Below are 144,179 nucleotides of genomic sequence, written 5' to 3'. Positions count from 1 at the left end.
CAGTGAAAATATTCATTATTAAGACAGGGTAGAATCTTTACTGATGCACCCTATTCTGATATTAGAACAGGGACAATGGTTGTAGATTTATGCTTCAAAACGTAGAAATTTCTTGTACATAGGATCTTACCTTTAATGGAAAACTAATCCATGTTTGAAGGGCTTTTCTTTTTTTTTCTAGGTAAAATTGCACATTTGAGGGATAAAGGATCCCAGTTTATAGGAAAATTCTTTTTGCTACTTTTTTAATCTTCTGATACTGTATTTTTCACTCTGAACATATATCTACAGGTTATGCTGTTAAAACAACCCATTTGTCTATAGCTAAGTGGGTTTTTGTTTTCCTTTGCTCTTAAAAAAATGAGTTTAGATTTGAAACAATCTGAATTTTGATGCTTTCTTTTTACCTAGAGATTGCTTCAAAGTTTAGCTGTCAGTGGAAAAGCTTTCTCTAATTTTTCTCTCTTCATTTTGACTCTCATGAAAGATAATTTTTTGAAATTGTTTTCTTCTTTTCTGCTTTGAACACTAATTAGGCACAAAGGACAACTGAATTATTCCCTCAAATATTAACCTTTATACTTGTAATTTATTATGAAAAAAATGAGCTTCCCTGTCTGGAAAACAAAGTGGGATCTCAGGTTTGTCCCATAAAGCTTTATGGGATAAAAAAAAAAGCGAGAGCAAACAAAACTTGAGATTTTAAAATTTCTTTATATTTGCTATTTTCCCAAAGGCTTGTATAATGTAGAACTCTCGTATATAGTTGATAGAACAATATAAAACTACTGATTATTTACTATTTTTGACTTATAAAAATGGTAATTTCATATTGTTCAATCTAAAAGTTTCCTCATTTAATCACATATAATTTTGGTCTGTTTGAGAAATACTTTCCATTGTTTTGTTTGTTTTATCTATCTGTTCTTGGACATTTTCTATTTGGCGAAATGTTCATGGCTATCAAATGTAGTTTTTGTTTTTAGTGGTAAAATGAACAAGTTATTTCTGTTTCTCTTTTATATTATAAAATAATTTTTTTTTAATGTGGACCATATGTGCTTGTGTAGATTAAATTCTAAGAGATTACTTTTGTTTTAAAACCTTTCTTCTTAAACAGTCCTCCTATTTTTGCTTCCTTCTCTATGCTTGAATGAGGGACATCTGTTTCTGTTTTCAGTGTTCTTTTGTTACAAGATGAAGTGGAATATCAAAGCTCTCCTCCTTCAACAAGGAAAGAATGCTTTTGTTTTGTTTTTTATTTCCTTTTATTTATTTTCATTGGTTTAAGAATTACAAATATTGGACAAAAAGGATGAACTGCTCCCTGAAAATATTCAAACAATAGGAAGCACAAAGTGAAAGCCCCTCTTCCATCTGCTTTGTTTCTACTCCCTAAGGGGTAACCACTGGTAATAGTTGGTGTGAATCCTTCCAAACTTTTTCCTATGCATATACATATGTGTGCACATATGAAAGTATGTATGTGTATATCTGTATCATTAGAAATGAGATCAAACTAAAAAGATCATTATCAACCTGTTTTTTAACCCATTAATAAATAGTGAAAACACTTCCAGGTTAGTACACACAGATCTACATTTATCGACTACGATTGTATGAATGTGGCGTAATTTATTCAACCACTCCCCACTGATGGAGATTTAGATAATTTCCAATATTTTGCTACAACAGCAAATGCTGCAATGAACATTGAGATACGTCTCTTTTCTTTCTGTAGCATAGATTCCAAGAGATGGATTTAACTGAGTTAACAGTCTATATACTTAAACTTTTCAAAGGTGCTGCAAAATTGCTCTCCAAGGAGGAAATTGTACCAGTTTAAACTGCTCTCAACACTGTATGAAAGTACTCTTTTCCTTCTACTGTTGCTTTTATTGGAAATTAGCAATCTTCAACATTTTTACTAGCCTGATAGGTACAAATTTATATCTCACAGTAATTTTTCTATATTATTTTCCTAATCACTAGTGAGATTAAGCATTTTGACAGTATATTTGTTGATCATTTGTATTTTTTCCTCTATAAATTGCTTGTTCATAACCTGTCTTAGTTATCTATTGCTGCATAACAAATTACCGCAAATTTAATGGCTTAAACAACACACACTTATCATCTCACAGTTTCTGTGGGTCAGGGTCTGGCACAGCTTAGCTGAGTCCTTTGCTTTAGGTTTCTCACAAGACTATGGTTTCATTTGAAAGTTTAACTAAGGAAGGATCCACTTCCAAGCTCCTGTGGTTGTTGGCAGAATTCAGTTCCTCAGGGGCTGTTGGACTGAGGGTCTCAGTTCCTTGCCTACTGTTGGCCAGGAGCCACTCTCAGTTCCTTACCATGTGGGCCTCTCCAACATGGCAGCTCAATTCATCAAAGTGTGCAAGTTGAGAGGAAATAGACAGCTAGCAAGACAGAGGTCACAATCTTATGTAACCTAATCACAGAAGTGACCTCCCATTGTCATTGCTGAATTTACTGGATCCTGGCTACATGTAAGAGATTACACAAGAGGTGTGAAAATCAGGAGACAGGGATCACTGGAGACCATTTTAGAGTCTTCCCACCACATATCTTTTGCCCATTTTTCAGTAGGACTGTTTGTCTTTTATTTATTGATTTGCCAGAGCTCTTTATATACTATAGATATAATTGTGTGGCGGTGGTGGTAGTGATAGTGGTGTGTGTGTGTATGTGTGTGTAGAGAGAGAGAGAGAGTATTTTCTCCCTTGCTTGGCGATTTAACTTTTATTTAGTTACTCTTGTCAATCTTTTCCTTTATAGCTTCTGAATTTTGTTTCTTCTTTAAGAAGTTCATACTGTCCCCATACTTTTTTAAAATTATATTTTCTTATAATACTTCTTAGTTTTGTTAAAAGTGTATTTAGATCCTTAAGTCAAAAGGAATTTATTTTTGTTTGATATGTAAGTGAAAAATCTACTTTGCCAAAAGAATGATCAATTTACCTAGCACCATTTACCAAACAGTTCATTTATTTGATTTTTAAGAATTAAATGCTTTTTAAAGGTTTGTATATGTATGCCTAATTTATTCATATAATGGGATGATATACTAGCAGCTTCTGATTTTTTTTTTCAGTGATGTCCTCTACTCTTAACACTAAGTACTTTCAACCATTTAACTAAAGATATTTTGGAAAGATAATGGATCTGGGTTATTCTGCCTCTGATAGTTACATCTATGAACCTGGGGTAAGTTACTTCCCCTTTTCTTCCACCTCTGCATAGTTCCACATGTACCTCTTTTGGGCACTTATTTGCAGTTGTTAGTTATTTGTGTAATTAATGTCCGTCTCCTCCCACTGAACAATAAGTTCCAGACTAGGTACCTCTTGGATTTTGGTTTATCCTTGAATTCCCAGTTCTTAGCTCAGGGCTCAGCACATAGTAGGTGCTCAAAAATGATTTGTTTGGTAAATGTATGCATGCATACATTAATGAATGAGTGAATGTCATTTAACTTCTTTGGACCACCAATCTGTCATCTATAAAATGAAGAAATCAGGGCAGATTAATTCATTCATCCATTCAAAAACTTTTTATGTGCCCACTAAATGATCTGTAGTTCCCTTCAGAGAGACAAAATACAGTGGGAAAAAAATGCCTAGTACAAGTGTTATATTTGTTTATATCTATCTATCTGTCCATTTATCTCTCTCCTTTCTATGTATAAAATTTCTTTTTTCCTATAAATGTTAGTTACCATTGGGCTATTAGTAAATCCCCTATAATGTTGAGTAAATTATTAAATATGCAGAAATATTTTAATCTTAATAAGTTCTACTATGAGTAGTATTATAATTGTTGATTTTTTTTGAAATGTGTCCATTTATATTTGAGGAAGTTTTATTTTATTTTATTTTATTTTAATTTATTTATTATTTATCTATTATTTATTTTTGGCTGTGTTAGGTCTTCGTTTCTGTGCAAGGGCTTTCTCTAGTTGTGGCAAGTGGGGGCCACTCTTCATCACGGTGCGCGGGCCTCTCACTATCGCGGCCTCTCTTGTTGCGGAGCCCAGGCTCCAGACACGCAGGCCCAGTAGTTGTGGCTCACGGGCCTAGTTGCTCCGCGGCATGTGGGATCTTCCCAGACCAGGGCTCGAACCCGTGTCCCCTGCATTAGCAGGCAGATTCTCAACCACTGCGCCACCAGGGAAGCCCAGTGAGGAAGTTTTATTGATTTATGAATGTAGTTGGGTTAGCTTTATATCTTTTTCTTTTTTTACTGCAAACTCTTTTCATGTTTTCTTTGTAAATAAAGCTGATAACATGAATATAAGAGATATAAAGTGTTTATATTTGTTGTGTCTCATTTATTTCTTTTTCATTCTGCAGTTCTGTAATTGGAGCTACAGAGTGTTACATTTTAGTTTCTGCAGGCTACTGCTTGCTCTTTTTCTTTAGTTTACTATACCTTAGTGCAAATGTATTTTGCTTCCTCAAATAGAAAAATTTTAAAGAAAAAATGTTTTTCACTCCATATAAGGAAGGTTTGCTGTTGTTGCTGTTTCATTTATTAAAGCTACTTTATTCATCCAGTATTTTTCAATTTTTCAATATTAACAGACAACAGTCTTTCTTAAAGTCTTCCAGTAGGTTTACGGTATTTATTATTTACTTATTTTGGAATTGATATTTGAGTGACATTTTTAAATTTATGTAAACTATCTGGTTTGGATAAGTACATTCATTTCAAGATAATTTACTTTATCAATAAAATTCAGCAAGAAAAGTCTTAAACAATGATCTATAAAAAACAGCAATATTTTCACCTGTTATTCTTCATGTATTAAAAATGCTGTCATAAACAATTTTTCCAGAATTTTCTAATGATCTTTCAATAACTGAAAACTATTCAGTACTTGAGCACTTATATTCTATAAGATTATATATTTAGTATTGATGATGAAGGACAAATTAAATGACCCTTTCTTATAAGTATCTTAAACAAGTGGAAAAGAACAGTTGAGAATGATTTTGACCCATTGACCTCTGCAGCCCACACACCACACTCTCACTGCATCTCTTTCTTCCATGATAAACTACAGGTGTCAGCAATATTCTGAAGAGCTCAGAGCACTTCTTTGAGAGCAGCCCCCGACATGCCTATGACACATTTACCTATAACTAGTAGCTATAGGAGAAATCCATTCTCCTTTAAGATTATATGGTACTGATAAAAAATAAACTATTTTCAAAAGTGTTGTTGAGTTTTTCTGATAATAAAAATAATGCCCACAGATACCTAAACAAATGGAGAGCTATATGATGTTCAAGAATTGGAAGACTAAATATTGTTGAGATGGCAGTTCTTTCCAAACTGATCTATAGATTCCATGCAATACTTAACAAAATCTCAGGAGGCTCTTTTTTTCAGTAGAAATTGAAGCTGATCCTAAAATGTATGTGAAATTGCAAAGAAACTAGAATAGCCAAAACAATTTTGAAAAAGAAAAAACATGCTGGAGGACTTTCACACCTTATTTCAGGTGATATTATAAAGCTATAGTAATCAAAACAATCAGGTTTTGGCAGAAGGATAGACATACAGATCAATGAAACAAAATAGAAAGTCCAGAATTAGACCTAAGATTAACTGATTTTTTTACAAAGGTGCTGAGCTAAATCAGCAGGAAAGAATTTTTTTTTCAAATAATGGTACTAGTATAATTGGACATCTTTATGCAAACAAAACAAAACTTGGTCCTTACCTCACTCATACACAAAAAATTAGCTCAAAATATATCAGTCTATAATATATAATAGACCTAAATGTAAGAGCTAAAGCTATGAACTTTTAGAAGAAAACATGGGAAAAAAATTTGTAACCTTGGGTAAGCGATAATTTCTTAAGTGTGACACAAAAAGCACAAATAATAAAATTTTTAAATTGATAAATTTCACTTTATCAAAATTTTAAAATTTTGCTCTTCTCAGGACACTATTTAAAAAATAAAAAGACAAGCCATAGACTGAGAGAAATTATTTGCAAGACATATATTTCATAAAGGAGTTGTATCCAGAATACATAAAGAATTCTAACAACTCAACAACTAAGACAACTCAACACAATACATTGGCAAAACATTTGAATAGTCACTTCACTCAAGAAGATGTACAGATTAAATAAGCACATGAAAAGATGCCCAGCACCATCAGTCATTAGATAAGTGCAAATTAATATCACAATGAGGTACTGCTACACACTCATTAGAATGGCTGAAATAGAAGACTGACAATACAAAGTGTTGTATTGGATTTGAAAAAACTGGAACCCTCACACATTGTTACAGCCACTTTGAAACAATTCAGCAGTTTATATAAAGTTACCATATAAACCAGAAAATCAACTCCTTGTATCTACCCCCCAAAAATGAATATATATGCCCTCACAAAATTCTTTTTATAATAGCCCAAAACTGAGAATAATTGTCCATCAACTTGTAATGTAATATATACATTACAACATCAAATGTAATATATAAACAAACTATGGTATATCCATACAGTAGATAAATTAAAAAACTCAGCAATAAAAAGGAACAAACTATATATTTAACAACATAGATGAATCTCACAAATATCAAACTAATTGAAATAAGCCATAGACAAAAGATTATTTATTGTAAGATGCCATTTATATGAAAATTTAGAGAGGGCAAAACTGTAGAAAGTAGATTTGCAATTTTCTGAGGCTGAGAGTGGGAGAGGAAGTTGATACAAATGGGCACAATGGAACTTTTTCTAGTGAGAAAAGTGTTCTAAAACTTGGTTGTAATGATGTTTGTGAAACTATATAAATTTTTAAAAACCCATTCAATTGTATATTTAGCATAGGTAAATGTTGTGGTATGCAAATTATACCTCCACAAAGTGGTTAAAAATAAAGCACAAACAGTTAGAAGAAGTAACAAATTGTGAGAAAATATTTACAATATACAATCAACAGAAGATTAATATCCACAAAATATAAAAACTCCTTTAAAATAATAACAAATAAAATATCTAGAATATTTAGAAATTAGATCTAAAGGGTAAAAGTCCCTCTCATACTACTATGAACATGTTATCACATTTCCTTCCAGACTTCTTAAATGCAAATTTTAACATAGTCAAAATTATAATTTTGTAAGCCAGATATATTTTGGGAAGTCTGAACATTTTTTTAAATTATTTGTTGAGGAGTTCCATGCAATCAACTAATTATAACACTAAAAGAGAGGAGCTCTGCCTAATAATAATGGGTAAGAAAACACATTTTGTTAGTATGGAATGAAGTGAGTAACAAATATATATTTCTTCTCACTACCACTCCTCTTTCTTTGTGACAGTAGTTAGAGCTTAACCTAAGAAATGCTATTAGGCTTCTCTTTCTCTGGTCCATTTAACCGTTAATATAGAAGTAGGAAGTCAAAGGATCTTGAGTCCCTATTTTGTTTCAGGAATTGTGCTGATGTATTTGGCTGAGGATTCAGCAGTGACCAAGAAGTGACAGACTTTCAAAGTCTCTCTATCTGGATGGAAGCAACCTACGTGTCCATCAAAAGATGAATGGATAAAGACGATGCGTTATATATATAATGGAATACTACTCAGCCATTAAAAAAATGAAATTTTGCCATTTGCAATAACATGGAAGGACTTGGAGAGTATTAAGCTAAGTGAAATAAGTCAGACAGAGAAAAGACAAACACTGTATGACACTGCACTTACATGTGGAATCTAAAAAATACAACAAACTAGTGAATATAACAGAAAAGAAACAGATTCATAGACATGGAGAACAAACTAGTGGTTACTAGAGAGAGAAGGGGGGAGGGGCAATATAGGGGTAGGGGATTAAGACGTACAAACTATCATGTATAAGATAAGATATAAGGATATATTGTACAACATAGGAAATATAGCCAATATTTTATAATAAACTAAGTGGAATATAACCTTGAAAAATTATGAATCACTATACTGTACACCTGTAACTTATATAATATTGCACATCAACTATACTTCAGTTAAAAAAAATAATGTCTCTATCTGGAGGCAAAACCAGCATTATACAAATAATTATAAATAATTAAATTATTACAAGATGTGAGATTAAATCAGAATCCTGTGTTCATTTGTCAATGCCCAAAGTATAAGCCCACCCTTGGCCTTGTATCTTTTTTTTTTTTTTTAATTAATTTGGTTGTATTTCTTTTTTTTTTTTTAATTTATTTATTTATGGCTGTGTTGGGTCTTCGTTTCTGTGTGAGGGCTTTCTCTAGTTGCGGCAAGTGGGGGCCACTCTTCATCGCGGTGCGCGGGCCTCTCATTATCGCGGCCTCTCTTGTTTCGAGGCACAGGCTCCAGACGCGCAGGCTCAGTAATTGTGGCTCATGGGCCTAGTTGCTCCGCGGCATGTGGGATCTTCCCAGACCAGGGCTCGAACCCGTGTCCCCTGCATTGGCAGGCAGATTCTCAACCATTGCACCACCAGGGAAGCCCGGCCTTGTATCTTTTATGTACCATTTTCCTCATAATGTTATGTATTTTCTTGCCCCTCATTCAGCCCCTTCCTCATTGCTCATCTTCTAAACCCTTCCTCTCTGACCTCTGGATCTGTTCTAGTATCAGCAAACTGGCCTACATTCTCAGACTCATCCTCCTTAAACTGGCTATTTAACATTGTAGTTCATTGAAGCTCAGGTCTAACCTCCTTCCCTTCTCTATAATACCCCCCCAGTTGAGTTCATCCCAACCCATGATGGTGATCTACTTGCTGATAGCTCCCAAATTTCTATCTCCAGCCCAGGCTGCATCCTTGAGCCCCAGATCTGTATATACAATTGCCAACTTGACATTGCCATATCACATCTTAAAGTTATCTCAAACTCAACATGTCCCAAATTCTGAATTTGTGAGTTCTGACTGCCCCATTTGAAAAAAAGAAAAAGGAAGGAGGGAAGAGAATGACACCATAATCCATGCAGTTGTATAAGCTGGAAATCTAGAAGTCATCACTGTTCATTGTCTCCTCCCTCCTCCAACTCCTATCTGAGCTCTGAATAAATTAGCAGGTAAATTAAGAGTGAGGAAAATACAGATCAATGTGTCAGCTTTCCTACCGATGAAGGCCAGGTTGAATAATGTGATGTAGGTGTGTGGCAAGAATGAGCTTCCTAACTCCGAACCCCAGCTTTAGGAGGACTTACCTACGCTGTCCCTGATAGCACCAGACCACCAGAGCCCTCTCCTTACAAGGACAGGCTCTTTATCAAAAAACTTGACCCCTCTGCAGACCCCAGAGCACATGCTCCCTGTAGGCAGGCCAGTCTTAAAGAGAAGAGAGGAAGGGCTGAATCTTGTAAGCCCAGTTACTCTCCCAAACTCATCCATCACGCGAAAGGAGTATGAGATGAGGCAAGAAGCCAGGAAATTTTAAGGAAAATGCCTCTTCATGAAAACCATAGGAGTAGGGAGGCATCACTCTCCTAATACAATGCAATATCAAAGCCTATTGATTTCATGTCCAAAATATCTCTGACAACATTACCTTCTCTCCATTTCTATTACCACCTCCCTGATCCAAGCTAACATCATCTCTCAACAAGACCTCTGCAATAGCCTTCTTACCATTTCAACTACTGGAAACAACCATTGTCTCCTATTTCCTATCTGTTTTCCACACATCATCCACAGTGATTTTCACAATGCAAATTTGGTCATATTTTTTTCTTCCCATCCCTTCTTCTTTCCCCCTTATCCATGGCTTTTGGGCCCACAGTGAGGGGTTGTGAAGGTTTCAATGAGGAAGTGACTTCTAAGTGAGACCTTAAGAATGACTAATTATAGTTAGGTGAAAAGAAGGAGAGCAAAGCATTCCAGGCACAGGGAACAAGTGGGAAAACGTATGAGGTAAGCAATAGCCTGGATAGAGTTGTCCTGGGAAAAGAAAGTTTTAGAATGATTGGAAATAGGAGAGTGATAAGCAGACAGCTTGGTAAAGAGTTTGGAATTTTTCCTAAGGGCAGTGCGAAGGCTTTGAAGGTTTTAAATAAGGTAGTGACCTGGATGGATTTGCATTTTCTGGCTGCTATGTGGAGACTGCATTAGATGGGAAAGCAGTAGACTAAATGTGAGGAGACAATATGAAAGTCAAGGTGGACTATGGTGGTGGCAATGAAGACCGTGAAACAAACAGACGTGAGACACCCATATCTAAGAGGTAGAAGGAAGAGATTTGATGACGTGATGATTGAGGTGGAGTCAGGAAAGACTGCCAGGTTTTTAACTTGGACGGCACATGAGAGGATGATGGTACACTTACTGGGAGAGGGAGCACTGGAAGGGACTTTGGAAAGGAGACAAGCTAGTTTGGGACACTCTAATTTTGAGGTGTTCTTAAGACAACCAAGTGAAGACATTCACTAAATAACTGGAAATATGAGTCAGCTGGAAATAGGAGGAGTTTGTAAGAGAGATCTGATGGATATAAAAATTTGGGAGTTATCATTTAGATAGTAACTTAAACCCCCCTAAAATTATTGATAATGAATGAGATGCTTAAGGAGAGCATATGGAGTAAGAAAAGCATCTCAGACAATCTTGAGGAACTCCAACATATAATGGTAAAGGAGAAAGACCCCACAAAGGAGACTGAGATGGACCTACCAGAGACAATGCGGAAAAACCAGGAGAGTGCAGTGTCACAGAAGTCAAAGGAACACAGTGTTTTTAGGATGAAGTAACCTCTTATATCAATGGTCCAATTTCTACCATCTACATCTCAGTTTCTAGGAAGAAATGGATCTAAAACATTTTCACACACTGAGTCTTTTTTTGTTTTATCTTCCAGGAATGTTCTCCTTCCTTTTTCTGCTTTTGGAAAAAGAAAAAAAATGGAGTTTTTTTCTTTTACTTTTTTTTTTTCTATTGCTGTCTCTTAGGGCACCTTTCACAATTTACTAGTCAGTTGCTTCGATGATTATCTTCCCTGTTTCATCATGACCAGCACAATACCTGACACACAGTGCGAGTTCAATGAATGTTAGTTGAATGAATGAATGAGTGAATCGATAGGTATAAATAATATTAAGAATATCTATCACTTATTGAATATTTACTATTTCTGGGCACCTGTGCTAGTGCTTGATTTATAATAACTCTTTTAAGCCTTATAAAAACCCTATGAGGGTGCATAATTATCCCCATTTCGTAGATGAGGAAACTGAGGCTAAGAGAGAAAAGTAACTTCTCCAAAGTCACATAGTTATTAAGTTGCAGAGCTGCAATTCACAAACAAGTCTGCCTGATTCCAAAGTCCATTCTTTTAACTGCCATCTCTCCCAAGAGAAGTAAACATTCACATTTTACAGACATCTGTGGAAGAGACATTTTTAAACTGGCAGCTTTCCCAATTCATCTCAAATCATAGCACATAAGCAATAGCCTGCTCTTGCTCCAAGAATGCTTTACTCTGAGTCCCCAGTGAGTTGCCCTCCCTACCTTCAAAACAATCAGTTTTTCCTTCATTCCCTCACCTAAGGCTGCCTGCTTGATTAAACTCTGGCTTCCTAAGCAGGAGGTCTCTCTTGGGATCAGTACCCTAATTCTATTTTTCCCTTCCTTACAGTTCTTATCCCACTGGATTCATGGGAATACCTAAGACTCCTTGGCTTGAAGTGCCCAGAGTGGTTTCCTAGTTTTGGACTGTAGTCAGCATTCTGGTATGTGAGCTTTATGAGGACAGGGACCTTGTCAATCTTGTTCATAGAATCATGCCCAGTGTCATGAACAAGTGTGATTCCCAGCATCCAGTAGGAACATGATAGATAAAAGTTGATTGAATCAGTCTGATGGTGGTGCAGCCCCAAAACTGGCTGACTATCACAGCAAGATAGACATGCTGTGCTCAGGTGCTTTACAGAGAGTAAAATCATATACTCATGGATGCCAAGTACCTATCAAAAGCTCAACTGAGAAAAACCGTTTTCATGAAGGTTTGCATGAATGCTCTGTTGGTCAATCTTTCTAGACACAAAAGGAATGAGTGAGGTGAGAAGAGTAAGTTGTCTTTGGGAGGAGGGGAAATTCTTCACAAGTCACTATAGATAATTCACAAAAGTAATCTGTCTTAAGAATGACAAAGTTATTTATATAAGTATTCTCTGATTATCTAAATAAAAATACACACAGAGTAATAAGCTCTAAGAATTTCCTATCTCAACAGTTAAGGCTCCAAAAAGCTGGGGGAAATTATGAATTCCAAAACAAATCTTTTTCATTGGTGGGTGGGGGCTTGATCAAATTACAGTAAATTCATGGATCTTCTCTTATTTTTGGTACTCATTTCAGCAATTTCTTCTGGCAACATGCTTGCAGGCAAAATATTAATAGTTGGCTAGATGTAACCTTTATACTCGATTATGAATAGTGATCATCCTGGAATCTCCAGCCAGATTTCTTATCGTGGATGGCTACATGGAGAATAAAATGCATTGACCTGTGATTTAGGGAAATATCTTGCACATGATCACTTTTCCTGTAAAAAAATCCATTATTACCCATAGGGATAGAGAGATTAATACTTTATCTCTTAAGGGACCTTGCAGGCAGAGTCCCCTTTTTCCATTTTGTTACTTAGGAAAATTTCTTTGTCACAGAAAGCTTCCCTCGGGGGCTATTACAAGACCATTTTGTTTTTCTGCACAATTCAAAAATTGTTGCTTTTTTGGTACTAGTGCTTCTTTGCAACATTTTTTTCTTATTAGTCAGGCTGGCTATCACCACTCTTTTCCAAAGCCCACTGCCAAACTCATCAATTTCTATTCCCAACCCTCAGGGATCCGTTTTTCCCCTTTTCACTAAAAGAAACATCCCTTATGCATTCGTGCATATTTTTATTTTAAATTTTTGGATCACAACCACAGTAGAGGAAAGAACATGCATATATCTTTTTTATACCCCATCTCCCCCCTCTTATTACTGTTTAGCTGTCTCTTCTGGTGGTGTCCTCACAGACTGAATATTGACAGTCAGCTAGATGACACTGTACACTGGCTTCTGGCCCAAAATTGTAATCTCATATGGAATTTCTTACACTATTCAAAACAGACTTAGAAAGGTAGAAAAAAAACTCGTACTTTTCTATCTTCCCTTAAAGCAAAAATAATGTGATTCCTAACTCAACATTCCATATATATAAATACACACTTGTGTGTATTTAACTTTTTGCATCTGGTAGCTCTCTTTTAAAAGGATAAAGAAATAATTTTACTTCCATTTGATGTAGTAGTGCCACGTTATTTAATATGTAAATATTTCTTAATAATCTGTTATCCAAACTGAGTGAGACAAGCAGTTTAGCCTTCATCTTTTATGGAAGGTCATTGTGAAGGTTTATTGAATTTTAAGGGAAAAAATTACCTAAAGCTCTCACTGACGGCTGTGCACATTTCCTTTTGCCCTTGGGTCCCTAGTTACAGATCTTAGGAATTCAATGTTGGCCACGTACTTTTCCCAGCTCACAATACACTCTCGAAAGGAGGAATATAACATGGGTCCAGCATGAAAACAGAACATGAAATGGAGCCACCTTGATGATGGGTGGCTAAGTGACCTGTATGAGCCCCAGGGGTGACCTATGCTTGGGAAGTGTCTGGTGCCCTGATGTCTGCAATGGATCAGGGTGGAGCCTGGAAGAGCAAGTTGCTTATTTAGGCATGGAAGCCTGAAAGCAGGGACAATATATATTTAGACTACTGTGTATTCAGTGCCATTAGCACCTGACACCTGAGTCAAAGGGGCTCAATAGATATTTATTGGATGAATGAATGAATAAATGAAAAAAAGTCTCGACATGTCTGGCAAAATGGTGAAGCAGATGCCATAGAAATCTGAGCGCTCAAAAGATTAAAGAAGCTTCTCGAAGAGAAGACATGTTCAAAGAAGTGAGAGGACTGACCCTCCATTTGTACTGCTGATTTGTGCTAGAGAAAATTACATAATGATACGGAAGTGGTGTCACTATAGATTCTTGGTTTCCAATATCAAGAGAAACCCCAATGCTGCCCAAATGCAAAGGGTCGGGGCTGACCCACTCTCTGCAGCAGCTGTTTCAAAGTTGCTCCACTATCCACAAGCCTTCTGCCTACCTCCTTCAGATCACTTTGTGCAGAAAGAAAGACTGCTGCCAATTTTATGGAGAAAACAGACAGCACCTAAGCAAAAGAAATAATCTCATCTGCCTGACACCCGTGTAGAAACATGTCAAATAGAAGTGTTACCTCTCCTTGTCCAAGTCTAATCTTAGTACCCTACTATTCTACCCCTTCAAGGAGCTCACTCTTTCCATTATCGCTCTCTTTTAAAAAATTTTAAAAGTTTTATTGAAGCTTTTTATTGAAACTCTTTCATTGAAACAAACAGTGTATATTTAAAGTGTACAGTTTGATGAATTTTTACATATAGCTATACCTCAGAAGATACCATTACAATCAAGATAATGAACATATCTTCACCCCCAAACATATCTTTGTGCCCCTCTGTAATCCCTTACCCCCACTCCTGTCTCTTCTTCCTACTCCACAATAGGCAACCACTGATCTGTTTTTTTTTGGGGGGGGGCCACTGTAGGTTAATTTGCATTTTCTAGAGTTTCATATAAAGAGAATCATATAGTAAGTATTCCTTTTGTGGGCTGGCCTTATATATTCATCTACTGATGGGCATTTGGATTGTTTCCAGTTTTAGGCTGTTATAAATAAAGCTGCTATGAACATTCTTGTACAAGTTTTTGTGTGGATGTGTATTTCTTTTATCTTGGGTAAATACCCAGAAGCGAAAGGGATAAATCATATTTTTTAACATTTTAAATAAACCACCAAGTTTTTTTCCAAGGTTGTTGTACCATTTTACATTTCCACAAACAGTGTAGTAGAGTTCAGTTGCTATACAACCTGCCGAATACTTGGCGTGGTCAGTCTTGCTAATTTTAGCCACTCTCACAGGTGTGCAGTGATAGCTCACTGTGGTTTTAATTTGCATTTCCCTGATGGTTAATGAGCATTTTTCTGTGCTTATTTGACATCAGTATATCTTCTTTGGTGAGGTACTTGTTAACTATTTTGCCCAGTTTTCACCAGGTTATTTGTTTAATTATTGAGTTTTGAGAATTCTTTATATGGATATAAGTTCTTTATCAATTACATGATTTTCAGGTAATTTCTCCCATCTGTGGGTTGTCTTTTCATTCTCTTAACAGAGCCTTTTGAAGAGTGAAAAAATTTTTAACTTTGATGAAGTCCATTTTATCAAATTTTTCTTTCATGGGTCATGATTTTGGTGTCATATTCCAGAAAACTTTGCCCAACACTAGCTCACAAAGTTCTTCTCCTAAAAGTTTTTCAGATTATATCTTATATTATTTCTATGATTCATCTTGAGTTAATTTTTATATATGGATCAAAGTTTGATTTTTTGCGTATGGATAATCAATTTTTCCAGTATCATTTGTTGAAAAGACTACTCTTTCTCCACTGAATTACCTTTTCAGCTTGGCCAAAAATTAATTGACCATGCATTTGTGGGTCTATACCTTGGACCCTCTATTCTCTTCCATTGATCTATTTGTCTATTATAATGCCACAGTGTCTTGAGTACTATTTTCCATGACAGTTATGTCATAGACCACTTGCCAGCCTACGAATTGGTTTTCTTTGGATCAGGTTCCCATCCATGATCCAGTCAGCTGCAGCTGAGTGTTAGTGGGAGGAGGCTTGCAAAGTACAAAGCAGGGCTGCTAAGGACCACCTCTTCATGTGGGCTGAGAGCAGGGCAGTTTTCTTTAACATATGCCGTGCTTATGCAGGCATCAGGGTCTATCCTCAAAACATTCCAGTCTCTCTCTGCATCCAGTTTTACTCCCTTCAGTAAATTTCTCACACTGTAGATCTTTCTAAAATGCAAATCTGATCATATAATTTCTTTCGAAAAAATCCATCAATCGTTTCCCATTGTCTTTAGGATAAAGTCCAAGTTCTTGTCCTTTGAGATCCAACTACTGCTTCCCCTTCCATTTTCAATACATACTACTCTCCACTCTCCACTCGTGTGCTATATGCTTGCCATATGAATTACTTACAATTCTCCAAACATGCCACACACTCTTGCTCTTCTTAGGCTTTTTTCATGTTGCTCCCTCTGCATAGGATACTTTCCCTCAGTTCCTTCTCCCCAGCTAGCTTTTATAAGTTTTTAGATCCCAGTTTAGATATAACATCAATTCAGTTCAATAAATATTTATTAAGCAACTAATATGACTTAAGAACTGTATTATGAGTAAGGAATATAATATGAACATCTAATACACCCTCATGTTCTATATAGTCTAGAAGAGGAGGTGGACATTAAGCAAGTAATTATAGTTAAATCCAAATCTACAATGATGTAGAAAATAACATATAGGAAAATCATATTCCTGATAATGCAAAACCAACTATAATGATTCCAGCCATTAATCCTGTCCTCTGCCCAGTTCCCATTTTCCAATGCAGTGGGCTAAAGTTCTTGACTTGGGATGGAGAGAGGCAAGGTGAAATGGAAGAAGTGGGATTCTGCATTCCCAGAATAATTCTGCATTATTCTCCCAACCCAATCTTCTTGGATTAGGCAGATGAAATGGATACCAAGTAACTGGAATTTGTGATATGATCCTGGAATTCCCAGCTAGTCATAGGACCTAGAATCATTCCCAGCATGTTTAAGCTGGAACAGTCAAGTACTAGCAGATTGCTCCAAACTTTAACCAGGAGACCAGGATAGATTCTGATTACACAGCCAGACCCCTGGAACTCTAGCAAGCAAACTATGTAGGCTTACTCCAGTCATTTCGTAAACCTCATAATATGACCTTGTAATTTATGAAACTGAATTTTTGGGCCCGATTTGTTCAGTCGTAGTGGGTTTTACTATACACATAAGACCAGTATAACAAAGGGAAAACATGTGTACTAGATGTGAGTGTGAGGTAAGGGGGCAGGGGAAAGCCTGTCTGAGGGATACTTCACTGAAACTTGAAGAATGTAGCCCAGATGGAGTAGGAAGATGGCCCTAGGCAGAGAAAGCCTTCTCCAGGAAGCCTTCCTTGGTCCCCCAGACTAACTCAGGTCCTCCTCCTCCGTGTTTCCAAGGCCCTCCTCGTACTTACTCCTATCGAACGCTTATCACACATATAACAATGGTCTTTTTCTTTCTTTATCTCCCTCCATTAGACTGTAAGCTCCTTGAGGGCAGGGACTTAATGTTTAGGACCCAGTAGCCTATAAATGCCCTTTGTGTGAAGTAGGAAGGAGGAATCCCAGAAAGACCCTCTCTGGGCAGAGAGATTGAAAAAGGTGATACTCTGTGCAGAAGAATTAGACATAGGCTGATGCAGGCCCAAAAATACAAGAACTGCTTCACAAGAAAAGGCATTTTGTGGGAAGAAAATGGCGTCCTTTCCTGAAGAAAAATCTAGCCCTGCACTAAGGGGCATGATTTGGTGAGTAGAGAACAGTCTGGATTTTAGCCTCTACGTACCTGCTTGGCTGAGAGTCTTTGTGCAGAGCACAAACTCCACAAGTGTACATAGTGACCATGGATTTTTCACTACAGTCTCTGCAGTGACTAGTAAAGGGCCTGACATACAACAGGGAAATATTTTAAAAGTAGTCCATAAAAATAAAAGCTTAGACTAGGGCCCTCAGTACTGCCTTAGTACCAACCAATGTGTATTCCAGATGCGCATTATCAGCTATGACTATGGAGGTGCCTGGCAAAAAATGGTGGTGCCATATGGAAGGCAGTCATTTCCAGCAGAAGGCTCACCAGTAGCTGCTGAAGATACTTTGCCATATCAGAGGAGTAATGAGGTAGCTGGTAGGACCTGTTTCTGAGTATACATGAGACTCTTTCAAGGAACTTTGCAGGGGTCTTAAGGGTCCTGCAGTAAAAAGTGGTGGCAAGCCCAGTGAAGGTTACTTCCAGGTTACTTTAGGAGGAAAGAATGCACTTGTGTATGAACTATCCTCCAATGTTCTGTATCCCTTGGGAACTTCAGCCTGATCAGAGTATGAACTGAGGAGACTAAACTTTGACATAGTTTTTGAACTTGGACTGTGAGCTATGATATACTGGGGCAACAACTAAGTTTGTGAAAGTCGATTTACCAAAACAGAGTTAGGGGAATTTCTAAAAAGTGTCAGGCAGTTATTCTAAGATATCACTCATTGAAAGGTATGCCATTATTACATGTACCCCTAAGCAAGAAAAAAATGCCAGTTACAAACTATAATTTTTAAAACACACCTTGATTTCAGAGATGTTACAATAATTTTTAAAAAAGTGTTACAGGGGCTTCCCTGGTGGCGCGGTGGTTAAGAATCCGCCTGCCAATGCAGGCGACACGGGTTCAAGCCCTGGTCTGGGAAGATCCCACATGCCGCGGAGCAACTAAGCCCGTGTGCCACAACTACTGAGCCTGCGCTCTAGAGCCCGTGAGCCACAACTACTGAGCCCGTGTGCCGCAACTACTGAGCCCGTGTGCCGCAACTACTGAAGCCCTCGCGCCTAGAGCCCGTGCTCCACAACAAGAGAAGCCACCGCAATGAGAAGCCTGCGCACCACAACAAAGAGTAGCCCCCGCTCACCACAACTAGAGAAAAGCCCGCATACAGCAACGAAGACCCAACACAGCCAAAAATAAAATAAATAAATTTTAAAAAAAAAGTGTTACAGAATTGATGAAATATAGATTATAAAATGCTTCATATTTTTATGCTTCTAACATATTGCTATATATCTTTAAGGAAAATACCAGTTATTTCCCTGTGAGAGCAAACTAATGGTCCAAGTTCCCTTGACAGGTACATCTTCATGGCAGAGTACAGTTTGCTATCAAAGTTTCATAACACCATCTGTTAAGATCATTTTCATATAATTCCATGCTCATTGAACAAGTAATTTGGTGTTCCTGGAACCCTTCTCTACAGGGGAAAGAATATGTTGACCAATCTGCCTGAGTATTCCATTATGCTTGGCAGTCACAACTTTTACTGTAAATTAATATATCACCATGTGATTTATACATTAGTCTTTTATGTGTTTCATGCATCTGAGCCTGATCAATTCTAGTCTGATTCTCAACCTGCAAAGCTAAGTGCTAAACTCTAGAGGAAATGACTCCACAGTGTTATCCCCGCGTGAGGCACTAGTTGAACAATAAACCAACCTCTTTCTTTGTCAACTTTAAAATACAAATAGCACTTTGAGCATGTGACTTTTGATCTATTCGACCATAAAATATTTGAGAGCTGAGTGTGTTCTATTTATATTCACATCTTCCACAGGGCCCAGTATAATGCTTGGAATATTGTAGGTACCACATGAATATTCGAAGAGAGGATGGCTCTACATTTCAGGGCATCTTTCAGGTATGCCTGGAGACCACAGCCATTCTATGTTGAGGGTGAAGTATGGCACTCAGGAACGAATCTGAATGAGAATTTGTAAGAGAGATTTTAATACCTTGCAATAAAAAGAGAAATGGATAAGAAAAATAAAGATGATACTATCATGTTATATTTTTAGACCTGTATTTCTATTTTGAACTAAATGTTTCCTAAATCTATTTTTTACAGGTTGCAACCACCATTCTTTCCCTTCTTACAACATATTTAGAAAATTTAAGTAAATGATACATGATAGAGATTTTAGTGTTCATTTTGAAGACATTTAATTTCATTTACAATTAAACTAGAAATATCAAAGTTCAATTTCTAATCACTGCCATGTGGCTAAAGGAACACATTTGTACAATTACATCTCCCAGTTATTGATTACAAAGGAAATCAATACATATAATGCAATATTTTGGCTTACTATTTTATGTTCATTTTCTTTAGTAAAACACATGGGATGGCTGAAATTACAGATGCCTTTTTTCCTTGGATGGATCTCAAGCAAATATTCTGGAACATCTGGAATCTTTCACTCTAGAAAAAATAAACAATAAAGACATTTCTCAAGTTTAATGTGGGTGAAAGTTTGATGAAGGCCTAGAGAGGGCTTTCTTCTAACCAGGAGAAGGCTGGCTAGTTAGTTGCCAAGAATCCCTAAGCAGTGGCATCTACCTATAGTGGGAGATTAGTCTCTCAGCCTTATAAGTCTAGTCAATTGATCTTGTCAGGTTTCCACAGTTGCTCAGACTGTTTTTATTTCCCCTTCTTTTCTTTTCATTTTTTCCTGAACTCACTGCAGTGGGCTGAGCCACTCCTCTGACCTTGCTCTTACCAAGGTCACCAATGATCTTGCACACCCAGTGCACTCCACTTACTTATATAACCTCTCTGCTGCATTAACTCGGGATGTGCAGAGATCCTGCTTTGTGCTCACCAGTCCCATTTCCTTTTCCTCCAGGGCCTACAGCCCAACTACATTTCCCAGCCTTTGCCTGCAGTTAAGTGGAGCCACGTGACTAGATGCTGACTAATAGAAAGTGAGAAGTGATGTGTGCCACTTCTGGGCTTGGCCACTTCAACTTACTGCACTCACGATTCTCCATGTGTGCTGTCTCTCTTTCCAGGGGATCCAGTAGAAGACACTAAGACCTTAGGGGATGGCAAAGCCAGGTGACAGAAGGACCCTAGGTACTTGAGTAACTGCTTTGAGGCTTCCCCTCCCCTTCCCACTAACTTCAGTGGAGTGTGATGTGAATAAGAAGTGAAATTTTACTGTGTTAAGCCATTGATATTTGAAGTTATTTGTCATAGTAGTTAAGCTGTTCCCAATACTTCTTTGGCTTCTGTGAGGCTGCACTCTTGCCTATATCTCCTCATATCCCTCTGTCCCTCCATTTTTTTATTTTCTTGGCTTGCTCTACTCATTCCTTAAATATTTCTTTTTTTTTATCTGTTTCCCTAGCTCACCGTTTTCTTTCTTTACATATGTTCTGTGAACAAGTCCACACTCATGGTCTACTTCGGACATGCTGATGAGTTAGAGTAGTAAATGTGTTCCTAAATATTAGATATAATTTTTACTAAATATGTGTATATGAAACTTATTTTGTGTCATGTTTTATGAAATTTTGTTTCAATGATTTTGAAATCTTTATTATTTCCTCATCTCCTCCATTCCCTGGTAAATTGAGAGTTGATTATATGCTTTTGTCTAGTTCTTTTATTGGACTATAAAAGCTCCTCATCTACTCAACTAATATTTATTGAATATGTGCAAGGAACTGTCTTATTCTTTTTTCTTTTTTCACTGACAGTGCCTAGTACAGTGCCTTGCATGGTATAGGCAATTGGTGAATGTTGGTTGAATTGAACAAAATTACTTATTGCATACTTTCCATGTAAAAGTCTCTGTGCTGGTGTTACTGTGAGACAAAAATAAATATAAGGCTTGATCTCTGTTTACTCTCTTCACCTCTCTCTATGCCAAACATCCTCTGACCTCCACCCCAATTAACACACGTCATAATATTTGAAATTCCACAAATGAGACTGTCTTACAATTTTGCTACTCAGAGGTGGGTCCTCTTCGAGTGAGGCCCTAAGATAAATCCAAACTTGGACTTGACTTTATTACTAGGATAGTAGATTTTTATCTTAATTGAAGTATAGTTGATTTATAATGCTGTGTTAATTTCTGCTGTAACTAGGATAGTAGATTAATCAATGTTTCTTTTTCTTCTTTTTGCCTGCAATTCAGGAGTATTGGAATGTGGAGAATTAACCATTTTTATCCAACACGATTTTGCATTTTCTTTTTGATTAGGTCATTTGAGACCACAGCTTACTTTGTATCTTTTATTGGGTAATCCCATTCACTGGAATAACTAATAGATTCATATATTGTGCTAATAATGTCAAGTTTTAACACTTTAACAATAGCCAGTCGGGCTTTTCCTTTCTTTCCTTTTTGTTTTCAAAGATTCTTCCCCAGGTCAGAGCATTCTTTTATTACAGTGAGTAGATGTGCTTTGTGAATTTTCTCCAGAGGTCAAACTGTTTTCCAGATCTTGATTTTCATTCTCAACTGCATTTTCCTTTTAATGTCTTAAATATTTTGGCTTTGAGCCACATAATTTGTCTTTAGATTTTTCTAGTTGCCTGCATTTTTTTTTGCATTAACTTATTCAAGATTTCTGCCCTTTTCAAGGTTTCTCCCACTCATAGAAGGTTTTTTGACATCTATTTTGTTTATAAAGAATTTCATCAACCATTACTACTTTTACTATTACAATTATTACCATTACTTATACTACTATTTCTATAGTATTACAGTTTAGTTGCTTAATTCTTGTATAAACAAACAGTTTCATTAGTGAGACAAGTTCCTGATCATGGCTGAGTTCTATTTGCTGGTGGTGTGATCTGATGCACATCAGTCAGTCAGTGGTGTACATTCACAACAGAGTTTTTGTTTTTGTTGGTAACTGCTTTTGTAGTGATGTTATAAGAATTTACATAGTACATTATAATTTTATTTATTGTAAGTCCAATAGTAAACTGAGAATGTCCAATTTTAATGGATTCTACAGATGGAATAACCCAAAAGACAACTCCCCAAAATTGGCTGAAAATTTATATACATTTGATTGTTTACCCATTTGTGTAAATGAAGAAGAAAATTTTGTATTTTGAAAGAGTCCAAAAAGCTGTGTGACGTTGAGAAAATTACCTAACCTCTCTTTGCCTCATTAGGTTTTAGGTTTTAATGAAATTGAATGAGTTAGAACAATGCTTGGTAAATAGTAAGCACTCAAAAGTGTTAGCTATTATTATTAATTCAGCAAGTATAAATACCTGTCGTTTGGAATCTATGTTTGCTGATAATGATGATGAAGTCACCATCCTATAGTAAAGGGAATGTTTCTCATTCTTGTCAAATACGTGCAATTACAGTGTATTCCTCTGAATGCCAATGACATCTTGAGGGTTTGGAAAAGCAGAGTTTTACGATAGCTGCTAAACTAACAAATGAAATTTTTTTTTCTTTTTTAAATGAGAACCCAGAGATTCAGAACAGCCAAAGAACTTATTAAGGCAGGACTAGTAGATTCCTCAGGAAATTTTGATTCATGTCAAACATGTTAGCAACTTCTATGTTTGCTCAGTTCAAAAGCAACGAGAATAGCTCCTAATCAATGTTTCTCAAAGTGTGGTCTGTGAAACTCTGTCCTCAGACTCTGAGGTGGATACTTGTTTAAAAAGTTTTCTAGAACTCTCTCGGGACCTACTAATTCTTTGAAGGATAACCAGCATATAGGGTGCTTCTTATATAACTTTAATTCGGAGACCCACAACACATTCAGTAATGCAGGGAGAAAGTATGTTCACAGAATCAAATTGGATCAAACTCAGGGCCCCTTTTAGAGTAGGCTTTTCCGTTAACTGAGATGCTACACTTGATGCTCTGCTTGTCCATCAAGCATCTCCCAACAATTGGTCCCCTTAAGATCCAGAAACCTTCTTCTGCCATTACTCTACAGTTGTGACCGGCAATCTCGAGTCCTTTAGCTGTTTTCCTCAACAGTAGAAAGAAAAGGAACTGTGGCCCTCTCGTGATTGTGGAAATCAAATATGGGTCTGTTCCACCTTAAAGGGCCTAGGCTTGCCTAAGTGTTTGGGTCTTGCAGAGTTTGGGCACCACCATATTTGGAGCGTGCCTACTTTGGGGCGGGAACCTCCTTGAGAGTGATTAGGTCAGCGCTGGGGGAGGTGACCTTGTTGGGTTTCTGGCACCCGAGAACAGTGGTGCACTGTTTCTGCTGCACCCGTTGGTGTAATTGGCCCAGGCGCTCCACCAGCGCGAAGCCGCCGGAGAGCTCCTCGCTGGCCGCCCCCGCGGCCCGCAGCTCGGTAAGAGGCGGGAAAGCAGCGCGCCTGCGCCGTGGGAACCGGGGCCGAAGGCGAAAAGCGGGGAGCGGAGGGGGGCCGTTGGAGCCGAGTAGCGTACAGAGCGGCGTGTGACGCGGGGACGCCGCGCGCTCCCAACGTCGCCCCGGTTTGACGCACACGGCACCAAACTGTGAGTTTCAGTGGTTATTTGGTCGGATTCGCCGGGACCCGTGTGGGTTTCGGGCCTCTGGGTTGTGGCGGCGGCGGGACTGAGGGTGGCGGAGGAACTTGGGGGACCCGGCCTTCGGCGCTCGGGCCCGGGGAGCTACGCCCTAGGCTGGGTCCCAACCATCCAAAAGGACGCATTTTGCCGCACAGGCTAAGATGGCGGCGGCGGCCGAGGAGGCGGAGTTGGTGCTACACAAGGAGCCCGGGATCCGGGTTCGGGGAGGCGGCGGCCGCGGCGGCCGCGGGGGGCGGCGGTGCCTGAGGTGAGCGGCGGCCGCCGCCGCGGGGCGGGACTCGGCGGAGGTGGGGAGTGGGGGGGGGGACTTTTCCACGGCGGCGTCGGAGGATCCGGTAGCGGACACAAAGGGGCTGAGCTGGGCACTAGACTTGGGGGTTTTGTTTAGTCACATGAAGCTGAGCAGCCAGTGAGCAGTAGGGGGAAGGGGCCGAGATCAGGCGGCTTGGGGAGCCTTGCGGTCGCCATTGCAATGCACTGAGTAACGGGGCGGTCCGAGAGCAGTCACCAACCCCTCTCTTTGGGGCTGCTCTGCCTCGGCCAGAAGCGTAGGCTCTGGCGTTAACTGTACACACCCCTCCCCTAACGTGGGACCAGGACCGCAGAGCCCTCCCCTCCCCCTGTTTTGCAAGATCTTATGCCGATAGGTGCCTGGGAAGTAACAGCAAGAGGTAAATCGCTCAAAGTGTTTGGGTTGCCAGGGGCTTGGTGGGTGTCCAGCTAAAGCTTTTTGCTTCTCCAGGTCTGATTCCCTGGCCTTTGTGTCCCTGGGAGCTTAATCTCTGCCAGAGGAAAGCAGGTGTGCTCCACTCCTCCCGTGAACCTGAAGATGAGTTGTCCCAGACCCTTCTCAGTGATTGGAAACTTAGGTGGTGGAACTAACGGTTTCTTGTTACGAGACTTCCACAGACGACTCTCGTGTTGGGATCCATCCATGGTTTAGCAACATTAGTGGAACACTTTTTTGAACTGTTTTAAGTAATATTGACATAAATTTAGTTGTTATAAAACTTTTATGTTTAGACTTCGTATTTTGTGTGGTCATTAAGAAGTACTCAACGAGGAGAGAAACACAATTGAGAGCCTGAATGATGGTCCTGTTTTGTATACAAGTTAATAACTTCAGCAGAAATAACCAAAACACCATCATCTATTCTGGCCGGTCCTAACTAATGCCAGGCTTGTTGCATCTGGATGATAGATTAGATTTCCCTTAATAATATGTTGCCTCTCTGCAGTAGTTTAGTTACATAGTTTTGGTCCCACAAGAAAAAGAGCATTTCAAAAAATAGACAACTCAAATTGCTCAAAGAAAGGAAACCTGCTGTTTGCCTTCAGTCATATGTGTAAGTATCCAGGGAACTAGATGGCAGCAATATTACATCGATAGGTTTTTGTAAGAAAAAATTAGAAAGAAGTTACAGTTTAGTTTAGACATTTTAATAGGTGAAACATGAAGGCTTGACTAGTATGAATGCAGTGATATGTATATTGCTGTTAAAATCATGGTGGTGTAAGTTTTAGAATTTCTAACAATTTAAACTTATACTGCACTTACGTCTACATCATACTTGGTATATTTGTAACATTTGAAGTACAAAATTGGGAAACAACTAATGTTTTGGCCAGGTCACGTTAACAAATTAAATTACTTGATTGAAGGGATATTTAAGCACATTTATATAACTAGCTTTAGATCTCTGTTCACATCGAATTTGAACTTTTCAACATTACTTAAAACTTTGATTTTCCTTGTTTTTTTTTTTTTTAACCCAGATTTATGTTTCCCCCCTTTTAGGTTTTCTCCTTCTAATAGAGAACACTCTTGTATTAACAAATAGGAGATATATTAATATCAGCAAAATTATTATTGAATCATATAGTTTTAGTGTAGAAGGAATCTTAGAGAACAACTAGTATTACTCTCTCTTTTTCAGTATATTGAGGGCCAGAGATGATTAAGTTAATGGCATGATGGAAAATTGTCTCTCAACTTATACCCCATTAGTCTTTTCATTGGTCACATTGCTGGGATAAGGAGGTGACCATCTGCAACTAATAATGGTTATAAAACAAAACAAAGGAGTATGCTTGAGAGTACTTGTTATTCAGATACTATTATATTAATGAGAAATTCTGTGACAATAATTTAAAACTTTTATTTAACTTGATATGGTAACTTAGTTTTTAAAGTGACTTCCAAAGTGAAACAAAATCAGTTACAAAATACAGACATTTCAGATCATTTCAAAGCAATGTTGCTTTTGAATTCTGAGGTTTTCAAATCAATCGACTCAGAAATTTGAAAAACCAAAACAGGTAGCTTGATAAACTTCTTGGAAAGTTTGAAGTAATTGCCATTACTAGTAGTTATTAGATAAGAAATGAGGTAGAGGCTTGAAACAGTGATGATGCTAGTGCATTTCATTTTGTAATAGTGTTTTAGTTGGAAAAATGGACATACCACTTTGCCTCCTGTTAAAAACAACTTGTTAAGACTAACTAGTACTACTGCTGAGTAGTAAATCTGTAACATCTGTTAGGAAATTCAACAAGTAGTAAAATCACTTATGATGGGATCCCACAGTTATCTTTAACTTCTTTAGATATCACGTTTAAAAAAAACAGGTAAATTGTCTTTAGGTTTTAAAGTTTTTATGGGTCTTTTAAGGTGCACTTAAATTATTGATTTTTCTAGGAAAGTTGATATATTTCTTAATTTTCAACACTATGTGAGTGGATTTAATTATACTTTGGTTTTGTGATAATTAGGATTACTCCCGGATTCTCTGTATCAGTAATTATGAAGTGAGTCTGTCACCTGCAGACCTTAAACTTTTTGCAGGTTTAATTTGTCATTCAAGTTATAAAAGAGGGAGAAGTTTGTTGTGGTTGAATTGAGACTAACAGGTAACAGGAGGAGAAAAGAAAGACTCCAGGACAGTTACTTGAAGTGGTGGGGTTACTTGCAATTTAAAAAATTTAAAGAAATTGGTTGCTAGAAAAGATCAGGTTCATCTTTCTGTCACCCCAAATATATTACTAGTGTTTAGGGTTACTTATTTAGACTCTTCTCAGAATGTGATTCTAAAGGAAAGCAGGGGATCTTACTCTTGTGGGAATGCTTTTCTCATGACTGCTTTTTCAGACATATATTGAGGCAACTATAGCTTGCACCGAATGCAGAAATTGGAATGTTGAATTATCCAGCCCTAATTTTTAAAGAACGCTAGTTTTAGCAGTTCTTTTTTAATGTTTAAAAAATTTTTAAATTGATAGTCTGTAAAATAAAACATGAGAATAAAGGACGGATACTATAATATTTTGGATAGATATTCAAATAAGCTCTAATTTTTTTACATTTATTTGTTATTAATCCATCTGGTATAGAGAATGTCTGCTTTGTAGATGGAGAATCTGTAAATATTGAACAGAATTGTGTAGCACTGACTGAAGCAGTTCTAGAAGTGGTGTCTTTTAATTCAGGTTTATTAGGAGGGAATAGCTGCTTTTAATAGTGCAACCCATTTATGTCATTGAATTTTGAGAAAACTGAGAATAATCAAACTGATTCTAGCACTAGCTCACCCTGCTGGTTGGCTAAAGTATTTCTCTTCTTTCCCCTCTTAAAACCAAACCAAACCAAACAAAACACCAAACATAAAGATCACTTGAGACCTAGAAGGTAGAACACCAAGTTCAATTCGTGGTCTTTCTTCAGATAGCTGGAGTCTCCATGAAAAAGGTGTATTCTCCTCTCTAGGGCCTCAGTTGCTGTACTGTTTAATTTTTTCTTAGATCTGCTGAAGCTGAACTGTGAAGTTACTATCCTCTCTGAATTTACTGGGAACTCTTATGTGATTAGGAGGAGTTAGTATGTTTTTGTTCCTTTAAATTCAAGATAAAAGATCCTTTGACTGCTGAGAGATGTTAGCAGTCCTGTGAGATAAACTTTCCAGGAGGAGAAAAGTCGAGGATTTCAAGAGGAGGAAGAGGAGAAAAATGCTAGGGTAGCACCAACAGCAGTGCATACTTCTCTTGGCTGAGGGAAAGCGAGACTGTATTACGATTAGCGTTTCTAAGAGATTTCCCTTGCACTCTCCCTCTACTAACGTTTGCCCTTCTCCTCTTCTGTCTGTAAGCTGTAGCCTTCCCATTTCATTTGGGATTCTTGGAACTGTGATTTTGTAGGTAACTTTGTGTAAAGTATGGATGAGTGATTTGTTCCTTGAAATATGATTCTATTAGTCTAAACTGTGATAGAAGTGAAGTTGGTTAGAGTGATAAACACAATGTTTTAGGTATTAAGCTTTTTAGTATGTATATCATTCATTGAAATTGAAAATACAGCTTTATTTATTTTGTTTAATTGAAATATAGTTGATGTACAATATTATTTTAGTTTCAGGTGTACAACTTAGTGATCAACATTTAAATACATATGGAATGATCACCAGGATAAGTCTAGTAACCATCAGACCCCATACAAAGTTATTATAATACTATTGACCATATTTCTTATGCTGTATATTATATTACCTCCCCATGACTTACTTATTTTAAAATTGGAAGTCTGTACCTCTTAATTCCCTTCACCTATTTTGCCCGTGCCCCTCCCCATTCTGGCAACCACCCCGTTTGTTCTCTGTATCTATGGGAAAATACAGCTTTTAAAAGACTTTGTACAAAGTCAGGAAACTAAATATGTTGTGAGTCAAAAGTATAATTTCAAATTAAAAAGCACCTAATAAAGTGTTGGGATTAAAGTACAGTTTACAAACCATATTTACCTGTGTTATATCAGTTATTTATCTAATATTTATAAAAGATGAACATTTTTATCCTTTCTTCCAGAGTATTTATCCTTTTACTTGAAAGCATAATATCTTTTCATCAGTTTCTTGAGGAAGATGTCAAACATAACTGGTATTTTCAAAACACCAATTACTGGGGGGGGGATGGTTCCTAATTATTGTTGAATAGTTTGTGCAGGATGGGAGGATAAGGTTTAAAAAGTGTAAGCCTTGAAGTAAAACCGGTGGGGTTAAGATCTAGCTGTGTGAGCACTAGGCAAGTAGATTTAGCGATAAGAAATCTTCACAGAGGTGTAGGTGTAGGTTTATATTACATAGTTCATGTAGTAAAGTCCTTAGCTTTCTGATATGTAATGAATGCTGAGTAAATGTTAGCTGTTAGAATAATAGTTATTATTATTATCATCATTGTTTAATTGTGTTTCCTACAGTAACGTGAAATTTTCACCTGTGAGTGATCTGAAGTTGTATACTTTTTCTAACATTCCATTTTGAGGCCCATATCTACAAAGGAAGTAAGAGACAGTCATCAAAGTGTGGCATCTCCAGTACTAGCAGCTAAAGCTATAACCAGGGTCAATATTTCAGGAACACATTCTCTTTTATGGCTGTCAGCTAATGATGATGATGATAATAATGCATTTGGGAGTGAGTGCATTTGAGTGAAGGGCTTTCCCAACCAGTGGGTTGGTTTGCTTTGTTACAACATCCTCAATTTCTTCACTCCCCTTTAAATTTTTGACCATGAGGATGGTGGTGATCATTAGTAGAGAGAAGAAGGTGAGTGGCAATGTGTATTTGTATATAAAGTACACAGAAACCCCAGATGAGAGTGAGGAATGGCTTCAGCAAAAGCTAGATTGAGGAGAAGAATGTTACCTTTTCATTGCTTAGTCTGAGTCAGGGGAATTTCCTCAAACAGCATTTCCTTTTGCTGTTTTCCTCTCTACACTTGTCTTTGTTTTGTATATATCTGTGCTGGTATAGTCTTAAACTTATTTCCCACTTTAAGTTTTTCTTGTACCACCTACCTTCCCCACCACAAACACAAATTTTAAACTTTAAAAGAAACTGTAAAAGGCAGTTAGTAAAAGTACTTTTAAGTTCACATGAGGAGGGGGTGTGAGTATGAAATATTAGAAGTTTAATATTTGTTGAAAAAATATTTTCAATGGTTTGGAAAAGGAAGTGGGGGGAAGTCACCGATAATCTTGTCACCATTATATAATCATTAGTATTAAAGGAAAGGGAGATGAGGCTGACATTAATTAAGCATCTACTATGTATTCCTTATAATTATGCTGCGATATGTATATATTCCCATTTCATATGCAGGAAAACAAACTCAGACTTGGGTCACGTAGATAGTAAATAGTAGAGCAGCCAAGTTTCAACCTAAGCATACCTTGATTCTACAGATGAGACCTTTTCTATTCTGCCTTCCTAGCCTTTCTTTCTGTATATCTACGTTTTTACCTTATACAGTTGTAAGTTTTGTCTCCTCCTTATGAAACGTAACATTATAGAAGCGTTTTTCTGCATACCCTTATTTCAAGTGGTGTCTTATTGCCCACATTGTTTATTCATACCACCATATAAAGGTTCTTTGTCTTGGCTGCTGGACATTGATACAGTGGTATTGGTCAAAATAGAAGCTGCTTATTTCTTTACTCAGTGACTAAGATGAAAAATAATTAATTAGAAAAAATACTCTTATATTTTAGAGTATTAAAATACTCCTATTTTAATAATAAAAGTATTAATTAGAACTAACACTCTGGGATTAGAAATTCTACGAGTTTAATACTACTATCTATCCTTTCTGGTGAGACATTTAACTCAAAATGGATATATGTAAAATGTAGGTGACATTTTCAGTTTATAGCCATATGAAAACAGAACTTTTAAAATATTTTTACGCTTTGAAATGTCTTAAGCTTCCTTGTTAAAAATCTTTAAAGTTGATATTAAAATTAAATAGGTACTTAAATCAACTGTTTAGTTATTATTAATAGTTCTTAATGTAATAATCTTTAATATATAAAAAGAGAAAAGCTTAATATTGAATTTCTTACACTGGTATTGGGTGGAGGCCATATATTAAAACATAATTTGTGGGACATTTATAAATCGATTGTATAGGTCAGCACTGCCGAGTAGAAATATGTTGAGCCACAATGTGATTTAAATATTTTCATAGCCACATTAAGAAATAAAAAGAAATAAGTAAAATTAATATTAAATTCATTTTATTTAACCTGGTATATCCAAAATATTATCATTTCAACATGTACACATTGAGATACTTGCCATTCTTTTTTTTCACACCAAGTCTTCAAAATCCAGTGTGTGTTACATACTTAAAGCATATCTCAATTCAGACTAGCCAGACTTCAAGTGCTCATTAAACACGGATTGGACAGTGCAGATATAGACAGTAAGTTCTATACAAGTATGGGGAAAGGATAAAGTAGAAATTGAACTGAGTCTTAAAGGATAGTTGAGAAAAGACTATGCTGGGGAAGAACATTCCCATAAAGAAGTGATGGGAATTAAAATAGGAGACACTATTAGAAACCAGATAATAGAGTGGCTTGAATCCAGCTTAGGGAATTTGGTTTCTACGTGTGTGTGTGTGTGTATGTGTGTGTGTGTGTTGGATAGATGCTGGAGGGTGCCTAATCCATGTCTTGCACATGAGCACTTGATGAATGTTGAATTAACATTTAAGTGAATTAATACGAGGCAGAATAAGAAAAATGCTGGCAGAATACTAACAAAGCCTTGTGGGTCTTATAAGGGAGAAGAGTTGCGTTTAGGGAATATTGGTGTTCTGTGATTAGAAATATGATGGAGAATGATGAAAAAGGATGAGAATTGAGAAGAGCTTTTTAGATTTTACCATTATTGGTGACTTGTTTTTAAATGTTTTATTTATATATAATTTACATATATTGAAGTGCACAACGTTTATGAGTACAACTCAGTGAAATGCCACAAATATATATACCCAGGTAACTTCAACCCAGATCAAGATACATAACATTTTCTTCACTGAAAAAGGTGCCTTGTGCCCCTTCTTATTAATTCTTTCTCAAAGAAGTAAGCATATTCTGATCTCCATCATCTTAAATAGGTTTGGCTTATTTTTGAACTTGCTTATGGCATATTTGCCCTTTCCAAGGGTAGTGAGAGATGACGCCTGAATCTGTCTCTTGTTTTTCTATCATTGGCATTGTTGGATGAATTTGGAGGTAAATCAGATGATAGGTAGTTGGTACTGTGACCCTGCTGTTTTTTTCCAGTGTGATATATACCAACATCAGAGAGATATTTCTTAGTTTTCATTAATAGTAACTTTTTAGAGGTTAGTTTTAATGACCAGAAAATTTGTTTAGAGTGCAGGGGTTTGAATTGCTTCTGTAGATAACATAGTTGTCTGGCTTGCTTTCATTACAGTATTCTCTAGGCATATAGCCAAGAAGTAGGTAGAAGAGATCTTGGATTGCCTCCTTATATAGCTGCTTTTTGGAACCTCTTTATTAGTAGCTTCTAGGCATTATGTAAGTTAGCTTTCAGGCATTTCAGATTACTTAATAAGGTATTTGAGTATTTCTGATTGAGATTGTAGGGGGAGGAATAAATTGGTGCACTTTTGTTTACAGGTAAGTATCCACTCTCAACCAGAAAGATTTTGCCATTTACGTGTAAAGAATGAGAATGCTACCTTAAGGACAGTTGCACAAAAGTTTGAATGGTTAAAATCCATGAAGGACGCTTTGTAAATGGATCTGCAATGGAATTATTGCTCATGATTTTTTTCCTGTAGTGCTTGAGTCATTTTTTTCCAAATGGGATTAATGGTTACAGCATTGTTTTTCATAAATATTGAGCACTGGAAGCCTTATTGTAGTGTAACAATCTTTCTCTTTTGGGAGAAAGATTTTTTTCTGAAATATGTATCACTTATAATAAAGTTGTTAAAAGTACATAACAATGAAAATATGTATCATCACATTCTAGTATGCCAAGTTTTGAGGAATATGTTTTGTAAATTGTGCAGAAGTGGACATGAAAATACTTTCTAATTAATGTTTGAATTGTGAATGTTTTTGAGCTTATGAATGAAAGTATTTATATGAAGTTTTGTTTTTTGGAATTTGTACCAAGTTTGCTTAATATACTCTTGCTCCACGAATTTTAATTGTTGTCTTGAAGAAATAAAACCTCATCTGTGAACTTTTATTATGTAGGTTTTGTATTTGTGAAGTATAGAAGGCCAGAGTAAAATTGATTAGACATTGAAAAAGTTTGTATATTATCTATAAAATATTAAGACTTTATATAATAGCTTTTTTGGGCTAGAGTTAGAACATTACAAACAAAACAATTAGCATGTTATTATAGCTTTAAGACCTGACTTCTGTGTGTAGAAAAAAAAATATTTAAGGGTATGTTCTATGTTTTTGTGTTGTTTTGAAAAAATGAATGTTATATTTGAATTTGGTTTTGGGAGATTTAATTTTTTTGTATTCAGAAAAACCTTGTTTCCGTGGTTGTATTTCTCCCAACCTTCACTTGTTTTAACTGGCTTAATTATTATACACAATTCATTTAGTACCACACCAGGGTAAGACTGCAGATACATAGAGCAAATGATGTGGTTCCTGCTCCAAAGAGGTCATTATCTAAGATACAACTTAAAGAGTGCTTCATAATGAAATATTTGAATTACTGGACTGAGACAAAATCATATGAACAGTATACAGTAAGACTGGAAAAGATTCTTGGGAAAAATACTTTTTAATCTAGATTTTGAAGAAGTGTTATGTAAAGATTGGTGGAGAGGGTAGGGAGTATCAGCTAGGGGGAGGGTATGTTAAAAAGCACAGAGATGGATCTTGTGGAATGCAAGCATTTTCCTTGTTTGAAGTAGCATCTATTTTAAATGAATGTAATGAAAAATAAAGCTTATAAGGTTGTGACCTGAGCTGGAGGAATCTAAAAAAGTTTGGATTAGAAATAAGGAATTCTGCTAAAGGCCATTGAACAGAAATACATGAAGGAAAATGAGAAAGATCAGCAGCCAGATATAACATGGTTAGAGAAGCGATTGAAGTGAGTAAGGTCAGTTAGAGGTTATCATCTTGGTGAATGGCGGGGAGGGTATATTAGGAATAAGAACGGGTAGTTTTAAAATAAAACAGGTGAAAAATGTGGCTCCTAAGTTTGTAGTGCAAAGTTAAAATAAGAATGGAACCATTTCATTATCTTCTGGTATTGAAAATAAACTTACTTGGAGACACAGTTTGCAAGTAAGTTATTAATACCGATTGAGGTATTATTGTACATTTGCCTTATCCTATAAAAAAAAACTTACAAGCTTTTTAAAAAACCTTTGATTTGAAAACTAAGTAAAACCCAAGAAAGTTATGCTATAGTGGTATTTTCTGAATTCCTAGTACTTTCAACTAAAAAACTATTTGAGATGAATAGTAAGAAGAGCTTGTAATTGTATTGCTGTGTTTGGAGTTATAAGAGTACATTTAAGCCATGGTTTAAGAGACATTCTAATTGGTATGGGAGTTGGTATGAAAACAAAAGATAACAAAAATTAATACCTGGACTACCAGTGTTTAAATTTTTAAAAAATAGATATTGTTTTAAAAATTGGGGACAGTTGAGAGCACACTGCTTTTATGAGGGAGATCCCTAAAATGTAGTTCCCTCTGGGATATTTAAGATGTAATATGTTTGTCTTTACTGGAGTTCTTAAGAGTTCTTAAATTGAATGTATACTATTGTCTTACAATGAATACCATTATTCTTAAAATGGAATTAAAAAATATGAAAAAATTATAAAAGTAATATAATTTAAAAAGTATTTTTCTGCCTTTTTAGAGTTAGTAAATAGAACAGAGTTTAGGAGTTAATAGAGTCTTGGAGTTTTAAGATAGTATGTTAGTCTTACAACAAGTTTATATTTTAACCACTCTCACAGTTAGTATAGACTTAACTTTGGTTAGTAAAGAAGTTAGTGCGGTTTCTGGCACCATGGTAAAATAGGGAGGTACATTTGACTCCATCCAAGTTACCTGTGGAGGCAAATCAGCTAAAGCAAAAGAGAATAGGTTGTCCCCTACTATCGGTGGGAAAAAGAGATTTCATCCACATCTCTGAAATTTGGGGTTTCTATGTGGATAGAGTGGGTGAGAATAGATGACAGCAGAACAATCTACTGTTCCTTGATTATTGGATGAACTGGTGGTTTGGGAGTAGGAAGCTTGCCTGAAAGCCCTGCCCTAACCTCTTTCTTAAATAGTTCCCTATTTATACTTTTTTGTGGCTGCAAACTTACCGGAAATAGACCTATCCTCACCTGTGTTCGCTGCCATGGGTCTCTGCACACTGAAAAGCCATGAAAAATCACTACATAAATAAGGAGAGGCAGCAGTTTAAACGGGTTGAAAACTAGGAAACCAAATTGACTATTCCATGTATATTGATCCAACTGAAACAGCTCATACAGTAAAGGAGGAGATAGAGGTAACCGTCAGCGGCTGTGGTGGAAACAAAAGTCTTATGCAGTGAAACTGAATGTCTTAATGGTGGCAGTGCCATTAACAGTGATACAAATGGCTTCCTAAGTAGGTGTCCTTTGGTGTGACGTTGCTCGCCTAATCATATCCTGGTTTATCTCGTTTTCCAAGCCTTATTCACCAACTTTCCTGTCAAATTTGATTACCCAGTACCCTTCTAACAGCTTTTTCTTAAATTAATTGGAATTGATTTCTTTCCCACTCTCCTCCCCTTTACAAATTGAATTAAAAATTCTTGATATGTGGTTTTTAAGAGTTTTATCTAAGTAAAAATAACAAATGTTTGAAATAAAGGAATGGCAAAAATGATCCTAAAACTTGCAAGTTTCATTCATATCAAGCAAAGGCTAAAACTTGAAAGGCCAAAACCTTTGAATGAGAAAAAGGAATTTTTTAATTAATAAAAAATTAGGACCACTAAGCAATATTAAGCTTGAGCTTTTGTGTGATGAACTCAGAGCACTGAAACATATGAAGTAGAGTTTCTTTAGAGAAATTGGTAACATCAGTCTTTTCAGGAGACTTTAACTCTCAGATTTTAATAGATCAAGTAAACAAAAATTAAGGCTATAAAGATTTGAATAACAATATGCTTTATTTAATAGGTGTATGCCAAACTTTGTTCCCAATAAAGAAATACACATTTTTTTCCAATTTATGTGAATTAAAAAAATTTTTTTAAATGTCTTGGGCTTGAGAATTTGAAATTTTAATAAGAGGAATTATATATATCAGTATTTTTTGACTACAGTATAGAAGAACTAGATGTTAAAGCCAAAATGATTGTAACTACTTGGACGATTAAAACTCTGTATCCTACTGGAACTTGAGCCTAAATTTCATACTATTTAAAAAGGAACAACAGTGAAGACATGACACATCAAAACTGATGAGATGAATATCTTTTTAAACATGGTGAATTAAATAACCATTTACTTTGTTTGATATCAAACCCCTACTAGAATTATAGTAATTTTTTTTTTAATCGTAGGCTGTCAAGGACAAAGAAAACTGGAAATTTGATCACAGAAGTAAAACTTTGGAAGCTGGAAAGCAACTACTCCGTAGCTCTAAGAAAACTCAACTTTCTACTTTCAGTGGGGAAGGCCTAGAATGGTCTAGAATTATGCTGTTGAACCCTGGGTTACTTAAGGAATTTAGTGGCTGCAGGTACCTTGAAAGAATTGTTTAAGAGTTAATAACAAGTTAACAACACTCATGGTGCCAAGAAACTTTATCCAAGTTTCTTCTCTGATGTTCAAAGGAAAAATCTCTGTTCTTGAACAGTAGGCAAGCTCAGGTTAAGGGTGTCTGTCGTACTCAAAAACAGAGAATTGAGTAGAAATTTACATGTTGAACTGGGAATCATCCACAGTCTCTTTTCTCCTCCTAGTTCTGAGAATACTAGGTATCAGGCTTCTACCCCCAGATGTGAGATTGGAAGATTCATCTTGCTGTAGCAAACTTGATTGTCAGGAAAAAAGACCAACAGATAATAATAGATAAGGATCCACTAGGGAAATCATCAGGCTGATCATCTCACACTGACACCTACCCATTAACACAGAACTTCAAGGCAACTTTTTAGGAAAAGATTCTTTTCCATTATAGTTTATCACAAGATACTGGATATAGTTCCCCATGCTACACAGTAGGACGCTGTTGTTTATCCATTCCGTACACAGCAGCCTGCCTCTGCCAATCCCAAACTCCCAGTCCATCCCTCCCCTGCCCCCAGCCGCAACCCGTAAGTTTGTTTTCTGTGTTTATGGGACTGTTTCTATTTTGTAAATAAGTTCATTTGTATCATATTTTAGATTCCCCATATAAGTGATGTCATATGGTATTTGTCCTTCTCTGACTTACTTCACTTAGTATGATAATCTCTAGGTTCATCAACTAGACAACTTTTAGGTGCTTCATTTTAAAATATGAGATTAAGGATCATTAAACATTTTAGGATAACCACAATAAGAAAGAGAAGAAGGAAATAGAGACTTTCTATTAAGTTTTAAAACTTTCTATTTAAGTTTTAAAAGAAAACTTTAAAAAGTTACTGATATCTTTGCAAGTAAGGGGATAATTGTATCTTTGAAATAAGAAAGGATGCTATAAAAAAGCAGTCCTCAGAAAAAAAAGACGAGCTCTTTCTTAGACATTTAGAATATGGAATACTTAATAGAAGAGTTAGAAATTTAGGATGTTAAATTTCTAGTTGAAGGTTAGAAGATAAAATTGAGAATATCTTCCACAAAGTAAGACAAAAGAGATATAAAGTAGGAGAAGATAGAGGATCACTCTTGGCAAGTTCAACATGTGAAAAATCAGAATTACAGAATGGGAGGAAATGGATGGAGGCAATTATTTTAAAATAATTGAACAAAAATCTTGAGTTTCCACATGAAAAGGACTCATAGCATACACAGCATGGTGACTGGAAAAAAAAAAAAGAACCATATAAAAGTACATCATGATGGAATTTCAGACACCAGAAATAAAGGGAAGATCCTAAAAGCTTTTGGTTATGGAGCATATAAAAGAGATTAGGAATCAGTAACATTGGATTATTATTAATATTATTAATATTAATAATATTAATATTATTTCAATCAATAATGAAATAATGCCTCAGAATCCTGAAGGAAAGTTATTTCCAAACTACTAATTCTGTACCTTCCCAAGCTGTCAAATGTGGGAGTAGGCTAAAAATATGAAACACGAGGTTGTTAGAATATTTACTTCAAATGTACTGTATCTCAGGAAGTTACTAGAGTATGTGGGCTCTATCAGAATGATTGGGTAAATCAAAAAAAGGAGAGATCCAGGAAACAGGATTTAGTACAGGAGAAAACGATGATTGTGCAGGGAGATGCAAGGAATGTGGCTGTGCAGCAGGTCTGAAGAGTAATCAGTTCCTGAGGAGGACAAAGGGATCTAGATGGTATGTCTTCTGAAAATACACACACAAGGTATAGAAAGGATTTTTGTGACGTTATTCATAAGGGATATTTATCTGTAGTTTTATTTTCGTGTGTTTGAGAAGGATTGGTGTCAATTCTTTAAAGGTTTGGTTTAAAGGTAGATTTCACCAGAGAGGCCATCTGGTCCTGGCTTTCCTTGTGGGGAGTTTTTTCATTACTTACTCAATCTCTTGTTATCGATCTATTCAAGATTTCCTGCGTCTTCTTGAATCAGTTCTGGTAGTTTGGTTTTTTTCCTAGGAATTTGTCCATTTCTTCTAGGTTACTTAATTCGTTGCCATTCAATTGTACACTTCCCTTATAATTTTTTATTTCCTATTATAAAGCCAGTATTAAAACCTTTTTCATTCATGATTGTAATACACCTTGAGATATTTTAGGTTTGGTTCCAGACCACCACAATAAAGTGAGTCACATGAACTTTTTGGTTTCCCAGTGCATATAAAAGTTATGTTTACACTATTCTGAAGTCCATTAAGTGTGCAACAGCATTATGTCTTAAAAAGTGTCCATACTTTAGTTAAAAAAACTCCATTATTAAAAAATGCTGACCATCATCTCAGCCTTCATCAAGTTGTAATCTTTTTGCTGGTGGAGGGTCTTGCCTCAGTGTTGACGACTGCTGACTGATCAGGGTGGTGGATGCTGAAGGTTGGGGTGACTGTGACAACTCTTAAGACAACGATGAAGCTTGCCACATCGATTTACTCTCGCTCTCACTTGAACACTTAGAGGCCATTGTAGGGTTATTAATTGACCTAATTTCAATATTGTTGTGTCTTAGGGAATAGAGAGACCTGAGAAGAGGGAGAGAGGTGGGAGAACAATCAGTCTGTGGAGCTGTCAGAACACACAATATTTATTAAGTTCACCATCTTATGTGAGCATGGTTTGTGGTGCCCCCAAACAGTTACAATAGTAACATCAAAGATGACTGATCACTGATCACCATAACAAATGTAATAATGATGAAAACGTTTGAAATGTTGTAAGAATTACCAAAATGTGACACACAGACACAAAGTGAGTAAATGCTTTATTAAAAAAATGGTGCTGATAGACTTGCTTGGTGCAGGGTCACTACAAACCTTCAGTTTGTTAAAAAACCACAGTAACTGTGAAGCTTAATAAAACAAGGTATGCTTGTAATTTGTCTTTTTTTTGGTCAGTACCTAGCTGAAGGTTTGTCAATTTTGTTGATATTTTCAAAGAACCAATTTTTGGTTTCATTGATTTTTCTTTATCTTTAAAAAATTTTCTGTTTCATTTCTGCTGTAATCTTTATTATTTCCTTCCTTCTGTCTGCTTTGGGTTTAATTTGCTCTTTTTCTGCTTCCTTAGGATGGATGGTTAGGTTATTGATTTGATATCTCTTTTAAAGTAGGCATATATAGCTATAAATTTCCCTTTAAACACTGCTTCCACTTCATCCCACCAGTTTTAGTGTGTTGTGTTTTTGTTTTCATCTCAACATATTTTATAACTTCTCATGTGATTTCTTCTTTGATCTAATGAATATTTAGGAGTTTGTTGCTTAATTTCCACATATTTGTTACTTTTCCAAATTTCCTTCTGTTATTAATGTCGAGTTTCATTCCATTATGGTTGGAGAACATACTTCGTATGATTTGATTTCTTTTAAATATGTTGAGACTTGTTTTATGGCTTAACGTATGGTCTATATTGGAGAATGTTCCATGTGCACTTGAGAAGAAAGTGTGTTCTGCTCTCCTTGAGTATTCTGTAGCTATCTGTTAGGTCTAGTTAGTTTACAGTGTTCAAGTCTTTTATTTTCTTGTTGGTCTTCTGTCTGGTTCTGTCCGTTATTGAAAGTGAGGCATATAAGTCTCCAACTATTTTTGTTTTTGTCTGTTGTCTGTTTCTCCTTTCAATTCTGTAAGTTTCTGCTTCATTTATTTTGAGGTGTTGTTGTTAGGGATATATATGTTTATAGTTCATCCATAAGTTTTAATGAATTGACCCTTTTGTTATAAAATGTCCTTCTTTGTTTCTAGTGATGATTTTTTTTCTTAATATCTTATATGTGATAAGAATATAACCACTCTAGCTGTCTTTTGGTTATTGTTTGCATTGTACATCTTTTTCTATCCTTTCACTTTAAATTTACTTGAATCTAAAGTGTCTTTGAATCTGAAGTATGTCTCTTGAAAGCAGCATATAGTTGGATTGTGTTCTTTTACCCATTCTGCCAAATCTCTGCTTTTTGACTGGAATGCCCAGTTAATTTGCATTTAATGTAATTACTGATAAGGTAGATTTTATGTCTTCCCTTTTGCTACTTGTTTCCTATATGTCTTAAGATTTTTTTCTGTTGTTGTTCCTTTATTCCTCTGTTATTGTCTTCCTTTGTGCTATTATTGTCATGCAAATTGTCTTTCTATGTCTTTTAAATCCAATAGGAGAAAAAAAGAGTCACAAATTTTTAAATTACAGTGTCTTTTATGTTTACTTATCAGGTTACCTTTACATGCCCTTTAATTCTTCAGGCATACTCAAGTTACTGGCTACTGTCCTTTGATTTCAGCCTGAAGGACACCCTTTAATATTTCTTGTACAGCAGGTCTGCTAGCAGCCAGTTCTCTCATTTTTTGTTTATCTGTTGAATGTCTTAATTTCTCTTTCATTTTGGGAAAGTAGTTACAGAATTATTGGTTGACAGTCTTATTTTTTCAGTACTTTGAATATGTCTTCCCATTGTCGTCTGGCTTTCATGGTTTCTGACACGAAATTAGCTGTCAATTTAATTGAGGATTTCTATATGACAAGTTGCTTATCTCTTGGCTTCTTTCAGGATTCTCTCCTTGTTTTTTGAGAGATTGATTATGAAGTATCTAGGTGTGAATCTCTTTGAGTTTGTCCTACTTGTGATTCCTTGAGCTTTTGGGGTGTTTAGATTAATGTTTTTCATTAAATATGGAGTAATTTCAGCCATTATTTATTCAGATATTACTTCTTCCCCTCTTTCTCCTCTCTTCTGGGACTCCCATTCTGTATTGGTGTTCTTAATGATGTCCTTCAGGAATATTAGACACACTGTTTTGTTTTTTCCTTTTCTTCTCCTCAGAGTGGATAATCTCAATTGGTATATCTTCAGATTCACTGATTCTTTCTTCTGTCTGCTCACATCTGCTACTAAAACCTTGTAGTGAATTTTTCATTTTCATTCTTGTACTTTTCAGCTTCAGAATTTCGATTTTGTCCTTCTTCATGATTTCTATCTGTTTTTTTTTTTTTTACCAATTTCAAGAACTATACACATTTTATTTTCTACAGACCTGAATTTGACTTTTTAAAGTTAAATTTACACACATTTACATGCACAAACTCTATGTATATTTTTAACAAATGCATATACATTTATATCCTACATCCCTATAAAGATGCAGAATTTTTCTATCACCTCAAAAATCTTCTTGTGTTGATATTTTCTGCTTGTGAGACATCCATACTTTCCTTTAGTTCTTTTGACATGGATTTCCTTTAGGTCTTAGAACATATTAAAGCTGATTTATAACTTTGTTCACTAAGTCCAATGTCTGAGTTTCTTCAGGGACAGTTTCTTTTGACTGCCTTTTTTTTTTTAATGTGTATGAGCCATACTTTTTTATTGTCTTGTCATTTTTTTGTTGAAAACTGCATTTTAAATAATGTGGCAGCTCTGATGATTAGATATTCTCCCCTCCCCAGCATTTGTTGTTGTTACTGTTTGTTGTTGTTAGTTTAGTGATTTTTCAGAACTAATTCTGTAAAATGTGTATTCTTTGCTATGTGTGGCCACTGAAGTCTCTCTACTCAGTTAGCTTAGAGGTCAGCCAATAATTGGACAGTGATTTCCTTAAATGCCTGAGACCAGTAAGTCTCCCAGTATTTGTTGAGAGGCTCTGTGTGTGTGTGTGTGTGTGTGTGTTGGGGCACACCTTCAGCACTCAGCCAGGAAATTTGTAACTTTGCCTTACCCTTCGTTTCCTGTTTGTGCAGAGCTTCCAGGTTAGCCAGAGGTGAGCACTTAGGGCCTTCTCAGGCCTTTCCTGAGCATGTGTACAACCTAGAGCATGTGTGCAGCTCTGGGCACACATTTGACCATCTAGATTCTCAGGAATATATTGGAGCTTTTCTAAGCCCCAATTTTTCTTTTTAAGCTTTTTGGTTAGTCTGTTGTTGGTCTTATCTGTTATCCACTGCCTCAGTCAGCTGTAACATTATACAATTTTTTCCAGTCGTTTTTGACAAATGCCCTTGGGGAAAGGCTTTTTTTGCACTGAGTGCCCTCTTAGGTCAAATTTAAGATAGCTTTGGGAGTGGTGTCTTCCAGGAAACCACCAGACATGTCAAATAATGACAGTCCTCTGAGAATGCAGTCGTGAAGGAGCTCTCACCCTCTTCTGCCCCCCTCAGGTAACTGCCAGGCTGCAGGTTTTCACCAGGCCTGTGGACTGTTGGCTTTCGAGTCTACTGTGGCGCTAGGGTGGGAGGATGGGAATATGGCAAAATAAATGCCACAAAGTTTGCTGGTCTCATCAAGATTCAGCCATCTTTCTTGAATAAACTCTCCCCAGATTGCTGCAAATCTTTGGTTAATTTCTAGAGTTTGGAAAACGTTGACTCTGTTTTTGTCAGTGTTCTTGTTGGTTTTATGGAGATGATTTTTGCATCTCCTTGTTTTGGTATTTTTGCTGGTGTCTTACCATTGAATTTTCAAAATTCTTTTATATATATATTTTTATTTTAACACACTAGTCATTTTTAAAAAATATCTATTTATTTTATTTTTGGCTGTGTCAGGTCTTAGTTGCGGTACGTGGGATCCTCTGCTGCAGCATGCGGGCTGCTTGTTGCAGTGCGTGGGCTTCTCTCTAGTTGTGGCACACAGGCTCAGTAGTTGTGGCACGCAGCCTCTCTAGTTGTGGCCCGCATGCTCAGTCGTTGCGACGCGCGGGCTTAGTTGCCCTGCGGCATGTGGGATCTTAGTTCCCCAACCAGGGGTCAAACCCATGTCCCCATCATTGGAAGGCGGGTTCTTCACCACTGGACCACCAGGGAAGTCCCCAAAGTTCTTTCATATTTTAGATATGAGTCTTTTGTCAGGTATGTAGTTTGCACACATTTTCTCCAAACTTGTCACTTGCTTTTTAATCCTCTTCACAGGATCTCTCACAGAGTAGAAAATTTTCATTTTGATCAAGTCCGGTTATCAGATTTTTTCTTCTAAGGATCATGCACTTGTTATTTCTGAGAACACTTTTCTGTCTTTAGAGCCTGATGATTTTTTTCTATCTTCTACGAGATTAATAATATTACATTTTTCATGTATACCTATAATCCACTTTGAATTAACATTGGTATAGAATGTCAGATTTAAGTCAGTGTTTTGTTTTGTTTTTTCTCTCCACATATATCCAGGTGCTCTAGCACAATTTGTTGAAAATACTTTTTTTCTCCATTGAATTGCTTTTTCACTTTTGTCAAAAAATCAATTAGCCATCTTCCTGTAGGGCTATGGTATAATTTGGGGAGGTTACAGAGGGATATAAGAGGGTAGGTCATTTTCTTACACAGGAAATAATCAGATGCAAAATGAAAAATCAAGATATAACTGTATTGTTTAGAAATTGGTGGGGGGGGGGACTTCACTGCTGTTTTTCATAACATGCTTTGTTTGATTTTTAAAATATGTATTTGTATAGCTTTGATTAAAATAAAAACAAAATACTATAGGATAATGCTAGTGCCTTATTTACGGAAAAATTCAAACCCTTAAATGTCTGTGTTTTTAGTTTTGAAACATTTTTACTGTGGAAAAAATGCTCAGAATAATGCATGGAAAAAATGTCCAACTTAAGTATTCAAAAGTACATACCTGCTTAGTCACCCCCTGTCAAAAATTAAAACATTGCCAGATCCTTCACTCTGCTTCTTCCCAAACCTCTTCTTCTCTGTTAGAGTATTACCATTCTACGTTTTCTGGTACTAACTTTTTTGCTTTATATTTTTACTATTAAAAAACACATTTTTGAAATTTTTTCTGTTAATGAAATTTATGTAAATGGGTCCTGGCTTTTCCAGCTTTGTTTATGAGCTTTAGTTCTATTGTTGCATATAACTGTAATTCATTCACTTCCATTGCTGTACAGTATGTGAATAGTCCACGGTTTATTCATTCTATTTTTGATGGAAATTTGAGTTATTTCCATTTTTAGGCTTCTGTAAATAATGCTATGCATTAACTTGTACGTGTCTCCTAGTACACACATGCACATGTGTATATTTAGTAAATACCTAAGAGTTTTAATAGCTTGGTTTTAGAGTGTATTTATGTTTAATTTCAGAAGATATTCAACATTTTTTTCCCAAAGTGTTTGTAGCAATTTATAGTCATCAACAGAGTTCCTTTTGCACTTCATCTTCTCCAACACTTTATATTGTTAATCTTTCATTTTAGCCATACTAGAGGGTGTGTAGTGCTGTCTCATAGTGGTTTTATTTTCCATTTCCCTGATTGCAAATGTGATTGAATACCTTTTATTATGTTTATTGAGCAGGTTTTGTAAATATTTTGTGTATTTGAAAAAGAATGTGTATTCTGCAGTTTTTGGGTGCAGTATTTACATGTGTCTGTTAAGTCAGGGGTCCCCAATCCCCGGGCTGCAGACCAGTACTGGTCCACAGCCTGTTAGGAACCAGGCTGCCCAGCAGGAGGTGAGTGGCCCGCGAGTGAGGGAAGCTTCATCTGCGGCTCCCCATGGCTCACATTACCACCTGAACCCTTCCTCCCCCCACCCACTGCCACCCCCACCCCCTGGTCCGTGGAAAAATTGTCTTCCACGAAACTGGTCCCTGGTGCCAAAAAGGTTGAGGACCGCTGTGTTAGTCAGTTTTGTTAATCATGTTGTTCAAAACTTCTGCATCCTCACCAGCTTAACTTCTGCATGCTTGTTCAATTAGAGAGGTATGTTAAAATCTTCTACTGCTATTACAGATTTGTCTTTCTTGTGTTGCTGTCGATTTTTGGTTTACGTATTGGAATCCATATTACTAGGGGCACACAAATTTAGAATGGTTTCATGTTTCTGATGAGTTGAACCGTTTATCATTGATTCTTTTTATCTTTGGTAATGCTTTTTTGCTTTGAAATCTACCTTTTTTTTTTTTTTTTTTAACTTTGGGTTTATTTATTTATTTATGGCTGTGTTGGGTCTTCGTTTCTGTGCGAGGGCTTTCTCTAGTTGTGGCAAGCGGGGCCACTCTTCATCGCGGTGCGCGGGCCTTTCATTATCGCGGCCTCTCTTGTTGCGGAGCACAGGCTCCAGACACGCAGGCTCAGTAATTGTGGCTCACGGGCCCAGTTGCTCCGCGGCATGTGGGATCTTCCCAGACCAGGGCTCGAACCCGCCTCCCCTGCACTGGCAGGCAGACTCTCAACCACTGCGCCACCAGGGAAGCCCCTGAAATCTACCTTTATTGATAATAACATAGCTACACAAGCCTTCTTATTGTTAGTGTTTGTGTGGTTTGTTTTTTCCCCCCAACCATTTATTTTAAATTTTTCTGTGCCTTTATGTTTTAGAAGTATTTCATGTATACACCATATCATTGTTGTTTTACTTTCAGTCCCATCTAACACTCTTAGTCTTTTAATTATAACATAAAATTTATTTAGATTTCATAATATTACTGGTTATTGGGACTTAAGTGAATGATCTTATTATGTGCTTTCTATTTATTAGGACTATTGTATTCTTTTTCTCTTTTCTTGCTGTCTTTTGGATTAACTATTTTTATTACTTCTCCCCTTCCCCCGTCTTTTTTTTTTAACTGTTGTTTTTGTCTGCTAGCCACAAGAATCTTTTTTTGTTTATTTCAAAATATCTTTTTTTCATTTTTGAAGAATAGTATCACTGGATATAGAAGATGTTCCAGTATCCACTTTTTTCTGGTGATAAGTCAGCCATTACTTGTATTGTCATTTCCCATATATAACCAGTCACTTTTCTCTGGCTGCACTCAAGGTTTTCTCATTGGCCTTTAGTAGCTTGACTATGATGTATATATAGAAATGGTTCTTTGTGTTTATCCTGCTTGGGTTTGTTGAGATTCTTGTATCTATAAGTTAATGTTTTCTACCACATTTGAGATTTTTTTTTCCATTGTTTCTTCAGCAAAAATTATTTTGTACCTTCTTTACTCTTCTCGCATTCCGTTACATCTTGTTGTACATATGTGTTGAGTTGGGTGTCATCTATTTTGGATTGCCTGATATTGTCCTATTGGTCTCTGAGACTCTTAATTTTTCTTCAGTCATTTTACTTTCTGTTTTTTGGATTGGACAGTTTTATTGCCCTATCTTCAAGCTCACAAGTTCTTTCTTCTGCCATCTCTAATCACCTCCTTTGGGTGAATTTTTATGTCATTTATTTTATTTATCAGCTTTTTCTTTCTTATAGTTTCTGTCAACTCTTTGAATGTATTTTCTTTTAATTCTCATAACACACTTAACATAGTTGCTTGGAATTCTTTATATGCTAACTCCTATATTCAGGGTACTCAGAATTATATCTACTGACACCCCTTTTTCCTGAGTATGGATCACTGCTTCCTGTTTCTTTGCATATCATGTAGTTTTTGCTTGAAAACTGGACATTATGAATATATTTTAGTGACTGGACTCTTTTAATGTTCTTCTGAGAATTCTTGTGTGAAGTTTATAGTCAGATTTTGAAGCTTGATTGTGGTTTACATGTTTCTAGAGATTCCACTAATTCCCAGCTGTTCTGCTGGGCTTGGATTCTGTCCTCTGATGCTTCAACCTTGTAGGACTTCAGCTTCCTGCTGCCTAAACTGTACACAGTTGAATGTACCCTGTTGAAAAAGCATCAAACTCACAGTAAAGCTCTTTTTCAAGTGTAGCTTTCTCTCTGGCCTCTGTCAACTTTTCCCCCTCAACTCCTTCAGTTTTCCTCTGTGCATACATAGTTTATCAGTCATCCAGTGATTTGGGCAAAGTTGACCCTGAGAATTTTTGTTATATTCCTTTTTTGGTTCTCTCACTGCCATGCTTTCTCCATTTAAATTTACAACTGCTTTTCCATGCCTCAGTTCTGAGCCCTTTGGTGATATTATCTTTCTCCAGAGATAATTTTTGTTTGTTCATGCCACACCTGGGGTCTACAGCAGTCTGGGTTTACCTTAATTAAATTTTAAGGATTGAGATTTTTATTTGGCCACCTAGATGTGTTCAGGTGGGGCTGCAGTGCATGTAAGAACTTTTTTTTACTTCTGGTTCACTACAGTTTAATCCTTTAGGGTCTCAACTCAAATATTGGGTAACATTTAGTATGGTACTCACCAGTTCTGAACCTTGCAATCTCCATTTGATCCCCCTAGCTCTACAACAGTGTCAGAAATAATGATCAGTTTCTCAGCTGCATCAGGTGGATTGGCAAATAACCCAAAGGTAAAAGCATCCTCAGGTGCTGGGTTTCTATCTGTAGGTCTCCATCTTGTCTTGGATCTTGGCCTGGTCATTCTTCACTGTTGTGTCAACTCTTTGATGCCATCAAATTGATGGTTTTTAATATCTTGCTCAGTTTTTCTAGTAGGTCTCAGTGGGTGGGTTGATAAATATTACCTTTTCTGCTATTATTGCAGTTATTTGAATTGACATGTTTGAATCAATGAGTGCAAATGATAGCATTAGGATAATGTCTCTGTTTCTTGGCTTTGATTTTTTTCTGTGATGACTTTATTCCTAAATATGTTAATCTCCATGAGGTGGCAAAGATGGCCACTGTCTGCTATGATCTACATCATTGTCATAGCTGTTATTTCCACTGAAGAGTATACCTTTCCCAGTAGTTCTTGCAAACATCATGAGAAGGATTCCAAATTTCCCATTCTGGACTACATTCCCATCCATAATAAAATTCTGATGGCTAGGAGAACAAGGTACTCTGATCAGCCTGGGTATCACTTGTTCATTCCCTTGATCCAGGGGTGGGCCTAAGATTGGTACAACTTTAATAGTTGAGTAAGAGTGTTTCCTTAAAGGAAAATACCATTAGCATAAATAGGAAAAAGAATGTTAGGCAAGGTAGCAGATTGCTCTGCAACAGTTTATATAGATTTATGGCATATCCTGAAAGATTTCATTGTATTCTTGAATCCAGTAAAACTATCTAGCAACAAAATTCCATGAAAGATTGTAGTTGACTGATAACATTACTTGTTAAAATGATTTTGCTCAGTTTATGTATCTCTGAGATTGACAAACTGTGACATGTTTTCTAGAGTCACTCTTAGTGAAATAATAAAAGAGATTTTTATGTCTCCTTTTCCCTTGCCTTCTAGGTCTCTAGTTAAGAGACCCAGATCAATTGTTAATCTAAAATAACTCTTTCTAGGAATAAGAATAATATGATATCTTTAAGATAGAGTTGCTATATCAGTTAGCTATTGCTGTGTAATAAATTACTCTGAAACTTGGTTTAAAGCAAACATTTATTATTAGAACAAGTCTATGAGTCAGGCAGTATTTCTAGTCTTGGCAGGGCTTGTTTAAGTCTGCATTCAGAAGCAGCTCAGGAGGGTGATTCTGCTGCTCTTGGCTGGCTTCTCTAGGATGGCCTGGGGTGGGACATCTGGGCTGTCCTCTTGTCCTCCAGCAGATTAGAGTGGGCTTGTTCTCATGGTAGTGGCAGGATTCCAAGAGAGCAGAGGCATACATGGTCTCTTGAAGTCTAGCTCAGAACTGGCAAACTGTGACATTTGTTACATTCTATTGATCTTCCTTATAAGGTCAAGCCCAGAATTAAAAGGACTGGGGAAAGATTCTACCTCTTGGTAGGAGAAACTGCAAAGCCTTATTGCCAAGTGCATGAGGAATGGGATGGTACAGAATTGGGGTTTTTTTGCAGATAGACTTTTTGACTCATGTTGTAGAATTAATTTTTGATATTATTTTGTTCTAGGTCGAGCCCCATTATATTTCAGTAGGAATTGAGTTTAAGTATAGAAGTTGTGACAAGTGTAAATTAAATACATTGATCTGTCCAGTAGTACAGATGACTTGTTATACTTGTTTCATGGGATGTGTCTGATGAGATTTTGGAAGCATTGTTCATGTATTGAGTTACCAAATATAGGGTAATTGTAGTGCTGGTTGTCTTACGAGTTGTAGGTGTTAATAGATGATTAATTTGTATCTTTACTCTTTTAGTTATAAATGACAGTGGTTTTTTTGTGTTTATTATTATCATTCTAACCTTCTTAATTTGAGATTTGACTTTATTTTTTCCCTGCTTATTATTCTTTGCATATTGTGATATTTTAAATAGATTTATTGAAGTACATTTGACATATAATAAATCACACGTTTAAAGTGTGCAATTTGAACGGATTTGATATCTATATACACCCATGAAATCATCACTACAAGATAATAAACATATCCTTTATCCTCAAAGGTTTCCTTGTGCCCCTTTGTAATCCTTTCGTATTTATTGCTCCTCCCCTAATGCCCAGACAATGACTGATCTGCTTTCTGTCATTTATGGAGTAGTTTGAGTTTTCTAGAGTTTTATGTAGATGAAGCTATGCAGTGTGAAATCTTTTTGTCTGCACTTGTTTTCACTCAGCATGATTATTTTCAGATTCATCTGTGTTGCATGTGTCATTAGTTAAATTCTACTTATTCCATTTTACAGGTATGATTTAAGGATTAGTGTGTTGCTGGACATTTTTTCCCTCAGCTTTTGGCTATTACAAATGAAGATGATTATTTGTATGTAAGCCTTTGTGTGAACATATGCTTTCATTTCTTTGGGTAAATACCTAGGAGTAGGTGTATGTTTGACATTTTAAGAAATGGTGAAACTGGGACTTCATTGGCGATCCAGTGGTTAAGACTTCTCCTTCCAATGCAGGGGGTGTGGGTTCGATCCCTGGTCAGGGAGCTAAGATCCCACATGCCTCGTGGCCAAAAAACCAAAACTTAAAACAGAAGCAATATTGTAACAAATTCAATAAAGACTTAAAAAAAATACTAAAAAAAGAAAAAGACATGGTGAAACTGTTTTTACAAAGTGATTGTACCATTTTATCTTCCTGTATGTGTGTGTTAGAGTTTCAGTTCCTTCACATGTTCGCCAACACTTGGTATGGTCAGCCTTACTAACTTTAGCCATGCTTGTAGTTGTGTAGTGATAACTTGTTGTGGATTTAATTTGCATTTCCCTATTGAAAGATGATACTGAGCATGTTTTCATGTACTTACTTGTCATTCATGTATCTTTGGTGAAGTGCTGCTTCAAATCTTCTGCCCATTTTATAATTGGGTTGTTTGTTTTGTTGTAATTGAAGTTTTAAAAACAGATTTATTGGGATATAATTGGCATGCAGTGAAATACACATATTTAAAGTGTACAGTAGGATAAGTTTTGAGATACATATATATACACTCAGGAAGTCATCACCACAAAACAAGATAATGAATATATTTATCACCCCCAAAAGTTTCCTCTTGCCACTTTGTAATTCTTCCCTCTTCTGCTACATTCTCCTTTTGGGTCTGTCTTTCAAAAGCATTTAATCTAGGGTTGCTATAGTTAGTGCTGCCTGACTTAAGAGGTTTTATACTGTTTCTAAAAGGAACAGGCATTATTTCTGACTTTGTGTGAGACTAGGGCAATAATCCCTCTCATCATTTTGAGTGGCTCTTTCCTTCACCTTAGGTAGTTTCCACACAGGCTTGTTCTAATCGTTACGCAGCTGAATACTTAAGGGTGTGGTAGCTCTATGCAGTTGTCTTCTCAACAGTATTCTGCCCTGCAATCTCTAGCTGTCATGGCTTCGTTGGACTTCCAGCTGAGTCTCCTCAGTTCAGGGAGACCATCATATTCTACCTGGGTAGCTCTTCCCTGGGGGGCTGTATTTTCTTCAGGTGGTAAGTTGGGAATGTTGGAAGGCTCACTGCATTTGTTTCTCCTTTTAGGGTTCACCATCAGTGACTGCCTAATACCTGAAAACTTTCATATATATTTTTTGGTTTCTTAGGCTTTTCAGGTGGAGGGCAACCTCAATCCTTGCTATTCCATCTTGGCCCTTGTATGTATTTTTTTCTTGATATTTCTTTGTTTTTTTAAGTTGTAAAATACACAACATTAAATTTACAATCTTAACCATTTTTAGTTGTACCGTTCAGTAGTGTTAAGAATATTTGTACTGTGCAGCCAGATCTCTAGAACTTTTTATTTTGTGAAACTGAAACTCTACCATTAAACACTAATTTTATCCCCCCCCCCGCCCCATCCTTAACCCTTGGCACCTACCTTTCTACCTTTTTTTTCTGTTATCTTGACTATGTTAGATAATTCATACAAGTGGAATCATACAATATTTGTTATTTTGTAATTGGCTTATTTCACTTAGCATAATGTCCTCAAGTTCATCCATGATGTAGCATGTAACAGGATTTTCTTCGTTTTTAAAGACTACATAATATTCCATTATATGTATATACTGCATTTCCTTTATCCATTTATGTGTTGATGAACATTCAGTTTGTTTCCACCTCTTGAATAATGCTACAAGGAATATGGGTATGTAAATATCTCTTTGAGATCCTACTTTGAATTATTTTGGTATATACCCAGAACTGAGATTACTGGATCATATGCTAATTCTGTTTTTAATTTTTTGAGGAACTGCCATACTATTTTCTGTAATTGTTAACACCATTTTACATTCCCACCTACACTGCACAAGAGTTCCAATTCTCTGTATCCTTTCCAAAGCTTACTATTTTCTTTTCTTTTGGTAGTGGCCATTCTATTGAGATGTGAAACGATATCTCATTGTGGTTTTGATTTGTATTTTTCTTATGATTAGCAGTGTTGAACATCTCTTCATATACTCTTTGAACATTTGTATATGTTTTTTTGATATTTGTCTATTCAGATCTTTTGCCCATTTTTTAATCAGGTTGTTTTTGGGTTTTTTTTGTTGTTGAGTTGTAAATGTTGCTTACATATTTTGGATATTTAACCCCTTATCAGATATATGATTTGTAAAAATTTTCTCCCATTCTGTAGATTACCTGTTCACTCTATCTATTGATTCCTTTGAAGAAGAGGAGTTTTTAAGTTTGTGGTAGTCCACTTTGTCTATTTTTGCTTTTGTTGTCTCTGCTTTTGGTGTCATATCCCAAACTCAATCTCATGAAGCTTTTTGCCTTTTTTTCAGGGTTTTAGCTCTCATGTTTATGTCTTTGATCTATTTTGAGTTAATTTTTTAATGTTGTATTAGGTAAAGATCCAACTTCATTCTTTTGCATGTTTTGATCCAGTTTTCCCAGCACTATTTATTTCCCAGCACTATTATAAATGGGATTGTTTTCATAATTTTGTTTTTCATATTGTTCATTGTTAATATGTAGAAGCACAACTGATATTTGTGTATTGGTTTTGTATCCTGCAGTTTTGCTGAAACCATTTATTAGTTTTAACATTTTTTAAAGAATCTTTAGGACTTTCTGTGTGTAAGAGCATGTCATCAGCAAACAGGTAATTTTACTTCTACTTTTCCAATTTGTGTGCCTTTTATTTTGTCTTGCTGTCTAATTGCTCTGGTTTGTACTTCCAGTATTGTGTTGAATAGAAGTAGCAAGTGTGGGCATCTTTACTTTCTTTTTGCTCTTAGAGAGAAAACTTTCAGTCTTTCACTGTAGGGTATGATGTTAACTGTGGGCTTTTCTCATGTGGCTTTTACTATGTTGAAGTGGTTTCCTTCTATTTCTAGTTTATTGCATGTTCCTATCATAAAATGGTATTGAGTTTTGTCAAATGCTTTTTCTGCATCAGTTGAGGTGGTCATGTGGTTTCTGTCCTTCTTTCTGTTAATATGATGTATTGCATCAATTGATTTTTATTTGTTGAACCATCCTTGCATTCCAGGAATAAATCCAGTTTGGTCATGGTGAGTATCATTCTTTTGACGTGCTAATGAATTCAGTTTGCTGGTATTTTGTTGAGGATATTTGCTGATATTCATCAGGGATATTTGTCTGTAGTGTTCTTTTCTTGTTGTGTCTTTGGCTTTGGTATCAGGGTAATGCTGACCTCATTACCCTGAATGAGAATGAGTTTGTGCATGTTCTATTATCTTCAGTTCTTTAGAAGAGTTTGAGGAGAATTCTTCTTTAAATGTTTGGTAGAATTATCCAGTGGAGTCATCTGGTTCTTCTTTTCTTCATTGAGAGGGTTTTGATTACTGCTTCAATCTCCTTACCTAGTTACAGGTCTGTTCAGATATTTTAGTGCTTCATGATTCAGTCATCATGGTTATGTGTTTCTAGGAATTTATCTGTTTCTTCTAGGTTGTCCAATTTGTTGGCAGCTAATTGTTTGTAGTAATCTCTTATAATCTTTTGGCATTTGTTATAATGTCCCCTCTTTCATTTGTAATTTTATTTGAATCTTCTCTCTTATTTTCTTGGTCTAGCTAAGAATTTGTCAATTTTGCTGATCTTTAAAAAACAAACTCTTGGTTTTGTTGATTTTTTTCCCCCTATTTCTGTTCTTTATTTTATGTCTGCTTTATTCTTTATTATTTCCTTCCTTTTGCTAACTTTTGGTTTAGCTTGTTCTTATTTAAGTATAAAGTTAAGTTGATGATTTAAGATCTTCCTTTTTTAACGTAAGCATATAAACTTCCCTCTTAGTACTGCTGTCACTGAATGCCATTAGTTTTGGTATGTTGTGTTTTCATATTTGTCTCCTGATATTGTCTAAATTCCCTTGTGATTTCTTCTTTGACCCATTGGTTGTTTAAGAGTTAGCTGTTTAGTTCTTGTATTTGTGGATCTTCCTGTTTTCCTTTTGCTTTTGATTTCTAGTTTCATTTCATTGTGGTGAGAGAAGATAGTCTGCATGATTTCAGTCTTAAATTTGGTAGGGTTTGTTTTGTGGCCTACCTTATACATATTTTTGATGTGTTATGTTTACTTTAGGGTTTAATTCTGAAGCCTTTTCTAATTTGTCATTGTTTAATTTTCTAAAATATGTTCATGCCTTTTCAGTATACTTAAAATACTTGAAAAATGAAGACATTACTTTTTATTTTTTAAAATAAATTTATTTGTTTATTTATTTATTTTTGGCTGCGTTGGATCTTTGTTGCTGTGCACAGGCTTTCTCTAGTTGCAGCAAGCAGGGGCTACTCTTCATTGTGGTGCACGGACTTCTCATTGCAGTGGCTTCTCTTGTTGCGGAGCATGGGCTCTAGGTGTGTGGGCTTCAGTAGTTGTGGCACATGGGCTTAGTTGCTCTGCAGCATGTAGGGGAGGATCTTCCCAGACCAGGGCTGGAACCTGCGTCCCCTGCACTGGCAGGTGGATTCTTAACCACTGTGCCACCAGGGAAGTCCCAATATTTCTTTCTAGAAATTTTAGATTTATAGAAAATTTGAAAAGAATAGTACAAAGACTTCCCACACTCTCCTTCTTCCCCCATGCACACTTTGTTTTCTCTATTATTAACAACTTACTTTAGTCTGGTACAATTGTTACAGTTAATAAACCAATATTGTTACATTGTTATTAACTAAAGAACATAGTTTATTCAGATTTCCTTAGTTTTTACCTGATGTTCTTTTTCTCTTCCAGGATCCCATCCAGGATACTGCATTACATTTAGTTGTCATTTCTCTTTAGGCTCTTTAAGGCTTTGTTTTTGATGACCTTGACAGTTTTGAGGAGTATTAGTTAGGCATATTGTAGGATTTTCCTCTACTGGAATTTGTCTGATGTTTTTCTCATGATTAGACTGGGATTATGGGTTTTGGGGAGGATATATTTGATATCTTAGTTTGCAGTTTTCTCTTAAAATGTACCTTTTGAGGTAAAACCATTTATATCAGTGACTTTAAGTGTTTTCTCTTTTCTGTATCCCCCTTCCAGTATTCACCTAAAGAATATCCTAATTATACTTTTAGGGTATGGATTTCAAAGGAACTTTCTATCAAACTTCCTTATAAAATACACCTTTTAAAAAAATATAGTGTTTGAAATGGCCTGGTTTGTCTCTTTGGGGAACAGATATAATTAAAAGTGGGTTTTTTCCCCCAGACTTTGAAATATAACTGTGAGCAGAACAAGATAAAAAAATTAAACAGCTAAAGTCAAAGTTAGTTATTGTGTGTAGTATTTGTGTATGCTTTTGTTTTATTTATTGTGGTAAATGTATATATAATGAAATTTAACATTTTAAACATTTTGAAGTGTATAGCTCAGTGGCATTAAGTACATTCACTTTGTTGTGCAAACATGTATATCCTTTTGTATTAGTCTGCTAGGGCTGCTATAATAAAAAACCACAGACAAGGTGGCTTAAACAACAGAAATTTATTGTCTCACAGGTCTGGAGGCTAGAAGTCCAAGATTTGAGAGTTAGGTTTGGTTTCCACTGATTCCTGTCTCCTTGCAGATGGCTGTTTTCTCATGGCCTTTCCTCTGAGCCTGCATCCCTGGTGTCTCTGTCTCTTCTTATAAGGACACCAGTCATATTGGATTAGGGCCCTACCCTTATGACCCTATTTAACCTTAATTACCTCCTTACAGGCCCTATCTCCAAATACAGTTACATTGGGAGTTAGAGCTTCAACATGGGAATTTTATGGGGACACAGTTCAGTCCGTAACATCTTTTATGTAGTGCTTCTGATTTATCTCCCAGAGAACCTGCCATCATCAATATATTAGTTTCCTAGGCTGCTCTCACAAATTATCAAAAACTAGGTTGCTTAAAATAATAGAAACTTAATTCTATCACTGTGCTGGAAGCCAGAAGTCTGAAGTCAGTATCACTGGGCAGAAATCAAGGTGTCAGCAGTGATGATCTCTCTCCAGACTCTATAGGAGAATCTGTTCCTTGCCTTGTCTCAATTCTGGTAGCTGCTGGCATTCCTGGCTTTGGCTGCAGTCTTCAAGGCCAGTGTTTTCAAATCTCTTTCTGCTCTGTCTTTACCTTCGCTGTGTATAGTCAGATGTCTCCATGTCCCCCTCTTTATAAGGATACATGTGATTGTATTTCAGGCCCATCCAGATGATCCAGGATAATATCTCCATCTCAAAATCTTTCACTTAATCACATCTGTAAAGACACTTCTTTTCTTTTGCCACATAAAGTAAAATTTACAGGTTCAAGGGAGTAGGATGTGGATATCTTTTGTAGGACCATTTTTTAGCCTCTCATACTGAGCAACTCATAGTAGACTTCTGATGTTCCCACTTTGATTTATAGTTTCATTTGTAATAGGTCTCAGTATCTAGTTCTGCGTGGGTAAAGGCTGGTGGCAGTGGGTGGCAGAATATTCTCATCTCTTCTAGACATTATGCAAAAAACTGTAGGCCTGTGTTCTCAGTGGGTGGTCCCAGAAGTATCAGCATCAGCATCACGTTAGGAACTTTGAAATACAAATGATAAGGCTGCAATCTTAGACCTGCCAAATCAGGAACTCTGAGGGTAGGGCCTAGCCATCGCTGCATAACAAGCCCTCTGGGTCATTCCAATGCACACTGAAGTTTGAGAACCACTTTTCTAGATTATTGACATTATTAGTATTAAAACCATATTCCCTATCCTCTCCAAAGCTTTTCTGCTTAATGCTAATACTTAAAACTAGTCTAGGATTTATTGTCCACAAACTTTGTTTTCTGTAGAGATACAAACATTTAGTGCCAAATCTTGGTACTGATAATCAGTGAAATTAATTCATTTACTCAGTAAAAGGTTGCACTGGGCTAATTTTTGTCAGTTGTATTTTACTTAGATGTAGTCATTTTATAAAGTAATGTTACTGGGATCCAGAAGTGATATGAATTTTTTCTCTAGTCCTTGAAAATGTGGATGAACTCATTAGCCTGAATTTTACTTTATCTTCTATATCCCTGTGTACATTTGGGGATACAATACAAAATTTCTAATCTTTCATTCTGCCTACACTGTTAGGCTTTTATTATGTGCTATCCAGTGAAAGTGCTGAAGTGAGACAAATGAATTCTTTTCCTCAGTGTGTCCACATTGTAGCTCAGGAAACACACAGGTAAACAGAATTGATATAGAGCTATCACTAGTTGCTATAACAATTGAGAAACACAGCTTTACATAGTTGAAGAAGTTAAAGAAGGATCTGCCAGGGTGACTGAGCTAAATAATCGAAAAACTAGTAGAAAGGTGTTAGCAAGGTTGAGAGATAGAAAGTAGGTATAGTTCACCATGTGAAAAGGCATGAAAGCTGAGAGAGCATATGGGCTCTTCTGGGAGTTGAAGGGGTTTAGTATAGTAGAAACGTGGAGTGAAGGGGAGAGTAAAGATTGGGGATAAATAGATGAGGCTTAGGTCATTGATGAGTACTATTGAAGGCCTTGAGGCATAGATGTGATGTCTTCAGGGTAGCCATTGCAAAATAATTACTTACATAGTTTTGGGAAGGATGAATTTGAGAGGATAGTGAGTCTAGAAATAGAACAGTTACAGTAATCTAGGTGAGAATAGTAATAGATATGGTGGTGCCATTTTTTGAGAATAAAAATTCAGAAGAGTAACAAGCTGGTTTTAAGAATGGGGGAAAGGTGATGTGTAGAGTTCAGGGTAAGATATATTGAGTTTCGGCATTTGTGAAGTGTGATAAAATTAGGGGTGGGTAGATTTTTGACAAGTAAATTTTCAGTGGAGTGTTGGGGTGGAGGTCACCTTATACTAGATTGAAGGCTAAATTGAGGAAGCAGGAGATTATCAGTATACACTATTTTCTAGAATAATCTTCCTTGGCATTTAGTAAGTATTTAATCAGTGTTAGCCATTATTATGGCTATTAACATACACTTTTATGCCATCTCATGTTTTTTTTTTTCTTCAACTTTTTGGTGTATTTTTTGGTATGTATGTAATAATATTAGATAAACATTGATATAGATAGAAGTGTGTGTTTTATTAACAAATAATAATTTTAATTATGCTATTGCCATACTATTAATATTAACGAAAACAAGAGAACTAAAAAGTTTGTTTCTCATTTGAATAGATGATTGTTCCTCAAAAAATGGTACTTAGCAATAGTTTCCTGAAGGTTACTGTAATAATTCAATTTATACTTTTAATTTAAAAGAATAGTGTATCATAGATGTATTTATTCATACCTGAAGGAAAAAAACTAAATGATTGCCTTTACATGTATTCTTTCAGGTTTGATTTAATTTCGAATGAGATTGTTCTTGCAACGAGATGTTAATAAGACAAAATCAAGGTAAGTAGAAGACAGCTTTGTTAAGTATTACATATCAAAGTAGGAATAATACAAAAAATTTATGTTTAAAAAGCGTGCCTCCAAATCCAAAATCAATGAGTTTTTAAATTAAATTTTGAAATACAAAGAACCAACTTTTTGATGCACTTGGTCCAGTTGATTTGATGGAAGTGAAAATACAGCTGTCAAATTGTGAAACTAAAGTATGCAGTTTCCAGTGACTATTAAACACGTTCAGAAATCAAGTTGATGTTTGGTTTAGCTGCTCGGAAACCAGTTCAGTAAGAGATTTGCTAGGTTGCTTCAGTGTTCCCTTCTTAGTGGGTTATAGTACTTGAGTAGTCTTTGCTTTTGTGAATTTTACTTTCTTATTTCCATTAACAAAGAAAGCACTTCTACAGTTGTTTAAATTTGCCAAATTATGACTTCTTTATGTTAATATAATGTTCAGAGTTATAAATGATTGTTTTAATATTTTTTGTATCTCTACTGAATGACTTTTCTAATTTAGCATTCTGATTTATTTTCATTTTTTAAGACTGTTGACTTCAGAAAATTGAATTGTGATCATGTACTTTTGGTCTGATATGTGAAAGATTGCTTTTTTAATAATATAAGTTTTTGAAATGTTAAAAAGGTGCATTTACTATCTGTTGGTAAGTGAACATGGCTTCAGGATATAAACAGATTAAAAAAGAATACTTTGAATACATTGCAGTTAACTTGGGTCTTTCTAAATCTAACTAGATGTTTCAGCTGTCAAGAACTTGCTGATCAATGGTTAAAAAAAAAAAGCCTAGGATGAGAGGTGCTGTAGTTGAATAATGTGCAGTTAAATAGTGTATTCTCAATTAGTGGTTTAGGCATAATCTGAAGGAAAGTTTCCATTTTATTGGTATTATGTAGTAATAATAGTAGTGGTAGTTTGGAGAATACTTATTGTATTAAGTGCTTCTCACGCCTTATTAATCTTTATAGTACCTCCTATAAGGCAGGTACTGCTGTCTAGAAAATTTTTATTTTTTGGTTAATAGTGAGCTATTTCTTTTTCTTTAGAAACTTTATTTTCACAGCATTTATTATAAGGAACACTTGCCTAAATATCTTTCTGAGGGGGAGAAGAAGCTAGATTTTTGTACTTAAAGTCTTCTAGTGATTTTTGTTTGCTAATTGAATATGGTGTCTATTAGAATGTTTGTTCTGATTTCTTACAAGTTAGATATTGCTTATGGGATGACACTGGTTTAACTTATTCTGATTTTATTCCAGCACAATTATATATCACTTTTCTTTTTTGGTTAAGGTATAATTTACATTTTTATTAAGTTATGTATGGTAAAATGTGCGAAATTTAAAGTATAGAGCTGAATGAGTTTTTATGTATATGTTCACATGTATAACCAGCATGTAATTTAAGATGTAGAACACTGTCATTGTCCCAGAAAGTTCCTCATGCTCTTTCCTTTCCAATCCAATAGCCTTTCCCCCAAGGTAAGCATCTTTCTGAATTCTGTCAGCATAGCTTAGTTTTACCTGTTCTTGAACTTATGTACATAGAGTTATATAATTTGTACTCTTTTGTATCTGGCTTTTTTCATTCAACATAATGTTTCTGAGTTTCCTCCATGTTGTTGTGAGTACCAGTAGTAGTTTATTATTTTTTATTGCTGAGTAATATTCCATTGTATGAACATAATACAAATTTTTATGTATTTTCTCTATAATTTTGTTTATTGTATTCTCCATGTCTCTGACCTCACTTGCCAACTTTCTACACTGCTTTCCTTCATCTAGTTGTCTCCTTCATTGTCCCCCATCGCCTGCACAATAAAATGTAAACTCATAACATGGTATATAATGATCTCACTGCAGCTATTCCAGAATGCCTAGAATTACCTGAATAAACCAAGTATGATGTACATAGTGTTAGTTTTAGTTCTATGTATATGTTGTCACTCTTTCCTACCCCCTTGCCTCCCCAACTGCCAATATATTTTCTTCCGGTTGTCAGCTAATCTCCTGAAATAGTCCATCTCAAGCATCATCTTGTCCTTTGAGCCAGATCTGGCCATACTGCAGTAGTCTGTTTTCCTTACTAGACTCTGAGCTCTTTGAAGGTAGATACCATCCATATCTTATTTATCTTAGTAGCACAGTGCCAGAGTACTGTGTATATTTAGTGATTTGTTAAACATAGAACAGCCAACAAAATTCTCTCTCTAACACTAGGGGTTCAGAGTACTGGCTGGAATGGGATGAGAGCATTGGCACTTCAGTTGCTGTTGGACTATAGGAAGGAGCCAATGAAGGCAATCCAAAAGTAGCATTATAGGCATTTTGGAAAGAGAAATAAAATATCCTCCTAGTCTTCTTTCAGTCCAGTTGGAATAAAATGGCTAATAATGTTCTTAGTCCAGACCTTAAGGAAGATTGAGTGTCTTTGATTTTGAATACTCTTTCCAAATAAAGGCATTAATCCATGCTATGGAAATTGGAGTATTTGCTACTAGAAGTATTCTCTTTGTGAGTTCCTACTAGTTATTTCTTTCATTTAAAGATTTTAAAAGATGTGTTAGACTAATACAAGTAGAAGATTAAGAAGACTGGTCACATCTTTAAGAAGTGAAGAAAACTCTTCCTCATTTTCCTGGGGGTAAAAAACTGTTGGAGTGGAGGAAAAAATTGAATCATAGTCTGGAATGGTAACATTTTTGATTCCTATAGCTTAGGAAGCTTGCTGTTTGCTGAGAAGTATTTTTAAAGATTATGTTTTATCATTATAGATCTGTAATTTATATAAACAATATGCTTTCTTAAGAAATGAAACTTTAAAACAATTTTAAAGCATTTTGCGCTAGTTTTCTTCTTTGAGGTTTGGAATTGGGCTAGTTGGGTTGCCTATCGTAGTCACCTGGGCGGTTTTTATGCCTGAAGCTTTATTGCCTTCTAGCAAGTCCAAAGCAAGGAAAGGTTCTTCCCCACTGGGATCAATTTGTTGCTTTCCCTCTCTGCAGCTTCTACCATAAAGCTTGGACACAGAGTTGGGCATTGACCCCATCTCATGCTGTTCCTTCTGTCTTCCTGTAAGGATTTTTCTTAGGCACAGATTCTTATCAAATGTAGAACCTTGGTTATTTCTTTTATCTCATCCTGGATGTAAAGTGTGTTTAGTTCTCTTGTTGATAAAATTTGAGTATTGAGAGAAGTTTACACTTGAGATTGCTTGACTTATGTGTCTCTAAGAGAGTTTAGACTAGTTTTTCTTCTCAGAGGCTGACAGGTATACCTCAGTTTTCAGACGCTTCCTCTTCATTTTGTACTTCAATATTTAACACAGTCAGATGCTGCTAAGCTTTTTTATTTTGCAGAATTCCTGAATCCAGGGATTTAAAGTTCTTTATGAATGTCTTACATTAGTTTAATTTCATTAATTTCCAAATTAACCTTTCCGTGCTTCCATTCTTTAGTAGCACTGTAGATGTGCTTCCCGTTTGTTGTACTGTGAAAAAGAAAACTTTTTTTTTTCCTTTAATTAATTTATTTATTTATTTTTAGCTGTGTTGGGTCTTTGTTTCTGTGTGAGGGCTTTCTCTGGTTGCGGAGAGCGGGGGCCACTCTTCATTGCGGTGCGCGGGCCTCTCACTATCAGGGCCTCTCTTGTTGTGGAGCACAGGCTCCAGACATGTAGGCTCAGTAGTTCTGGCTCACGGGCCCAGTCGCTCCGCGGCATGTGGGATCTTCCCAGACCAGGGCTCGAACCCGTGTCCCCTGCATTGGCAGGCAGATTCTCAACCACTGCGCCACCAGGGAAGCCCGAAAACTTTTTAATTAATGAAATTGTTTGTTTCTAATTCTAGATTAGATTGCACAATGTACATTCAACCTTTTCCAAATATATTGCCAAGTAACATTTAGTATTTTCAAAGCTTTATCTTTTTATATAAAAGCCACATATGCTTATATGTGTAAGCAGACAGTACAGAAATATTTAAAATAAAGAGTAAAACTTTCCTCTCCCGCTCAGCCCTGTACTCCCCGTAAGTTATCCAAAATGGCTGGTATGTATTCTGCCTTGTTTTGTCACTGTTTTCCAATATGTCTTGGACATTTTTTTCATATATGCATTACATGTAATATAACTGTTTCCTTCTTAATAAATACTTGGGTAAATCTCAGGGGTTTTTTTGCTTGTATGAGCAGTGCTGCAGTAAATATTCTTAACTATATCATTGTGATTGTGTGAGAATGTCTATAGGATAACTTGTAGCAGTGGATTACTGGGTCAATGGATGTGTACACTTTAATTTCTGATATATATACTGTAAATGAGATTGTACCACTTAATATTCTATTAGCAGTTTTTGAGAATATTTGTTTTCCCAGACCCTGCTAAATATTAACCAGTGTTTTAATCTTTGCCAGTCTGATCATTGAAAAGTGGTATTTATTTGACTGTGCATTTCTTTGTGAGATTCTCAAAGGCTTGAAATATCACCTTCATCATAGCTTAATCCATTGAGAACATATAATTTGCAAAAGATTTTTTTAATCATTAAATCCATCAATTAACATACCTTCATGTTTTATGTACTGCCTTCAGTTACTTAATATTGAATAACCAGATTGTTTGTCTTTGTTCCCTTAATAAAGCTATTTATTTAGGATAAATATTTTCTTATGATGAATTTCTTTATAGTTTGCTGCAAACTAATGTTAGCATAGTCTGTCTCTTCTGACCTCTGATCTACTGTTCTTTTGAGATGACCATTAAAGCAGACATTTGAAACCTTTTAGAGTCTTCTAGCTAGGCTGAGGACTGTGGGCCTGTCACGTGATGGTAAATATTTGTTTAATGTTTTGTTGATTCATTCAGTGTTTTATGAACTGGTTGCTATAGTTAAATTGGTTGTAGCTCATACTTGATACTAGTTACTAGTCTGAGGAGGAAAGATGACTAAATATGTAATTACAATCAAATGTGATTAATGTTGTGATAGTCTGTGTCCTGGATTACAAAGATCGTGTCTGTTTTATTTATTGATATATAAGCACTTAGGGCAGTATGTTTATTAAATGATAAAGATTTATTGTATGACTAAATGGAAATATGGAAAGGCCTCCCAGAAGAAGTGACACTTAAACTAAAACTTGGAGGAACTTTTGGTGACTTGTCTAGATAAAAAGTTGGGGAAAGACTGTTGTTAGTAGAGGAAGTGGCACGTGGAAAGGATGAGAGGTAAGAGAAAGGGAAGATTGGTGGAACTGAAAGAAATATGGTATGTCTTGAGTGTAGTGTTCTACATGCAGTGAGGCTGAGAGGAGTGGCTAGTGTCAAGAGATAAGACAGAGGAAGGCTTGAGCTATTTTATTGAGGGTCTTATAAGTCACTTTAAGGAAGTTGGATTAACAGAGTAATGAGATGCCATTCAAGGAGTTTAAGTGTGAGGACGTGATGTGATCAGATCAGGGTTTTAGAAATGTGGAGAATTAAAATGGAGAACAAATCAGTGGAGAAGCTAGATTGGAATCAGGATGACCCATTTGTAGGGGGAGGCTGCTGGCCTGACTTTAGAGTGGTTGTAATGGAAAAGCTGTAGTTGGATTTGAGAGAGATTTAGACAAGAAAATAGATCAGCTTTGGTGATGAATTGTAAAGGAATTGGTGGTAGGAGAGTAAGGAAGGAGTTGAGGATGATATCCATGTTTCTGGCCTGGCAGTAGTGCGATATTCATAGATAGGAACTGTGGAGAAGAAGCAGATTTATGGAGGACAAGAGCTAAATTTTAGCTATATTGAGCTTGAAGTAGCTCAAGACATCTGAGTGGAAATGTCAGGTGGCAGTTAGATGCAAGAGACCTGTAACTTAAAGAGATCGGAGAGTCATCAGCATTAAATCTTCATAATATCTCAAAAATTTATTTTTTGTTTTGATATCTCTCTGCAAGATATTGCAAAGCATCTTTATATATGAGCTATTCAGTTGACCTAAAGATTGTTGAAAATGAGATGCTCCATATAAATTTATGAGCTGCTGTTTTTATTAGATTCTAGTCTCTGCTTACTCTTAAACAAGATTTAATACCATTAATGAACAATTAATCATACTATTGATGGCAATAGTCTTACCAAAGATACTTGAATAGCCTAAGGATATCTTAAATGTGTTAAATCTTGGATTTCCATTAATAGTGTCTAATACATATTAGCTAAATATGAACTCTGATATTTGATAATTTATTTTCCTGCCTGTGTAACAAAGTTTAGGTTAAAATGGTCATGAAGTCTTTTTTTTTTTTTAATTTATTTTCTTTCTTTCTTTCTTTTGGCTGCGTCTGGTCTTAGTTGTGGCACGCAGCAGCTTCATTGAGGCATGCGGGATCTGTCATTGCAGCGCACACGGGCTCTTCGTTGTGGCTCACAGGCTTCTCTCTAGTTGTGGTATGTGGGTTTTCTCTCTCTAGCTGTGGTGCGCGGGCTCCAGAGTGCGTGGGCTCAGTAGTTTGTGGCATGCAGGCTCTCTCGTTGAGGCGCGCAAGCTCAGTAGTTGTGGTGTGCGGGGTTAGTTGCCCCGCGGCATGTGGGATCTTAGTTCCCCGACCAGGGATCAAACCCATGTCCTCTGCATTGGAAGGTGGATTCTTTATCAGTGGACCACCAGGGAAGTCCTGGTCATGAAGTCTTTAGGTTAATTGTGATTCAGCAAATCATTAGGAAAAAAGGTATATGTGACAGTAGGACTTTGCCTACTTTGTTCACCATTGTATACTCACCATCTAGAGCCGTTCTTGGCACAGAGGAACTCAATAAACATTTGTTGAATAATCAGTCAGTGTTTACATATAACGTTTAGTATCTAATCAAATTTTATTTTTAGTCAAATGACAGGCGTGTCAGACAAGTTAGTTCTTCCAACTTAAAAGATTATTCTTTCACTTGAGTAATATTTCTCCCTTTAAATTACCCTGTAACCATTCATATTTATACTGCCTTCCTTCCATTCCAACAAACATATTTCACTTTCTAATCAGAAGTATTTTTTTCAATAAATTTATTTATTTTATTTATTTATTTTTGGCTGTGTTGGGTCTTCGTTGCCGTGCACGGGCTTTCTCTAGTTGTGGCGAGCAGGGGCCACTCTTTGTTGCAGTACGCGGACTTCTCATTGCGGTGGCTTCTCTTCTTGTGGAGCACGGGCTCTAGGCGCGCAGGCTTCAGTAGTTGTGGCTCGCGGGTTCTAGAGTGCAGGCTCAGTAACTGTGGCGCATGGGCTTTAGTTTCTCTGCGGCATGTGGGATCTTCCTGGACCAGGGCTCGAAGCCATGTCCCTTGCATTGGCAGGTGGATTCTTAAACATTGTGCCACCGGGGAAGCCCTAATCAGAAATATTTTTAATGACATTATTGAAACAGGTCTTCTACTAAAAACACAATCAGTTTGGATACTTTCATTTGTGTATTCTAACATCACCATATTTAAACTGAATTAGTCACCTTTACTCTTGCTAGCGCCCCATTCTCGTCATTGAGACCAAAATCCCTCTGAATATTTACATTGCTTACTTTCTGTCTTAAAGATTTGGTCAGTTACTAGGTCTTTTTGCTTTTACCTTGTCAGTGTAATGTGTATCTTTCCTTTCCATTCCCATTGCTGTTTTGTTTATCCTCTCTATTGTATTCATCTGTGAATGATATGTCTTTGCTCACTTCATTTTATTTCTGTAAGATCATTTGATTCAGTTTTTTAGGAAGTTACCCTAATTACATTATTTGCTCAAAAAAAAAAAAAACATTTAACAGCTCCTTAAGGATAAATTTTAATTTTTAGATCTTACATTCAGGAGCTTTCAAATTCATGTTCCAGTCAACTTTAATGTTTCATCTCCTGCTATTTTTTTAAATAAACATTTTGCTGTAGCCTAATTGATTATCATTGTTCTTGGAAAATCCTGACACTTTCACAGTTACTCATATCACCACTCTCATCCTCAGTTCATCTGTACCCTTGAAATTTAACTCATCCAAGAAAGTTCAACTTAAATCTTGGCTCTTTCTTGAGGACATAGTCCCTAGGAAGTTACTTTCTCTGTATATCTGTGATGATTGTAAACTGAACAACCTATTGATTCAATGACTTAAAAGCATGACAAGATAATAAATAAGATACTAAATAATAACATCTCCTACAGTACCCTTGGCAGGTGATAGGCTCTTATATTTTTTGACTGACTGATGAAAACTAAAACTATGATAACCTTAGATTTATTTCATAAACAAAAGTTTATATAGTGTTTACTGTCTCTACAGTTGACAAACAAGCAGATTTTTTTTATCTGATTGATTAAAACCAAAACCATGATAAGCCCAGATTTCTTTTATTTAACATTATATAGTGCTTACTATATGCCAGGCATTGTTATAAGCACTTTATGAAATATCAACTCAATCCTCAGTTTTCAGGTAAAGAAACTGGGATAAAATGAGTTTAATTGACTTAGCAGTGGAAGGGCTGAGAATTGAATCAGGTAGTCTAGCTTCAGAGTTTGTGCTCTTAAAGGCTTTGTATGCTGCCTCTCATAAGAGCTGTGGAATAATTTTGCTATGAAGAAAAGAAACCATGTATAAAAAGCTGTAATCAAATATATAGTCTTATCTCATTTAGACTCTCACCCATTTCTCCTTCACCCTCATAAGAAGATATTATTTTGGAGCAATAATACAGTGTTGTTGCCCACCTACTCTCATTGGTAATTTTATTTATTTTTTCATTGATAATTAAAAAAAAATTAATGTTGATACACTTTCACACTTAGAAAAGTTACTAGATAGTATAAAGGGCTCCTCTGTACTCATCCCCAGATTCACCAGTTAACATTTTGCGACATTTGCTTTATTTGTGTTTTCCTTATCTGTATCTATACAAGTATTTATTTGTTGTCATTTTTCTCCTGAACTATTCGAGACTAATTTGCAGACATCATGTCCATTTATCTGTGAATACTTCAGTATCTATTTCCTAAAAATAAGGACTCTGTCAGGAAATGTACCATTGGTGCAGTATTATTGTCCTATCTAATCCATAGCTCATGTTAAAACTTTACCAGTTGTTTCAGTAATGTCCTTTATATCATCTTTTATTTCTCTTTAATGATCTTGGCATTTTTGAAGAGGGCAGTTTAATTTTGATGTAATTGTAGTTTCACGTGCAGTTAAAAGAAATAATACAGAGATCCCTGTACCCTTTACCTAATGGTAACATCTTGCAAAAACCGCAATACAATATCATACTCAGGATACTGACTTTGATATAGTCAAGTTATGGAACACTTCCCTCACAAGAACCCCGAGGGATGCCTTTTTATAGCCAACTTGCTTCCCTTCCCGTGGTCCCCTAATCCCTTGTAACTAGTAATCTGTTTGCCATTTTTATAATTTTGTCATTCCAAGAATGTTGTACAAATGGAATCATACAGTATATAACCTTTTGGTATTGGCTTTTTTCAACTGGCACAATTCCCTCAAGATTCATACAAGTTACTGTGTACATTGATTCGTTCATTCCTTTTTATTCTGAGTAGTATTCCACGGCGTCAGTGTACCACAGTTTATTCACCTATTGAAGGACGTCTGGGTCAATTCCAGTTTGGGGATATTATGAATAAAGCTAATATGAACATTTGTGTATAGGTTTGTATGTAAACATCAGTTTTCATTTCTATAGAATAAATGCCCAAGAGTGCAATTGCTGGGTTGCATGCTAGTTGCATGTTTAGTTTTATCAGAAATGGCCAAATCGTTTTCTAGCAGTGTATAAATGATCCAGTTTCTCCACATCTTTGCCAACATTAGGTGGTAGATGTCACTTTTTTTTTTTTTAGCCATTTTGAAAGGTGCGTAGTGATATCTCAGTGTGCTTTTAATTTGCATTTCCCTAACGGCTAATGATGCTCAACATCTTTTCCTGTGCTCATTTGCATTTTTATATTCTCTTAGGCAAAATATCCGTTCATGTCTATCACCCATTTTCTAATTGGGTTTTTTTGTTTTTTTTTATATTGAGTCTTGAGAGTTATATACTCTACCCACTAGTCCTTTGTCAGATACGGGGCTTGTAAATGCTTTCTCCTGTTCTGTAGCTTGTGTTATCTTCTTAACACGGTCTTTTGCAGAGTAGAAGTTTTAAATTTTGAGAGGCCCATCAATTTGTTCTTTTTGAATTGTGCATTTGGTGTCAAGTCTAAGAACTCTTTACCCTAGATCCCGAAGATGTTTTTTGTTTTGTTTTGTTTTCTAAAAGTTTTATAGACTTGCATTTTACATCCAAGTTCATAGTGATCCATTCTGAATTAATTTTTTACAAGTTGTAAGACTTAATTCAAGGTTTTTTTTTCTTTACCTATGAGCATCTAATTACTCTAGCACCATTTTGTTGCAAAAGGCTACCTTTCCTCTGTTGACCTGTTTTTGGATCTTTGTCGAAAATCAGTTGGGCATATTGGTGTGGATCTATTTCTGGGTTCTCAGTTCTGTTCCTTTGATCTATATGTCTATCCAATACCATGCTGTTTTGACTACTGCAGCTGTATAGTAGGCCTTAATTTAGGGTAGAATGATTCATCCCACTTTATTCTTACAGATTGTTTTAGCTATTCTAAGGCCTGTATCTTTTCATATAAAGTTTAAAATAAGCTTACATGTATCCACCAAAATCTTTCCTGGGATTTGATAGTATTTGCATTAAACCTATAGATTGATTTGGGAAGAATGAAATTGAAATCTTTACTATATTGAGTCTTCAATCTATCTTCCATTTATTTAGGTTGATTTCTTTCATCAGCATTTGTAATTTCAACATACAGATATTTTGCATGTTAAGTTTGTACCTGAGTGTTTCATTTTATTTGGATTGATCGTTAGTGGTATTGTGATTTTAATTTCAGATTCTATATGTTCATTGTTAGTATATAGAAATGCAATTGCTTTTTTTCCTTTGAGGTAAAATTCACCTAAAATAAGTTATTAATTTTAAAATATAAAATTCAGTGACCTTTTAGTGAATTTGCAATATTGTGCAACCATGACCTCTAACTAGTTCCAAGATACTTCGACACTCCCAAGGAGGAGATCCTGTACCCATTAAGCAGTCACTATTCATTCCTCCCTCCTCCCAGCCCCTGGCAACCATGAATCTGCTTTCTATCTCTGTGATTTTCCCTATTCTATATATTTCATGTAAATAAGATCATACAGTATGTAACCTTTTGTGTCATGTTTATTTCACATAATGTTTTTTAGGCTCATCCACTTTGTAGCAGATGAGTACTTTATTCCTGTTTATGCCTGAGAAACATTCTATTGTATGACTATGCTAATTTCTTTATCCATTCGTCTGGTCTGTGGGTGGGCGTTTGGGTTGCTTACACTTTTAGGCTATTGTAAATAGTGCTGCTGTGCACATTTGTGTACCTTTGTTTGAATATCTGTTTTTAATTCTTTTCTATATATACGTAGAAGTAGAATTAACGGGTCATGTGATAATTCTGTGTTTTAACTTCTTGAGCAACTGCCACACTTTTCCATGGCGACCGCACCATTTTATATTCCCACGAGGAATGTACAAAGATTCCTATTACTCTGTATCCTTGCTAACACTTATTATTTTTCATTTTTTGGATTATAGGCATGCTAGTGGGTATGAAGTGGTATCTTATTGTGGTTTTGGTTTGCATTTCTTAAATGACTAGTGAGGTTGATCATCTTTTCATGTGCTTCTTGGCCATTTATAGATTGTCTTTGGAGAAATGTCTATTTAAGTCCTTTGCCCATTTAAAAAATTGGATTGTTCATCTTTTTGTTGTTGAATTGTAGGGGTTCTTTATATATCCTGGAGACTAGACCCTTATCAGAAAAATAATTTGCAAGTATTTTCTCCCACTCTATAGAGTGTCTTTTCATTTCTTAATGTCCTTTGATGCACAAAAGTTTTCAATTTTGATGAAGTCCAATTTATTGTTTTGTTTTTTGTTGCTTTTGTCATATCTAGGAATCCATTGTGAAATCCAAGGTCACGAAGACTTATTCCTATGCTTTCTTCTAAGAGTTTTATAATTTTAGCTCTTATATTTAGGTCTTTGATCTATTTTGAATTAATTTTTTGCATATGGTGTGAGGTAGGAGTCCAACTTTATTCCTTTGGATGTGGATATCCAGTTATCCCAGCATCATTTGTTGAAGAGACAAGACTTTTCCCATTCAGTGGTCTTAGTGCCCTTATTGAAAATCAGTTGGCTATTGATGAATGGGTTTATTTCTATACTTTCAATTCTATTCCATTGGTATATCCTTATGTCAGTACCACATTTATTATTGTAGCTCTGTAGTAAGATTTGATTTCGGAGATTGAGTCCTCTAACTTTGTTCTTCTTTTTTAAGATTGTTGTACTGGCTATTTGGGATCCCTTGCAAATTCATATGAACTTTAGGATCAGCATTTCTATTTCTGAGAAAAACACTGTTGGAATATTGATGAGGATTGCACTGAATCTGTAGATGGCTTTTAAGTGGCAGTATTGCCATCTTAACAATATAAAGTCTTCCAGACCATGAACACAGGATACAGGATGTCTTTTCATTTATTTATGTCTTCTTTAATTTCCTTTAACTATGTTTTTTAGTTTTTTGTGTATTAATTTGCTTCTTTATTTAAATTTTTCTCAAGTATTTTATTCTTTCTGAAGCTATTGTAAATGGAATTTAAAAATTTCATTTTCAGATTTTTCATTGCAGCTGATTTTCCTATATTCATGTTGTATATTGCAATTTTTTCTGAACTTGTTTATTAGCTCTAATAGGTTTTTGTGTGTGTGTGTATTATTTATTCTTTATATAAGATCATGTCGGCTGCAAGTAGAGATAGTTTATTTCTTTCCGATCTGGATGCCTTTTATTCCTTTTTCTTTCATGTTTGCCCTAACTACAACCTGTTACACAATCAATGTTGAATAGAAGTGGGAAGAACAGACCTCCTTGTCTTGTTCCTGATCTTAGTGGGAAAGTTTTCAGTCTTTTACTATAAAGTGTGATGTTGGCTGTGGGTTTTTCATAGGTGGTCTTTATCAGGTTGAGGAACTTCCCTTATATTCATACTTTATTAAGTGTTTTTGTTGTGAAAGGGTGTATAATTTTGTCAGATGCTTTTTCTGCTTTTATTGAGATGCTCTATTGGTTTTTGTTTTTCAGTCTGATGATGTGGTATGTTACATTGGTTGATCTTCTTATATTAAACTACCATTGAATTCCTGGGATAAATCTCAAATGGTCATGATACATAATCATTTTAGTAGGTTATAGATTTATTTTGCTAGTATTTTGTTTAGGATCTTTGCATCCATATAATAGGGAATCTTGGTCACTAGTTTTCTTTTCTCATGATGTCTTTGAAATCAGTTTAATGGTGGCCTTATAGAGTTGTTAGAAAGTGTTTCCTCTTCTATTTTTGGTAGAATTTGAGAAGGATTGATTATTAATTCCACTTGAAATGATTGGAAGAGTTCACTAGTGAAACCATCTGGTCTTGGGCTTTTTCTTTTAGGGAGATTTTTGATTACTGAATCGATCTCTTTACTTATTATAGGTCTTTTCAGATTTTCTATTTCTTCTTGAGTTATTTTTGGTAGTTCATGTGTTTCTAGGAATTTGTCCATCTCACCTAGGTTGTTAACTTGTTAGTATACAACTGATTGTAGTATACTCTTATACCCCTCTTACTTCCATAAGGTTGGTAGTAGTGTCCCTCTTGCATTTCTCATTTTAGTAACTTGAGTTTTCTCTTTTTTTTTTCTTGGTCAGTCTAGCTAAAGCTTTTTCAGTTTTATTGATCAAAGAACCAATTTCTGGTTTCACTGATTCTGTTATTTTTCAAATCTCTATTTTGTTTATTTCCACTCTAATCATTATTATTTCTATCATTTTGCTAGTTTGCAGTTTAGTTTTGTTGTTGTTGTTGTTCTTTAATGTGTAAAGTTACATTATTGATATGACATGTATCTTTTTTAATGTAGGCTTTTATAGTTATAAATTTTCCCCTGAATACTGCTTTTGCTGCACCCCGTAAGTTTCAATACGTTGTGTTTTCATTTTCATTTATCTCAGAGTATTTTCTTATTCCCTCATGAGATCTTCTCTGGTCCATTGCTTGTTTAAGAAGGTGTTTTTTATTTCCACATGTTTGTGAATTTTTTAGGTTTCCTTCTATTACTAATTTCCAGTTTTATTCCATGTAGTCGAAAAAGATACTTTGTATGAGCTCTCTCTTTTTAATACGTGGAGACTTATTTTATGGACTAACATATGGTCTGTCTTAGAAAGTGTTGCATGTACACTTGAGAAGATATGTATTCTGCTCTTTTTGAGTGGAATGTTTTGTATATATCTGTCAGGTCTAGCTGACTTATATTGTTGTTGAAGCCATTTATTTCTTTATTGATCATCTGTTGGATTTTTCTATCCATTATTATGAAACTGGGGTATTGATGTATCCAGCACCTATTATTGTAGAACTGTCTTTTTTCATTTCTGTCAGTTTTTCTTCATATATTTTAAGTCTTGATTGTTAGGCACATATATGTTTATACTTGTTGATTTTCATAATGAATTAACCCTTTCATCAATATATAATGTCCTTCTTTGTTTTTTGTAACAGTTTTTGTTTTGAATTCTATTTTGTCTTATATTAGTATAGCAGCTGTGGCTCTTGTTTGGTTGATATTTGCGTGGAATATCTTTTTCCATCCTTTCACTTTCCATCCTGTGTATTTCATTAAGTGTGAATCTTGTGAACAGCTACAGTTGGATCATTTTTTAAATCATGCCAATTGCTACCTTATCATTGGTGAGTTTTGTTTAGAGTACTTACTGATAAGTGAGGACTTTTGCTATTTTGCTGTTTTTTGTATACATATCTTATAACTGTTTTATTCCTTATTTCCTCTATTACTGCCCTTTTAAAAATTGTGGTTTAAAAAAACCCCATATAACATAAAATTTACCATCTTAACCATTTTTAAGTGTACAGTTCAAGAGTATTAAGTGTATTCACATTGTTATGAAACAAATCCAGAACTTTTTCATCTCAGGCATCTGAAACTCTATACCCATTGAACAACAACTCCCTTTTTTCCCCCTCCTTTCAGTCCCTGGTAACTACATTCTACTTTCTGTTTCTATGAATTTGACTACTTTAGATACCTCATACAAGTGGAATCACCAATATTTGTCTTTTGAGACTAGCTTATTTCACTTAGCATAATGTCCTTAACGTTCATCCATGTTGTAGCATGTGACAACATTTTCTTCCTTTTTAAGGCTATATAATATTCCATTCGGTGTACATACCATGTTTCCTTTATGCATTCGTCAGCTGACCTTTGGGTTGCTTCCATGTCTTGGCTATTGTGAATAGTGCTGTTATGAACATGGGTGCGCAAATATCTCTTCAAGGCTCTTTTAAAATTTCTTCTGGGTATATACCTAGAAGTGGGATTGCTGGATCGTATGATAGTTATATTTTTAAGTTTTTGAGGAACCTCCATACTGTTTTTGCACCACTTTATAATCCCGAGTGCACACCGTTTCCATTTTGTCCACATCTTCATCAACATATGTTATTTTGATAGAACCATCCTACTAGATACGAGGTGATACCTCATTATGATTTTGATTTACATTTCTCTGATAGTTAGTGACATTGAGCATCTTCATATGCTCGTTGGCTAGTTATAGATCATGTTTGGAGAAATGTTTATTCAAGTCCTTTGGCCAGTTTTGTAATTGGGTTGTTTGTTTTTTGTTGCTATTGAGTTATATGAGTTCTTTATATATTCTAGATATTAACTCCTTATCAGATATATAACTTGCTAGTATTTTCTTCCTTTCTGGAGATTGCCCTTTTTTTTCTATTGATTGTATCCTTTCATGCACAGAAGTTTTTAAGTTTGATGTACTTCCATTTGTCTGTTTTTGCTTTTGTTCTCTCTGCTTCTGGTGTCGTATCCAAGAAATCATTGCCAAGTCCAGTATCATGAAGCTTTTCCCCTGTGTTTTCTTCTAGGAGTTTTATAGATTTAGGCCTTACATTTAGGTCTTTGATCCATTCTGAGTTAATTTTGTATATGGTATGAGATGAGTCCAACTTCATCCTTTTGTTTGTGTTTATCCAGTTTTCCCAGCACAAGTTGTTGAAGATACTGTCCATTCTCCATTGAGTTGTCTTGGCATCATTATTGAAGATTATTTGACCATATATATGGGTATATTTCTGGACTCTCTCTTCTATTCCTTTGGTCTGTTTGTCTGTTTTTATGCCAGTACCAGAATATTTTATTTACTGCAGCTTTGTGATATATTTTGAAATCAGGAAGTGTGAGACCTGCAACTTGGTTCTTCTTTTTCAGAATTATTTTGGCAATTTGGGATCTCTTGAGATTTAATATAAATTTTAGGATGAATTTATCTACTTCTGCCAAAAATTAAATGCTACTGGGAATTTGATGGTGATCGAATTGAATCTGTTGATTGCTTTGGATAGTTTGGATATCTTAAATAAGTCTCCCAATCCATGAACACTGGATATCTTTCAGTTTATTGTTTTCTTTCATTCCTTTCAGCAGTATTTGTAGTTTTCATTGTACAAGTCTTTCATCTCGTTGGTTAAGTTTATTCCTATTTTACTCTTTTTGATGCTATCGTAAATGAGATTGTCTTCTTAATTTTTTTCTTAGATTGTTCATTGTTAGCGTATAGAAGCACACCTGATTTTTGTGTGTTGATTTTATATCTTTATAACATTGCTGAATTTGCTTATTAGTTTTAACAGTTTTTTGTGGTATATTTCAGGTTTTTTACATAAGATCATGTTGTCTGTGAATAGAGACAATTTTTTGTTTTCCTTTCCAATTTGAATGTCTTTTTTTAAAAATATTTTTATTTATTTATTTATATATTTTTTATATTTATTTTTGGCTGTGTTGAGTCTTCATTTCTGTGCGAGGGCTTTCTCTAGTTGCGGCAAGCGGGGGCCACTCTTCATCGCGGTGCGTGGGCCTCTCACTATCGCGGCCTCTCTTGTTGCGGAGCACAGGCTCCAGATGCGCAGGCTCAGCAATTGTGGCTCACGGGCCTAGTTGCTCCGCGGCATGTGGGATCTTCCCAGACCAGGGCTCGAACCCGTGTCCCTTGCATTGGCAGGCAGATTCTCAACCACTGCGCCACCAGGGAAGCCCCTTAAGGTATTTTTTAATTTCCCCTTTTCCATTTTTCTTGACTCATTGGCTGTTTAAGAATGTGTTGTTTAATTTCCACAGATTTGTGGATTTTCCAGTTTTCTTTGTGTTGTTGATTTCTAGTTTGATTCCATTTCATCAGAAAAGGTATTTGTGTCATTTGCATCTTTTTGAATTTGTTATGATTTGTTTTATAGCCTAACGTGGTCTATCATGGAGCATGTTCCATGTGCACTTGAGCAGAATATGTATGTTGTTCTTGGGTAGATTATTCTGTGTATGTCTGTTAGGACCTACTGGTCTATAATGTTGTTCTCTATTTCCTTATTGATAATCTGTGTGGTTGTTCTATCCATTACTGCTTTCTTTTGTGTTTATCTTTTTGTGGTGTATCATTTTGACTTCTCATTTCCTTTTATGTGTATTTTTCAGTTATTTTCTTGTATTTACCTTGACAATTACAATTAACATCATATAATAATCTAGTTTGAATTAATACTAACATTGTTGCAATGGTGTAAAAACTCTGTTTCTATTCCATTCCGTTGGTCCTCTGTTTTGTTGTTACTGTCCCATGTTACATCTTTATATATTAATACTGGCTTTTATGTTTACCTGCGGAGTTGCCTTTCATTATTCTTTCTTTTTATGACTTTGAGTTGCCATAAAGTATCCTTTCATTGCAGTCTGAAGGACTCCCTTTAACATTTCTTGTAGGGCAGGTCTACCAATGATGAACTTTCTCAGCTTTTGTTTATCTGGAATTGTCTTAATTCCTCTTTCATTTTTGAAGTATAATTTTGCTAGGTATAGAATTCTTGGTTGACAGGTGTTTTCTTTCAGCACTTTATAAATATCATGTCAGTGCTTTCTGGCCTCCATAGTTTCTGATGAGAAAGTACCTTTCAATCTTAATAAGGACCTCTTGTCTATGATCCCTTGCTTCTCCATTGCTGCTTTTATTATTCATTCTTTGTCTTTGAATTTTGACAATTTTATATGAATGTGACTTAGTCTGGATCTCTTTCTCTTTATCCTACTTGGAGTTTGTTGTGTTCCTTGTTTGATTAGATTCATTCCTTTTCAGGTTTTGGATGTTTATGGCCATTAATTTTTGAAATATTCTTTCTACCTCTTCACTCCTCTACTTCTTTGTCTGTCATTATATATGTGTTGGTACACTTGGTGGTATCCACAGGTCTCTTAACCTCTGTTCATTTCTCTTTATTCTTTTTTCTACTCTTCAGACTGCATAATTTCATTTGACCGATTTTCACATTCACTAATTGTTTCTTCTGCTTGCTCAAATCTACTTTTGAAGCCCACTAGTGAGTTTTTCAATTTAATTATTGTTCAGCCCCAGAATTTCTGTTTAGTTCCTTTTTATAAATTTTTGTTTGATTTATTTCTCTTTATTGATATTCTCTCTGTTGAGACACTGTTCTCCTGGTTTCCTTTAGTTCTTTCACCATGGTTTCTTTTATCTTTTTGAGCATATTTACAACAGTCAGTCTAAAGGCTTTGTCCAGTAAGTCCCATGTCTGTTCTTCAGGGACAGTTGCTATTGATTTTTTTCCTATGAATGGGACGTACCTTCTTGTTTCTTTGCATGCCTTGTAATTTTCCTTAGAAACTGGACCTTTTAAATATTATAATGTGATAGCTGTAGAAATCAGGTTGCTTCCTCTCAGGGTTTCTTGTTGTTACTTAATTTGGTTTGCAATGATTTTTCTAAAAAATTTTTAACTGTATTTTTGTCTCTGAAGTCTCTGTTCCTTTAGTTTGTGGTCACCTACTGGTCTGACAGAAATTTTCTTACAATGCCTGGAGGCAAAAAAAAGGGGAAGAGAATAAAACAAAGAAAAATTGAAGAAGATAAAACTTTTCCAGTCATTGCAAATTGACTTTATTTTCAGACACTCCTCCAATTCTTAGCCAGGTTATTTACAACTCTGCATTAGCCTTCATTTCCTGCTCCCACTGAGCCTAAAGATTAGCTAGAGGTGGAAGCTTAGGGTTTTTTCGGGTCTTTTCTGAACTTGCATCCGGCCCTAGGCATTGACATGGATTTCTGGATTCCCCATTTTATACACAAGCTTTTCACAGCCCTTCTTCACCGAAGTATCTCTCTTTGCAGCTTTTCCTCCCAATCTTTGTAACATCCTCTTCTTTGCTGCTTTTCTGTTCTGAGACATTTTTGAGTTAGATGAAACAAAAACATGCATTTCTTCGGTCTTTTATCCAACCCCCAGACAGGCTAAAACAAACATACACATTCTTTTGGAACAAGGTCTGCTCTGCTCTTTGAGGAACCAGGTCCTGAGAACAGGAATGCTGAGTGATGTCTTTTTGACTTCTGCTGTGCTGTGCAAGGGATTGGAGCTAGGCTAAGTTAAAATGCCACAAAGCTCTCCTACCATTTTTAAGTTGCTTTTTCTTGATTCAGTATTCACTTTGTTGCTTCAAAACTTTTACTATTTTCCAGAGTTTGGAAATAGCTGTTTCTGACAATTTGGGGTTTTTGTTGTTTTTTTTTTTTTTTGGACTCTCTCTTGGTCTTTCTTTGAAGGGACAGGTCCTTGAATTTCCTTACTGTATTCGTCAGAGTTGAATTTCCTTACTGTATTCTACAGAGTTCTCAAGAGAAACAGAACTAATAGATTGTGTGTATATATATATGGAAAGAGATTTATTTCAAGGAATTACCTCATGTGAATGTGGAGGCTGACAAGTCCAAAGTCTATAAGGTGGGCTGGCAGGCTGGAGACCCAGAGAAGGGCTAATGCTGCAGTTCAAGTCCGAAGGCTGTCAGGCTGAAGGCTCAGGAAAGAGCAGATGTTGGAGTTCAAGTCTGAAGGCCATATGCTGTAGAATTCAGTTTTTCATTCTATCCAGGCCGTCACCTGATTAGATGAGACCCACTCACATTATGGAGGGCAGTCTGTTCAGAGTATAGCAATTTAAATTCATTGTTAATTTCATACATAAACACCTTCACTGAAATTTCCTGAATGAGGTTTAACCACATATCTGGGCACCATGGCCCAGCCAAGCTGACATAAAATTAGCCATTACTCCTACTGTGCCATTTTAACTGACACCCTGCAATTGATTTGTGCGTGTTTATCTTGTATCCTGTGACCTCATTGTTCTCACTTCTTAGTTCCACAGGTTTTTTCATCGACTCCTTGGAATTTTTTGTGTAGGCATTGATGTGTTATGTGCAAATAGGGACAATTTTATTTTTTCCTTTCCAATGTGTATGCCTTTTGTTTCCTTTTCTTGCCCTTTTGCACTGGCTAGAACTTCCAGTAATATGTGGATTAGTGTGGTGAAGCTGGACATTCTTGCCTTTAGAAGATTTTAGGAGGAAAGCAGTCTTTGTTCCACTAAATATAATGTTAGCAATAGGTGTTTTTAGATGTTCTTTTTCGAGTTGAAGTAGTTTCCCTTTATTCCACTTGTTGAGAGTTTTTATCATGAATGAGTGTTGGGTTTTCAATTGATATGCTCATGTTATTTTAAATAATTTTCCAATTTGTAATTCTTCAGTGAAACCATCTTGGCCTAGAGATTTCTTTTTGGGGAGTTTTACAATTTAAATTCAATGCCCTTAAGAGTTATCGGGCTATTAAAAATTAATTTCATATTTAGTGAGTTGTGGTTGGTTGTGTTTTTCAAGATATTGGGCCATTTTTTTTTTTGACCACAACAAAAGCAACAATGACTGCAATTACCAAACACGAAACACACTCATACTATGTCATAATATTGACATTCAGTCCAATAATCCTCCACTGTAACAGCTCCTTTACTTTGCAGTGAAAATTGATTTGTATATTTTTTGCCTCTGAATCCTTGTGGGATTTTTTTTTATTCAAACAGAAAGTCAGAAAAATTATAATCATCCTCATCAGTTCACTTAGTCCCATGTAATTAATTTTTTTTTCATCTTGATCTTTTGTTAGCACTTTCATGAATTCATCAGTTTTCCATTAGAGTTCTGAAAATGCTTATTCATTCAGTTCAGCAGTATAGTCAGTTACCAGAAACCTGTACTTGTCAGAGTCTTTTCCATGAATTCCTTGAAGATGAAACCCTTTTATAGGAACATTTTTGTGAAAGCATCAGAGTACACACAGAACTGTCTGTAAATGACAAAACACTTAAAAATGACCACGGATTTAAAGATTTGATGAAAGTTCATAATAATGCAATTGACAAGGAAATTTGGTTATTTCTGAGATATACATTTTAAAGTAATAACTAGAATTATGACATAACATTATACCAGAACATATAAGATTTTTAGAAATTTCATGTAATGTCTGAAACATTTATATTAACATATTTCCATACAAATAACCCAAAGAAAGTTTAGTATTAGTTGTTTTGATTGTTTGTTTGTTTATACTGCAGGTTCTTATTAGTCATCAATTTTATACACATCAGTGTATACATGTCAATCCCAATTGCCCAATTCAGAACACCACATTCCCACCCCACCATGGTTTTCCCCACTTGGTGTCCATACGTTTGTTCTCTACATCTGTGTCTCAACTTCTGCCCTGCGAACCGGTTCATCTGTACCATTTTTCTAGGTTCCACATACATGCGTTAATATACGATATTTGTTTTTCTCTTTCTGACTTACTGCACTCTGTATGACAGTCTCTAGATCCATCCACATCTCAACAAATGACTCAGTTTCGTTCCTTTTTATGGCTGAGTAATATTCCATTGTATATATATACCACAACTTCTTTATCCATTCGTCTGTCGATGGGTATTTAGGTTGCTTCCATGACCTGGCTATTGTAAATAGTGCTGCAATGAACATTGGGGTGCATGTGTCTTTTTGAATTATGGTTTTCTCAGGGTATATGCCCAGTAGTGGGATTGCTGGATCATATGGTAATTCTATTTTTAGTTTTTTAAGGAACCTCCATACTGTTCTCCATAGTGGCTGTATCAATTTACATTCCCACCAACAGTGCAAGAGGGTTCCCTTGTCTCCACACCCTCTCCAGCATTTGTTGTTTGTAGATTTTCTGATGATGCCCATTCTAACTGGTGTGAGGTGATACCTCATTGTAGTTCTGATTTGCATTTCTCTAAAAATCAGTGATGTTGAGCACCTTTTCATGTGCTTCTTGGCCATCTGTATATCTTCTTTGGAGAAATGTCTGTTTAGGTCTTCTGCCCGTTTTTGGATTGGGTTGTTTGTTTCCTTAATATTGAGCTGCATGAGCTGTTTATATATTTTGGAGATTAATCCTTTGTCTGTTGATTCGTTTGCGAATACTTTCGCCCATTCTGAGGGTTGTTGTTTTGTCTTGTTTACGGTTTCCTTTGCTGGGCAAAAGCTTTGAAGTTTCATTAGGTCCCATTTGTTTATTTTTGTTTTTATTTCCATTAGGAGGTGGATCAAAAAAGATCTTGCTGTGATTTATGTCAAAGAGTGTTCTTCCTATGTTTTCCTCTAAGAGTTTTATAGTGTCCGGTCTTACATTTAGGTCTCGAATCCATTTTGAGTTTATTTTTGTGTATGGTGTTAGGGAGTGTTCTAATTTCATTCTTTTACATGTAGCTGTCCAGTTTTCCCAGCACCACTTATTGAAGAGACTGTCTTTTCTCCATTGCATATCCTTGCCTCCTTTGTCATAGATTAGTTGACCATAGGTGTGTGGGTTTATCTCTGGGCTTTCTATCTTGTTCCATTGATCTATGTTTCTGTTTCTGTGCCAGTACCATATTGTCTTGATTACTGTAGCTTTGTAGTATAGTCTGAAGTCAGAGAGCCTGATTCCTCCAGCTCTGTTTTTTTCCCTCAAGACTGCTTTGGCTATTCGGGGTCTTTTGTGTCTCCATACAAATTTTGAGATGATTTGTTCTAGTTCTGTAAAAAATGCCATTGGTAATTTGATAGGGATCGCATTGAATCTGTAGATTGCTTTGGGTAGTATAGTCATTTTCACAATATTGATTCTTCCAATCCAAGAACATGGTATATCTCTCCATCTGTTGGTATCATCTTTAATTTTTTTCATCAGTGTCTTATAGTTTTCTGCATACAGGTCTTTTGTCTCCCTAGGTAGGTTTATTCCTAGGTATTTTATTCTTTTTGTTGCAATGGTAAATGGGAGTGTTTCCATAATTTCTCTTTCAGATTTTTCATCATTAGTGTATAGGAATGCAAGAGATTTCTCTGCATTAATTTTGTATTTTGCAACTTTACCAAATTCATTGATTAGCTCTAGTAGTTTTCTGGTGGCATTTTTAGGATTCTCTATGTATAGTATCATGTCATCTGCAAACAGTGACACTTTTACTTCTTCTTTTCCAATTTGTATTCCTTTTATTTCTTTTTCTTCTCTGATTGCCATGGCTAGGACTTCCAAAACTATGTTGAATAATAGTGGTGAGAGTGGACATCCTTGTCTTGTCCCTGATCTTAGAGGAAATGCTTTCAGTTTTTCACCATTGAGAATGATGTCTGCTGTGGGTTTGTCATATATGGCCTTTATTATGTTGAGGTAGGTTCCCTCTATGCCCACTTTCTGGAGAGTTTTTATCATACATGGGTGTTGAATTTTGTCAAAAGCTTTTTCTGCATCTATTGAGATGATCATATGGTTTTTCTTCTTAAATTTGTTAATATGGTGTATCACATTGATTGATTTGTGTATATTGAAGAATCCTTGCATCCCTGGGATAAATCCCACTTGATCGTGGTGTATGATCCTTTTAATGTGTTGTTGGATTCTGTTTTCTAGTATTTTGTTGAGGATTTTTGCATCTCTATTCATCAGTGATATTGGTCTGTAATTTTCTTTTTTTGTAGTATCTTTGTCTGGTTTTGGTATCAGGGTGATGTGGCCTCATAGAATGAGTTTGGGAGTGTTCCTTCCTCCGCAATTTTTTGGAAGAGTTTGAGAAGGATGGGTGTTATCTCTTCTCTAAATGTTTGATAGAATTCACCTGTGAAGCCATCTGGTCCTGGACTTTTGTTTGTTGGAAGACTTTTAATCACAGTTCCAATTTCATTACTTGTGATTTGGTCTGTTCATATTTTCTGTTTCTTCCTGGTTTGGTCTTGGAAGGTTATACCTTTCTAAGAATTTGTCCATTTCTTCCAGGTTGTCCATTTTATTGGCATAGAGTTTCTTGTAGTAGTCTCTTAGGATGCTTTGTATTTCTGCGGTGTCTGTTGTAACTTCTCCTTTTTCATTTCTAATTTTATTGATTTGAGTCCTCTCCCTCTTTTTCTTGATGAGTCTGGCTAATGGTTTATCAATTTTGTTTATCTTCTCAAAGAATCAGCTTTTAGTTTTATTGATATTTGCTATTGTTTTCTTTGTTTCTTTTTCATTTATTTCTGCACTGATCTTTATGATTTCTTTCCTTCTGCTAACTTTAGGTTTTGTTTGCCCTTCTTTCTCTAGTTCCTTTAGGTGTAAGGTTAGATTGTTTACTTGAGATTTTTCTTATTTCTTGAGGTAGGCTTGTATAGCTATAAACTTTCCTCTTAGAACTGCTTTTGCTGCATCCCATAGGTTTTGGATCATCGTGTTTTCATTGTCATTTGTCTCTAGGTATTTTATGATTTCCTCTTTAATTTCTTCAGTGATCTCTTGGTTATTTAGTAACGTATTGTTTAGCCTCCATGTGTTTGTGTTTTTTACGTTTCTTTCCCTGTAATTCATTTCTAATCTCATAGCGTTGTGGTGGGAAAAGATGCTTGATATGATTTCAATTTTCTTAAATTTACTGAGGCTTGATTTGTGTCCCAGGATGTGATCTATCCTGGAGAATGTTCCATGCACACTTGAGAAGAAAGTGTAATCTGCTGTTTTTGGATGGTATGTCCCATAAATATCAATGAAATCTATCTGGTCTATTGTGTCATATAAAGCTTCTGTTTCCATATTTATTTTCATTTTGGATGATCTGTCCATTGGTGTAGGTGAGGTGTTAAAGTCCCCCACTATTATTATGTTACTGTCGATTTCCTCTTTTATAGCTGTTAGCAGTTGCCTTATGTATTGAGGTGCTCCTATGTTGGGTGCATATATATTTATAATTGTTATATCTTTTTTTGGATTGATCCCTTGACCATTATGTAGTGTCCTTCCTTGTCTCTTGTAGCATTCTTTATTTTAAAGTCTGTTTTATCTGATATGAGTATAGCTACTCCAGCTTTCTTTTGATTTCCATTTGCATGGAATATCTTTTTCCATCCACTCACTTTCAGTCTGTATGTGTCCCTAGGTCTGAAGTGGGTCTCTTGTAGACAGCACATATGTGGATCTTGTTTTTGTATCCATTCAGCAAGCCTGTGTATTTTGGTTGGAGCATTTAATGCGTTCACGTTTAAGGTAATTATCGATGTGTATGTTCCTATGACCATTTTCTTAATTGTTTTGGGTTTGTTTTTGTAGGTCCTTTTCGTCTCTTGTGTTTCCCACTTAGAGAAGTTCTTTTAGCATTTGTTGTAGAGCTGGTTTGGTGGTGCTGAATTCTCTTAGCCTTTGCTTGTCTGTAAAGCTTTCGATTTCTCCATCGAATCTGAATGAGATCCTTGCCAGGTAGAGTAATCTTGGTTGTAGGTTCTTCCCTTTCATCACTTTAAGTATATCATGCCACTCCCTTCTGGCTTGTAGATTTTCTGCTGAGAAATCAGCTGTTAACCTTATGGGAGTTCCCTTGTATGTTATTTGTCGTTTTTCCCTTGCTGCTTTCAATAATTTTTCTTTGTCTTTAAGTTTTGTCAATTTGATTACTGTGTGTCTCGGCATGTTTCTCCTTGGTGTTATCCTGTATGGGACTCTCTGTGCTTCCTGGACGTGGGTGGCTGTTTCCTTTCCCATGTTAGGCAAGTTTTCGACTATAATCTCTTCAAATATTTTCTCTGGTCCTTTCTCTCTCTCTTCTCCTGCTCGGACCCCTATAATGCGAATGTTGTTGCGTTTAATGTTGTCCCAGAGGTCTCTTAGGCTGTGTTCATTTCTTCTCATTCTTTTTTCTTTGTTCTGTTCCACAGCAGTGAATTCCACCATTCTGTCTTCCAGGTCACTTATCCGTTCTTCTGCCTCAGTTATTCTGCTATTGATTCCTTCTAGTGTAGTTTTCATTTCAGTTATTGTATTGGTCATCTCTGTTTGTTGTTCTTTAATTCTTCTAGGTCTTTGTTGAACATTTCTTGCATCTTCTCGATCTTTGCCTCCATTCTTATTCCGAGGTCCTGGATCATCTTCACTATCATTATTCTGAATTCTTTTTCTGGAAGGTTGCCTATCTCCACTTCATTTAGTTGTTTTTGTGGGGTTTTATCTTGTTCCTTCATTTGGTGTATAGCCCTCTGCCTTTTCATTTTGTCTACCTTTCTGTAAATGTGGTTTTTTTTCCACAGGCTGCAGGATTATAGTTTTTCTTGCTTCTGCTCTCTGCCCTCTGGTGGTTGAGGCTATCTAAGAGGCTTGATGGGAGGCTCTGGTGGTGGGTAGAGCTGACTGTTGCTGTGGTGGTCAGAGCTCAGTAAAACTTTAATCCACTTGACTGTTGATGGGTGGGTCTGGGTTCCCTCCCTGTTGGTTGTTTGGCCTGAGGCCACCCAGCACTGGAGCCTATCTGGGCTCTTTGGTGGGGCTAATGACAGACTCTGAGAGGGCTCATGCCAGGGAGTACTTCCCAGAACTTCTGCTGCCAGTGTCCTTGTCCCCACTGTGAAACAGAGCCATCCCCCGCCTCTGCAGGAGACCTTCCAACACTAGGAAGTAGGTCTGGTTCAGTCTCCCCCAGGGTCACTGCTCCTTCCCCTGGGTCCCAATGCGCACACTACTTTCTGTGCGCCCTCCAAGAGTGGGGTCTCTGTTTCCCCCAGTCCTGTCAAAGTCCTGCAATCAATTCCCACTAGGCTTCAAAGTCTGATTCTCTAGGAATTCCTCCTCCCGTTGCTGGACCCCCAGGTTGGGAAGCCTGACGTGGGGCTCAGAAGCTTCACTCCAGTGGGTGGACTTCTGTGGTATAAGTGTTCACCAGTCTGTGAGTCACCCACCCACCAGTTATGGGATTTGATTTTACTGTGATTGTGCCCCTCCAACCGTCTCATTGTGGCTTCTCCTTTGTCTTTGGATGTGGGGTATCTTTTTTGGTGAGTTCCAGTGTCTTCCTGTCAATGATTGTCCAGCAGCTAGTTGTGATTCTTGTGTTCTCGCAAGAGGGAGTGAGAGCATGTCCTTCTACTCAGCCATCTTGGTTCCTCTCCTTGGGCCATTTAATCAAATTGTTAAAGTTATGTTTGTAAGTTGTTCATAGTATGCCCTTATTATCCTTACAATGTTTATATGGTCTATGGTGATATCTCCTGTTTCATTATTAAATTGACAAAATTTTTTTAAATCTTTATCATTCTTGCTGGAAATTTATTAATTTTATTGATATTTTTCATATAACTAGCTTTTTGTTTCAGTGATTTTTCTGTTTTCTATTTCATTTATTTCTGCTGTTATATTTATTATTTCCTTCTTTTTGCTTGCTTTGGATTTATTCTGCTCTTCTTTTCAAATGTAACATTTAATGGTATAAATTTAAGTTTCCCTGTCAGCATTGCTTTAGCTGCATCTCTCATATTTTGATACGTTGTATTTTCATTTTCATTAAGTTCTCATTTTTAAAATTTTCTTTGAGAATTTTTGAGCCATGGATTATTTAGAAGTATGTTGTTTAATTTTCAGTTGATAAGAGATTTTCCTTTTATTTTTCCATTACCAGTTTCTAGTTTGATTACCATTCTTTTAAATTTGTTCAGGTTTGTTTTATTGCTGAGGGTATTGTCTGTCTTCATAAATGTTTCATAGGCACTTGGATAAAATATATATTTCTCTGTTGCTAGGTGGAGTGTTTTAAGTATTTCAGTTAGATCCTGTTGGTTGATGGTTTTCAGATATTTTTATATTCTTGCTGATTTTCTTTTTAGTAGTTGTATCGGTTGCTGAGAGAAGAGTATTAAAGTCTCCAACAGCAATTGTGGATTTGTCTGTTTCTTTTTAGCTTTATCAGTTTTTGTTTAGTGTATTTTGAGGTTCTGTTGTTTGGTATAACACATTTAGAATCATTGTCTTCCTGGTGGGTTGATCATTTTATCATTATTTAATGTCCCTGTTGATCACTAGTAATTTTCTTTGTTTTGAAGTTTGTTTTACCAGATATTAGTGTTTGCATGGCATATCTTCTTCCGTTCTTTTATTTTCAGCCTACTTATGTCACTGAATTTGAAATGAGTTTCTTGTAAGCTGTATATAGTAAGGTTGTGTTTTTTTTAATCTACTCTGTCATTTTCTTTCTTTTGACTGATATATTTAGATTATTTACATTTAAGGTAATTTTTGATGTTTTCTCTGGTTGTTGTTACTCTTTCTCTTTTCTTGCCTTATGATGGGTTACTTAAACAGTTTTTTAACGGTTCCCTTTTTTTTCTGTGTGCAATGCATTTTTGATGTCTCTCTGTATGTCCTAATCTCTCTTTATAAAGACACCAGCCAGATTGGATTAGGGCCCACCCTAGTTACCTCTGTTTAACTTAGTTACCTCTTTAAAGGCCTTGTCTCCAGATACGACTACATTCTGAGGTACTGGGGCTTAAGGCTTCAATATATGATTTGCGGGGGAGTTGGGGTGGAGGCGTAATTCAGTCTATAACAGTAAGTTTCAAGTGTTCTCCTATGTAACTGAATTAAAGAGTTAAATGAAATTATTTGGAATTGTTTTTTTCTAACCATTTTAAACCATTCTCTTACAGTGTATAACCATTCTCTTAGAGTGTAATAACAAGGTGTAAGGCATCAAGTCAGATATGTAACTTTCAGTTTGCTGTGGCAAGTAGGTATGCATCTGTGTCATCTGAGAGGTATATTAAAGTACTTAGAACAAAAGTCGTAAATCTGGGAGAGAGTTATAGCCTTGTTTTATATCATTTATGATACAAATTTGTTTTAAAAATTCATTTTGACCCATTTTAATTATCATTATGATATTATCATAAAGAAACAGTAAATGTACTATATGCCAAATTTATACAAGTCAATCTGGAGATAGTTACTGTTTAGGCACCTGAAAGCGAATGATAGAATAGTTAATGTTGTAGAGATTTATATTATTCATATGTAGTAGAAATAGTAGAATTACTAATAGAAATTAGTAGAAATATTAAATAAGCTTTTATCTTTTGTGCACACAATGATGGCTAGGGAAAGGCTACCCAGAAACATGCAGTATGTCTAGATAAGACAATTGAAGTTAATAAAAAGAAAGTTTGCTTTGTTTAATTTCCAAAATTGACTGATTGCAGGTTTTATTATTCACTTATAGTTAGCCTACTTTATCTGTATCTCTTCATTAGTATTCAAGCACATTCTAGTTGCTTAAAAGCACAGTGTATATAACAAAAGACATGGTGCATGTTCTCGTGGAACTTCAGTTCAGTGGGAGAGATACATTAAACAATGATAATATCAATTGAATATTTGAAAGATATTAGTGCTCTGAAAGGAACAGTTCTTAAAGAAAAAGCATATGATAAAGGAACTTGACAGAGTGTTTGAGGAAACCTTCCTAGAGTAAGGGATGTTTAAGCTTTGATCCGAAGGAAGATTATGAGCTAAGGTTAACTGAATTTATGTGATAGAGGGCTGGGGAGAGGAGAGCAGAGGATTCCAGACCAAAGAAACTCCATCTGCAGAGGCCCTGTGATGAGAAGGAGTATGTTGGGAAATTTGAGAGGGCCAATGTGGTTGAATCCCTGAGAACTGTTAGGAGGAAAGTGTGTGACAAGACTAGAAAGGCAGGCAGGGCCCAGCAAAGCCATTTCAGCTATGTTAAAAGATTTGGGGTTTCCTCTGTCTTGAGACAGAGGAAAACGTTGTGTTCCACAGAGGAGTAATGAACTTGAAAAGATCACTCTGCCAATATGTGTGAAGAATTGGTTAGAAAGGAACAAATACATCCATTTAGAAAGCGCAGATACATTAATTTTGTAAAATTCTTTCTGCTTATGATAGTACACACAAAAAAGTAGTCACTCCAGGTACTGTTTTAGATAACAGGGGTGTATCAGTGAACAAAACATAAGTCTCTGACCTCAAAGAGCTTACTTTGTAGTTGGGAAGAGAAAACAGATAATCAAATAACTATATAATCTTTCAGGTATTAGTAAGTACTTACTATTAGTAAGAAAAGTAAAACCAGATGGGGGGATAAAGAGAGACTAAGAGTGCTATGTTATTAAGGATGGTCTAAGAAGAACTGAGGAGGAGATAACTGGAACTGAAGGAACTGATCTGCACATATCACATATATTTGGAGGAAGAATTCCAGGCAGAGAACACTAAGTACTAAGTACAGAGTACGTGGGGCCTGGTCAAGGAAGAGCAAGGAGGCCAGTGTAGCTGAGGTACAGTGAGAAGAGGGAGAGTATTAGGAGATGAGGTCTAGGACTAAGTGCATTATAGTTGGGTTGGATGTGAACTATATAACACTTATCACTTTGATATTTTATATATATAGCTTTATACTAAAATTTAGTCATTTATTTTGCTGGTAATTGTTCATGAAATTAAAATAGTATTATTAAAGTTCTGGACTTAATTCCAGTGTGTGGAGTGGGGAGGGGGGTTCCCCCACACCACCAAGCATTTCTCCAGATACCAGTTGGTGTCCTACAATTCAACTCAGTCCTGACACTGTCTACCCAGAGACAGCATCAGATTCCACAATAAGGGTTTAGTCTTACAAGACTACTCTCCCCCTCTGCCCAATCACACACACACACTTCTGGTGCCATTTGCAAGCCCAGGTTGTCACCTATGCTTCTGACTAATTGGCTACAGATTGGAGGTTGTCACGACCCTGTCCTTGGACTTCAGATGCCAGTTTCAAGTCCAGGTTTTTACCTGTTCTTCTGGCCAACTGGCTCTAAATCAGACCTTCCCATGACCCCCTCATTGGGTTCAGTTAATTTGCCAGAGTGGCTCACAGAACTTCCGGAAATCCGTTTACTCACTAGATTACCACTTTATTATAAAAGGATGTAGTTCAGGAACAGCCAGATGGAAAAGACGCATAGGGTAAGTACGTGGGAAAGGGGCTCAGAGCTTCCATGCCGTCTTCAGGTAAGCCCCTCTCCCAGCACCTCCATGTGTTCACCAACCCAGAAGCTCTCTGGACCTCATCCTTTTGGGGTTTTATGGAGGCTGCATCACATAAGCATGATTGACTAAATCATTCACCATTGGTGATTGATCCAACCTTCAGCCCCTCTCCCTTACCTGGAGGTCAGGGGAGTTGGGCTGAAAGTCCAAAATCACACAGTTGGCTCCTCTGGCAACCAGTCCCCATTCTTAGGTGCTTGCCAGAAGTCTCCATTAACATAACAAAAGACACCTTTATAGCTCTCAATGAAGGATTTTAGGAACTCTGTGCCAGAAACGGGAAGACCAAATACATGTTTCTTATTATAAATCACAATATCACAAATATTCTATCATTTAACAACTTTTAAGAGCTATTTCTGTCTTCTTTTTAAATAAGAAAAATATAGTCTTATCAAAAATACACAAGTACAGAAGGGTAGTGTTGCTGTTTGAATTTCCTACCCCCTATACAAACCCCAAATTCACATGTTGAAGTCCTAATCCCCAGTACCTAAGAGTAGCACCTTATTTGGAGATGGGGTCTTTACAGAGGTAATCAAGTTAAAGTTAGGTCCTTAGGGTGGATCCTAATCCAGTTATGACTGATGTCCTTATAAAAAGGGGAAATTTGGACACAGAGACAGGTATAGAGGGAAGACAGCTTGAAACAAAATAGGAAGATGATCTACATATGAGCCAAGGAGAGACCTGAAATAGATCCTTTCCTCACAACCCTGAGAAGGGATCAGTCCTACTGAAACCTTAATTTTGGAGTTCTAGCCTTAAGTCACCCAGTCTGTAGTTCTTTGTTACAGGACTGCTAGCAAACTAATACAGGTATTAACTAAAAAGCAAAAGTTTCTTTTTTTCTCTATTCCGACTCTCCTCACTCTCTCCCAACACTTAACAAGGGTAGCAGATTGTTATGAAACCTTCGGGTCTTTTACTGTGTGTGTTTTACTAATTTCTAGAGCAACTTAAGTCTTTTAAGAAAATATGGAATTAAAAAACAAGCAACATACACCTGAAACTAGCACAACATTGTAAATCAACTATACTCCAATAAAAATTTTTTAAAAAAGAGCAGCAAAAAGTAAAGTCTACAGCACTATATTCATAGTTACTTACTTTCTATGAAAAATTTAACTTTGAAACTGGTAAGACCATCTCAGTAATACATACAACTTTTTTCTTAAAAGATTGACCTATTTTGTTTTGTTTTTAAACTTTTATACCAAGATATTTCACGATCTTATTTACTTTAATTTATTACTTTATTAAGATTGATTTTTCCATTCCAGTATTATATTCCAGTATAACCCTTTCTATTGCTTCTGCGTGGTAGTTTGGAAAAAGAATTTGCTACCACTTGGTGGCACTACTTGGCTTAAAAATGAATCAGATTGTCTGCTGTTAACTGTATGCTGTTCCACTTAAATGACTAAATTCAGAGGGGATCTATTTGATATTAAGCAACTTAATATTATAAATGTTTGGTTCTTATTTCGTAAATAAAATAATAACTGGTGTTTTAAAACTGCATTTTATTAAAATGTCATATGGAATATAAAAACAAACCAAGCCTTAGTTTGATGGGGAGGGAAAGCATACAGATTTTTGATAGAAACCTCCTTTATTTAGTTCAGGCATTATTTATATTCTGCCTTAAACCTCTATGTGTCTAAATTTTAGAAAAATATATTTTTAATATTAGAAACAAACATCTTCAACTTCCCTTTAATATTAATATTTTCCAAGACGTTTATTTTATTTTGTCTTATATAAAACTAAGATATTAGATTTTTTTAGGTGATCAAAATAAATGACACATGTAGGAAAACAAATTTAAAGTATATTTTATTATGTCTTCCTGCAACATACTAAAAACTCAGGCAGTCATTTTTAATATATTTTATTTGTTTTATTTAATTAGGCAAAGGATCTTGAAGTGTAAGATGTGGAAAGTTATGATGTCCCCAGACATGATTTTTACTTCTAAACAATTGATATATAATACCATAATAGCTAAAGTATTTGTGTAATTATTGTTTTCTGGGTTGCGTATACAGCATATAAAAGGTAATGCCCCATGTCTTTTTTTTTTTTTTTTTTCTTTCCGGACCGTGCCACGCGGCTTGCAGAGCTTAGTTCCCCGACCAGGTATCGAACCTGGCCCCCCCGCAGTGAAAGTGCCAGGTCCTAACCACTGGACCGCCAGGGAATTCCTCCCCACCCATGTCTTTTTCAAAATTGAAATATAATACATACAGGAAACTGTACTAAGTATACAGCTGAGTGAATCGTCACAAAGTAAACACTCCATGACCACCAGAGATCAAGAAATAGAATACTGCCAGCAACCAGAAGCCTCCTATGCTTCCTTTCCCAAGCACTCTCCCTTTCCCATTTCCTGGAGTAACGACTACCTGGCTTCAAAGACGATAGCTTTTTTTTAAACCTGTTTTTGGACTTTTATAAAAATAGAATTATATAGTAGTAGTATTTTGTCTCTGTTATGTTTGGGAGATTCATGTATGTTATCAGCTACCAATATAGCTGTAGCTCCCTTGTACTATTTTATCACCATTTATTTTTTTACTGTTGGACATTTGGACTGAGTAATGCTGTCATGAACATTCCTGTAAATGTTTCATGGGGTACATGTGCAACATTTATGTGGGATATATACCAGAAGTAGAATAGCTGGGTCATTGGTGTATGTATGTTCAAATTTAGAAAATAATGCAAGAATTGTTTTCAGAGTCATTGTACCTATCCCATCAACAGAATATGAGGATTCCTATTGCTCTCTAGTCTCACCAACACTTGGTATTAATAGCCTCTTTAATTTTAGCCCTTCTGAAGGATACATTTCCGTGATTCCAAATGAAATTGAGTACTTTTTCTTGAATTTATTGGCTGTTTGGATATCCTCTTTTTTTATTATTATTACTATTTAGCTTTCTATATTACTGATTTATAGGAGTTACATATTTTGTGGATATGAGCCCTTTTTTTTCCTACTGGAGTTTCTGTTCTTGTCCTTCTGTTTTTAGGAGTTTTTGTATATGCTAGATACAAATCTTCTGTTAGTTACATATGTTAAAAAAAATATCCATTTTGTCTTGATTTTCACCCTCTTAATGTTATCTTTTGATGAGGGGAAGGTCTTAATTTTAATGTAGTCTGATTTATCATTGTTTTCCTTTATAGTCAATGCTGCTTGTGTCCTGTCTAAGAAGTCTTTCTCTGCTCCAAGAACATGAAGATATTCTCTTATGTTATCTTCTACTATCTATCCTCTAGTGGTTCTCAACTAGAGGCAATTTGCCCTGCCCTCACCCCACACCTTCCACCCCATGGGTAGGACATTTGGCAGTGTTCAGAGACATTGTTAGTTTTCACAACTGAGTGGGTGGAGTACTCCTGGCATCTAGCGGGTTGGCTAGGGATGCTACTAGACATTCTACAGTGCACAGAATGCTAAGTATTCTACAATGCACAAAACAGTTAATTTAGCCCAAAGTGTCACTAGTGCTGAGGTTTAGAGACACTGTCCTAGAGGCTTTATTATTTTGTTTTCTACTTTCTACCTAGAACTGATTATTGTATATTACTTTGTATATTGTTTATGATGCATTTAGATTTACCTTCTACCTAGAACTTATTCTAGATATTATATGACATATAGAGGTCACCTTTTCTTTTTTTTTTAATGGATGTACGTTTTATGCAGCATCATTTGTTGAACAGATTGTTTCGCAGCTGCTTTGCAGTATTAACTTTGTCATAAATCAAGTGACCATGTATGTATGAGTCTGTTTCTAGGCTCTATTTTTTTCCATTGGTCTACTTTATCTACCCTTGCACCAAAACTATGCTGTTTTAATTTACATGGCATTATAACAAGTCTTCATGTTCAATGAGGCAAGTTTTCCTACCTTGTTCTTCTTGGCTCTTTGCAGTTCCATATAAATTTTTACTGTCACATTGTCAGTTTTACAAAAATTGAATTGAGAAGGAGTTGACATCTTTATGTTATTAAATCTTCCAATACATGAATGTCATATCCTTTCATTTATTTAGGTCACTGAGTCTCAAACTCTGTGTTCTCAAGATCCATTTAAACTCTAAAAAAACCTTTTTTATCTGGTTATATCAGTGTTTTCTCAACCTTGGCACATTGACATTGGAGCCAGGTAATATTTGTTTTGGGGAACAAGAATATCCTATTAAATGTTAACATAAATAATATACTTTTGTGAAAAATATACTTTCCAAAACAAAATTTAGTGAGAAGAATAGTATTAAATTTTTGCAAATCTCTTTCATGTCTAGCTTAATAGAAGACAGCTGGATTCCATACCTGCTCTGCTTTAATCCGTTGGGATAGCACAAGTCGTACAGACTCTGGAAAACTCTGTTGTACACCGTGAGAGAATGAGAGTGAAAAAGGCAAATAAGGTTTTATTAGTAATATTATGAAAACAGTTGTGATTTTGAGAATCCCCTGGTAGGGTTTCAGGGACCCCCAGGGGTCCACAGATCACACTTTTGGGAGCTGTTGCCCTAGAGATTGCAACATGCATCCTTGACCAGTAAGAGTCTAATTAATTTACCTTATATCTTTACAGACAATGTGAGGAAACTAAAACACTTTAATTCCATTAATCACCCCCCTCACCCTTTGCTCAGTTTATTTGCTATAATACTCACCTGTTTTTAACTCCATATATATTTTAATCGCCATGAGACATCATCATTGTTTTATGTCAGTATTTTAGATTTACCCAAGTTACCATTTTTAGCGCTTTTTATTTCTGCCTGCATCTTGAGTTCTCCACCTTCAATCATTTCACTTTTTTGAAGAACACCCTTTAGTATATACTTTGGTATAGATTTGTGCTGAGAAATTCCTCTCAGTTTTTGTTTTCTGGTCATGTTCTGTATTTTACCTTCACACTTGAATGATAGTTTTTTACTGGTTAGAATGCTGGGTTGGCCATCATTTTCTTTTAATTAGGCTATTATCCCTTTGTGTTCTGGCTTCTGTTGTTTCTGCTGAGAAATTAGGTGCTAGTCTTGTCAACATCTTCCAACCAAAAAGACCAGCAAAGGACACCTATAGTTGAACATGGTTTTTACTTGTTGAAGTGAAAGATTCCTCATACTATAGGGAATTTTGGGGTGTCTTTTTAAGAGGGTATTAAAACCTATTATAGGATTGGACTTTGGTTGGGTAATTTTAGAGAGGAGCTAACGAAGTAGAAGTTTGCTCTAAATTAGATGTTGTCAGAACATGGGCACATTTGACTGCCATCTTTTTGTTTTTTAAATTGAGGTGAAATTTACATAACATGCAGTTATCATAATTAAGTGTACAATTCAGTGGTATTAGTATATTCACAATATTATGCAGTCACCAGCTTTCTCATTTTCAAAGGTGTTTCACACCCTGTATCCGTTAGGTAATCATTTCCAATTCCCCCCTTCCACTATCACCTGGTACCCTTACTTTCTGTCTCTATAGATTTACCTCTTCTTGCTATTTCAAATGAAGGAATCGTACAATGATTCTTTATGTCTGACTTCTCTCACTTAGCATATTTCAAGGTTCATCCAAGTTGTAGCATGTACTTCGTTTCTTTTCTTGGCTATTATGAATAATGCTGTAAACATTCATGTACAATTTTCTGTGTGTACATAAGTTTTCATTTCTCTCCTGGTTATATATCTAGGAGTTGAATAGCTGGGTTATGTGGTAATTCTTTGTTACCTTTTTAAGAACGCCCAACGGTTTCCACAGTGGGTACATGTTTCCGTTTCTCACCAGCAATGTATGGGGTCTCTATTTCTCCACATTCTCATCAACACTTGTTATTTTCCAGTTTTTGTGTGTTTTTTTTTTAATTAAAGCTATTCTAATAGGTGTGAAGTGGAACCTTATTGTGGTTTTCATTTGAGTTTTCTTAATGACCAAGATGGTGAACATCTTTTCATGGGCTTGTTAGCCATTTGTGTACTTCATTTGAGAAATGTCAATTTAAGTCCTTTGCCCATTTAAAAATCGGGTTTTTTTCTTTTTGTTGTTGAGCTGTTTATATATTCTGGATATTAAACCCTTACCAAATATATCTTGATAATGTCCTTTGCACAAAAGTTTTGGTGATGAAGTCCAAATTATCTATTTTTTTTCATTGTTCATCATGTTTTTGGTGTCAATTCTAAGAATTCATTGTCAAATCCAACATCATAAAGATCCATCCCTAAGCCTTATTCTAAGAGCAATAGCAGTTTTAGTTCTTATGTTTATATTGTTGGTCCATTTTGATTTAATTTCTGTGCACGAAATGAGGCAGGGGTTTCAGCTTCTTTCTTTTTACATGTGATGTTCAGTTTTTCCTATCACCATTTGTTGCAAGACTGTTCTTTCCCCATCGAATGGTCTCTGGCCCCTTTGTTAAGAATCAATTGGCGGTTAGATGTTTTGGACTTATTTCTGGATTCTCAAATCTATTCCATTGGTCTCTATGTCTACCCTTATTCCAGTAACACAGTGATTACTATAGCTTTGTAGTAAATTTTAAAGTTATTATGAGTCCCCCTACTTTATTTCTTTTTCATTATTGTTTTTGCTCTTTAGGGCCCCTTACAGTTCCATATGAATTTTAGGATCAGCTTATCCGTTTCTATTTAAAAAGGCCATTAGAATTTTGATAGGGATTGCATTGAATCTGTAGATCACTTTGGGAAGTATTGTCATCTTAACAATATTTTGTTTTCTAATCCATGAACATGGGATGCCTTTCCATTTATTTAGGCCTTCTTTAATTTCTTTCAGCAGTGTTTTGTAATTTTTCAGTGTATAATCCTTTCACCTTCTTGCATTTATTCCTAGGTATTTTATTTTGAACACTTTTGTAAATAGAATTTTCTTAATTTCCTTTTTGGATCATTCATTGCTAACATAGAGAAACACGATTGATTTATGTTTGCTTATCTTACACGTGCAAGTTTGCTGAAGTTGTTTATTATGTTAGCTCTAGAAAGTTTTTTGTGTGGAATCTGTGGGCTTTTCTACACAGGCATACCTCGTTTTATTGCACTTCACTTTATTGTGTTGCAGATACTCCATTTTTTACAAATTGAAGGTTTGTGGCAACCATGTGTTGAACAAGTCTGTTGGCACCAGTTTTCCAGCAACATTGGCTCACTTGATATCTCTGTTACATTTTGGTAATTCTTGGAATATTTCAAACTATCAAATAGCATTGCATGCTACAGAGAATTTGTTCATGAAAGAAAGAGTCAGTCAATGCAGCAATCTTCATTGTTGTCTTATTTAAGAATTGTCACAGTCACCCCAATCTTCAGCAACTACCACTCTGATCAGTCAGCAGTCGTCAACACTGAGGCAAGACCCTCCACCAGCAAAAAGATTACAACTTGCTGAAGGCTTGGATGATGATTAGCATTTTTTAGCAATAAAGTATTTTTAATTAAGGTATGTGCATTGTTTTTTTTAGACATAATGCTGTGGCACACTTAATTGACTGTAATTGACCCTGGAAAAGCCAGGGGATTGGGGTCCCCATCATATGCACAGTCGAAAATCCAAGTATAACTTATGATCAGCCCTCCATATCCAAGGTTCCAGATCCACGGATTCAACCCACCTCAAATTATGTAGCACTGTAGTATTTACTATTGAAAAAAATTCGCTTATAAGTGGATCTGTGCAGTTCAAACCCGTGTTGTTCAAGGGTCAACTGTGTAGTGTAATCATAACTTTTATATTCACTGAGAAACCAAAAAATTTGTCTTGTCTCTCTTTGTTGCAGTATTCCCTTTATTGCAGTGGTCTGGAACCAAACACCTGATATCTCCAAGGCGTGCCTGTGTATAGAATCATGTCATCTGCAAATAGGTAGTTTTACTTCTTTCCAATTTGGATGCCTTTTACTTGTTTTACTTGCATAAGTGCAGTGCCTAAGACTTCCAGTACAATGTTGAATAGCAGTGGTAAAAGCAGGCAGCCTTGTCTTGGGAGGAAAACTTTGTCTTTAACCATTGATGAGTATGATGGTAGCTGTGGGTTTTTCATGGATACCTTTTATCATGTTACGGAAATTCCCTTCTAATTCTAGTTTGCTGAGTGTTTTTAATCATGAAATAGTGTTGGATTTTGTCAAATGGTCTTTCTGCATCTATTGAGATGATTGTGTAGTTTTATTCCTTTGTTCTATTAATATAATACATTGATTGCTTTTCTTATATTGAATCACCTTTGCTTTCCTGGAATAATCCCACTCAATTATGATTATAATCCTTTTAATGTGCTGTTGGATTCAGCTTGGTAGCATTTTGTTGAGGATTTCTGCGTGTCTTCATAACAGTCTGTCATTTTCTTTTGGTATCTTTGCCTGGCTTTGGTTTTAGGGTAAAGCTGGCCTCATAGAATGTGTTAGGAAGTAGTCCCTCTTCTATTTTTGGAAAAGCTTGTGAAGGATTGATGTTAATTTCTAAATGGTAGAATTTACCAGTGAAAGCATTAGTCTTGGACTTTTCCTTTTGGGGGGTTTCGGGAGGTTTTTGATTACTGATTCAGTCTCATTACCTAATTATAAATCTGTTCAGATTTTCTGTTTCTTCTTGAGTCAGGCTTGGTAATTTGTGTTTCTAGGAATTTGTCCATTTCATCTAAATTATTTAATTTTTTAGTATTCAGTTCTAATATTTTGTTATAATCCTTTTAATTTCTCTAAAGTCTGTAGTAATGTCCCTATTTTCGTTTCTGATTTTAGTTATTTGCATCTTCTCTCTTTTTTTTCTTAGTAAATTTCTTTGTTAATTTTGTTGATCTTTTAAAAGAATTAACTTTTTATTTGATTCTACTTTTATATTCTTATCTATGCTCTAATATTTATTATTTCCTTCCTTCTTCTGGCTTGGGTTTAGTTTGCTCTTTTTCCAGTTCCTGAAGATATAAAGTTAGGTAATTGATTTGAGATCTTTCTTCTTTTTTAGTGTAGGTATTTACAGCTATAAATTTCCCTCCAAATACCGCTTTTGCGACATTCCATGAGTTTTGTTATGTTGTGTTTTGTTTTCATTCATCTTGAGATTGCCCTCTTAATAAATCTCATCTGTAGGGAAGGCAGGCTGAAGCTGAGATAAACAAAATTGGCAAAGAAGGTAGCAATCAACTCATTTAGCAAGGGAAGGCGATATTTGGTAGTTTGTGTTACACAGTTACCTTGTCTGAAGTCGATATTCTGTGAGATATTTTTATGTTCAACAGGAGAACAATATGATTTAGCTGAAAGCATCAGATTAGTTCTCGGACATTAGGAGCTGCTTTTTTTCTTTCTCACTCTAATTATTGTCTCTTTGTGTAGTTATTCTTTTTTTCTGTGTGTACTTTTAAGATTTTCTAACTGTCTTTTATTGTCATCAGTTTTACTGTGATGTATCTAGGTGTAGTTTTCTTTCTATTTATGTATCTTAGAGTTCCTGGTGGTTACAGCTTGATGTCTCTTGTCAGTTTTAGAAGATTCTCAGCCATTATCTCTTCAAGCATTGCTTCTGCCCTATTTTCTCTCTCCTTTATTTCTAGGATTCCCATTAAATGTATGCTAGATCTTTTCATTGTATCTTTTTTCGGGTTCCTGTCTTCATTTTCCATTCTTTTGTCTCTCATTGCTTCATTCTAGATACTTTATTCTGACCTTTTTCTAGTTCACTAATTAACTCTTAGTTGTATCTAATTTTTAGTTTTGTTGCATGGCGGCCAGAGAATGTGCTCTACATGACTTCCGTCTCTGTTGGAAATTTCTCTGTGGTCATTATAATACATAGTCAGACTTTACAAATCTGTGTTTTACAAATATGTGATTTGAAATAAAAATGTCTGTTTATTGTTGTGTAGAGTTCTCTATATATTTGATCAGTGGTCTTTAAAATTCTTCTTTGAAATATCCTCTAAAAGAATTTTGACAAACTGTGGCATTTTTAAGCTGCATTTGTAATTTTTGTCACAAAGTGAAAGTATTTATCAATGCTTATATATTATATACATGCTTTAAATCTAATTTCTTCAAAATCTTTGTACTGTAGATTTAATTAATTCAGCTTACAGAAAATGTCTGCCATGTAACATGTATAACAAAGCCAGTCTTCACAGCTAAATCAAAGTGACCCTTTCTCAGTAAAAACACAGCTTCACTTTTTAAATTCAATTCACGTATCATACGTGTCATTGTTGACAACCTTCACATTTCTGAATTTTTATTCTAAGACTGAGGATTGGGGAGGGAGGGGAAAGTAGGTATGGAAAGGAAGAAGGTAGAGTGAGAGACAGACACTGGAATCTTGTCTTGCGTTGTTTTTCAGTGAATTGAGACTATGTGGCCTTTCTGTATCGTTTGCTTTGCTGCCATGGCATTCTCCCTAAGAAAATCTGGTATTCTCAAACCTTTTATTTGCTTCCCCAGAAGTTTTTACACATCAGAGCAATGTACAATATCAAGGTTCTGGATGGTGGTACCCTTCTAGATCCATGAAATATTCAGCTAACAAGACAAAGATCTGTGCCCTTGAAACTTAGTTTTATGAGAATGATGCACAAACAATAACTATAATTAGTAAGTATATTACATAGTATGTAAGAAGGTGATAATGTTACGGGAGGGAAAAAGGGTAAACTAGTGTAAGTGTATTTAAGAATGTCAGCAATAGGGAAGTGAATGAGTTTTGTATGTAATGTTAACCAAAGTGGTCAGGTAGGCATTATCAAAAGAAAATAGTTGAGCAAAGGCAAATTAGATGAGGAAGTTTGCCATGAGAGTACCTGGGAGATAGAGCATTCCAGCTTGAGGAATGTCAGTGCTAAGGCCTTAATGTAGGAGAGAATGTGTTCAAAGAATAGTAAGAAGCCAGCATGGCTGGAACTGAGTGAGCAAGTTGGGAGAGGAGTAAGAAATGAGGTCAAAGAGTTACTGGGGGAAAAAAGAGTTACTGGAAGGATTCTTCATAGCACCTTTTACAGGGTATTATAAGGATGTTGGGTTTTTTCTTTGAGGGAAAAACAGGGAGCTATTGAAGGGTTTGAGGAACTTGATCTGTCTAGGTTTTAAAATGATACCTCTGGTTGCAGTGTTGAGAATAGATGGTGGGTGGGCAAGAGTAAATGCTCTAGACCAGATTAGGAAGCCCTTCAAATAATACAGGAGAGAGATAATAGTGGACCTGGGTGTAGCAGTAGTGAGAGGCAATTGAATTCTGGTTGTAATTTGAAGATGATGGCAATAGGATTTCCTGATGGTTTGGATATGAAGTGTGAATGAAAGAGAATAAGGAAGATTACTCCAAGGTTATTGGCCTGAACAACTGATGGAGATGGAGAAAGTTGCAGATTTGTGTTTGGGAATCTTTCTTTCATAAAGTGAGAGAAAGGTGATCTTGGAAGAGGAAAACTAGAATACTCTCCTTGATCTTTTGACTTTTGGGGAGAAGTGTTTAAAGCTTCCCTTTGTGACTGTCTATTAGTCAGTTTCTCCTAATACTTGTAAGTTTATAATTTATATATTTTGTAGGCATTTTGTTGTGTGCATAGGGGTTCGTGAATAATATATCTTCTTGGTGGATCATGTACTTTATTAATATATAATATTCATTTCTAGCAGGTCAAGTGCTTTTGCCTTAAATTCCATTTGATTTTTCTGGTAGTAGAGATATCTATTTTCTTTTCATTAACATTTACCTAGTTTATCTTTTCATCACCTTATCTTTCTTTTTATAAACAACATATAGAATACTTATGTTGTTTCTATATGTTAATTCTATACTTAAAAACAAACCAAAAGCTGGGGGGTCTGCGCAAGATGGTGGAAGAGTAAGACGCGGAGATCACCTTCCTTCCCACAGATACATTAGAAATACATCTACACGTGGAACTGCTCCTACAGAACACCCACTGAACGCTGGCAGAAGACGTCAGACCTCCCAAAAGGCAAAAACTCCCCACGTACTTGGGTAGGGCAAAAGAAAAAAGAAAAAACAGAGACAAAAGAATAGGGACGGGACCTGCACCAGTGGGAGGGAGCTGTGAAGGAGGAAAGGTTTCCACACAATAGGAAGCCCCTTCGTGGGCGGAGACTTAGGGTGGCAGAGGGGGGAAGCTTCGGAGCCACAGAGGAGAGCGCAGCCACAGGGGTGCGGAGGGCGAAGCGGAGAGATTCCCGCACAGAGAATCGTTGCCAAGCAGCACTCACCAGCCCGAGAGGCTTGTCTGCTCACCCGCCAGGGCGGGCGGGGCTGCGAGCTGAGGCTCGGGCTTCAGTCGGATCGCAGGAAGAGGACTGGGGTTGGCTGCGTGAACACAGCCTGAAGGGGTTAGCGCACCACAGCTAGCCGGGAGGGGGTCCGGGAAAAAGTCTGCAGCTGCCGAAGAGGCAAGAGACTTTTTCTTGCCTCTTTGTTTCGCGGTGCGCAAGGAGAGGGGATTCAGAGCGCCGCCTAAACGAGCTCCAGAGACGGGCGCGAGCCGTGGCTATCAGCGCGGACCCCAGAGATGGGCATGAGATGCTAAGGTTGCTGCTGCCGCCACCAAGAAGCCTGTGTGCGAGCACAGGTCACTATCCACACAGCCCCTCCTGGGAGCCTGTGCAGCCTGCCACTGCCAGCGTCCCGTGATCCAGGGACAACTTCCACAGGAGAACGCACGGCGCACCTCAGGCTGCTGCAACGTCATGCCAGCCTCTGCCGCAGGCTCGCCCCGCATCCGTACCCCTCCCTCCCCACGGCCTGGGTGAGCCAGAGCCCCCAAATCAGCTGCGCCTTTAACCCCGTCCTGTCTGAGCGAAGAACAGACGTCCTCAGGCGACCTACACGCAGAGGCGGGGCCGAATCCAAAGCTGAACCCCAGGAGCTGTACGAACAAAGACGAGAAAGGGAAATTTCTCCCAGCAGCCTCAGAAGCAGCGGATTAAAGCTCCACAAGCAACTTGATGTACCTGCATCTGTTGAATACCTGAATAGACAATGAATCATCCCAAATTCAGGAGGTGGACTTTGGGAACAGGATATATTAATTTTTCCCCTTTTCCTTTTTTTGTGAGTGTATATGTGTATGCTTCTGGGTGAGATTTTGTCTGTATAGCTTTGCGTTCACCGTTTGTCCTAGGGGTGGGGGACGCTGATTGTTTTTGGGAACGAAAAAAGGGGGCGGAAGAACGGGTGGCGTGAAGAACTGGTGCCGTAGGTTGATGGGAGAAAAGGAAAAGTGCCTTAAGAAGGGTCTTAAATGGGTAAAAAATTAAAAAAATTTTTCTTAATACTTTTCTTAATTTTTCTTGTCTATAAAAAAAATTAATAAATTTATTTAAAAAATTAAAAAAAAATTTTTCTTATAATTTTTTTCTTAATAATTTTTTTCTTATTTTTTATTATGATAGCTTTATTTTATTTTATTTATTTTTTACTTTATTTATCCTCTTTCTTTCTCTCTTTCTATTTTTTCTCCCTTTTATTCTGAGCCGTGTGGATGAAGGGCTCGTGGTGCTCCAGCCAGGCATCAGGGCTGTGCCTCTGAGGTGGGAGAGCCAACTTCAGGACACTGGTCCACAAGAGACCTCCCAGCTCCACGTAATACCAAACAGCAAAAATCTCTCAGAGATCTCCATCTCAACATCAAGACCCAGCTTCACTCAACGACCAGCAAGCTACAGCGCTGGACACCCTATGCCAAACAACTAGCAAGACAGGAACACAGCCCCATCCATTAGCAGAGAGGCTGCCTAAAATCATAATAAGGCCACAGACACCCCAAAACACACCAACAGACATGGTCCTACCCACCAGAAAGACAAGATGCAGCCTCATCCACCAGAACACAGGCACTAGTCCCCTCCACCAGGAAGCCTACACAACCCACTGAACCAACCTTAGCCACTGGGGACAGATACCAAAAACAACGGGAACTACGAACCTGCAGCCTGTGAAAAGGAGACCCCAAACACAGTAAGATAAGCAAAATGAGAAGACAGAAAAACACACAGCAGATGAAGGAGCAGGGTCAAAACACACCAGACCTAACAAATGAAGAGGAAATAGGCAGTCTACCTGAAAAAGAATTCAGGATAATGATAGTAAAGATGATCCAAAATCTTGGAAATAGAATAGACAAAATGCAAGAAACATTTAACAAGGACGTAGAAGAACTAAAGAGGAACCAAGCAATGATGAAAAATACAATAAATGAAATTAAAAATACTCTAGAAGGGATCAATAGCAGAATAACTGAGGCAGAAGAATGGGTAAGTGACCTGGAAGATAAAATAGTGGAAATAACTACTGCAGTGCAGAATAAAGAAAAAAGAATGAAAAGAACCGAGGACAGTCTCAGAGACCTCTGGGACAACATTAAACACACCAACATTCGAATTATAGGGGTCCCAGGAGAAGAAGAGAAAAAGAAAGGGACTGAGAAAATATTTGAACAGATTATAGTTGTAAACTTCCCTAATATGGGAACGGAAATAGTTAATCAAGTCCTGGAAGCACAGAGAGTCCCATACAGGATAAATCCAAGGAGAAACACGCCAAGACACATATTAATCAAACTATCAAAAATTAAATATAAGAAAACATATTAAAAGCAGCAAGGGAAAAACAACAAATAACACACAAGGGAATCCCCATAAGGTTAACAGCTGATCTTTCAGCAGAAACTCTGCAAGCCAGAAGGGAGTGGCAGGATATACTTAAAGTGATGAAGGAGAAAAACCTACAACCAAGATTACTCTACCCAGCAAGGATCTCATTCAGATTTGATGGAGAAATTAAAACCTTTACAGACAAGCAAAAGCTGAGAGAGTTCAGCACCACCGAACCAGCTTTACAACAAATGCTAAAGGAACTTCTCTAGGCAAGAAACACAAGAGAAGGAAAACACCTACAATAACAAACCCAAAACATTTAAGAAAATGGGAATAGGAACATACATATCGATAATTACCTTAAATGTAAATGGATTAAATGCTCCCACCAAAAGACACAGACTGGCTGAAGGGATACAAAAACAAGACCCGTATATATGTTGTCTACAAGAGACCCACTTCAGACCTAGGGACACATACAGACTGAAAGTGAGGGGATGGAAAAAGATATTCCATGCAAATGGAAATCAGAAGAAAGCTGGAGTAGCAAATCTCGTATCAGACAAAATAGACTTTAAAATAAAGACTATTACAAGAGACAAAGAAGGACACTACATAATGATCAAGGGATCAATCCGAGAAGAAGATATAACAATTGTAAATATTTATGCACCCAACATAGGAGCACCTCAATACATAAGGCAAATACTAACAGCCATAAAAGGGGAAATCGACAGTAACACAATCATAGTAGGAGACTTTAACACCCCACTTTCACCAATGGACAGATCATCCAAAATGAAAATAAATAAGGAAACACAAGCTTTAAATGATACATTAAACAAGATGGACTTAATTGATATTTATAGGACATTCCACCCAAAAACAACAGAATACACATTTTTCTCAAGTGCTCATGGAACATTCTCCAGGAGAGATCATATCTTGGGTCACAAATCAAGCCTTGGTAAATTTAAGAAAACTGAAATCATATCAAGTATCTTTTCCGACCACAACGCTATGAGACTAGATATCAATTACAGGAAAAGATCTGTAAAAAATACAAACACATGGAGGCTACACAATACACTACTTAATAACGAAGTGATCACTGAAGAAATCAAAGGGGAAATCAAAAAATACCTAGAAACAAATGACAATGGAGACACGACGACCCAAAACCTATGGGATGCAGCAAAAGCAGTTCTAAGAGGGAAGTTTATAGCAATACAAGCCTCCATCAAGAAACAGGGAAAATCTCGAATAAACAACCTAACCTTGCACCTATAGCAATTAGAGAAAGAAGAACCAAAAAAACCCCAAAGCCAGCAGAAGGAAAGAAATCATAAAGATCAGATCAGAAGTAAATGAAAAAGAAATGAAGGAAATGATAGCAAAGATCAATAAAACTAAAAGCTGGTTCTTTGAGAGATAAGCAAATTGATAAACCATTAGCCAGACGCATCAAGAGAAAAAGGGAGAAGACTCAAATCAATAGAATTAGAAATGAAAAAGGAGAAGTAACAACTGACACTGCAGAAATCCAAACGATCATGAGAGATTACTACAAGCAACTCTATGCCAATAAAATGGACAACCTGGAAGACATGGACAAATTCTTAGAAATGCACAACCTGCCGAGACTGAACCAGGAAGAAATAGAAAATATGAACAGACCAATCACAAGCACGGAAATTGAAACTGTGATTAAAAATCTTCCAACAAACAAAAGCCCAGGTCCAGATGTCTTCACAGGCGAATTCTATCAAACATTTAGAGAAGAGCTAACACCTATCCTTCTCAAACTCTTCCAAAATATTGCAGAGGTAGGGACACTCCCCAACTCATTCTATGAGGCCACCATCACTCTGATACCAAAACCAGACAAAGATGTCACAAAGAAAGAAAACTACAGGCCAATATCACTGATGAACATAGATGCAAAAATCCTCAACAAAATACTAGCAACAGAATCCAATGGCACATTAAAAGGATCATACACCATGATCAAGTGGGGTTTATTCCAGGAATGCAAGGATTCTTCAATATACGCAAATCAATCAACGTGATACATCATATTAACAAATTGAAGGAGAAAAACCATATAATCATCTCAATAGATGCAGAGAAAGCTTTCGACAAAATTCAACACCCATTTATGATAAAAGCCCTGCAGAAAGTAGGCATAGAGGGAACTTTCCTCAACATAATAAAGGCCATATATGACAAACCCACAGCCAACATTGTCCTCAATGGTGAAAAACTGAAACCATTTCCACTAAGATCAGGAACAAGACAAGGTTGCCCACTCTCACCACTATTATTCAACATAGTTTTGGAAGTGTTAGCCACAGCAATCAGAGAAGAAAAAGAAATAAAAGGAATCCAAATCAGAAAAGAAAAAGTAAAGCTGTCACTGTTTGCAGATGACATGATAGTATACATAGAGAATCCTAAAGATGCTACCAGAAAACTACTAGAAATAATCAATGATTTTGGTAAAGTAGCAGGATACAAAATTAATGCCCATTTCAATCTCTTGCATTCCTATACACTATTGATGAAAAATCTGAAAGTGAAATTAAGAAAACACTCCCGTTTACCATTGCAACAAAAGAATAAAATATCTAGGAACAACCTACCTAAGGAGACAAAAGACCTGTATGCAGAAAATTATAAGACACTGATGAAAGAAATTAAAGATGATACAAATAGATGGAGAGATATACCATGTTCTTAGATTGGAAGAATCAACATTGTGAAAATGACTCTACTACCCAAAGCAACCTACAGATTCAATGCAATCCCTATCAAACTACCACAGGCATTTTTCACAGAACTAGAACAAAAAATTTTACAATTTGTATGGAAACACAAAAGACCCCGAATAGCCAAAGCAATCTTGAGAACAAAAAATGGAGCTGGAGGAATCAGGCCCCCTGACTTCAGACTATATTACAAAGCTACAGTAATCAAGACAGTATGGTACTGGCACAAAAACAGAAACATAGATCAATGGAACAGGATAGAAAGCCCAGAGATAAACCCACACACATATGGTCACCTTATCTTTGATAAAGGAGGCAAGCATATACAGTGGAGAAAAGACAGCCTCTTCAATAAGTGGTGCTGGGAAAACTGGACAGGTACATGTAAAAGTATGAAATTACAACACTCCCTAACACCATACACAAAAATAAACTCAAAATGGATTAAAGACCTAAATGTAAGGCCAGACACTACCAAACTCTTAGAGGAAAACATAGGCAGAACACTCTATGACATAAATCACAGCAAGATCCTTTTTGACCCAACTCCTAGAGAAATGGAAATAAAAACACAAACAAATGGGACCTAATGAAACTTAAAAGCTTTTGCACAGCAAAGGAAACAAGACCAAAAGACAACCCTCAGAATGGGAGAAAATATTTGCAAATGAAGCAACTGACAAAGGATTAATCTCCAAGATTTACAAGCAGCTCATGCAGCTCAATAACAAAAAAACAAACAACCCAATCCAAAAATGGGCAGAAGACCTAAATAGACATTTCTCCAAAGAAGATATACAGATGGCCAACAGACACATGAAAGAATGCTCAACATCATTAATCATTAGAGAAATGCACATCAAAACTGCAATGTGATATCATCTCACACCGGTCAGAATGGCCATCATCAAAAAATCTAGAAACAATAAATGCTGGAGAGGGTGTGGAGAAAAGGGAACACTCTTGCACTGTTGGTGGGAATGTAAATTGATACAGCCACTATGGAGAACAGTATGGACGTTCCTTAAAAAACTAAAAATAGAACTACCATATGACCCAGCAATCCCACTACTGGGCATATACTCTGAGAAAACCATAGTTCAAAAAGAGTCATGTACCAAAATGTTAATTGAAGCTCTATTGACAATAGCCAGGACATGGAAGCAACCTAAGTGTCCATCATCAGATGAATGGATAAAGAAGATGTGGCACATATATACAATGGAATATTACTCCGCCATAAAAAGAAACGAAGTGGAGGTATTTGTGGTGAGGTGGATGGAGTTAGAGTCTGTCATACAGAGTGAAGTAAGTCAGAAAGAGAAAAGCAAATACTGTTTGCTAGCACATATATATGGAATCTAAGGGAAAAAAAAAAAAAGGTCATGAAGAACCTAGTGGCAAGACGGGAATAAAGAGACAGACCTACTAGAGAATGGACGTGAGGATATGGGGAGGGGGGGGGTAAGATGTGACAGGGTGAGAGAGTGGCATGGACATATATACACTACCAAATGTAAAATAGATAGCTAGTGGGAGGCAGCCGCATAGCACAGGGAGATCAGCTCGGTGCTTTGTGACCACCTAGAAGGGTGGGATAGGGAGGGTGGGAGGGAGGGAGACGCAAGAGGGAAGAGATATGGGAACATGTATAACTGATTCACTTTGTTATAAAGCAGAAACTAACACACCATTGTAAAGCAATTATACTCCAATAAAGATGTTAAAAACAAAATATGAATGCCTTTTCTTAATATATGAAGCTTTTCACATTTATTCTGAATAAATTTATTCTGAATACTGATATGTTTGGACTTTTTTCTGCTTTCTTATTTTTATTTTCTCTTTGCTTTGTTCCATTGTTGTTACTTTTTATATTGGATCAATTTTTTTCCATTTTTTAATTCTATAGATTTGAAATTATATATCTTATTTCACTATTTTAGTTGGTTATCCTTAACATTTTAATACATTTTAAAAATGTTTTCTTTTGATCATTTTCCAGTAGTCAAAACTCCCATGTTGAAATCTTTTGGGGATCTTATTTCCCATATTATTAACTAGCAGGGCACTCAAGTGCAGGCCAGGAGTCCATCTATGGTCCACTTCTGGACCATAGATAAGCAAAATTGATAAACCATTAGCCAGACTCATCAAGAGAAAAGTCAAGTCACTCTGACAAGTCTGACAAGTCACTCTGATCCAGCATGATTATCCTGAACAAAAAGAATACTTGCTTCTCATTATAGGAATCCTTTTTGAACAATTGTCAACAGTACTAGATTTAGTTGATGTTTTACTAGTTTAATTGCTCACTAATGTTTATGATTCTTCTTCAGGTATTCTTTTCTATCTATGCCTGAATATCTCCTTGAGTAATTCTCTCATCTGTAGGTGATAAACATTTGGAATCCTTGTTTGTCCAATGATGTCTATATTTTGTTGTTATACTTGAATGCTAGTTTAGCTAGTTATAGAATTCTAGGTTAAAAGTATTTTCACATCTTCACCATGATACTGGCAAAATTGTAAGAATATGGGGAAACAGACATTGTATACATGGATGTAGACATGCATATTGATAGAGATTGGGAAATGATTTGAAAATGTATATTAAACTAAAAAAATTCACATGCAACTTTAAGGATCTTACATTATCAGAATAAAAACATGACTATAGGGCTGTCTATACAAGGATATTTATTGTAGCATGTGTAATATAATACCATTTCTGCGAAGTAAGCACAAAACAAATACATATGTATATATGTTTGTATGAATAAGAAAAAGGAGTAGTAGGATACACCAGACTATTACATTGGTAATTGAAGTGGGATAGAGTGGGAAAGGTAGAGGGAGATTGCAACAAATATGTTCTACTTATGTAATTTTTTCCAATAAATTTGATTTTTAAAATGTTCCCTCAAAAGCCTGATGACACTACTGATGATGAATTGTGTATCCTTGTTCCTTTGTAGATAGTCTTGGTTTTTGTTTTTGTTTTGTTTTTTCTGGAAATGAGTAGAATTCTTCCTTTTATTCTTAGAGTTCTAAAATTTCCCCCAGGACTTCTCAAGTGACATGTCTTTTTCTTCATCCTGCTGAGCACTCATTGAATGCTATTATTCTGAAGATTTTTGTGCTTCTTGAGTTCTGAAATTTTTTTCTATTGTGTCCTCTTCCCCGTTCCCCTGGTTTCTTCTATAATTTCTACTCATTATAATTTGTGGGTCTAGACTTTGTGTCTCTTTTCTGTTATTTTTTTTAATGCTCTTCCTACTCCCTTGTAAAAAAAATCTTTCTATTGGAAGAATACCTCATTTCATCAGCTTTATTCACTCTGTTCTTCACCTCACCTGTTGAGAGTTGTTTTTGTTTTTTGGGTTTTTTATTTCAAAGTTGTCAGCCTCCGGCTACTGTACTTCTTTATTTAAAACACAATAGTTTATAGAATCTGAGGATATTAAGTATATTTACTTTCTCTTTTTATTCCTCTAGTGGTTAACCTTCTAATTTTAACATTTAAATTTATATTTCAATCACTATTAATAAGTATTCATAACCTTGTTGTTGTAAAATACACTTAGCACGCGAATTTCAGATCCCTTCACACACACAACCTTCTGGGAAATTTTCTGAAGTGATAGGTAAGTGGTAAACTTGCACATTGTGTGCCCTCACCTGAATGTAGTGTAATTTGTCTTTGAATAGGATTATATCAATATAGTCAAAGTAATTTTAACTCCAAACTTTGAATTATTGCTCCATTGATGTCTTGACGGTGAAAAGTCTGATGCTATTCTGATTCCTATTCTTTGTATAAAACCTGTTTTTAGTTCTTTTGTTTATTTGTTTTATTTGAGATTGTGGTCTCCTTTCTTTCCAGAGCCCTTGTCTATAACTGTTCAAATTTATGGTTTTATTTGTCTACATATGTCTCTCTCTTCTAGTCCTTCTACTTTCATTTCGTTGGCATTTTATGAGAGAGAAAGATAAATTCATGTCCTTGATATTCTGAAAGGGATCAGGAACTCTTAGAAACTCTTAAATCCTGAGTGGCCACTTCACGTCTTTTTTCCTTAGAGCACTGGGTCATGCACTGTAATTCCCCTCTTTATTGCTTATTGAATAGTAAAGCCCTGCCTTATCCCCACAAGAGTGGTATTGTTCTAGCACCAGCAACTCTTAAGATATGCTTCTTCGTATGGCTCTTTAGCTTCTGCTCATTTATCCTGTTTTTTATACCCTGGGAGTGGTGTAAGTTCTCAGGTATCTCCTCCCAGAATACATTTCTGCTTGTAAAGGAGGATCTCCATTATCATTAGGAGCAGTGCACAAATTCAGTGTCATCATTCTGTACATGAAGCAAGTTAATGGCAAGGGTCATGGGGAATGAACACTTAATGAGTAATTACTAAATAACAGGCCCTTTGCTACATGTTTTATGTACACTGTCTTATTTAATCCTTACAATCCTATAAGAAGGTTCCACTCTTATTTTATTGATGAAGCAACTTGAAGTTGAAGGAAAGTGGAGTAACTTTGTCCTAATAAGCTAGACGTTGTGGAGCTATTTCTCAAACCCAGGCAGGTCTGCCTCCAAAGAGTGATTGTCTTGGCACTGCACTATAAAATTTATCTAAAACCCTCTCTTTTCTGTGAGGCTTTTCTTAGCCATGGTATTTTATAGGACCTTCTACTTCCTCTGAACTGTAGACTGTATAATTCATATTACTCACTGGGGAAATAATGTATTGCTTTTTATTCATAGCAGTTTTTTATACTTATGTGTCCTATATAGTCTTCCTCATATAGCAGTACAGTTTAAAAAAAAAAAAAACTACCAACAATACCATTTGGATAGTTAGCGTTATGAATAATTAAATTTTTCCATGAAATATCTCAATTTTAAATATGCTTCAGTCACCTTTTATAAAACGGTAATGTGCTATTGATAACATTTTGGTTTTATGTATTTGGTAATATGGAAACCATACATTCTGTCTCTCATGGTTCAAAATTGCTATTCTTGACCATGACCTCAGTCTCTCTCCATATGAGTAAACCTGAAGAAAATTCTTTTTTTTCGGCCACTCCCCGTGGCTTGCAGGATTTCAGTTCCCCCACCAGGGATTGAACCCAGGCCAGGGCAGTGAGAGCACGGAATCCGAACCACTAAACCACCAAGGAACTCTACATTTGATTATCAATAAGTACTTGCATTTTCTAAATATAATGTAGTGTTTTCTGTAACATTTTGGTGAAATTTTGTAATTACTTAAATTCACAATAAATAAATGCTTCTGGTTTTTTAATTAAAACTCCAGAATTGAACATGCAGTAAGTAAAAACTTGTTAGGTCAAATGTAAAATCAGAAAAAAAGCAGTGGCTGGTTTGTGATTCGCCTTTACAAAAATAGATTCTTTCTTATTTTTTAAGGGCAGTGATATGAGAGAGGTGCATACTTTGTTTTAAGGAAAGCAAATTTCTTATATTTGAATTTTTTACCATCCTAAATGAAGATAATTATAGAGTAGTGATTACCTTGGAATATTTTTCTCAGAAGATCATTGGAATTTTGTAGGCTGATTTTAGAGAAAGGAAAGAAGAAAAGTTGAGTAAATGGTAATAACAGTAAGAGAATTCATGTTTAATAAATATATTATTTTATAAAAATAAAACTTCTGTTTTTTTTTGTTTTTCTAGTTCTCAATGAAAGTGTCCCACTTTCCCATCTAAACATATATAAATTTGAATTTACTTAATAGAGTTTAAATGTATAATATAGATGAAAGGTTAATTACAGAATTACAGAATTTTTTGTATGTGATCTGAACCCCCTTTCAATAAAATAAAATTGTAATTTAGGGAAATAATTTATTCTCCAGATGTGAGAATGTTCTTGTTTACTTCCCATTAGACCATAAACAATTTTGTGTTTCCTAAATATGATTAATTAATATATGATTGGCAAATGAATTAATGGAACTTTTATAATGAGAATTTTACCGTAACCATTAAGATCTACAAAAGTTTTTTTTTTTTTTAAATACATACAGTTGAATATGTGAAGCTCTGAATTTGAAAGAGTTATCAAAATTGTTTGAGTGTAGAAAGAAACCAGCATAACATTTCTTATGTTCCAGGCTGTATATTAAGGCACAAATTATCTCTTCAACTGCTGTAAGGAATTCTTTCAAAGCCACAATGGTTTGCATTTGCAGTCATGTCACTAACTTTGATGTGCTTATTCTAGTGGACCTTGATCCTATGGAATCGCATATGTCTGGGGCAGAAGATACATCAGCAGCACTTAGAACATTGTAAATTTTTGAGTTCTTGAACAAATTCCTAGCCTTCCCTGAATAACCACTAGGCAAAAAGACATCTGACATTGATACTGATTCTCTACTCAAAAATTTCCTTTCTCGTATTCCTTGTTTCTTGCTGATTATTGTCAAGGGTATAGGCACAGTAATGTTTTAATGGTGAATTTCTCTTTGCCCGTAAGAATTATTTCTTCTCTGAAGCAGTTCATTCCATATGCATATATAATATTTATCTTACCACTTTGGGTATTATTATCTCTATTTTCACTTCTAATATAATTATATGTTTTGTCTTCCTAGGACTTCTAACACTTGCACTTCTTTTGCACTTATTGGATGTGGTGGGTTAATAAATATCTCAGAATTAAGCAGAAACAGCAAACTCATCATAAACTGAAGAACACAAAGACCCAAAGTAAAATAATAATTTATGGCAGTTTAATACTCTTTTGGTGGAGGGCAGAGTTGACACAGTACCTCTGTAGTGTGGAATTGACACATTTTTGACTCATGTTAATTATAAAATTGTGATCAAAAGTTTGATTGGTTTGAAAGTCATATGAAGGAAGTTATCACTCATTTTAATTTTTAAAAAGACATGAATTGTTCTTGTTGGAGCTATGTGCATATGTGTGTCATTTACCCTGTCAAAACTGAGATGGTCACTTATCTTGTTCTGACTATATGAAAGCATAAACAACACAACAGTCAGTCATTCCGTGCTGAATATGACTTAGCACTCTCCTTTGGTTGCAGCTGCAGTTTATTACCTTGCCTCTTCCAATTGCAAAGTTCTTCATTAGGAAATTAACCTTTTATTAATAAATGTCCATTTGTTTTTCTACTACTGTTGCTTCTCATTATTACATGATTTTGCCAGGTTGTTAAAGTTATGCCTTTGTGGGCCCCTTCTTTTATCCTCCTTGCATTACCTGCTTCAGTTTACCATATAGCAGCTTCTTGAGATGTGTCAAACTATGTGTAGTATTTAGTGTATTTTTCAACAAGAATCACTTTGTGTTATTACGTTATTTATGAGCTAGTACCTTACTCTTTGTAACATCTTTCTATTAAATAATGAGGATAATACATGGCATCAGGAACAAAACTATTAAACAAGTTCAATGTAATTTGGTGGTAGGTGGTACAATTAGATCATTAGTTTGTCATGGCAGTGCTACATGCTGCTGGCAAGAAAACATTATGTTCCCGATATTTTTTATTTTTGGTGTTGCCAATAGAAAAAAACCTCTGTACATAGAGTTTTCGAGATGCGTATAGCTCTGTGACCTCAGTGTGTTAGTCATTTAGTGCCATATTTCATTGTTCAAGAATCAGCTTATCAAATATTACAACTAAAGGATTATTTCAGGTAATTTTGAATTTAGAGAATATTTTTAAAGTTCAATAGTATAAATTTAACTTCTGTTTTTAGCTCATTATTTCAAATAATGTTAATAGTGTAATAACCAAACATTAAACATACCTAGTACATATGAGAAAGGACCTTACAAATCATCTTATCCAATCTCCAGTGCCGTATTTCCTTCTACAGTGTTCTGACAAATAGTCCAACCTGCTGAGCCGTTCAGTTCACTCTTGTGTAAGACAACCCATTGAAATGCTGAATGGTTCCTGTTTCTAGTTTTTCTTAATCTTGAGATAAAATCCACATCTTTATGATTCAGACATATTGATTATATGTTTTTTCTTCTGTATGCCAAACCTTCAAACATTTAAAAATTGTTAATTGCATTGGCTAATTGTTGGATTAAACTTGCCAGGTTTTCTCTTCATTCTTCATGTTATATGCTGGGTACCCTTACGAATGTTCAGTATTTTTTTAGAGTTTCCTGTCAGTGTGACATACAGCTTAGGATACTACCTGGATGGTATCGTTATATATGGTATACTCTGTCTTCACTTGCATTGTATGCTAGGTGAGACAGGTATATATATTTGTACATTGTGTATAGTATATATATGCTTAAATACTGAAGTAATTTTAGATGTAATATTTCAGTTAATTAAGATTTTTTTTGCAATTAGAATGACAGTTGTGAATGGTTTTCTCTTCTTGACCCAATCTCAAAATATGACTAACTGAAGTTGTCTTGTGTTTTCAAGGATAATTTAAATGAACATGGGGTTTGTGAAAATCTGACAGATCCTAACTGTAATTCAGCTAGTGGGCAACATTATAATTTATTTATAGCTATGCAATATAGTTATTAATGAACTAATGTAGAGTGAGGGCAAATTGTACTATATTTTTTGTGAAATTATACTACATGACAGAGGTTGGCATTATGTAATAAGTACCCACAAAATATTAACCTACTTGCAATAAATACAATTAATAATGTACATAAAAGAATGAAATTAAGCTAATTTTCTATCAGAAAAGAATTATTCATGAACAGGAAGTGGACAGCATAGATTTGATGACAGGAAGGTTGTATCTAATCTGAATTACTGAGTGACCTAGGAAGCTTGCTCACAGGGATTACAGAATAATTATGTTAATATGCAATTATCACCTCATTTCTTCTGTAGTAACCTCAAGATGTAGTGTGGTGAGGGTGTTATAGCAAGTGCTGATAGTTTGCAAAAATACTGATGTTTGAGATTTCTGAGACAATAAGTCTAGCTTGAGGCATATAAGTGATGATCTGTCATCTTGAAGACAGATCTGACCTTTGTACTTTTTTTTAATGCTCACAGTATATAACTACAGGCAGTTATAGCTGTAGAACTCATTATGATTTTCCAGGACCTGAAATATGTTTTATGTAGATTTAAAATTCCATTTGCAGCTTTTTATGAAGTATGTGAATTTTTTTAAAGAACATTTTAAAATTCAGTTAAAAGAAAAATTGTGGTTATGTGATTACATGGAGGAGGACACAGTGATAGTATCTAAACATTTAATAAAAAGATCCTAATTGATACAGCAATTTCATTGAAATTTAGAGAGGCCAAACAATATAACATTAATTTGTTTATTTTAATTCATTAGTTTCTCCTTTTTAAACTTAATGAATAATGCCTACCTTCAAATATGCCCCTTCCTTTGTTATATTAACATAACCTAGTATTTATGACTCTGTTATATATATTTAACTATGTAAAGGTGGTTGAAAAAACTATTTGAGACAGTGTGAAATTAGCTTATAGGTCAAATGCTTTCTTGCCTGGATACTCCATAAGCATCCTGAATGTAGGGAAATAATTTTTGATGTCAAAATTCTGGGTCAGTGCAACACATTTTGATGATCCATTGTTCTATATTGTATGTCAATGCAATAGCTCTGAGTCTTGGATACTGTTAAGAAAAAATGTATCTTGAACATTTTCATTTATAGAAATATATTCTGAAAATTAAGCCAGGAGAATTTTTTATTGTTGCTAAAATACTAGCTTACTGATTCAATTTCTTGTAGCATATTTTTAAACTGATGCAGTATATTTTTAATATTAATGTGCTAATAAGAAAAAATTTTTCTGAAAAAGAATAACTCCTCTATTTTTGAGCAGAGATAGTCAATTTGGAGGCAAGTAAGGTGTATTTCACTATGTAGATGTAAAGGAAAACTTTGACTGTTAAAGACCTCATTTTATATTTTCACAATATTTAATTTGATCTTCTGTTTTTCTTTTTACTACATGTGCTTTGTATATTTAAAAATCTGTTATTCTTTCTATGTTTTTGAGCAAAACCCTTTGATATCTTCAAACTTTGAACTTATGGAAGGCTCTTATAAAGCCATTCTGGTAATGAGGATGCAATCTCCAAGCTGACATGATATTCTCATAGTTTGTCACCCTGCTGTTCAGGGGGTACCAATGAAGTTGCTTTAAATGGGAAGCGTCTGTTCCATCTCTGAACCTCTAACACCAGAACAGATGGGTGGAACATGGAACATGGAAGGTTTTACCTCTGAGGTGGTAACAGTGAAGCCACTCATTAACACTGAATTTACCACTTCGTTAGCAACGTTGCTTCCTGTTGAGAAAAGCTAATATAGGCTTTCAGATTGAGCATATATTTGTCTACCTCTGTGAATATAATAAGTAGGAAAAGAAAGTAAATGTTTTCAGGCTAGTTTTTAAAAAAAAATCTTTCATCCATTTCTGATTTATGAGGTTGTTCCTATTTGGGCATTTTACTTTTTCTACCTAACTTAATAAGAAATGTCAGGAACGGGTAATAGTATAGCATCAAGGTTTACTTTTCTTTTCATTGACGTTTGCACACTCCTTCCTAACACATGTTTATGTGCTGCCCATTTTTAACTTCTCTGTATGTGATGTAGAGACTCCTGCTGGGTGCTGCATTAGCACCATTTTGGAGTGATATCATTGAATATGATGTTATTTGAAGTCTATTTTTATTTCTGTGGAAATTTGCCAATCTCAAAACAGAATTCTAAGACCTATGACAGGCAGAAAAATAATTGTTGGCATAAATAATAATGCCAAAGAAGGATATTTATAATATTTACTTGTAATATTTGTTGTATTAAGGAACACATCTTGTGGAAAGAATAAGATCATATTTATAAGTGCTGCTCTAAGTTGTGAAAAAAGAAGAAAATAATTAGAAGCAATTCTTTTATTCTTTAACTGGATTTAATGTTTTACAAATTATGTACTTGGTACCATAAAAGATATTAGAAATAATGAACTTTATTGCAAATGTTTTAATTTCTAAATAACAATTATAAATTCCTGCTGTTCTAAAATGATATTACTTGTTATACAAATTTAAAATACTGTAAAAGAAAAATGGAAGACTTTATTCTTTATCTGAGAGCAGGAACTATGTTTGTCATGTTCCCTACTGATTCCCTGCTACTAGAGCAGTGCCTGGCACATAGAAAGGGCTCAGTAAACATTTGGAGAATGAATAAACTGTACTTGATACTATGTATGAAAGGAAAAGAAATATGGAATTTTATGTCAGTACTTCGAATAATTAAATACATGGGGTTGCCAAATAGCGGGTTCTTTAAATCACACTTGAAGATTATTGGATATTTTGAAGGCGTTGCTAAAACTGCTGAGTTAAGAAATCAGAACCATGATGGAATTTGCATTATTTGAATGAGATATCCGAATTTCATAGGAAGAAAACTGTTTTTCTTCTTATACTTTAGGAATTTTTGTTTTGATTTTGCAGTTGTGTTTTATTCATTCACCACATTAGTCCTTTATTTCAACAAATATTGCCTGAGCACTTATGCCAAGCATCCTGTTAGGTTCTAGAGGTATGAAGGTGACTAGGTCACTATCCCTGCCCTCAAAGAGCTTACATTCTTCCAAGAAGATAGGCAACTCCTGTATAATGTGGCCATTCCTAAGAGCAAAATAAGAACAGGGTACAAGGAAACTCTTCATAGTAGGGGCAATAATTATAGCCATGGTATGTATGTCTTCCAAACTTTCAGAAGTCTCCTTTCCTTTTAAAATATCCTGCTGTCTTCTCATAACAATTAAATATATTATCAAAAATGCCTAGAAAAATATTGTCCACATTTTATATGAAATAAACTAAAAACTTAACATATATTTATGATGTTTCAGAGTAGAGTAAAAATTTTTAGGTTATTGCAATAGACTGTCAGATCATAAATAGGATAACTGCCTGTAGGGAATGCCTAGAATTTGGGGATCCAGGTTATGAAAGTTTAAAGAAACATGGAACTTCATTAATTTTAACTTTACTAATTTAGAATGAAGGATACTTTATATAAGCAATGAATGAAACCCAGTGAATAAAACATTTTTTTAATTAGTTGAATTTGAGGAGAATGTGAAACACTGAGAGCAAAGCAGTCTTATTTTAAATAAAAAATACTGTTTCATACATTAGCCATTGATGTTGATAGCACATTGTACATTCAAGTAAGCTTCTTTACTGACTGGTATTTTGTTACCTTCCTCTGGGAATGGACTTTTAAGTGACAAAACTTACTTTTCTGCAGTATTCAACAATTTACATTATTCTCCAGTGTAGAGTGTCCCCTAATAAATCTACTTAAGTGAGATAATTTTCTTTTTATTAGCAATCTGTATATGAGATTTTAGAGTTTTTTCAGTCTGTAGCATATTCATTTATATTGTGTATGTCTGTGTGTGTTTATGTTACTTTGCCCTACATTTTGTATATATGCAGTTTTGGGTTGTTGCCTAGCACAAAGGAAGAATTAACCTCTGCAACCCTTTAAAAATCTTCCAGTTTTTTAAAGTGTTTCTTCATCCTTGAAAAATTATTGGGATCTTAGTATAAAAAGTAGAATTAAGCTACTAAAAATGTGTACTTTTAACTCTCCATACGTTCTAATAATATTCTTTCTTTCATGCAAATCTAAATTCTTTTTTCCATTTTCTAGACTAAATGTGTTAAATGGGCTTGCCAACAATATGGATGACTTGAAGATAAACACCGATATTACTGGTGCTAAAGAAGAACTCCTAGATGACGACAGTTTTAACTCAGACAAAGAGAGTGGAGTTCATAAACCAAAAGATTGTCAAACATCATTTCAGAAAAACAATACATTCACTCTGCCTGAAGAACTGTCAAAGGACAAATCTGAAAACGCCTTAAGTGGAGGCCAGTCTACTCTATTTATACATGCTGGTGCTCCTACTGTTTCTAGTGAAAACTTTATCTTGCCTAAAGGAGCTGCTGTTAATGGACCAGTTTCACACTCCTCCTTAACTAAGACTTCCAATATGAATAAAGGCAGTGTTTCATTAACCACTGGACAGCCTGTGGATCAGCCAACGACAGAATCTTGTTCAACTTTGAAGGTGGCAGCTGATCTTCAGCTCTCTACACCACAGAAAGCAAGTCAACACCAAGTTTTATTTTTGTTATCAGATGTAGCACATGCTAAGAATCCAACCCATTCCATTAAAAAACTACCTACCTCTGCTTCAATTGGTTGTGACATTCAGAATTCAGTAGGGAGTAGTATAAAGTCAGATAGCACTTTAATAAATCAAGTAGAGGTGGGTGAGGATAGTGAAGATTTATTGGTAAAAGATGATTGTGTCAGTACATTAACAGGAATTTCCTCAGGTACAGATGAATTTAGGTCAGAAAATGATACAAACTGGGATCCCCAAAAGAGTTCATTCAGTTTCTTATGACGAATGAAGACACAGTGGATAAAGCTCCAGTTCACTCAAAAGTAGGTCTAGAAAAAAAGAGAAAGCGAAAAATGGATGTAAGCAAGATAACTCGTTATACTGAGGATTGCTTTAATGATTCTAACTGTGTACCCAATAAATCAAAAATGCTAGAAGTAGACTTTATGGAACAGAATGAAGAACTGCAAGCAATAGACTCACAGAAATATGCATTATCAAAAGTGAAACCTGAATCAACCGATGAAGACTTGGAATCTGTGGATACTTTCCAACATCTAATTTATAACCCAGATAAGTGCGGAGAAGACAGCTCACCTGTTCATACTGGCACTTTTCTTTCAAATACCTTAAAAAAGAAATGTGAAGAAAGTGATTCCGAGTCACCTGCTACTTTCAGCACCGAAGAGCCATCATTCTACCCCTGTACAAAGTGCAATGTGAATTTTAGGGAGAAAAAGCATCTCCACAGGCATATGATGTATCATTTAGATGGGAATAGTCACTTTCGACATCTCAACGTCCCAAGGCCATATGCTTGTAGAGAATGTGGACGGACATTTCGAGATCGGAACTCGCTACTAAAGCATATGATTATTCACCAAGAAAGAAGACAGAAATTGATGGAGGAAATTCGTGAATTGAAAGAACTTCAGGATGAAGGAAGAAGTGCACGATTACAATGCCCTCAGTGTGTGTTTGGTACCAATTGCCCTAAAACATTTGTGCAACATGCTAAAACCCATGAAAAAGATAAAAGGTACTACTGCTGTGAAGAGTGTAACTTTATGGCAGTGACAGAAAATGAATTGGAATGCCATCGAGGAATTGCCCATGGAGCAGTGGTAAAATGCCCTATTGTCAGTTCTGATGTAGCCCAGAGAAAAACGCAAAAAAAGACTTTCATGAAGGACCCCATTATAGGATCATCCAAAAAATCAGCTACCTATATATGTAAGATGTGTCCTTTTACTACTTCAGCCAGGAGTATTTTAAAAAAACACATGGAGTACTTGCATTCATCATCATGCATTGATTCATTTGGCAGTCCTCTTGGACTTGATAAAAGAAAAAGCGACATAATCGAAGAACCTATAGATACTGATAGTCCTAAACCATTAACTAAACAACAGTCAACAACATTTCCAAAGAACTCTGCTTTAAAACAAGATGTAAAGCGAACATTTGGATCATCCTCACAATCAAGTAATTTTTCAAAATTCCATAAGCGGCCACACAGAATACAAAAAGCTCGGAAAAGCATTGCCCAGTCAGGTGTAAATGTGTGCAATCAAAACAATTCTCCTCACAAGACTGTTATGATTAAAAGCAGCATTGACCAAAAACCTAAGTATTTCCATCAGGCAGCAAAAGAAAAATCTAATGCCAAGGCAAATAGCAACTATTTATATAGACATAAATATGAAAACTACAGGATGATCAAAAAATCAGGTGAATCATATCCTCTGCATTTCAAAAAAGAGGAAGCTAGTTCGTTAAATTCTTTACATCTGTTTTCATCATCAAGTAATTCTCACAACAATAGTTTTATTTCAGACCCTCATAACTCTGATACCAAAAGGCCAGAAAGCTTCAGAGACCACAGGCGTGTAGCTGTAAAGAGAGTAGGTAAGGAATCTAAGAAACAAAGTTCTGTTGGAGGAGAAGACTTGGATAGCTATCCAGATTTCTTGCATAAAATGACCGTTGTTGTTCTGCAAAAACTTAATTCTGCCGAAAAGAAAGATAGCTATGAAACAGAAGATGAAAGTTCCTGGGACAATGTTGAGCTAGGTGACTACACTACACAAACTATAGAAGATGAAACCTATAATGATATTAATCAAGAACATGTAAACCTATTCCCTCTATTTAAAAGCAAGGTGGAAGGTCAAGAGCCTGGAGAAAATGCTACACTCAGTTATGATCAAAACGATGGCTTTTATTTTGAATATTATGAAGATGCTGGAACTAATAACTTTTTGCATGAGATTCATGATCCTCAGCATTTAGAAAATGCAGAAACTTCATTGTCAAAGCATAGTTCTGTTTTTCACTGACTGATTTGTCTCTTGAGAAGAAATCGTGTCCTTACTTGCCCAGCAACATATTGAAACAGGCGTGATGGTTGTCAAATCATGTCCGGGACAATCTTCACAGAGGTCAGGATTATATCTAATGAAGCCCGTCATGTTGTATCACCAGAACAAATAGCCAACAAGTGACAAGATGCAACATTTCAAAGAACTGGCACAGGAACACCTGTTAAGCGAGTGTAGAAAAGGTAAGTTTTCCATGCAGATAATGTTGGGCTAATATGTCCTATTTCGAATTCAAAGGATTTGAAGGTTTTGCTCAAATTTGGCCTTTATTAGAATGCACATAATTTCATATTTCAGAGTTAATTTGTTTTAAGGTGGTCAATTATATTAAAAATTCTGATGTTACGCTTAAAAAATTTATTTTTTAGCTATAGAGAAGTCTGAAACCACTTCTGAACACACTTGTCAGCTCTGTGGTGGTTGGTTTGATACTAAATTGGATTATCAAATCATGTTAGAGGGCCACCTGAAAAGACTTGGAAAGACCAAGTGGGATGCTCACAATCTCCTCCAATCTGTGTTCTGAATGAGATGATGCAAAATGAAGAAAAATATGAAAAAATCTTAAAGGCAATTGAACAGTCGTCGGATTTATTCCTAGACCATTTGTAGCTCAAAAACTGCATCAAGTGATGACTTTTCTATCTCAAAATGTTATACCTCTTGAAGCATACCGTAATGGCCTAAAGACTGAAGCTTTATCAGTGTCTGCATCAGAGGAAGAAGGGCTGAGTTTCTTAATGAATATGATGAAACAAAGCCAGAACTGCCTCGTGGAAAAAAGAATCAGTCTCTTACACTGATAGAACTGCCTTAAAAATAAAAGGATGGGAGAAGAAAGAATTCTTCTATTTCTCCTCAAAAGATCCATAATCAAACTGCAAGAAAAGAGATTGTTCAGAAATGTGTTCTTCCACTAAATGAAGAGAGTCCATTGATGTATCAACCCACAAAAAATGGACTTCACTATGCACTCAGGTAAGAGGACATTTATGACTATCTTACATAATTTAAACACAGTTAATGTTTACCTTAGTGGAATATGTGTCAAAAATACTTTTTCAGAATCCTTTATTTAAGCTGCTTTTTTGCAGAGCAGAGATTGTTATAGTTTATTTCTATATAAATCATCAGTTGATGTTCATCGGCACGGATTCTCTGTGCCTCATCTCTTGGTCACAATGCAAGGTGAGAACAAAAGCAAAAAACAAAAGCTGATCTGTAAAAAGTAAAATTTGTCACGGACGGGGGATGGTTCTTTGGATGGGAGGTTGATGTTGTTTAGAAGCATAGTGTTACTAAAAAGGCCGTCATATTTTTGCCAGTGCTCCAAAGTGATACTATTTTCAAGATTTTAGTTGTCGGTTTTCCTACTGCTTGGGTAAAACAAAACAGACTCCTTAAACTGAATTGGATTGGTGTCTGTGTGTGTTGTGATTACCCAAAGAAGCTTCTCCCTCTCCAATTCCTCATTGTATTGTGGGATAGTTTGGTTTTGGAGGACTGTTGTGAGGATAAAACATTTGTTTGGGGTTTTAGATTTTACTATGGTGTTCTAATAGAACAAAACAGATGGTTTAGCTTAGTGGTTATGCACCCATAGTTTTTCCTTTTCAAAGGAGTATTTTGTATGTATTGGCAAATGATGTGGCAGATAAAAGTTGCCATACTTTATTTGGTATTGCTAAGTCTGGTTTATACTTTTAGACTAGAGAAATGTTGTGTCTGTATAGGTTTCTTTTGGAGGTTAAGAACGTTGAAGATAAATTTAGATGATCTCATAATTTTAGCACTGGGTTGAATGTATCTAAGGTAAAAGTAACTGGTCAATGAGTAATAATGAATAAGATTACTGTATGTTGGTTTGTTACTTGGGAAGACACTGGGATATTCAAATATTTGTAATGCAGTGTTGATTTGAGGAAAAGATTGCCTTGTATTTTAAGTGGTCTGAAAAAACAATTTATCTTGTATGGGCTTCTGGTTAATAGGGCTCTTTCTTTTGTACGAAGAGAGTCTTTCAAAGATAACTTTTCAGCATTTTTCAGAGGGATAAATGTAAGGAAATGTGTCAGCTATGTTGGCCAAGATATAGTACACTTCAGAGAGGGAAAGCATATTTGTGGCTATCACAATAATGTTGAAGAAACCAATTGAAACATGTTGGTTGGGGTGGGGGCGTGAGGGGTTGTCTGAGAAGTTAGGAGTTTCTTATTGTTTCAGCATGTTACTGTGTGATGACTAAGATGTTAGCTTGTTGATCAGTTATTTAGCACAAAGATTTTAGCAAAATACTTCAAATCATTACTTTCATTATTGATTGTGCATTCAGAGTAATGAACATAAAATGCCCTGAATAAAATGTTGTGTCTAACAGCTGTTCAGTGGTGTGTTTAACCACCTTTTCTTCTCCAGCCTTCATCAGAAAGCCTAATTTAGTATTGAGCCTTTTAAGGTTTTGTGGGTAAAACACTTTAATTACCACTTTGTCAACTAGACTTTTTAATTTTTTTTTATTGGTAATGTTGTAAACTTGAAACTTCTCAACAGAACTGTGCTATTCAAATCACAGAATTGTATTTTAGGTTTAGGAAATGATCTGCGTAACACAGAAATCTGCAAGAAAGTGATAATAGGTATTAAATCCAGAGGAGCTCAGGGGTTCAAGACACTCCTCCTTCTACCTTTCCAAAGAGCATGGGTTGGCTCTAAATACTAACTACAAACTAATAATAGGTAACTTAATTTCCCCTCCTTATCTTAAGCTAAATTCAATGAACGTTTTTTAAAACCATCTTTATTGTGGTACTTTTTTTCACGCTTTTACCTAAGAAAATTTCACTTTTTGAAGTGAGAACTGGATTATAGTTTTCTTTTGAATGATAGGTATGCCTGTGAAGCTTAGAACATGTGTGCATTGCAATACGGAACGTTTACAAGTGCTGTTAGCCTGTCCAACCACTTACGCGCTTATGCACGAAAGAAGAGTGCTGGACTTTTGACTGGTACAGGTATGTTTGAACAGATAACACAGCAAGTCTGTTTGATACAATACACTTTTTTTTCTCACCAGACTGGTGCTAGTTTCAGATGATATTTATAGCTTTCTTTTGTAAGCAGCAGTGAGTCTGAATAAAAACATTAAATTTTCAGCCAACTTGTAAACTGTTGGATATAGAATTTTAAGCAGTTTATTCTTTTTCATTTAGCTCTTATGGCTTGATTTGAGGGAAAAAGGTAACCTAATAGAGGTGTGGACTGTTTGAGTCTACATTACTCTTACTGATTTTTAAATTATACCATTTTTGATTTTTAAATTTATTTTGTTTAGTAGATTCTAGAAGTAAGACCCCTCTCTTTGGTAAAAAAAGATTGTAGTTCTAGCTTAGGGAAATGCTTTGTTAGGCAAATAAATTACAGTGAAATTTCAAATATGTAACTAAATTAGAAAACTAAGCAAACTAATTGAGTCTTCATTAGTCTATAGATCAACTTTTTGAAGGGGCAGGCCTTAATATGGCCCGTGTTGGCAACTGAATAGATTTTCTTTTAATGCCCCTAACTATATTTAGGAATTAATAAATATAGCTGTGCACATAATGTTAACATGCACATTTCTGTGTTATTTTTGGTTGGTTAGCCCACCTTGCAGATACCTCTTCATACTGCTAGCTTGTGAAAATTTTATTAGCTTACTCATATGTAATACTGCTTCTTAAACCCTACAAAATGCCTTGCTCTTTTCGTTGTAAGCCTGTCAAGCTACCCTGCCTTTAGCAAATCCCATGTTTCACATCTTAAAATATTCTCTTTTCTAATAGATCTACATAAAATTCTTTTGCCTATTCTCCTTCCCAATCTTTTATTCTCTTGCTCTTTATAGATCACTTCCTTCTTCTTTCTCTAGTTGGTTTTTTACCCAGCTTTTTTGTTCTTCCTCATGTCTTCCTATGGCTTACATCCAATTATGTTGTCTTGCCACCAAAGAAACACTTGTATTCACACTAGTGTCTTTCTTCTTCTTGCTTCTTGCTGTATCCTTTGACTTTATATAGCGATAACCAAGGATGACTGCTGACCATTTATATTAAAAGGAGGGGAATAAGAGGTGGAGTTTTACTTTTACTGATTAGTCCTCCTACTGTGACATTTCAGTTTCTCCTGCCATTCTCAGTCTTGGAAGGTAAATTGCAGACATTAGAGGTAGGGAGGCAGTGAAAATAAGAGACTGTAGAAACCGGAAATCATCATTATTGTTACCACAACCACTAACTTGTATTGAACACTTCTTTGCGTCAGGCGCTATGCTATGCAGCTGACATGCATAACACTTAATCTTCACAACCACCATTTCAGTTGTAAGTACTATATAATTCTTTGCATTTTATAGGAAACTAGAGCTTTAGAGAACTTAAGCAAGTTGTCCAAACTTATGCAGTTAATAGTAGCAAAACTTGAAATTCAAAATCAGGGCTGTCTTACCCCTAGATCTTTGTTTTTAGCTCACTATTACCTACCACATACAGGATGAAAGCAATTGAAAATCCTAAGATGAAGTTGGGTTCAAGGTGCGGATCATTGTGGTGAAGAGTCTAATTTGAAAGAGCAAGGAGGGGAGAGTTCCCTGGTGCCTGGTGGTTAGATTCTAGGCTTTCACTCCTGTGGCCCAGGTTCAATCCCTGGTTGGGGAACTGAGATCCCGCAAGCCTGTATGGCACGGCCAAAAAAAATTAAAAAGAAAGAAAGAAAAAAAAAGAAAGGGCAGGGACCCAAGAAATGGTTAGGGCTGTATTAGATTTCAGAGGACCTTAGAAAATGTTCCATTCTGACCATTTGGGCACATTACATAAATATTCAATAAGGTAGCTCTCTCCAGTACAGATTTTGTAGTCCATTAAAAAAATGCCTTTATCTCATATGAAAATCCTTCAAAACATAGCATTAATTGCTTATAACTAACAGATAATGACCCTCCATTGACCAGGGGTGCATTCTCATGAACTCCTTATCATCTAAAAAGTTTCATTAGTTGGGGAAATAGTAATATAAGATGAATGGGGATACATTTTTATGGGCATCAGAAAAGGAGATGCTATGTTTAAAATGTTATTAAATACTAACCAAAATACCAGAAGTGTTAGGAAATATGAAGTGTGTGTTAGGCAGTCCTAGGGCAAAAAGAAGGGAAATGAAAAGCTGAAGAAAGTCTAGGGTGGTATTTTCCACAGCCCTTACTCACTTTTAAGAAACATAAAAATCACATGCTCCCTTGGAAATTCTTTTCCCCTTGTTTTCAAACATCTTCTTGACCAGTAGAGCTACATAAAGGATATTTTTGCTGATTATTCATGGCAGTAAGAAGTTTTTATCAGCTTTATTGTTTTTTGTTATCCAAGTGGAGAATCTGTATTATATTTATAAACTCCAGATGCCTATTCTCTTCTTCCATATCAGTTTCACTGGTATAAAGCAATGGTCCCAACCTGTTTCCAGGAGGTTTCCACTGGGTTTATAAGGGATCATCAATTCATATGAGTAAAAGGCATTAGTTTTCAAGAATATGTAGATGCTGTTTTGATGACTAAAATACAAAATCATTTTTTTAAAAACTTACCTTAATCTAAGTATATCACAAAACTGAGACAATATAAAGGGAAAATAAGTAGATCTAAAGCCTCTGTGCTCTTAGTTCAAGCAGATTTGATTCATGTGAATTGTTAATTATGTGGCCTACTTTGGAAGAAAAAGCTTAGATATCCCTTGATGAAATGGTAAAGGCCTGCTTGGTTACCTGTGATGGAATAAACTCCCAAGCCTTCTTAGAAACCACCAGTTCCTGGCCTCGTCTCTGGGAACTGGTGGCTTTTTGAGAAAGAGAAATATTCTAGCCAGCCTGAACAGAATGAAAAGGATGCCCCTCTGTTTCTCTAATATTTATTTACTTATGACTCAAATACTTCTAATGTGATGGTTCTCAATCTCTGGGGGGGTTACTGACCCTTTTGAGACTTTTACGAAAACTATGGGCCCCATCCCAGAAACACGCATTTATCATCCACAGATAAAAAGTTTTATATATGTAGGCATTACATATCCCTTGAAGTTTATCATCCATGGGGCCTTCCTCTGGTGGAAAACTAAGAAAGAGGAGATGCCAAATAAAAATGAAGTGTAAAGAACACAGAACTGGGATTCTGGAGCCCTAAGAAATCTTTCTTTTTTTTTTAAGAATTAGAAGATGCTTAAAATGCCAGAACTGTGTAACATCAAACTAATTTGTATGGTCACAGATATAAATCCTAACTTAACTAAAAGGAAATAATGAAGAAAGTAGGAAAGTTTTAGAATTAAAGACATGGAAGAGGTAGCCATACTTGGAACAGAGTTCAATTGTCAAGAAAGAATAAACTTCACAGATTTAAATTTTGCCCAATGCTGACCTAGTTTATCATCCTTTGGGCAGGTTCAAATGAATTGTTTAATAATTTCCATGTGCCTTCAGTTGTGGATAATCATTTATGAAGCTGTTTTACTGAGGTTTTTTTTCCAGTGGATTTTTATCTAAAGTGTCTAGTTCCAAAGGGATTACTTTATATCCTACATTGCAAATTCAAGACATACTTCTTATTCAAGAATTTATTCCAGTTAATATAGACTGCACTATTGGAAGACTTCTTTTTCAGGTTTTGTTCTCTTTAGATTGTTTTACATGCCCACACAGATTTCTTTTTCCTGGTTGATTCTTTATACAGTCTAATAAGAACATTATTAATTTTCATTAAAAATTAGAAATTTCATACAATTTATATTAAATGCTTTTGGACTTTTTATTTTAACTGCTGGCTTTTTTGTGTTTAATAATATTTTAATTAAATGATATCTTTTTCATACTGGCAGTATTAAGAAAACAGTATATTTACTAAGTTATTAATAGAGTGACGGAGTATAGTGCCTCTTTCACGAGTGTCTGGATGCACAATAAATTATAGGTCACCCTGGTTATTAAAATTTTTAAATATTTAAAATTATTCAAGGCAAAGTGTATTCTATCAACTTCTGCAATCAGGAACAACAAAAAATATTTTGCAGTCAGAGTAGCAGTGAATTTTTAACAGGTAAAGAAAGGGAAATAATTGAAGTCCAAGTAGAGAGAATGCTGTGAAAGGAAATATATCAGTAAGTTGAATGCATGTTTGCACAGTGCTTTTCTGTGGTAACATAGCAATCTGTCATCTCCTAAAAAGAAAAAAAAAATAACAGTGGTATTCAAGGTTTTTACTGGAATTCCATTTTACATCTTGACCTCGTATACAAACTCACATTCATACATATACACACACTCACTGTTCACTCATTCACTCACCTGAATTGAGTATGATGCACTCTGATATTTTCTATTTATTCTTTTTCATTAAAATAATAGTGGTCATGACCCAGTAAATTGATTTACTACCCACTAAGAAGTCACTACCCACAGATTGAAAACACTCCCCTTAAGTGTCTCTTTTAGAAACTGATACTGAGTAGAATCAACAATAGTAAATGGTTTAGAAATCATAACACTCCTTCTGTGGCAGCAAGTGAATTTTCTTTACTCATTGTATTCAAATGTTTAACTATAGATCATATTTTTCAATCAACTGCTCACCTTTGGTATTTAAAGTAAATTGGAAATTTCTAGCTACTTAAAATTAATTCAGGAAAAAATATTTTTAAATATGCAAATATGTGGGAGGGGCTTCATTTAATTATCTTCAGAATACTTCCATGATAATATTTTGGAAGTAAAGCATGATGGTTGCTGTTCTACAACAACAGACTTGTCATTATAATTAAAGAATGAGTTTTCCAGTGAGAAAAAAATAATGTAAAGAAATTGATACTAGATCCTTTCAGTCAGTAACACTAATGCAATATATCTACATTCTTTTTTAGTGAAGTCATTGTTTTATTGTTCATACCATCCACTTTTAAGCAGAATAGTAGGTTGTGTGTTACTTAATGGGATCTTTTGCCTGTTTTCAGCTTTAATGGTATAATTGGCCGTAGGGGCCTGCAACAACAAGTGCTAATGAACATATAACACAGTGCCAGGTGCTGAGCGGGTATATAAAAGCCACTAGAAAAATAATTCTTTTATTGTAGAAAGTGCTGTAGGAATTCTTTCTGCTGTGAGGGAAAGAAAAAAATAGTATTGCAAAAGCTTTTCAAGGTGTATTACTTGTCCTTTCATGAGTATCTTCTGTGGTATCTTTTAAAATATTATAATATTCCATCTTCAAGAAACCACATCCTTTTATAGTGATTCATTCAACCTGAAAGAGTATAAGAAAATTTCAATCTTATTATGATTAAACTCTAATGGAGCAAACCAGCTTCTAATTAAACCAAATACCTGGATAATTCCTCCAGACTAGGCTGTATGAGGGATACATAATGAGATATGACCCTGTATTAAAGAACTTAGGAAAGCATTATTGGCAATACATACAAAACTATCAAAGTTAGAGAACTATGCAATATACTATACACATTAATAGTATATTGACTGTATGTGCTCTAGGATTTCAAATTGTTTGTTTTGTCTAGGCCTCCTTTCGAGGGGAGCTGGGAATTAAGTTGGGTTTGTTTTTTCCTGCTGCCTTTACTGTTTGTCTACTTGTTAAGTAGGCCTCAAAAAGAAAGAAAAAGAAAGAAAAGATAGCTCATGCTGATATGTTTCTTACAATGTTTAAAGTGGGAGGGAAAAATAAAAACAGTAGTCAAATAAAATTTCCATTCATTCAACAAAAGTTTTAGCTGTTTATTGTTGTACCAGGACTGTGCTAGCTCTGAGGCTATAAAGACCCTGCACTCCAGCTGCGTAAACTTAATGATGGTGATCTGTTAGGACAAGGACAAATGTACTGTTGCAGAAAGCTTTGTAAGGTTTCAGCTAGACCCTGAACGTGAAGGTTGAGTAGTTTTAAACAGAAGAAGAGATGAAGTAGGACATTCCAGGTAGAGAACAACATAATGTGGGATAAAGGGGTGGAATTTGGAGTTCAAAAGGTGTTGGGAGAATCAGTTGTAGGTGTTTGGGAAGATGGTAACGCCGGAAAGGTGGGGTTGATGCTTTGAGTGTTTGCTAAAAAATTTAAGAAGTCATCGAAGAATTTTTTAAAATAAAGAAATGACGTGTTCAGATTTGTATTTGAAAAAGCTATTTCTCATAACACTGAAAGATGGGTTTCTGTAGTTTCTTGGCTATAACTTATCTTGTGGTACTATTCTTCTTTTTTTTTTTTACTGATGTGGTACTATTCTTCATTAAGAGTGTCTATCTGTATGTATTTATCTGCCCAGTAATGTGTGATTTATTCAGGATTAGCAAGGTAGTGAATGGTTCAAGTTGAGTAAATTTTCTGGGTAATGGAAGACTAGTGTCAAAGTTGATTTCATCCTAACCATTTTTATGGTAGTGTTTCTAAAATGTTATTCTTGGTTTTGCCTTGAGAAACAGTAGACTGAATATAATTTAATTATTTGAGTATTTAAAGTCACGCTTACGGATGCTAATTGTTGTATTATGCCAGCAAAAATTGGGCTATTTGCCCACAATACTGAAAAGCGATTGGCTGATTCATTCACTAATTCAACAAGCATTTTTTTCAGCTTCTTGGTGGTTTATGTATTATGCTAAGTATTACAGAGATAAATTGGAACTTACAATATGGTAGAAGTGCATATATGCATAACTAATACAAAACAAATTTTAAGTGCCAAATTATAAGTGTGCATGAAATACCGTGGAAGTTCAGATGAAGAGGAAGGTATTTTCAGCTAGACCAGGGCCCAGCAAGGTTTTTGGAAGTAGAATCTGATTTGGACCTTGAAAGATAGTTAATTGAAATGGAGGTGGGGGTCAGGGGTGGGGAAGGAACATGCCTGGGAAGGAGCAACTTGGGACTGTGTGGAAAGTTTATTGAAAACACTAGGAAGTAGGAGATAAGGGAATAGAGTTGGACAAGTAAAGGACATAGAATGCTAGAATGCTAATCCATGATGCTGGAATTAATTTTGTAGGGAGGAGCCAGTAAAGATTTTTTTTTTTTTTTTTAAGAATTTGTGTGAAGCTTTTAAAACTGTTTTTTAAATAGAAGTTAAAGGAGTTGATGGGGAAGTGGAGAAATTGTAGATGAGGTCATTTTAGGAGTCCTGAACCAGGACAGTGGCAATAGGAATGTAAAGGAGGAATAGAAATGTCTGGATAATATTATGGAAGTTAAGTAAGCAGAACTTGGCAGATTAGTTAGAGGTAGAAGAATAAGAGGAAAGAGATGGAGATGGGTCAAAGTTTTAAACCTTGTTATTGGAAAGATGGTTGTACCAGTAGAGTTAATGAGTCTGCTGCTGGGGTGTTTGGTAAGAGAACGGTGGGCTTCATTACTTCTCTGGCTGTCATTTATCTAGCAACACAACATCATCTAGGTATCTACTGTTAACAAAGCAAACAATCACACTTACTCAATCAGTAAGTTTGTTTTTGGGAGAATGGAGCCTAAGAGTTTTGTACTATTGTAGCATAAAATATTACATTTATGATGCCTGCTTTGCTGGTCATCGGTTATACAACTTAGGAATTCTATTTGATAATCTTTTTTGACCAATATTTTGTTTTTCATAAAAGTCTAACTAGTCCGCTAGCATTCCTGTTGGTTCTGTTACTTACCAATTTTCAAGTTTTGTTTGTTTTTTTAACAATTGACTTAATCTGGATATTATGTTTGAATTTTTTAACTTGTCTAATATCTTTACATCCTTAGTTGTAGTGTTGTGTTTTGTTATGATTTATGTTCTGACATGAATCTCTTGAATGCTGTTTATAATCTGGATTAAAATTTAGTAGATTTTACAATAAAAAAGTATGTTCCTGGCCAGACCTAAACTGTAGGCAGATCTACTTCAAGTGACTTTATGGAAATAATAAAATAATACACAGATTTTCTCTTTTGGAGGTTAGGGCAAGAGGATGGCTTGCTGGAGACTGGTGGTCCCTCACTTAGAAGAGTGGAAAAGTAGGATTACTGTTTTTTTTGTTGTGTCTGGAGTTGAGAATAAGGTTAATTCTTGCTGTCCCAGTGTTTAAAGTATATATTTAATTGTGGCCTTAGCTGGAAGTTAGCTAAACCAGAAATTACCTAGTCAACACCGTGTTTGTTAATAGTTCGGATTTTGGCTGGAATGTAAAAAAATACTTCAGAATTATAAAAAGCCAAATCAGATCTATTGGGATTATAGATTTGTGATATTTAGATTTACTCTTATGATTATTATGAACTCTATCTAATTTAAGTTGAACATGATTATATTAAAGATAATTTAACAAATGTTTAGGTAAGGTCATTTCCTTACTTAACTAATTTTGTATAGGAACAATCATTTACTTCTACCAAACATGAAGTGGTAATTTGGAAATACTGACACTTTTAGAGGGCAGGGAGTGTGATTATATTCAGGTGATTCTAAACAAATGTGATTTAGAGCAGATTTGCCATTATGTATTTTAATGTTTATTCCAATTTTAGATATGTCTTCGTCTTAGAAAAGTGGTTGATATTAAATGCCTATTGTGTTTAGTAAAACAACATGCAAATCCAACCTACCTTAAGGAGAAATTATGGAAGTTTTTTTTTCTCACCTGATACCACAGGTACCTGTTAACTCTTAATTGACAATAAACAACTTGTACCTGGGGGATTGTTAGTTTTTAGCTTTTTGCAACCTAAAAAAACTAGTCTGCCTCCATTTCTGTTTATAAAAAATGTGTGGATAAAGTTTCATATTTATGTTTAGCTTTTCCCTTCACATTGATAATGCTCAAGTATCATTTTACTAATCATTCCCTCTACTTTGAAATAGCAGAGGCTTCTAGACATTGAATGTATCGATATGTACTTTTTCTTGTCCCAAGTAGATAACTTTCTTTGAACCAAGCACATAAAGCTGTTGCTACCCTTAATACAACCTCCTACTTTGTAGGGCAAACTCAAGCTACCTGACTCCTCTAGACTAATATTAAGCCATCAACTTAATACTTACAGCAAAGGAAATCTGCTTTTCAAATATTTTTCACTTCATCCTCTTCCAGGTAGAATGTTAAATCATGCTATACCTAATTAACTTTGCCATAATTGCCCTGTGATTCTAGGTTACTGTTTTTAGTTATTGAGAATGGAAACTCCAAAAATAATGAAAGTAACAGGGTACTAAAAAAAAATCGAATTTTAGAGTGAAAATATCAAGGGAAAATGATGGTGAAAATATGCTTCTGAGGTTGTTAATTGTGTATCTATATGTTTAATTCTGATTGGAAGGGGAACATTGCTTTCATAACAATAAACTACTTAAACTGCTTTATGTGTCCATCTTGGGAAAAATGACTGGTTTGATTATGGCAGTGTAGGTAGGAATGAAGAGCTGGTGTTGGGAGTAGGGACGTCCTTTCCATTTTTAATGGGCTATATAGAGAGTGGGATTTAACAATTTTTCTCTTAATAGGTATTTTTTTTTATGGGCCAAGAGATTAAGAGGTGGAACTGAGGGCAGCCTTTCTCATTTAGGGTAGTTGTTACTCAGGACCCAGAACTGGCTACATAATTTGCAGGATCCAGTGCAAAATGAAAATACAGTGCCTCATGTTCAAAAATTATTAGGAATATCAAGACTGCAGCAGCAGAGCATTAGACCGAGTATGGGACGCTGTAAGACCGCACAGATCGAACACTCACGAAGTCTGTCTTGCAGGCGCTTTTTGCAAAGAGGAAAGTATACACTGAAGAACAAAGAATTTAGCTTCTCAACAAATGGCTTCCCCAAACCCACATCCCTATTTTATACAAGCTAACATGTTTCTCCTCACCCCCTTAGTTGGGGCTGAGGGAAAGAAAATGCCGTTGGCACAGTCTTTTATATGCTTGCGGCTTATGAACCTTGAAGGATAATGGCAGCAACTAGAATTGAGTTTGTTTATCCATCTCATACCTCTGCACCCCTTGGGACACATGCATCCTCTTCCTACCTCGCCACTGGGACCACCGTCTCCATCACGAGCTTGTTAATGGTGGTAGGAATGTTGGCTTATCTGTTTATGTCATTTTTATCGCTACTGTTTTCCTGAATGAGCTCATAGCTACAATTGCATGCCCACCTTATACAGGCCAACTAGATGGAGAAGAAATTTTCTTCCCTCTAGTAGGGCTATAGCATGCCTCTTACTTTGGATGTGTATAATCTGGCCATTATATTAAGTTTGACTTTACCCTAAATATGCCAACAACCAGTTAGGAACAAAACAGATGAAATAGGGCTTTTGACTAAACGGGCAGGGAAGGGTGATTGCAAATAACAATATTTTGGTGGTGAATGTTAATTTAGTTATGATGTTAGTTCTTTACCATAGAGGCTTCAGATGTTTTTAAGAAATAAATCTCCATTCTTTGAGGTCATTTGTGTAGTGAATTAAAAAGAAAATGAAATTCATTGAAGCAGTTATTGTATGTAATGGGCAGAAAGGTGCAAGTGGCAAAAGGACTTATGTTAGAGCCCAAAGTAAATTACTTTTCTTCTATGTATAAAACTAATGTCTCAGAAAGCAGATTTGAATTTGTATCTGTCGTATTATTTATTGATTTGCTTTTTGCTGATCCAGTTTAGTTCTTTAGGCACAATTGTTGTTTTGTTGTTGTTGTTGTATTTTGTAGCATAGCAGTATGATGTTCTTTTTGAGGGCTCATAAGTCTGCTGTATTTCTGTCTCATTCCTATTTGATCAAAACAGCTGTTTTACTGAAAGGTGTATTCTGAAAAAATTTTTATATGACCTTACAGCTCAGCTCAATTCATTCTTCTTACAAGTAAAATATTACTACCAGTAGCAATGTAGATCTTTTATAAATCAGATAACTGCAGAGGGTTTTTTTTAATATAGTCTTCTGGTTAAAATTGATCACTTTAAACATTTCCTGCCACCCTAAATAGGAAAATTTGAGTAACTGGGTTTATTCATTTCTAAAGAAGTATTTATACTCAAGGAGAAGAAAATTAAGAATTTCTAAAACTATTCTAGTATTTTTTGTAAATTTCAAGTATAGAAACAATGTTAGATTTAAAATACTTTGGAACAGAAAAACGGTATGTGTGTGTTTTGATTTTTGACAGTACCAATAAGTGCAAATAAAATTCTGTTGTAAAGAAAGGCTTTGTATAAAGTTATCTATTTGAAAGATTATTCATATAAACAACTTCAATAAACCTTAGGCTATTTGTCAGAAATATTGATGAGCCGCATTATACTAAAACTGATTGTGTTAGTGATGTTGTCTTTAATGTTCTAACAATTCCTGGTACAGTCCAGAATAAAACTGCTTTTCCCTCTAGAGACAATAAAATCTGTTAAATGAGAACATTTGTATAATAGACATGTTTGTACATCATCTTTTTCATTTAGTGGAACATTTTGTGTAAATCATCTTTTTCATGTAGAGATTACCATATAGATGTCCCCTTTGTGTGCATGTTAATAATATGTTAAATATTCTTTTTTTTTTTTTTTTTACAGATTTTTCTAAAATTTTGGGCAGTATTGTAGGGGCGATGGTTGGATGTTGATATTAGAAAAAATTATTCCTGTCAAATGTATTCATATTTTACTTCCTAAAATAAATGACATTTCAGGGGATAAGAAATTTTAAAGTGATGATGGAGATATTAAGACACAGAGATACTTATGTGTAATTACCAGAGGTCCCTGGTTTTTAATATCTTAACTTTATGGACAAGTATCCAAGGATTCCCAGTTCATGTGATTCCCTAAACTTACGTGGAACTCTGGATACTGGAGATTCTCAATCATATGCTGACGGAGTTGTCCTACTTTCCAAAGTCATAATACCTTCAAATATTAATTACTACAAAAACTGTATTCTCACTTAAAATTTAGATCTGATCATTCATAAAAACAGCCATAAACTTCAGAGTTTCTAGAGTTTTATAGCATCAAAAGTCAGAAAAAAATTTTTTCCCTCTATTAAAGTCAAAAACATTTCTATACCTCTGAGTAAACATTTCCAGTTCCATTTTTTAAAGTATCACAGCATCTAAATGTAACTTAAATGCTTTGTAACTGATAAAACATTCTTTTGCATGCTTCCCCATCACCCTCTGTCCTTCTCCCTCAATTTGCTTTACACACCTAACATTAGCATTCTGTGAACAAATATTTAAAGGATCGTTACAATGTATTTTATTTGTATCCTACAGTAATTTATTTACATTTTAAAAGGAAATTTGAATACAGTGTGGCAATTTTGACAACCAGCAAGCTCATCAAAGTAAGATTCTATCTGTAATCTCATGATGTACCAAATGCTTGCTCTGTTCCACGTAACAGAGACAGGGGTTGTGTGTAGTTTACCTTATAGATAGGGAAAGAGTAGCTGACATCTAGTAGCACATAGCCCTTTGAGTTCCTTAAACTCTTTACTTCTAGTATATGAATTTCTTTAAAATTCACCTAAATTCAAATTGCTCACCAAAGCAACTAGGAAAAAGAAAGTGCTGAGTACAGAGTATGCGTTACCTCATTCTTCCTACTGGTTATGAAGAACCTAGTTTCTACACAGAAGCTAGACTGGCCAAGTGAAGAATTTAAGTGTGACTGCTAGCAACATATTCATTTAAACAAATGATACTGAAGTGTTCTACAGGAACTATAGTGTATATTACATAGCGGTAGAACAGATTTCTGTTCATATGCTGTCTAAATGTCAAAGGTTAAATTGCTGGGTTTTTCTTTATTTTTCACTCCAGAAGTATTTGTTGAGTTCCTACTATGTGCCAGACTCTTGAATGAGCTAACTAATGAGAACTTTGTAAGATTTTTCTGTTCCAGATTTTGATGTTTAACTTTGAAGTAGCCATTCTTTAATACTTAACTTGACTTCCTATATAGTTCTTTACTTATTAGATTCTTCTTCTGAGGATAAACAGAGAAAGACTGTAAGACCTAGATTTTACTTTTAAAGAGGCAGGTGACAGGAAGGGAAAAACAGTGGCTTGAATGAGATTTAGGCTTCTCATGGTTTTTAATTTTCTATATGACATTTCTGTTAGCATTGCCACTTGACTACTGTAAGAAACTATGTTTATTGGTTTTATAATAGTAGCATCTATTCTTTTGGAACCCAGACTTCAAACAATTCATTTCACACAATCATTGAATAGCTAGTTCCTATTCTCTCTTACCTAGAATTTTTCCAGGGGATTTCATGTGACAGGTTAACAGAAGAAAAGCCATTTGGACAACTCTTCTGTCACATTTGTTTCCCTCCCCCTTGGATCCCTAGAGATAAATTCTTACCATCTCTTCCTGCTAATTGACCAGCAGCACCCTGGAATACTATCATCCCTTTGTCTAAAGGAATGGCGTAGTTTTATTCAAAGAATAAAATGTTATGTCCTGTCTATTCCTACCTATAAAAAATACCTTTTTTCTTTATTAAATTAGATTTTTTTTTGTAATAAATGATTGAAGGAAAAGTCAAGTAACAGAAAAATTTCAAGAACAGTTAGCACTAGAATTTTGATCCACTTTAACATAAAAATCTTTTTTTCCCCTTTTTAATCACATTTTTAAAATAAGCTATAGGAGAAAATATAAAATAAAAAAAACGTAACAAATAGCATTTAACTTCTGGTCCATTTATGAACTTATGTGAGGGAATCTGGATCTGCATTTGTTTTCTAGTAAAATAAAACATGTGCTTGTGTATGCAATACAGATTGAGTTTAAAAATGAAAGTTGAGCATTGTTTGCCCTTTCAAATGTAGGGCTAGCATATAATTTTAAGAGCTATTTATTATTATAAAATTCAAAGTGAATTGGTATATAAAATTGATTCTTCATTGAACTTTTTACTGTTTTCAAAGCATGTGAGATCTGATTAATGGAGAAGTAATCAAATGCATACTTAATGATCTCACATAAAAGGTTATAGTTTTCCTGGAAATAAGATTTAACCAGATGTTAATGTATATATATGATCATAAGAGGAAAGATTACATTGCTGTAATAATTGACCAATTTAGTAATTTCAAGTTATTTTAGTTACATTTTCTCAGTTCTAGTTTGATATGGTAAAGCATTATTTGAAAAAGGAGTACAGGAAGAGTGTATGCTGATAATATTACTGCTGTTAGAGAGCCAGCTGCAAGTTAGTGCATGCTTTAGGGAATACAAATGAATACAGACTTTTTCTAACTTGATTTAGACGGTCTGACCTCCCTAGAAGTATAGTATGTATATATACTTGGAATATATAAGAAATGTTAAGTCTTTTTCTTCCCTTTTTTAGCTTTAGATTGTAAACAAAAGAAATCAAGGTCAAGATCCGGAAGCAAGAAGAAAATGCTAACATTACCTCATGGTGCTGACGAGGTTTACATTCTCCGATGCAGGTATATGCCTATATTGCCAAATCTGCTCAGTTTCTTCAGATTTTGCTTTGAGACATATTAGCTATTTTATTCGGGATTTTTAGTTTGTGGCAGAAGGTGCATTCTCAAAAATCAAGTAACAAATGAACTTTTGGAGACAAACTTAAAATCTTATATGGCTCATAATATGCTATACTTCAACAACTAATGAATCAAGGTTTTTACATTAGCTATGATACTGTGATTTGTAAAAGTGCTTTTGTTTTTGTTGTGTTTTACTTGTGTGGTTTGTTTGGTTTAATCTGATATTTTTTTAATTGTCTTGAGTTCCTGCTTATTGGGAATATATTTTCTCTCCACTCATACTTCTAAGTGTAGCTATACAAACTCATTCACACCTTCCATACTCATCTTCATGCAGTTTAAGGAATTCTGAATTGGGAAGTGGTCTTTTGAAAAGAATAGTGCATTTTGGAATTAAGAGTTGTTTTAAATATATTAAGATGTGTAGATGTTAAGACCTTTTAATTAATTTTAACCTAATAGTAATGTTCCCATCTCTACAAATATTAGTGGAGTTATTATGAATTGGCAGTTTTGATATTGTATTAAATCATTTTGACTTTATAGGTGTTTAGAAACTATTGTCAAGTACTATCTCCAGTATTGAGTAAACTTTGCTCCTGTGTTTATGGATTTTGTGGGAATTGGTTTTAAGTAAAGGGAATTGGTCATGTTAAGAGAACTGTTATCAACTTCTTCTCTAGGTTTTGTGGCCTAGTCTTTCGTGGACCATTGTCTGTTCAGGAAGACTGGATTAAGCACTTACAACGACACATTGTAAACGCTAATCTTCCACGGACTGGAGCTGGCATGGTGGAAGTCACATCACTACTCAAAAAGCCCGCCTCCATTACAGAAACTTCATTTTCTCTACTAATGGCAGAAGCAGCTTCATAGAACAAGAAAACCTTTTAAATAGCAGATTTGAATTGGATGTAAATTTGAAATTCTTTGTCTTTTTTTTAAAGCCACATTAAATTATCCGTTTATAAATACTAAAGCAGGAAAATGGGGAAAAGTGAATGACAGTGACATCAGAGCAAATTGAGTGCTTCAAACAGTAAGTAGTCTCTATATTTTGTATAGGATGGGAGATGTGTTTCTGAGGTTTACTACGTCTTGTCAGTTAACTGTGTTCACTCAATGATAGATCAGTACACGTAAGCAGTCATTAATAAACTGTTGCACATGGATACTTAGACAGACTTATTGGAAAATTATGTTTTCTGCAGTGTTACCAGAATCAAGGTTCTGTTTATTCCCCACAAGACTTGCATTGAAAATTAAGATATTATATTTTGTTTGTATATATTTAGTGTTTTGTATAATACCAGGAACCGCTAACTAAATTTACTCAACTTAGGGCATTAAATATCATGTACTTCATAGTTTGAGACTGTTCACTCAAATAGGGCAGAGTACTATTCTATCTAGATGTGTAAGTGTTTTTTTAAAATCACATGGAACGGTTTTTTTTATACTAAAAAGTGGAGGGAGATTTGTTTAAACAAGTATTTCTAAAAGAAATATGTACATAGTCCTGGAAATTATTCGTGGTAAGGAAATATTCTTTACTCCAGTTGCATTTCTCAGACAATAAAGTGGTGCATCCATGCTACCTCCTACTTTGTCAACAAAGATGCTATTTACCCTTTACATTTTTGTATCATAATAGATTTTAAAAATCTAATGTTCTTTATTGCAAGACATCCTTTTGTTAACAGATTTGTTTCTTTTTAATGTTTTACCTAAAATTTGACATGCTTACAGGACAGGTTTGCCTCTTACTTTATTTAACATTGTAGAAATGTAATTAATAAACAATGCTCACTACACAGTTTAGAATAGGCTTTCTCATTTATATTCTCCTCCAAATTTGATCAGTTAGCAAAACTTAATACACCAATTGAAATATTTCTACATATGATGAGAATGTTTACAATTTAAATTTTAGAACTCGTTTTGGATGTGATTATATGTACGAAAATCATGTAACACTATGCTCATGCTAAGAACCGACATAATGGAATTACTGAAATAAATGTGCTGTGAGGAATGGAAAATATGGTGCAGATGTCTTGGTCATGATCAATTGTGATTCTCCTTTTAAACGCTTTCCAAAAGCAAATTAATGCTTTTAATCTGAAATTAGATTCCTTTACAAACAACAGTTTTTGTATGCAAGCACCATTTCATTTTATTTCATGTAGTATGGCTAATACTATAGTTGAAACAAGGATATGCATTGATACTTTTCTTCGTATGTAAATAAAGTTAAAAGCAGTTAAAATAAGGAGTATTTTGGTAGAGTATATACATACCTCACTGCCAGTGAAATTGCTTTCCTATGGTATATCTCCTTACCAGAAAAATCTCTAAATAAAAAAAGACTTAAAGAAAATTATAATGTCTATAGTGTGAAACATTTCTTATTTTTATCACTGGTGGAAATGGTCCACTTGAAGTTGTGTTTCATTTGATTTATGTTGTTTATACTTAGCAGGTTACTTTATTCACGTACTTTATATGTAAAATTAGGAAATTGGACGAAATGGATCATTCGCAACCAATGGTCTCCTGATCCCTGGGTTACTAGATAAGGGAAAAGTACTTGTAAGTTATTCTCATTTTTCCAAAGGCCTCATAGAAACTGTTTGCTTCTCTATAATGGTGAGTCTAACTAAAACATCAAATTTCTTAACTTTTGACTGAAAATATACCAAGTCTGTGTATACCAGTATTCTCTTACTGAATAAGTTTCATTGATATAAATATATTCTATATTTAAATAGAATATATTTTTTTCATTGGAAGTCATACTACTACATAGCAAGTAGAGTTCAGAAATTAAGGGGAAAAAAAAGATTCCTGGTGGGAAAACTAGCAATCACTAGAGCCCCTTTCAACTCTAATGTTTATAGTTCTTTGATTTAATTAAGCCAACTATCAAGATGTAGGAATATAAGTAGGTAGTTTGACCACAGATTTCATAAGCAAACCTAGATTACTTTTTTTATGTTAAACTATTTTTAAAACAATATTTCTCCTTCTGGATATAAAAAGAATTAAATCATCAAAATACAATAATTCAAATTGGAAACAGTAAGCTAGAGGGATTCCTGAAAAGTAAATTAAACAGAGAACATTTTTCATAATAAAGATATTTGGGTTACAAAATTTTAAAAATTTCTTAGGGAGCAAAGTTTGTCTTTTATTTGGCAACTAGAAAGTTAATGATATATTTTCATTTGGCTTCCACTGGAAGAAAATTATAAAATATTGTCTTAAGTTACATGATAGAGTT

General features: G+C 35.5%; 1 protein-coding gene across 1 annotated transcript; it reads left to right on the top strand.

The window, feature by feature from the left end:
* Window positions 1-23,815: 23,815 nt before the first annotated feature.
* ZNF644 (zinc finger protein 644) lies at window positions 23,816-143,270 on the top strand. Its single transcript, XM_036847924.1, is given in 14 exon segments — window positions 23,816-24,095; window positions 36,554-36,732; window positions 58,798-58,858; window positions 120,474-121,210; window positions 121,213-123,291; window positions 123,294-123,406; window positions 123,408-123,517; window positions 123,705-123,840; window positions 123,843-123,926; window positions 123,929-124,067; window positions 124,070-124,284; window positions 124,286-124,316; window positions 140,731-140,833; window positions 141,580-143,270. Coding segments are annotated over 12 exon segments (3,984 nt in total). The 5' UTR covers window positions 23,816-24,095; window positions 36,554-36,732; window positions 58,798-58,814; the 3' UTR covers window positions 141,773-143,270.
* The last annotated feature ends 909 nt before the right edge of the window (window positions 143,271-144,179 follow it).

Source organism: Balaenoptera musculus, chromosome 1, assembly GCF_009873245.2.
Source record: "Balaenoptera musculus isolate JJ_BM4_2016_0621 chromosome 1, mBalMus1.pri.v3, whole genome shotgun sequence".
Classification (NCBI taxonomy): Eukaryota; Metazoa; Chordata; class Mammalia; order Artiodactyla; family Balaenopteridae; genus Balaenoptera; species Balaenoptera musculus.
This window is presented reverse-complemented; position numbering and strand designations above follow the sequence as displayed.